This window comes from Salmo salar, chromosome ssa19 (genome assembly GCF_905237065.1).
Source record: "Salmo salar chromosome ssa19, Ssal_v3.1, whole genome shotgun sequence".
Taxonomy (NCBI): Eukaryota; Metazoa; Chordata; class Actinopteri; order Salmoniformes; family Salmonidae; genus Salmo; species Salmo salar.
Window position 1 is genome coordinate 19,449,370 of NC_059460.1, and position 128,739 is coordinate 19,578,108.

The window sequence follows — 128,739 nt, forward strand, 5'->3', positions numbered from 1 at the left end:
TAGGCCCTAGTCATGACATGGAGGGTCTGAGTCACCTTGTTGTGTGGGGTAAACGGTTGTGACTGGGTTGTGTGGGGTAAACGGTTGTGACTGGGTTGTGTCGTTTGGGGTAAACGGTTGTGAGTGGGTTGTGTCCTTAACTGTCATTAGACACATGCCGTCCCAATGTAAACACCATGAACAAAATCTCGAAGTCTTGTTTATCCCATCCGGGTTATTGAAAAGTCATTTGCACTCAACTCAACTTTATTTCCATCACTACAAAACTACTGTATGTACCAATAAACATAGGACTGACCTACAGAACGTAATAATTTTTCCGATGTTGAGTGGGTTATAATCAGTCATCTTTATTTTCCTTTAACGAGAAATTAAGGAAATATCTGATACTGAAGGTGTTTTCAAAATGATTTTGCTGTATGCATGGTACATCTTCTAAACGGCACGTGTAATCACTATAGCGACAGGAATTATTGGTGTGACTGTGATCGTTGTAATTCTGTCTGGCAACCAATGTCTAATTGAATGTAAACCCTGGGATAGTTTTTGGTTGTCCTCACTAACTGAAAAGCATTTATGCACGAGAGAGTTAAATGTCTACTTCATTGCAATCAACACATGCTATTCCAGGTTGACACATATCTGGTGCATGTGATTGACATTTTTCTATGGATGGATCTCTTCTAAATTCATTTAAATGCACACTCAGATCAAAGGTTATAGGGAATAGGGTGCCATTTGGGACAGTGACTAAGTGTAGACGTCTGTCACTCGCCATTCAGAGTAATTCCTGTGCTATTATGTTGCTTTGCAGAGATCGAGGCAAAACCGGACATGAACCTGGAGTCAGACAGAAAGTTGGATAAGCTGGAGTCTTTCCTGGGCAGGTTGAACAGTAAAGGTCAGTGTCTTGTTCTAGTATACGGCCCCTCCCCCTTGACCCTAACCCTGTGATGTTTGCAGAGCTGTAAGGTGGAAGCAATATGGCAGAAGCTCTACCTCTTCACTGCTCATACCTATCCAGACCCTTCAGATCTGCAAACATGAAAGAGTTGGGGCCAAGGGGGAGAAGCACAAATTGGCACCGACTGTCTCTCTTTTGAGGCCTTAGATAACCCGTCTTCCGTGTTGTCCCTGTCAGTGGGCGGCCTGCGTGAGTCCACCATCACGGTGACGGAGAAGACGGTCAAAGAGGTCATGAACTTGGATGATGAGATGTTTGATAAGTTCTACCGCCAAGTGGCTGAGATGCCCCTGAACATGAACAGCAAGGTGGACATCAACGATGACTTTGACGACATTTTCGGTGGTACACAGATGCCCAAGTAAGCACGCTCACACACACACACACACACACACACACACACACACACACACACACACACACACAGTGCAGAGGTCAGGGTTGAGTCAACACTGTAAAAACCTGGCACCTGCTTCCTGTTGAACTCTGACCACTCTCCTTTCCCCTCCCTAGGCTGACCTCCGCCATGGTGCAACACAAGCGGTCCGTGCGTCCGGTGCGCAACGTCCAGTCGTCCAGGAACCCTCTGAAGATGCTGGCGGCCAGAGACGACATCAGACAAGAGTACACGGAGCAGAGACTCAACATCGGCCTGCTGGAGAGCAAGAGGATGAAGGAGGAGAAGAGTGAGTCAGCTCAACAACCTGTAGCCTAGGTCATGCTAGTGGTTCTGGAATGAGAGCAGGGTTGGCAAGAGGTTCAGCTGTCTGAAGAGGAGGAAAAAAGAAGCCTGGCATTTCGGTTGTAAATTAAGTAAAAACCAGGCTATGCAGAGGTGGCTGGTGTACTTTGTAGTGCTATGGGAGGCTGTTCTACAATCTGTGTGACTGACACTCACATTAACACAACCACAGCAGCACCATGGGAAAGTGTTCTCCTGTACGTCCCACGACAGGCAACTTCCCAGAGCACACTTTCAATGTTTATATTCGTAACTCCTCCCTAAACTACACTGCTTGAACTGATTCAAATCGGGCCTTGTTCTATAAATAAGTTCAACACCATGAATCCTGGGACAGGAGACGTAAAAGCTGTAAAAGGGATCTACATTTAAACGCATTGGCGGTATCCCAAATGGCACCCTATTCCCCACGTAGTGCACTACTTTTGACCAGGTCCCATAGACATTTGGTACGCAGCCTTGTATCCTGGTATTGTTCAAAGCAATCCTCAAAAGTTCACTGTTGTTTTTCTACCATTGTGAGTAGGGTAACTTGTGCAGCGGGCTGTGTCGGGGATAACAGCGTCACTAAAGCTACAAACTGAAACTCGCAACTTCCTCTTTCCATCTCTTAGGAGAATAATAAAAACACTCCATGAGACCGGGGTCCCTGAAAGGTTCTGGGGTTTGTTCTAATAACTTTAGGAACACTCCTGTATTTCAGGGTTGGGAGTATTGTGTTGCTTTTAATCTCATTACATTTTAGTATTTATAAAGTCTTCAGCTGTAGTGTGTGTGTGTGTGTGTGTGTGTGTGCAGGTGCAGTCGGTCTCTGTGTATAATGTACAATATGTGTGTTTAAGTCAACTGTGTATATGATGCATCTATATATCTCCTCCTACTCGGTCTCTCTGTATTCAAGTGAATAAGAACTCTGGTTTCTCAGAGGTGGCACTGTGTGTGTGTTACACTGTGTATAAACATTAGGAACATCTTCCTAATTTTGAGCTGCAACCACTTTTGCCCTCAGAACAGCTTCAGTTAGTCAGGGCATGCTGGCCCATGTTGACTCCAATGCTTCCCACAGTTGGCTGGATGTCCTTTGGGTGGTGGACCATTCTTGATACACAGGGGAAACTGTTGAGCATGGAAAAACCCAGCAGCGTTGCAGTTCTTGACACACTCAAACCGGTGCGCCTGGTACCTACTACTGTAACCCGTTCAAAGGAACTTCAATCTTTTGTCTTGTCCATTCACCCTCTGAATGGCACACAAACACAGTTCATTTCCCAACTGTCTCAGTCCGTCTTTAACCTGTCCCCTCCCCTTCATCGACACTGATTTGACATCAATAAGGGATCATAGCTTTCATCTGGCCAGTCTTTGTTGTAAAGAGCTGTTCATAATGTTTTGTACACTCAGTGTATGTCTTCTGTGTATAACTCCTCTAACCGACGGGTCCATCTCTGTTCCAGTGAGTAAGAACAGTGGATTCTCGGAGGTGGCTCTGGCTGGGCTGGCCAGTAAAGAGAATTTTAGCAGCGTCAACCTGCGGAGCGTCAACATCTCCGAGCAGATGTCCAACAACAGCGCCGTGCCCTACAAGAAACTCATGCTCATTCAGGTCAAAGGTGAGACGGACAGATGACCTCTCGTGACCTCTCGGCTCACTAAAAGTCAACTCTGGGATCAGTCATGATAAGAAACCCAGGGAAAGAATGTGGTTGGCTGCACGCGCTTCCCCCCCGAACAGAGATGATTAGATGGTGACATGAATGCTGCTTTCACCTTTTAACCACCCACCACCATCTGCTAGTAGTTCTTAGGAGAGACATGCATATCAACAATGCTAAACGGAACAGTGTAATAGGCTAAGCGCTAAGCTGGAAGCCCAAATACATTATACACAGCAGTCTCTCTGACAGTATTTTACAGCAACAACAATCGCTTCCAATATACACTCATTTATCTGCAGCATACTGACGATGGTTTGCCTTCACAAAGAAGGAAGGCAGTGCGTTCTCTCACCGTACTGTCACAGTAAGGAGACCAATATCTTGGTCTGTGTCTCAAATCGCTCCCTATTCCCTATGTAGTGCACTACTTTTGACTAGTGCACTATATAGGAAATAGGGTGCCGTTTTGGGATGCCGGATGGCCTAGATTAGACCGATATTGAGAGCAGCCTCCTGGAATAGACCGACGAGGAAAGACCTCTGTCTTCCATGAATCGCGGAGACACACTGTAGCCTGTAACGAGCATGCTAAGACTAACCATCCAGAACAGTAAGCAGCAAAACATTCCCTATATAGTGCACTACTTTTCATCAGAGCCCTATGGGCCCTGGTGAAAAGTAGTCCATTGTGTAGGGAATTGGTTGTGCTTCCGTTGTCTGACTGCTGCACGCTTATCGTCTAAATTAGCTTATTATTTTCTTCTGGCAGTTTTTTAGTCTGGGGAAGGAAGAAACTGTTGTGTGCATTGTGCCTATTTGCTGCTTATTGCATGTGGGTCAGGCATACAGTATCTGTCACAACAGTAACCCATTTCCTAGTGCTGCTGAGGTCCACAGAGGAAAATGGCCTAATTGGCATTTTTACACACAGCCACGAAGGATGCTCTTCCAGGGTGTCCTTTCCTTTCCAGAGGATATTTTAAGAACAGACAGTGTTTGTTGTAGTTATTTTGGTTCCTTTAGGCCTCCACACATTATTACATTTTTACATTTTAGTCATTTAGCAGACGCTTTTATCCAGAGCGACTTGCAGTAGTGAATACATACATTTCATACATTTTTTTTATTTTTTGTACTGGCCCCCCGTGGGAATCGAACCCACAACCCTGGCGTTGCACACACCATGCTTTACCAACTGAGCCACAGGGAAGGCCACTTCCATGCAGCTGTGATGCTTAATCATGTTACCTAGGTCACCTCTCTCTACCCTGGGAAAACCAAATCCAATTAACAGTTTTGGACACAGTCTTCATGTATAAAGTTAAGTATTCTTAACTGCCTCTTAACTGCCATTCAAAACAACCACTAATATACCATATCTATCTGTGTCCATCTGTTATATTAACCAGGCCGACGGCATGTCCAGACCAGACTAGTGGAGCCCAGAGCGTCCTCTCTGAACAGCGGGGATTGCTTTCTGCTCATCACTCCTCATCACTGCTTTGTCTGGACTGGAGAGTTTGCCAACGTCATCGAGAAGGCTAAGGTAAGTCTGTTGATCTTGTTGCTATGTTCAGCAGTTATACATACCCATCACAAACGCATCAAATACACTCACATTGTCATAGGTTACATGTAATTGTAAGCAGTGCTGTCCACACGGTGTTAGCGTTGTGTAGGTATGCTCAGATGAACACGTGTAACCCTGTCTGTCAGTGGGTTTTAAAGGTCTGTTGTTATTAGGCGTGTGCTGCTTCAAGTCACGTGCAGGAAGTAAACCCAGCCTTGGGAGGAAGTAGCGTTGGCGTCGCAACACAGGAAGTGGTGTGTGTGTGTGGGGAGAAAAGCTGCCGTAACAGGAAGACTCTCACCGAGACATAAACGCAGACCTAAAGCTGTTGTTTCAAACAGACTCTAGCTCTGATTGGCCAGGAAGAAAACTGACCTGATTCTGAAATTCTATTTAAAAAAAATTATCATTCAGACTATAAAAACCCATTGGGGATTTGTTCACAACACTTGCGTAACAGGTCTGTCTCGGGATATGTTTTTTAAGATTACATCTATTCACCTCACTCTTAATAGCCCATGAATTCTTGAAAGTCGGGAAAATCCTTGTGCGGCAGGGAATTTTTTTTTGTATATATTTATTTTAACAAATGATTTTGTAGCATTATTTGAGCTTAAAAATTACATTTAGGGGAATTTTATAAGGGAAAATATTTGTTTTGGGAATTTTCAAAATACGATTCATTTCTATGCCTGGAAATGCCCTTGTCTGGAGAAAAAGATCCCAATTTCAAACTCTACTAAAAAGTAATGGGATATTAACTGAAAATAATCTTATGTAGTTTCCTGCACTATCCCTCTGACATTAAATAATATTTCTCCCAAAACTGTGATTCCTAAAAGATGTGTCCTGAGATTAGTCTAAAATCCTAAATGAATCAGGAATGAGAAGGGTCAGCTATACCATAAGGACCCCTTGTTCATGTCCTCATTACATGTAGTCCAACAAGACCACTCATAGTCTGGAAAGTTCTCTACTTTTGATGGATTCAAACAAACGATATTGGAATCACCATGGTTTCAACCGTGATCTGTCAACTCCATCTGCCCGATAGAATATGCATTTTGGTTCAAATATGTTTCATTTTAATTCAGTTTTAGAGTCAAATCAACTAAGGAATAACTCAATTGCTACTGTGTATACCACTTGAATGTACCATATACCACATCCACTCCATCAGAGTGCTGAAAGATCTGATTAGAACACTTATAATTTTTATTGGGGATTTTCAAATGAACAATTTTCCGTATTTTACAAATGTTTGTATTGATCTTTTATTTTTAGAGGCAAAAATTTATTTTTGAGTATCACTATCATTAATATTCTGAAATATTTTAATCCCTGTTCTGCAACATATGCTCAAACTGTCAAAATATATATTTCAAATGTTAATATTAAGACAAATATTTGTGGGAAAAAAGATTGTCCCTTTCAAGAATCATTGAGCTATTAAATATGTAGCACAATGAATTGCACTTGATTTGGGCCTAGAATTAACAATTTGCTTCTTTTCTGTCTTTCCTTCTCAGGCTGCTGAGTTGGCCCAGTTTGTTCAGACCAAGAGAGATCTGGGTTGCCGTGCCAACTACGTAGAGCTGATCGAGGAGGGCATCAACACACACAGCTATGCTGCCAAGGAGTTTTGGAAGATTCTGGGCGGACAGGCCAGCTACCAGTGTAAGGATGAAGTAGTTAATGGGTTATAACTGTGGAGTTAACATTTTACCTACCAGTACCAGCTACCAGCGTACTAACTGTCTGTTAGTTTGGCAAACATATTTCAATCAGTCATGTTTTGGGGTCCCTTCTTTTGGCATGATACATTCATGGCTATGTAGGTAAAAGTAATTAAATGTTTTATGTGTTATGGGTCCCCTCAACTGAAATGTTACCCACAAATGATTCCCAGTTATTCCTTGAATGCATCATCAGTTTTTAACACTTCCTGTAGCCGCGGGGACGCCAGACGAGGATGAGCTGTATGAGAGCGCCATCGTAGAAACCAACTGCATCTACCGCCTAGTGGATGACAAATTGGTCCCCGATGACGATTTCTGGGGGAAGGTTCCCCGATGCACCCTGCTCAGCCCCAAACAGGTTAGACATTACTACTAACATTGTTTGGTATGAGGATATAGATTTTCATTCTTCCAATCAAGTTAAGACCGAGATGGAAAAAGAAACCTGGTTGATCCTGGTTGAGATCTCCTAAGTCAAGATTTAGACAATGACGGGTACACTACTCTGACTTGTGAGTTCCTCACTTTCAAATGACCATTTTGAGCTGAAGGTGAAAGTACATCATTGTACTGGTGCTGACTGGCCGTCTCTGTGACCCCTGGCCTGCAGGTGTTGGTGTTGGACTTTGGCAGTGAGGTGTATGTGTGGCACGGTAAGGAGGTGACTCTGGCCCAGAGGAAAGTAGCCTTCCAGCTGGCCAAACACCTGTGGAACGGAACCTTCGACTACACCTGCTGTGACATCAACCCCCTGGACCCTGGAGAGTGCAACTCACTCATACCCAGGTACTGGGTGGCTCACACACATTCTTTCTCACACACACACACACAACACACAAGCCAAACCATACAGTGAGCTAGCCTTCTCTTTTAGCACCATCCCATTCATCCAATTCACATACACAGTACTGACAATAAATCCTGATATGTAGGTTGCACGTACTGTAACGTAACACATTTCTCATGTATGGTTGAGAGTGTGATTCCACGACCCTGTGAGGGTTAGGATTTTACTTGAGTTGCGAGGTAACTTCAAACCGTCTGTATTAAAACCGCTCCGGTTAGCGCAGGTGGGCCATTTCCATAACACCATGTACCTCCCTACTATGGAGAGCCTAGCTAAGTATTCCACTACAGTATGTGTAAACAGCTCTAAGGCCAGGCTCAGCAGAACACAAGCCCTACATGGGCAGGATGTCATCACTCTGCTCTACTCTAAACAACCTGCCTCTATGCCCATGGACAGTTTGCTTCTTTAATAACAGACTTGCCAGATGGTCGTTGCAAACAATTTTAAACTGACCTGCCTTGAAAAATAAAGGTTTAATAAAATATAATATAAAAGTCTCCGAACAGCTCTTACCTCTCTACCTCTCCTCTCTCTCCATCTGTGGTGTGCAGGAAAGGCCAGGGCCGTCCGGACTGGGCTGTATTTGGGAGGTTGACACAACACAATGAGACCACCCTATTCAAGGAGAAGTTCCTGGACTGGACAGACTCCAAGAAGAAAGGCACAACCAAAAACGGCCACGAACACCTCAACGAACCCAAGGTACAGCGCCAAATAGTTTTTAATAGTTTTGTTTTTTTGTTCATCTCCTCTTCATTGTTTATTCTGTAGCTTCTCAAGAATTCCTTATAAGACTTGCCAAATTATACACTATTAGACAACAGGGAACAAAACCTCACTCTATTCCAACACCTCATTCCCCATCTCCCCCTCTACTCCTCTCCTCCACCACACGCATCTCAACGTCCCGATGGCTTCCTTAACCCGTTTTGTCGCTTTCCCCTCCCTTCCAGGAGCAACAGACCTCGGAACAGAATACAACGCGGTCCTACGATGCGTCCTTGATGCTGCCGTTACTCCAGACCCCGGTGCGCACGGTGCTGGATGGGGTGGACGTGGGTCGAGGCTACGGCCCTGTGGCGGGGGACGACCGCAGGCACTTTGAGATCAGTACCACTGCCGTGGACGTATGGCACATCCTGGAGTTCGATTACAGGTGGGTGGGTGTGTAGCACCCTATACAAATGGCACCCTATTCCCTACATAGTGCACTACTTTGACCAGGGCCTATAGGGACTGTATAGGGAATACAATGCCTTTTGGGATGCATAATATGTGTGTGGTGGGGTTGTGATAAAGGAACAATACACATTTCAGTGTATTTGTATTTATTCTGGATCCCCATTAGTTGCTGCCAAAGCAGCAGCTACTCGTCCTGGGGTCCAGCAAAATGAAGGCAGTTTATACAATTTAAAAAAAACATTACCATACAATCACAGATTTCCTCAACACACTGTGTGCCCTCAGGCCCCTACTCCACCACTACCACATATCTACAGTACTAAATCCATGTGTATGTGTAGTGTGTATGTTATCGTGTGTTATGCATGTGTCTGTGCCAATGTTTGTTGCTTGACAGTCCCCGCTGTTCCATAAGGTGTTTTTTTTATCTGTTTTTTCGATCTAATTTTACTGCTTGCATCAGTTACTTGATGTGGAATAGAGTTCCATGTCGTCATGGCTCTATGTAGTACTGTGCACCTCCCACAGTCTGTTCTGGACTTGGGGACTGTGAAGAAACCTCTTATGCCTTTTCTTATGGAGTAGGCATGGGTGTCCGAGCTGTGTGCAGTTGTTTAGACAGACAGCTCGGTGCATTCAACATGTCAATACCTCTCATAAATACAAGTAGTGATGAAGTCAATCTCTCCTCCACTTTCAGCCAGGAGAGATTGACATGCATATTATTAATATTAGCTCTCTGTGTACATCCAAGGGCCAGCCGTTCTGAGCCAATTGCAATTTTCCTAAGTCCTTTTTTGTGGCACCTGACGACACGACTGAACAGTATTCCAGGTGCAACAAAACCAGGGCCTGTAGGACCTGCCTTGTTGATCGTGTTGTTAAGAAGGCAGAGCATCGCTTTATTATAGACACACTTCTCCCCATCTTAGCTACTGCTGCATCAATATGTTTTGACCATGACAGTTTACAATCTAGGGTTACTACGAGCAGTTTAGTCATCTCAACTTGCTCAATTTCCACATTATTTATTACAAGATTTAGTGAGTGTTTTGTTCCAAATACAATGCTTTTAGTTTAAGAAATATTTAGGGCTAACTTATTCCTTGCCACCCACTCTGAAACTGTAGCTCTTTGTTGAGTGTTGCAGTCATATTTCAGTCGCTGTAGTAGCTGACGTGTATAGTGTTGAGTCATCCGCATACATAGACACTCTGGCTTTACTCAGTCAGTGGCATGTCATTAGTAAAAATTGAAAAAAGCAAGGGGCCTAAACAGCTGCCCTGGGGAATTCCTGATTCTAGCTGGATTATATTTGAGAGGATTCCATTAAAGAACACCCTCTGTGTTCTGTTAGACAAGTAACTCTTTATCCACATTATAGCAGGTGGTGTAAAGCCATAACACAAGTTTTTCCAGCAGCATACTATGATCGATAATGTCAAAAGCTGCACTGAAGTCTAACAAGACAGCTCCCACAATCTTTTTATCATCAATTTCTCTCAGCCAATCATCAGTCATTTGTGTAAGTGCTGTGCTTGTTGAGTGTCCTTCCCTTTAAGCATGCTGAAATTCTGTTGTCAATTTGTTTACTGTGAAATAAACTTTATCTTATATCCTACAGCCGGCTGCCCAAGCAGAGTATCGGACAGTTCCATGAGGAAGACACTTACGTGGTGAAATGGAAGTACATGGTGAGCACCGCAGGTTAGTTTCGAGCCACCGTTGAGCGACATCTCAACACTGTCACACACCACAGAGCGTGCGCTCTCTATCGTTCGCTCTCTTTTGCTGCTATCACTCTTTCCATCGTGCTTATTCCCTCTCTGATGACACACTTAAAGCAGTGCAGGTAGGGATTTTACGTTATTTAGCAGAGGGACATTCCTCCTTGATATTAAACACCCATCTTCTCCATGTGAAGACCATGTAAAGAGAGATCCCCTGTCACCCTTCCCCCCCACCTCACTATGTTAGGGTAATAATTAACCATTACCTAAACTCATAGACACCGACTGTGCTGTTCCAAAGCCTCGCTCGCTGTAGGAATCCATGTTCTTTCAGACTTCAAACAAACAATCATTAATATCCTTACTAGTAGGACAGAAGTGGAGATGAGAAGCTGGGATGAGTTCTACTGGTTAGCAGCAGTACGGCTACTTTTCTTCTGCACAGAGTGTCAGTGTATGGGCTGCAGAAGAGGATGGCTGATTACAGCAATGGGGTATCACATTTCCTTACATAGGACACCGATACATACATGCAGACAGACAGGAAATACTGCAAAACTCCCTGCTTTGTTTCCACTTCTTTTTTTTTCAAAACCCCATCATTTATTGGTTTGACAGAAGTGTCACAGCTGTTTATAGGTCTCCCTGGTGTTTATTCATGATGTGAAAAGTTGTTCATCGGCGTTTGTGAATCCGTGTGTCTGTCTGTCTGTCTGATCCTAGTTGGGAAGAGACATAATCCGGACGCGGTGAGGAGTGCAGGAGCTGGGAAGGAGAAGTGTTCCTATTTCTTCTGGCAGGGACGGAATTCTACCGTCAACGAGAAGGGAACGTCCGCTCTGATGACTGTCGAACTGGACGAGGAGAGAGGAGCACAGGTAGTGTGTGCATGTGTGCATGTGCGTGTGTGTGTGTGTGTGTGCGTGTGTGTGTAACCACTCTCTCCTCTGCTCCTACAGGTCCAGGTGCAGCAGGGGAAGGAGCCTCCATGTTTCCTGCAGTGCTTTAATGGAGGGATGGTGGTCCATGCAGGGAAGAGAGAAGAGGAGGAGGTGAACTCTCAGAGTAAGCTGCACTGTCCATATCTATTACGTACAGATCTGCTATCATCATTTGATCACTCTGTTGTCACAGAATTTTCCTGCGGAGCTGGAAAATGCTGATTGGAGTGTATTCAATTGATTTAAAAAGGCTTCTAAAGTTTGTAATTTCCCCTTAAAATCGCTGACTTGATTTGCCTTAATGCAGTATGTGTCAACCCCTACAAAATGTCCATTCAATATAATCCACATCATTAACATTTTCTGTTATTGTCCTGCTGTGATAAGCAGGGTCAAATTAAGATGGTAAATCATTACCATCCACTTTCTCACCATCCTTACCTCTCCTTCTCATCAATACTATCGTCCTTTCTCCTGCCATCATCCAACTCTTTTCTTCCTTCTCTTTCTTTCTGTGTGTGTGTGTGTGTGTGTGTGATGACATGTTTGAAAGAGTATGTTGGGTGTGGAACACCAATGGATCCCATGAAAACATGTTTTTCTCCAAATGCATGATTTATGTCCCATTTGCTTCCTGCTGTTCTCTCATCATAGAGAGAAATGTTATCTGTCTGACCTGACCTCTTGCCCCATCAGATGACTGGCGGTTGTACTGTGTGCGTGGTGAGGTCCCTGTGGAGGGCCACCTGCTGGAGGTAGCGTGTCACTGCAGCAGCCTGCGCTCCCGGACCTCTATGGTACTGCTCAGTGTCTCCAAGGCAACCATGTACTTGTGGCACGGCTGCAAGGCTCAGCTCCACACCCGCGACGTGGGGAGCACCACCGCCAACAAGATCAAAGAGCAGTGAGCGGTGACACATTCATAACTAGATGCAGCAGGCATAAGAAGACATGTTTATGTCCTAGACATTTTGCTGTCCAGTTGATTTTAGGGTTAGGGGTCAAGGCATGCCATGCCAATGTGAGATGTTAAAGGGCTCAATATAAGGGCAGATATTATTGATCAGGAATGTTTTGAAGTGTATAGAATTGTATTATTGCTGATCAATTTCAGTAGGTTTAACAATGTTCTGTATGAGTCAGTGTTCAGAATGGTGTCAAAAGTGTTTCTAACAGTATGATGGCAGTGGTCCATGTGCCTGTGTCTGCAGGTGTCCGTTGGAGGCGGGGCTCCACAGCAGCAGCAAGGTGACCATCCATGAGTGTGACGAGGGGACGGAGCCTACGGGATTCTGGGAGGCTCTGGGGAGGAGAGATAGGAAGGCCTACGACTGCATGATACAAGGTTAGTGGGAATCGCGCGCACAGGAAAGCCTATGACTTCATTCTGAGTTTACTCATAAATCTGTCTTTGATGTTGAATTCCAATGGAGTAATTGGCGATGTACTCGTTTGCTTGTAGACTGTAATAATTTGATTGTTGTATATTCTCCCATAGAAATAGCATTACTACAATGGGAAAGTGTTGTGATTTGATGAACTTTTGACCCCCAGATCCAGGGAAGTTCAACTTCACCCCTCGTCTCTACCAGCTGAGCAGCACGTCTGGAGAGTTTGTAGCCGTGGAGTTCTTCTACCCAGCCAGAGTAACAGAGGCAGTCAACTCACTGCCCTTCCTACAGGAGGACCTCTACAATGCCTCACAACCAGGTACTGTACCATACACACACACACACACACACACACACACACACACACACACACACACACACACACACACACATAGGTAATGCATGACTAGAGACTGTACTACTACAATCCACATAGGTTTGACCTCTGTCTGTATGTGTATATCACGGCATCACTTCCTGTAGCCCTGTTTTGACATCACTTCCTCTTCTTGAAGGCTTGTTCCTGGTAGACAACCACCACGAGGTGTACCTGTGGCAGGGCTGGTGGCCCCAGGATGGCGAGAGCCCCGGCTCTGCCCGTATCCGCTGGGACGCGGACAGGAAGTGTGCCATGGAGACGGTGCTGCAGTACTGCACAGGTATTGGGCACCACAGCTGTCAGGTGGTAGTTAGTTACACTGCTTTATGGACATATTTTCCAAAAACATAATGGAAAAGGGTGGACAAGATGCCAAATGAAAGCAAATAAGCCCTTATAAGATAGTGTTACTGTTGGCTTAGTGGTTCTAGGCATATCCTCTAGAGGGTGGAAATGTGGAATTGTTTGATTTGACACTAACCATTAAATTGTTTGCACCCCCCCCCCCCACACAGAGAAGAATGAGAAGAAGCCTCCCAAGTCATATCTGATCCATGCGGGACTTGAACCTCTAACCTTCACCAACATGTTCCCCTGCTGGGAACACAGAGAGGACATCGCTGAGATCACTGAAAGGGTAGGTCACCTGGCTGTCGCCCATCACATACATATTACACCCACCTTAAATAAACCTCAATGGCCATTAGAACTCTGATTCTACATTGACACCAACTCCTCCAGTTGACGGCTTATTTCAGACAGATTGTCCCCTGGTCAGCCCTATGTTTCGAACCCGGCAGCCCTCGGGGTACTGGCCTGCCTCGAGGCTACTGCCAACCCCAATGGGATTGATTTGGAAAGTGTGTGTACTGACCGTGACGTTCTATTCATATCGCTGTGTTCCCCAGGAGGCGGAGGTGTGTAACCAAATCATCCTGGTAGAGGACGTGTTGGCACGGCTGTGTAAGACCACCTACCCCCTGGCGGACCTGCTGGCACGGCCCCTACCCGAGGGAGTGGACCCCTTACGCCTGGAGATCTACCTAGACAATGATGACTTTGAGGTGAGGCCACTCCCACACCTACCACCAACTCCCTGGAGAATTATGACTGCTTTCTCTCTAGGTGTGCCTTGGCTCCATCATGTTATATGTCCACTTAGTCTGTGGTTCTGTGTTGTTTGCGGACAATAATGAGCCTCTCCAGTGTGTGAGTGACAATGGATCACAATGGAACGTTGTACAATGGTAGTCAAGGGAAACGAGTCTAAAACGGACCTCTCTAAAATCCATAAAAGTTTTTTTTCAGTCTTTAACTTTGTCTGTTTATGTAAATGTGTCCTCCTTCATCCCTCTCTGTCCTCTCTCTCTGACTCATCATGTGTTTAACTCTTCACTTCACCTTCCAGGGTGTAGGGGCTTATGGGAAGGTGAGTTCTTTAAATTTAGAGCACAACTGGCCCCAGACACATACACAGCATCCTCACTTTGACTGATGAACTAGATCACCCATAATCATAATCCTGTGTGTGTTGCTTTCTGTCTCACATCCCTCCTCACTGTGTGTGTGGCTCAACAACATCTCTCACTCTGAACCTCTCTTGCACGGTTTGGTCGGTTTCCATTCGCAAAGTAATAGCTGTGTGGATTTTCAATACAGGAAGCTGCTGGAGTGATGAACTGGACCACTGATCATGGTGTGGCCTATGAATGATGTATTTGTTTTTTGCAGCTCACATATTGAAGTGATCTCACACAGGAGTTGTTATGGTGGTTGGTAGATTTCGTCTTTATTGTGTGCTCACAATGTTCGCAGAAAGGGCTGGAGATGTCAAGGGATGAGTATGAGCTGTTGCCAGGCTGGAAGCAGGTGAATGTGAAGAAAGCCAAAGGATTGTTTTAGTACGTTGGACAGAACGCTTGACCACCGGACAGCATCATCATCAGCAAGCGACGGTCGGTCGCTGAGGTGCATCGTGGTCCGATTGGAACGAGGACCCACCACTGAGAACTCTTTAGTTTGACCAAGAACGCCTTCACTTCTGGACTGGAGAGAGCTCGGAAACAGGCTCTTCTGAGTTCCCTTCTCCACGATGGAGGGAGGAAGGAGAGATGCCGTGGGTGGAGGGAGTGAAAGATCAGCGGAGGTGTGCAAGCCTCTTGTAGTCTTTTCTTTTATTTGTATTGTTGGTTCCCATTGTTGATTTGTATTATAAATGGAGATAGTTCAGAGGTGTGTGTGTGTGTGTGAATGGACTCTTGAGTGGATGTTTATGTAATGTCAGCACCCGGCTTGTTAAATCTACACAGTGTGTGTGGTGTGTGTGTGTGTGACCATGCCTTTACAGTATCAACCATGCAGGGTCTGTCAGTTGTTCTGAGAGCAGGAAAACCACTCTGCTCGACACACTCCAAACAGACTCTTTCTGGAAGCAGTTTCGTTAGTGTGTTTGTCTTTCCAAAAATAATTTATATTTATATTGACATATATAATAGGAATTAAAAGCCTTTTGAGTATTCAGAAATGAAATAAATGTTTGTGTTATTCATGCTGAGGTTGTCATATGTTGAGGTTGTCATATGTTAAGTAGTAGGACAATAATGCTCCTTTCCCCCCAGAGACTGTACATGTCGCCATTTTATTGAAGAAATCCTGTATCTAGTACATTCTGTTGTATCTGTTATTGCTATGAGGATGTCCTGCATCGGTCAGGTGCTCAGATTGAAGAGAAGTGTTATTTTACGGGCATGAATTGACAGAAATAAAAAGAGAAAGGAGAAGGATCTTTCTATTTGAATTCAACAATGTATAGTGCCTTGCTTTGATGTACACTTTATATACAGGAAGACGGTAGTCTGTGTTATAAAGACTCCCTTTGTGATATAAAGTATATTGGAGAAATAAACACTTAAAGTAAATCTGAGGAAGTTGTTTTGCCTCTTTATCACCTGAAATGGGACATTTTGTCTAAATGATGTCCCAAAATGGTAACCTTTTCCCTATAATGCACTGCTTTTGAGTAGAGAACCCTATGGGCCCTGGTCAAAAGTAGTGCACAAAATAGGGTACCATTTGGGGGGGGGGACACGTGCTTCCATACAATGCCTAAACTCTGAAAATGACATGCAGCAAACTGGTAAGTCCAGTACGTTGTTCTCTCAGATAAAATAACACGTATGTTTATGCGTGTGTATATCCAGTACCTGTATGATATGTATACTGAAGAAAAATATAAACACAACTTGTAAAGTGTTGGTCCCATGTTTCATGAGCTGAAATAAAAGATCCCAGAAATGTTCCATTTGCACAAAAAGCTTATTTCTCTCAAATGTTGTGCACAAATGTGTTTACATCCCTGTTAGTGAGCACTTCTCATTTTGCCAAGATAATCCATCCACCTGACAGGTGTGACATATCAAGAAGGTGATTAAACAGCATGATCATTACACAGGTGCACTTGTGCTGGGGACAAAAGGCCACTCTAAAATGTGCAGTTGTGTCACACAACACAATGCCACAGATGTCTCAAGTTTTGAGGGAGCATGCAATTGACATGCTGACTGCAGGAATGTCCACCAGAGCTGTTGCCAGATAAATTAATGTTCTCTACTAGAAGCAGCCTCCAACAACGTTTTAGAGAATTTGGCAGTACATCCAATCGGTCTCACAACTGCAGACCACGTGTAACCACGCCAGCCCAGGATCTCCACATCTGGCTTCTTCAACTGCGGGATCATCTGAGGCCAGCCTCCTAGACAGCTGATGAAACTGGAGTATTTCTGTCTGTAATAAAGTATTTTTGTGGTGCAAAACTCATTTTGATTGGCTGAGCCTATGCCCTCCCACACCAACCAATGACTGCTACCCTGCCCAGTCATGTGAAATCCATAGATTAGGGACTAATTATTTTATTTCAATTGACTGATTTCCTTATATGAACTGTAACTCAGTAAAATATTTGGAATTGTTGCATGTTGCGTCTGTTTCTGTTCTGTATATGTTGATATGCTTTATTTAAGGGTATGTTGCACATTTCCTCCATCAGAGGGCGCTGAAAGACTGATAATAAGGTCTGTTCTTGTCACCTCTACAATGGAGAGGGTGTTACTGAAACCCCCAGATGGATCTGTGGGTTGCTGTTGAGTCATGTTAGGGTGCTGAAAATGTTGCTCTTTTTGTTGTGATCAGTTTGCTCGCCCATGTAACTAATGATGTTACTGAGTAAAGTGAGGTCTGAGGAGTACACCCTCAATTACCTACTATGAAGTTGAGGTTCTGTATTAAATATTATTATTCCAGACTACATACACTACGTGACCAAAAGTACCTGCTCGTCGAACATCTCATTCCAAAATCATGGGCATTAATATGGAGTTGGTCGCCCTTTGCTGCTTTAACAGCCTCCACTCTTCTGGGAAGGCTTTTCCATTAGATGTTGGAATGTTGCTGCGGGTTCTTGATTCCATTCAGCCACAAGAGCATTAGAGAGGTCGGGCACTGATGATGGGCGATTTAAGCCTGGCTTGCAGTTGGCGTTCCAATTCATCCCAAAGGTGTTTGATTGGGTTGGGGTCAGGGCTCTGTGCAGGCCAGTCAAGTTCTTCCACACCGATCTCAACAAACCATTTCTGCGTGGACCTCTCTTTGTGCACGGGGATATTGTCATGCTGGAACAGGAACGGGCTTTCCCCAAACTGTTGCCACAAAGTTGGAAGCACAGAATTGTCTAGAATGTCATTGTATGCTGTAGCGTTAAGATTTCCCTTCACTGGAACTAAGGGGCCTAGCCCGAACCATATAAAACAACCTCAGACCATTATTCCTCCTCCACCAAACTGTATTGTTGGCACTATGCATTGGGGAAGGTAGATTCTCCTGGCAAACGCCAAACCCGTTGGACTGCCAGATGGTGAAGCGTGATTCATCACTCCAGAGAAAGCGTTTCCACTGCTCGAGAGTCCAATGGCGGCAAGCTTTACACCACTCCAGCCGATGCTTGGCATTGCGCATGGTGATTTTAGGCTTGTGTGAGGCTGCTCGGCCATGGGAACCCATTTCATGAAGCTCCTGAACAACAGTTCTTGTGCTGACGTTGCTTCCAGAGTTTAGAACTCTGTAGAGAGAGTTGCAACCGAGGACATTTTTACACGGTCACGTTCTGTGAGCTTGTGTGGCCTACCACTCCTAGACATTTCCACTTCACAATAACAGCACTTTCAGCTGATCGGGGCAGCTATAGCAGAGCAGAAATTTAGAGAACTGACTTGTTGGAAAGGTGGCATCCTGACTTGTTGGAAAGGCCATTCTACTGCCATTGTTTGTTTATGGAGATTGCATTGCTGTGTGCTCGCTTTTATACACCTGTCCGCAACAGGTGTGGCTGAAATAGCCGAATCCACTAATCTGAAGGGGTGTCCACATACTTTTGTATATATAGTGTATATCATGATTGTCTCATCACTCAAACTCACAGTGCCATGCAAGCATACAGACCAGACTAGACCATGTTTCTGAATGTCATCACATGGCCTTGTTGTCATTATCAGTCCCAGAGCTCTGCTTATGCAGACACACACACACAGACTCGGACCCACTACCCTGTGAGGGCCCAATATGCCAAGGGATTTTTTTATGTATGCTTTTAATGGATATTAAAGGTCAGGTACTCTTGTGGCTGCTTCTCCCTATCACTTGAAATGCTCTACCGGGTAACGTGTCCATGTTTTTAAAGATAACAGTTATTCAAACACCACCGCTGTGTTTAGTGGGGTCAGTGGTGCTGAATGTTAATACAGTGACAGTTTGTAAAATGGACGATGTAATAATAAGCTTGTTTCTATTTTGGATGTCAAGATCTGAACTGTCATGTCACCATTTCTCGACCCGGTGCATAGATGACGTTTGGTGCAGTTGTGAAAATGTTGAGTTTCCATCAACCTCACCCGCACTGCAGTCAATGTAGATATCAAAGAACACCGCAGTTCGCGGGCAGAGTAGTGAGCAAAACCATTCACTTAAGAAAAAAGGTGTGATTATAAATAAAGTTTCCTTTTATTATACGTTGTCACATTCATAAAAATATATTTGCTTCCATTTTAGTAAGGTTGGCAATATGAGAGATCTTCAAACTCACCATTTTTGTATTATTTTCCTTGAAAGAATAGCTTGTGGGTTTTGAGTGCTTCTCCCCTATTTGGAAAGTTGGTGTGCCTGCTCTTCAGTCTGAGAGAGATATTCTGAGAACAGGTTTGTGTCTCCTTCCTCAGGACTTAAAAAAAAAAAAAAATGTTTAAAACTGTATAACACACCTGGTTCATATATCCCAAAGTCAATTGCAAATGTGACTATGTATATATTTATGTTGCCGTTAATGTATTTAAAGCCTATTTCGGCAAGTTAACCAAGTTTTTGCTGGTTTAGCTAGCCGTGTTAATGACGAGCTAACTTGCACCGTCAGTCAAAGCACTGTAATGCCACGCTAGCTATTGCTAGCAGGTGATTTATTGAAATATTAAGTGAATGTTTATTTTCTTACTACCTTAAAAGTTGTATATGAAAAGGGTTGTACTTGTGCTCTGTATTTATGGATTAATGTCACTTCACATTGAGGGCATGTATCATTACTGTTGCTCCTATCTAAAAGATATCTTGTGTTCTACCTAACCAGTGAACGCGTGGCAGTGACCGTCCTGTCATCACTGTTTGATATATTTTACTGCAGGTATGCTTTACTGTATTTTAGTTTTTTTCTAAACACAACGCATTTAAACTATACGATCACTTTGTGCATTGTGTCTGAGAGGGATATCCTGAGAGCAGATAAAAACCAAGACAACCTGAAGTGTGAGATTCCGTGTGCCTTTCTTCTTGGTGGCTATATGAAGTTGGTTACAGTCACAGAAGAACAACATGCACCACAACCTGTTAGTATTGCTGGCTCTGCTTCTGCTCATTGTGGATCCAACACCGTTCTGTTGTGTTCACTGGGAGGGCAGGAAGTCTTTCAGTTCATGCTTTCGCCATCTCTGTCTTTGAAATGTCCCCAAAAAGAAACCGATGTCTCCTCAGTTTGATTTGTTGTATTCAGTGGCACAGTTCGCTGTCTCTTCAAACATGCATGCGCGCGCAAACACCAACACACACACACAGTGCTGAATACAACAATGTTAGTGCTACTGTGTCTACTAGCCTGCCACATTGTTCGATGAACTGTAGCAGCTCCAAATCTCCAGTCTGTGAAGTCTACTGAGCTTGTCCCAGTCTACCTTCTAAGGGCTTTGATATACGACTTGCCATACCTCCCACTCTACCACCCACTCACTAAGATTCTCTCTATCCTCTCTCTTTACCTCTTCACCTCTCTCCCCTCTCTCTTCCTCTTCACCCCTCTCTCCTCCTCCCAACTATCCTCCCTCAATATCTTCTCTGTTTACCTGTGTACCATCCATAATCCGTACTATTGTGCCGAAAGACAGAAAGAGACAGGCAAAAAAGAGCTGTAGGTAGTCCCAGGTCCGGGTAGCATCGTTGCTCATCCAATCCGTCTTAATGCAGGTCTCTTATGCGTGAGTGACTTTTTGTATCATAGCCAGGGAGTCTGTCTTGGTATCAAGGTTCACATCATGTCAAGCTGCTTAGGGTAAGAGTCTGTCTCAGGGTAAGGGAATTGGAGTAAATTATACATCAGACCAGTAGAATGGAACAAAACCGAGCAACTGCCTGCAATGCACGTTATCGTTACCTCAAGTTGATCAAATGATTCCACTCTTTGCATCCGCTTTTCAAAATGCACCACTTTTTAACGTTAAATGTATTATCTCCAGCACCATACCAGTGTCTACATACAGTACTATATGTGAAAAGGGAATGTTTCTACATTCCCTGGTCAAATAGATAAGGAAGAAAAGGTCCTAAGAACAGTTCACACTTTATTTGGATAGTCCGGATAGGTACTGCTTGCTACGGTTACGGTTAAAATAAGGGTTAGTAGATAGTTGAAATGTTACTCATAGCCTGTAGCTCTGCAGATTATCCAAATAAAGTGTTACCAAAGGAAGTGCCATATGATTATGTTTTCACGTCCGTCCATGTTCTCCCTGTGGCTGCTATTGATGGCATAGCCAGTTGAGGACTAATACAGAATACTGTATCTGTGGATTTGGCACTGGATACTCTGTACAGTGATTGTATATACTGTAGGCTAAGCTACAAAGTATGTATGTCTCTATCTCAAAGTATGTCTCTGTCAGACTGTGCATACAAGGATTGTGTTCCAAATGGCACCCTATTCCCGTTATAGTCCGCTGCTTTTGACCGCGGCCCATAGAGCTCTGGTCAAAAGTAGTGCAGTGTTTTGGGAATAGGGTGCCATTTGGGACGTAGATAGGATTTGGAAGGTATCTCCCTAATGCTCTCAACCATCTGTCGTTGCTTAGGCCCTTTCCACTGGAACATAATGTTTACGATAAGTGTTAATTCAAGCTTAAGGTGCGAAGTGGCACAGTTTAGGTTTAGCACCTTTTGTTTCACAATATTTGCATTTTGCATTTGCCTCTCTCCTGTCCTTCTGGTGCCTCCTCCTTCTCCCTCTTCCCTTTCTTCCCTCTCTCTCTCTTACACTCCTTGCCTCTCCTCCCTGTCTTCATGGCATCCCTCTCTCCAGAATCCATAGAAGACCACAAACTCAGAACAATGACAAGCGTAATAAGGCTTAGCATGTATTCTTCTGTTTCGGTTTTGTTCTTCAAGTGTCTATTTATGTTTGAGATTATTCCAGAGCTCGTCCTCGCATCACAAAAGAGCTATGTTTCTCTCCTGTCTCTTCTTATTTTCTCCTCCTGCATTTCGTGTCTCCTTCTCTCATTCCTTCACTCTCTGGTTGGGAAGAAAACGCTTCTTGGAGCCAGAGTTTCCTGTCCAGGGACTGAAAAGTGTGTCTCAAATGGCACCGTATTCCCTATATAGTGCCATGGGATCTGGTAAAAAGTAATGCACTATATAGGGAAAGGGGTGCCATTTGGGATACAGCTGAAGAAAAGCATCATCAAAGACCGTTGAGGTGAAAAGCTAAAATGATTTATGGGAACTAGCTTAGTCCTCAGTCAGTCCTTCTGGAGAGCTGTCCTTATTCACCCAGATGTAGTCTCTATCCTAGAGGAGTACATAAAGCCTGACTGGATTTATGCCAAGTGGATGGAGACTGACTGTAGACTAGCCTCCTTCCTGCCTGTTGTAGTTCCCTTTGTGACTAACAGAGCAGTGCACTCGGGTTGCATTTGAAATGGCACCCTATTCCCTATGTAGTGCACTACTTTTTGACCTGGGGCCCTGTTGTTGGGACATCACCCTTGTCTTTCAGTTCAGCCTCCACCATTTTGTTTTGTAGGTCTTAGGCTAAGGTTTTAGGCTAATTAGCAGGCATACGTTGTGACTACAGGTCAGTCAACGTACATCACAGGCACAACGAAAGACAGTACTGAGATCTCCATCTAATCATTTGTGTGTGTGTATTGTGCCACACAGAGATGTAAATTCAGTAGTTGGACCTGAGTCAAGAGCTTTTGCCCTCCCACTGCCTGCCACCTGGCATCATTACAGACCCTGCTTCCAGCCTAGCGGTTAGCGCGTTAGACCAGTAACCGAAAGGTTGCTGGTTGTAATACCCGTGCCAACAAATTGAAAACTCTATTGAAGTGCCCTTGAGCAAGGCACCTAACCCAAATTTGCTCCCGAGGCATACTACTATGGCTGACCCTGAAAAACAACACATTCCACTGTACCTATCCTGTGTGTGGGACGATACATGTATTTCTTTTTATTAACAACAACAAACAGACCTTAATGTTAATGGATGGCTGGGGAGAGGTTGAATGATCTCTGAGTTGGACAGATGTGTTTTTCTTCTAAGATATGCCAGTCGGTCATAGAGGAGGAGGAACAACTTGATCATTTCACCAGTGTAAACAAAGTAAATTCACTTGACAATACAGATTTCTTGGTGTGTTTTCAGGAAGGGAGAGGGAGTCAGGTGCACAATTTGGGACGCACAGGGAGAAACTAAATCACAGAGCTATGTTACCATGGAGAGAGTGACTCAGCCCAGATCATTCTTCATCCTCCTCTCGCTCTTCCTGTCTCTTTCTCCCTCCCCTCTCTCTCACACAGCCCAGAGCCAAGGAAACAAAAACGTGATCCCAACTTTAGATCCTAAGGTCCAACCGACCACTGCTGTTTATTTTAAAACCCGAGGTTCAAACTGATGCCTGTTATTCCGTTCCATTGGCGGTCAACACACCATGAGGAGAGTGACTCAATATTTGGTTGTAAAAAGCATTGAGGAAAACCCCCTCAAGCCGCTAACATTTACCACTGCTGTTATGGCCTAGTTCACCTCCCCCCAAAGCACACACATGCACATACACACACACACATGCACATACACACACACACACACATGGTGTAGTGCTAAACAGATGGTCTCTGTCTGATGCTTAATTAGTCTCTAATAAGGAAGGTAACGAGGACGTACCTTCAAAACAGCCTGGTCGTGTTTCTTAAATGAAATGAGCCAATGGAAGATGAGGAGGGGGGGCCGAGCAGCGTGATCATACTGGAAATCACGATGACCTATTTTTGTCCCCATTCTTGTCAATATTTGAGGATAATATGAAACTTGACCAACGTTATCTTAACTGTGCAACCTACCTTGCCTGTTCTTATGCAGTCTGGCTTTGCCTCTATCCCTTCTCTCCTCTTCCCTCCATCCTGATAGCCTGATAGCAGTATGATTTATCCTCAACACCACTGGCCAGAGTATCAATATATAGAAAGGCAGTAAACTCCTACTACCCATAAAAATTATTAAAGTACCTATTTTTCCTAAATCTGTGCCCTCCCCACAACTGCATCTGATTTCCTGTGTAAACCAAAAACATGTGATGTTCCATGGTCTCATCCAGACTTTTTTTCTTTGCAGTTTCAGGAAATGAAAACCATGATGGAAAAGAGAACAAAAAGCGGAGAATAATCGGATCCTCGTTGGTTCAGATGGTACTGAGGTTATAATGCCTGTGTGTGTCAGAATGGTTAATTGGGAGAGACTGGTGCTGGCTCAGGTGTGCTACTATTGTCCACCTCTGGCCAAAATATACAAGATTCTTGTCATGTGGAGCATATTTTCTTCAGTCCTCAGTCATTTTTGACTTAATGTCACTTGGATATTTTCGATTCAACAGATGAAAACACCCATAATAATAGATATTGTTAATATTGTTTATTCAGGCTGTAATGCAATCCTTATCAAAGAATGCAATCATGTATTACACATATCATGCATTACATTACATTACAGATATATCATGCATGACCCAAGAGAAAACTCTCGGGTTATATATAAATACTGTGACATCAATACTATTAAAATATTTAGTCAAGGGAATTCATTTCCACAATATGTCAATTTCTATAAATACAGAGTAGTGAATAATGTCAGGGGAAATGTGTTGCTTTATAAAAAGCAGTGGTTCTGAAAAAGCATACCTAAATTAACACAAAGCATCATTTCAGTTGTCAAAGCAATCTCAAACTTTATCTGTATTTTTAGTCATAGGTCAAAACAGGCATGTGGAATGTAATAACCATTAACCCTTCACACTCATGGGAATAGGCCTTCATGAGTGCATTCGGGTGCTGCACATTTTCTTCACAATAAACAAACAGGCTCATTCTGTTCTGAACAACCCAGGGTCTGACGCCATGTACATCCTGTGAATTGCAGATTTGGACTCACAGGTGTTTGGCTAGCTTGTATGACATCAAAGCGGTATTTATTATAATCCTCAACGTCTCATCTGTCAAAATACATAGTCCTCTTAATGTACAACATTCAGTCAACAAAAAATGTGCCCAATTAGCTGGAGGGATGGGGGCAACTTCTGCATAAATCTGCCATTTTCAACCCGTATGCGGGTACGAGTGCAAAGGGCTACAACAAAAACTGATTCCGTTTTCTCTGGCATAGAAAAGGAAATAGTAGAGCCTGTTCTCGTGCCATGCTGCACTACAACGTCATCTTTTATTTAAGTACACCTTAAAGAAAGCGACCTCCTTCCAAGCACTGCCCTGTAAGAGGTCTATGGTGGGCGAGGACTGGAACCAGTGGCGGTTCTAGACCCTTTCAACTGGGGGGGGCCAAGCTGGGGCCTGTTGTACTGTTAGAGGGGCCAGTTACATTAGACGTTATTGTTGTCATATCGTTTTCTTCACTGCATTGCAGGCATTAGCAAGCAAAAGACCATGTTCATAATCATCATCGTTGCCATTGTCTAATAACGGATGTAAAAAAAGGACGATAGCAAAAATTAGTTATGTAAAGATGATTTCATACTCCACATTTAGGGGGGGCCACAAGGCGGACCAAAATTGTTGTCACAGGGGCACTGACTGGAGCCCCGCTAGTGACTGGAGCCCTAGCTAGGTGCTAACCTATGCCAGAATGCTCCCACCCACTGTGTTACTGTTACACAGTATTATGCCGTTGCCTGGTGTGTCACTTCTTTCCTATGTCCGTGTGGGGTGGCGGTGAAATAATCGAGAAACTCAGATGCCACCAGCTAGCTCTAACGTCTCTCGCTCCCTCTCTCTATCTCCTCTCTCTATTCCTCTCTCTATCCCTCTATCTCTCTCCCTCTCCTTCGCTCCCTCTCTTTTGCCCTCTCTGCTCTCCTTTTCCCTCTCTGCCCTCACACACACAGCGCCCACACTCAGCAGAGGAGAGTGATGAGAGGGAGTGTTGGCCTGTCTGTGCTCACCACAGGACAGCGATGGGCGTGAGCCCTGCAGACTCAAATAAACACACACACACATTCACACACTGGGCTGTCTGTGCTAAACACACTCTCTCACAGCCAGGGTGACCTGCTCTCAGCGAGCATGCTGGGACGACAGAGCAGTACTACGTAAGAGACTCCGTCTGTCATCTTTAGTCTCACACTGAACATTCGCACGCACGCACACTTCAGCCTCAGAGAGAACATGAGAAAATAGTGCTTTTGCTGTAAAACCCAGATAGCCGACGGACAGCGCTACAGGCTAAATGATGTGAAGAGACGTGAGGGAGAATTCTGCTGTGTTGGCCGTTTCGCGTGGCTGACTAGCCGCCAGGATAACAGCGAGGGCTATGTCCCAAATGGCACCCAGTCTCCTATAGTGCACTACTTTTGACCAGGGCCCATAGGGTGATGAAACAATGGTAGCCCATTCATTTTCAATGGAAGGAAATGAAGTGGGCGGGGGGATATGAACAGGGCGGGACCTAAGTTGACCAATCGAAGCATACTATAGCTTCCGGACCCTATTGGATTGGCTGTTGATACCTAGCAGTGTACCTAGCATGATTGGTAGCTTGCTAGGACCCTCATGAGGGTGAAGCTAGCGTGGCTATCCAAATGATCATGTTCAGTGGATATCCCCCCGACACTGCCAGTCCCCCTGTCCACACTTTAGAAGAGGAGGAGGGCTTCAGACAACGCACTAACCTGCCAGGATAGCACGGTCACAGTAGGGTGGTTAACTACCTACATTTCCCCAAAGAGTGTCCGGAGTGCCACACACACAGAAGAGGATTTACAATCTTCTGATGTGGACATCGCATCTCAACTATGAGAGGAGAAACAGAACAGAGCAGGAGTAACACGGTTCTGTCAGTTTCACATCGGTTCCACCATGATTAGAACCGGCTGGAGTCTGGGTTCTCTCTCTTTTGCCAGTCAGACCTCGGTAGAACTCAACTCTAGTTTGGACGGTTCTGCCAGAACCTACGGTCTGAGCTGTGCGTTTTGTGATGATGTGTTCAGTGTGTGTGTGTGTGTGATCGAGTTGTGTTAGACGATATGAGGCATTAATATTCGCTCTCAGCCATCTGTGTGTTTGGGTCTGCCATTGTGTGTACTTGAACAGTACTACGTTGAACAGCACGAGCGGCCATGTTTGCTTCTAAATGTCAGCCTGTCCCAGACGAGGCTTGAACACATAGTGGAATGCAATGTCTTGCATTTAAAGAAAAGACATCCATGTCCTCAGTAAAGATTGAGGTTTTAGACTGGGTTTCTGTATAGCACTTTGTGACATCTGCTGATATAAAAAAGGGCTTTATAAATACATTTAATTGATTGATTGAGGAGAGACTGCTGGAAACTGTTACACTGTTAACATGTTGTTCTCTTCAGGGAAAACTTGACCTCTGCAATTTGTCAATGCTATGGGTCAGCAAATGCGATGTCATGTCCACACTGTAATATGCATGACATGACATTGTCCTTTCTTGAGTCACTGAGGTGTGGTTGGCTAGTAACTAAATGTAAATCCAGTCTCTCACTCACTCGCTCCCACGCACGCACGCACACACACACACACACACTCATACACACACAGTAGAGGTTGGATCACACCGTCCTCTATATCTATAGAGGAGGAGGAGGGAAGGACTACTAAATGGATGTAGGGAGGGGAGGAGTTGACGGAATGTATTATTTATTGTTTGATTAGGGCCTTGTTCTACCCTATTGTAATCCTGTTGTTCTGGAGGGCTGACAGAAAAGTGTTTTGCAAATTCCCTCCCTCCCTCCCTGCGTTGCATGATGAATGTTGCCTTAAGCAGACAGAAGTGAGGTTTATAAATGCATTGTGCCCCGAACATTTCAAAATCAAGTTGAGAGGGGAAGAAAAATTACCTCAGGAAAATAGCTAAACCTGAGCAATAAAAAACTCTTAATCTTACCTTGAAAGCCGCCCGACGATAGAGGTGGGTGCCTCCCTTTGGAAAGAAAAACAGGACTGCAGATTATTTCCATTTGAAAGAACATGCCAAATTACAGAAATGTGTTTTCAATCGCTCTCTTTCACAAGCGGCAACAGATGGATGGAGGCTGTGCGTGCCTGCATGTGCGTGTGAGCAGATTGTGTGTGTGTGTGTCAGCAGATCATGTGTGTGAGCAGATCGTGTGTGTGTGTGTGTGTGTGTGTGTGTGTGTGTGTGTGTGTGTGTGTGTGTGTGTGTGTGTGTGTGTGTGTGTGTGTGTGTGTGTGTGTGTGTGTGTGTGTGTGTGTGTGTGTGTGTGTGTGTGTGAGAGCAGATCATGTGTGTGTATGCTGCTACATGGAACCAACCAGCAGCCCGCTGCAGCCAACGACTTCCAGTCTCTTCCACAATCAGATACAGAATTAATAAATCGACCACAGAGTTCTCATTCAACAACTCCAAAGACAAGGTCAATGTAACCAGCTGTATTGTTAGGTTTCTCAGCCATCTTCTCTTATTTGAATGCCAGCTATGAATATGTAACATTGGCACTGGTTGGCTTTACTTTTCTGCTGCCTGTTTGGGAGCTTATTGTCTCTACAAAAGCTAGCTCAGGGCAACAATCAGTGTCAAGCAACAACGATCTGTATCACATGAATGAGATTTAAAAAAACAGGAGACATTTTTAGAGCTGGTCTTCAAAAAAAGCAACAGTCAGTGACCAGGATGGTGAACCAGGTCCAGATATGGCACACTGACATGCCAAACAAGAGCATATCCTGGAATGACGATGACGACAAAGATGAGGATGATGATCATGATGATGACAACAATGTTGATGATGTGATGACACACTCCTGTTCCCCAGAGAGAGCGAAGTAAAAACAGCCGGACTGAGCATCTGCTGCAGTGCAACTTTGAATCACATGGAAGGTGAGGTGAGTGAGTGGCAAATTACAGCAGTGACTGTAGATTAATGGTGAGCTGCTGGCAGACTGACTAGTTGCTGAAGGGCCGGTGACTAAGGACCTGCCTAATCAATTTCACCTGAGAGGAGGAGGGGGAGATGAGAGGAGATGAGGGAAGAGGAGGGATGGAGAGTTTTTTTGAGGTGGCAGGTGGCTAAGTGAGTTATAGTGTCTCGTCTTGTTCTCTCTCTGAGGAGTGTCTGTCCTTTTCGTCCCCCTGAGAAACACCGCCCAGGCTGAACTCTGACCCCCTCTCCTCCTCACCACACTTCTCTCCACCGGCGGAAGGAGAGAAGGAAGGAGAGCAAGAGAGGGCTATATGAAGGAAGGGAGGGACGTCAGAAAGGTGGAGTGTTTTGTGAGAGGACATCTCTTCCCTGTGGCTCGCGGTCTGCTATTAATTATTCAACAGAGGTGTCATGTCCCCTCCACCCTTCCACTCTGTCGCTCCTCTCGCTCTCATCCCTCTTTTTCCTCTCTCATCCCCCTCTCTCTCTCTCCCTCACATTAATTTTCCCCAAAAGGCTTGAATCAAGAGCAGTAATCAAGGAGCTGTCAGACTGACGAGGGCCATTTGATCAGGTGAGGAGAGAAAAGATGGAGCCCTCCATCCCCTCCTTCACCTCCATGACCTCCATCACCTCCATACCTCCTTCACCCCCATCCCTCCTTCACCTCCTTCAGCAGACAAATGCAAAATGTCCCCTCAGGGTTCCACTCCATAATCTCCAATCACCAACACCTTGGTTATGTCCCAAATGGCACCCTATTCCCTATAAAGGGCACTGGTCAAAAGTAGTGCACTATATGTGGAATAGGGTGCCGTTTGTGATGCATCTCTTGAGGTCTCAGCACAGACCTCCAACACAGATATATTCTCCCATTTGGGAGATGGATGTACAGTACAATGAATGTACAATGTACAGTACAATGAAACCAATCTGCAACAAATTGATTGAGTGATATTGTAACCCCCAAACTTTGTGTGATATAGAAACATATTATACTTATGTCATGATGAAAGCCCTTTACGATGATGTAATAAAATATACATTTCATTCAGGAAATCCCATCAAACACCCAGGCACTCAGGGGAATAGTAGGCTACCAGTGTGACGGAAATAAGATGAACATCCAGGGAAGGCCTTTCTGACAGTCCAGCCATTGGCAGTATTGAAGGCTCTTTCTCTCCATCACCTCTCTTCTCCCCTCTCTTCCTCTCTCTCTCTCTCCTCTCTCTCTCCTTCTCTCTCTCTCTCTCTCTCTCTCATTCTCTCTCTCTCATTCTCTCTCTCCTCTCTCTCTCTGTACTTTCTGCCACGGGAAGAGATAGCGAGGCATTGAAGTCGATCCCACTGTGAATAAAGCAGAGGTTCTTCTGAATCTAATTTGAGAAAAGAGACGTAGTCGGCAACACGAGGGACATACTAAAGCAGGTACAGTACAGGCAGATGAATCAAAGCTGCCTTTCGCTTTGAAAGATCAAAAGATTTATGAAATGGGAGGAAAGGCTGTTTTTGGAAGATCTTTAGGGGTATTTCCCACCTCTGAGGTCCCTGGTCTGCTCCTCAGTCTGCCAGTGCTACTGCTGAAGCCCAAAACGAAACTACCAGACTCCAGATCCTCAGGTTCTTCTGAGGTTAATTTTGGTCTGCGTCTGGAATAGTATTCCCTATGTAGTGTACTACGTTTAGCCAAGGCCCACAGTATTACCTTTTTGTTTTCCATGCTTCCTCTGTTGAACATCCATATATTACCTGGGGTAAAATGCAAATGGCCCAAAATGTATCAAGTTGTGTTTTATTAGTATTTAGTATTTTATTAGGTTCTCCATTAGCTGTCTCTGAAGCAGCAACTACTCTTCCTGGGGTCCACAAAAAAATACAAAATGACATGATACCGAACAACAACAGACAAGAGCAGCTCCTGGCGAAGTGTACTTGGCAGAAGAAATGGGATGGTAAATGTAATCTAACGTTGGTGATAGATGAGCCACCTTGGATCCCTAAATGTCCCTGATGAACTGGTGACACAGAGCAGCAATATGGTTCCCACGGTGCTGCCTGTCAGCACAGGCCTACCCATGAGCCTGGGTAAAATCCAGCCAGGGGTGTATCAGCGTTTGTCTGCCCGGCTGGGGCTGCCTGTAGCTGGGGTGAATTTGTACCACCTACCCCTTAAGGGACTGACTGACTATTGTACTCCTTTCTACGGGTGATGGTTTTGTTTGTAAATTGTTTGTGGTTGATTGGTAGAAGGACAGACGCTAGGAGATGAGAAGCAAGTACAGGGAGTGAACATTTAATAAATAATGGACATGAAACAACATATGAACAGCATCTGGACAGGGGAAACAAAACAACATTAATGCTGACACGGGGATCAAACTGAGGAACAAACAGATATAGAGGGGGCAATCAAAAGAAGGGAAGGAGTCCAGGTGAGTCCAATGAAGCGCTGATGCGCGTAATGATGGTGACAGGTGTGCATAATGATGGACAGTCTAGCGCCCTCGAGCGCCAGAGAGGGGAGGGGGAGCAGGAGCAGGAGCAGGCGTGACAGTACCCCCTCTCTAGGGGCGCCAACCGGTGTCTCACCTGGGCGAGCCTGACGGACCGGTCGAAGCATGGGAGCCGGCCGAGGCATGGAAGCCCAATGAGCCGGCTGAGGAGTGGGGGCCCGACGAGCCGGCTGAGGCGTGGGGGCCCGACAAGCCGGCTGAGGCATGGGAGCCTGACGACCCGGCTGAAGTATGACGTGCGATGGGAGCCTGCCAAGCCTGCTGAGGCATGGGAGCCTGATGAGCTGGCTGAGGCGTGATGTCACCTTTTGCACACACTACTTCAGAAGTGGACACTTTGTGTCTGATAAAAGGCTCCAGAAATGGGTAACACCTGATCTTTTACCTTGCAATGTGTCATTTGCCTGCAGCTCTACTATCTCACTTTCTATTCCAGCACGGCCAGGACAGAAGGCCGTGATGGCTGGGGTCAGAGATGACACTGGCACATGAAAGGTTCTCAATGAAGTTGAAAAACTCCTTGTACTCCATAATATCGATTTATACGCTGATTCTGTGAGTGAGTTTATAAGGAATTGCATTGGAGATGTTGTACCCACTGTGACTATTAAAACCTACCCTAACCAGAAAAGCGCGAACCACCGCATTTAACCATGGAAAGATGACTGGGAATATGGATGAATACAAACAGTGTAGTTATTCCCTCCGCAAGGCAATCAAACAAGCAAAATGTCGGTATAGGGACAAAGTGGAGTCGCAATTCAAAGGCTCAGACACACAACGTATGTGGCAGGGTCTGCAGGAAATCACGGACTACAAAAAGAAAGACAGCCACATCACGGACACCGACGTCTTGCTTCCAGACAAACTAAACACCTTCTTTCCCCGTTTTGAGGATAATACAGTGCCACCGACGGGGCCCGCTACCAAGGACTGCGGGCTCTCCTTCTCCTTCTCTGTGGCCGACGTGAGTAAGAAATGTAACATGTTAACCCTTGCAAGGATGCCGGCCCAGACGACATCCCTAGCCACGTCCTCAGAGCATGCGCAGACCAGCTGGCTGGTGTGTTTACGGACATATTCAATCTCTCCCTATCCCAGTCTGCTGTCCCCACATGCTACAAGATGGCCACCATTGTTCCTGTACCCAAGAAGGCAAAGGTAACTGAACTAAATTACTATCGCCCTGTAGCACTCACTTCTGTCATCATGAAATGCTTTGAGAGACTAGTCAAGGATCATATCACCTCCAACTTACCTGCCACCCAAGACCCACTTCAATTTGCATACTGCCCCAATAGGTCCACAGACAATGCAATCACACTGCACACTGCACACTATACCATCTGGACAAGAGGAATACCTATGTAAGAATGCTATTAATTGACTACAGCTCAACATACAACACCATAGTACCCTCCAAGGTCATCATTAAGCTTGAGGCTCTGGGTCTCAACCCTGCCCTGTGCAAATGAGTCCTGGACTTCCTGACGGGCAACACCCAGGTGGTGAAGGTAGGAAACAACACCGCCTCTTCAACCTCAGGAGGCTGAAGAAATTTGGCTTGTCACCTAAAAGCCTTACAAACTTTTACAGATGCACAATTGACAGCATCCTGTCGGGATGTATCACCGCCTGGTACGGAAACTGCACCGCCCACAACAGCAGGGCTCTCCAGAGGGTCCAGAAGGCGAGGTCAGTACAGGTGCATCAAAGCTGGGACTGAGAGACTGAAAAATAGAAGCTATCTCAAGGCCATCAGACTGTTAAACAGCCATCACTAACACAGAGAGGCTGCTGCCTACACACAGACTTGAAATCATTGGCCATTTTTACAAATTGATCACTAGTCACTTTAATAATGTTTACATATCTTACATTTACTCATCCCATATGTACAGTTGAAGTCGGAAGTTTACATACACCTCAGCGAAATACATTTAAAATCAGTTTTTCACAATTCCTGACATTTAATCCTGGTAAAAATTCCCTGTCTTAGGTCAGTTAGGATCACCACTTCATTTTAAGAATGTGAAATGTCAGAATAATAGTAGAGAGAATGATATATTTCAGCTTTCATTTCTTTCATCACATTCCCAGTGGGTAAGACGTTTACATACACTCAATGAGTATTTGGTAGTATTGCCTTTAAATTGTTTAACTTGGGTCAAACGTTTCGGGTAGTCTTCCACAAGCTTCCCACTATACGTTGGGTGAATTTTGGCCCATTCCTCCTGACAGAGCTGGTGTAACTGACTCAGGTTTGTAGGTCTCCTTGCTCACACACACTTTTTCAGTTCGGCCCATAAATGTTCTATAGGATTGAGGTCAGGGCTTTGTGATGGCCACTCCAATACCTTGACTTTGTTGTCCTTAAGCCATTTTGCCACAACTTTGGAAGTATGCTTGGTGTCATTGTCGATTTGGAAAACCCATTTGCGACGAAGCTTTAACTTCCTGACTGATGTCTTGAGATGTTGCTTCATTATATCCACATAATTTTCCTCCCTCGTGATGCCATCTATTTTCTGAAGCACCCCCACAACATGATGCTACCACCCCTGTGCTTCACGGATGGGATGGTGTTCTTCGGCTTGCAATCCTCCCCCTTTTTCCTCCAAACATAACAATGGTCATTATGGCCAAAAAGTTATATTTTTGTTTCATCAAACCAGAGGACATTTCTCCAAAACGTATGATCTTTGCCCCCATGTGCAGTTGCAAACCGTAGTCTGGCTTTTTTATGGCGGTTTTGGAGCAGTGCCTTCTTCCTTGCTGAGCGGCCTTTCAGGTTATGTCGATATAGGACTCGTTTTACTGTGGATATAGATACTTTTGTACCCTTTTCCTCCAGCATCTTCACAAGGTCCATTGCTGTTGTTCTGGGATTGATTTGCACTTTTCGCACCAAAGTACATTCATCTCTAGGAGACAGAACGCGTCTCCTTCCTGAGCGGTATGATGGCTGTGTGGTCCCATGGTGTTTATACTTGCATACTATTATTTGTACAGATGAACGTGGTACCTTCAGGCATTTGGAAATTGCTCCCAAGGATGACCCAGACTTGTGGTCTACAATTTCTTTCTGAGGTCTTGGCTGATTTCTTTTGATTTTCCCATGATGTCAAGCAAAGAGGCACTGAGTTTGAAGGTAGGCCTTGAAATACATCCACAGGTACACCTCCAATTGACTCAAATGATGTCAATTAGCCTATCAGAAGCTTCTAAAGCCATGACATCATTTTCTGGAATTTTCCAAAATGTAGGTACAGTCAACTTCTGACCCACTGGAATTGTGATAGAGTGACTTATCAGTGAAATAATCTGTCTGTAAACAATTGTTGGAAAAAATGTATTGTGTCATGCACAAAGTATATGTCCTAACCGACTTGCCAAAACTATAGTTTGTTAACAAGAAATTTGTGGAGTGGTTGAAAAACGAGTTTTAATGACTCCAACCTAAGTGTATGTAAACTTCCGACTTCAACTGTATATACTGTATTTTTATACCATCTATTGCATCTTGCCTAAGCCGCTCGGTCATCGCTCATCCATATATTTATATGTATATATTCTTATTTCATCCCTTTACTTAGATTTGTGTGTATTAGGTACAGTAGTTGTGGAATTGTTAGATTACTTGTTAGATATTACTGCACTGTCAGAACTAGAAGCACAAGCATTTGGCTACACTCGCAATAACATATGCTAAACATTAGAAATTTGATTTGATTTTGATATCCTTGAATCTATGACTCAAACTCCAACTTTAACTCTTCCAACACACACAGAAATGCATCATAGTTAAAATGTTGCAGTATGTCTGGGTTGGATGTGGTGACTGCTCTGAGTTTTAGGAAATGAACAAACTGTCTGTCAGGTATGAACAATGTGGTGATATCTTTTTAAATGCTGTGACCACATGCAGTATTTCCCCTCAGCGTTTTAGCTTTCCTTTGGAGCTGGAGATTCACCGTGTTCAGGTGGCAGGTGATGACAGTTAAAAAAGCCAGCTTTAATATCCACTGTGGATCCTCCAGCTCTGGCTCCTCTTGCCCCTTGCTTACAACAAATTCATGGGTTGAGGGAGGAGAGAGAGAAATCTTTCCAAAACTTTGCCACGAGACTGCCATCTCACCTCATTGTTAAATATCAAGTCGCAGTATTCTGTCTGGTGCTCCTACAGCAACTCGCGGAACTGCCGGTGATTCAGTGTCCTCGCAATATTAATGTTCAACACGCGCACGACTTGCTGCATCACATTCTGTAAGTCACAGTCTTTGAGTTTAGCCACAAGTGCTTCCTGATGAATGATACAATGAAACATAGCAAATTCGGGAATATCCTCTCTTTCTTATCAAGCCTATGAGTCCCTTCTCCTTCCCTCGCATGTTTGGGGCGCCATCAGTGCACACAGATGCCAGATTTGACCAGTCAATATTATCATCAGCAAAAAATGTAACAAGGACTTTCAGAATATCCTCTCCTCGTGTTGGTCCCTGAAGGGGCAGTAAACATAAAAGTTCCTCTCTGAACAACTCAATTTGAGGGAAGTGGACCCAAACACATAATTGGGAAATGTCACTTAGATCAGGGCTTTCGTCAAGCGTAATACTAAAACACGGCGCCACAGATATATCAGTAATGAATTGCTTATCGATGTCCTCGTCAATGTCTTCTATGTGTCTTGTTATGGTCAAGTCTGAGAGTTGCAGTCCCTTAACTTCCCTGGGCTAGGTGGGACGCTTGCGCGTGGCGCGAAATACAAATACCTCAAAAATGCTATAACTTCAATTTCTCAAACATATGACTATTTTACACCATTTTAAAGACAAGACTCTCGTTAATCTAACCACATTGTCCGATTTCAAAAAGGCTTTACAGCGAAAGCAAAACATTAGATTATGTCAGGAGAGTACCCTGCCAAAAATAATCACACAGCCATTTTCAAAGCAAGCATATATGTCACAAAAACCAAAACCACAGCTAAATGCAGCACTAACCTTTGATGATCTTCATCAGATGACACTCCTAGGACATTATGTTATACAATACATGCATGTTTTGTTCAATCAAGTTCATATTTATATCAAAAACCAGCTTTTTACATTAGCATGTGATGTTCAGAACTAGCATACCCACCGCAAACTTCCGGTGAATTGACTAAATTACTCACGATTAACGTTCACAAAATACATAACAATTATTTTAAGAATTATAGATACAGAACTCCTTTATGCAATCGCAGTGTCAGATTTTAAAATAGCTTTTCCTCGAAAGCACATTTTGCAATATTCTGAGTAGATAGCTCGGCCATCACAGGCTAGCTAATTTGACACCCACCAAGTTTGGCGCTCACTAAACTCAGAATTACTACAAGAAAAATTGGATTACCTTTGCTGTTCTTTGTCAGAATGCACTCCCAGGACTTCTACTTCAACAACAAATGTTGTTTTGGTTCCAAATAATCCATAGTTATATTCAAATAGCTCCGTTTTGTTCGTGCGTTCAGGTCTCTATCCGAAGGGTGACGCGCGAGCGCATTTCGTGACAAAAAAATTCAAAATATTCCATTACCGTACTTCGAAGCATGTCAAACGCTGTTTAAAATAAATGTTTATGCTATTTTTCTCGTAAAATAGCGATAATATTCCAATCGGGTGACGTTGTATTCATTCAAAGGCTGAAAGAAAAAAATTGAGAATTCTCATGAATGCGCATCTCCATTGTCACTGTTCCCAGCCCGACCACTCACAAAATCTCCTGCTGTTCTTCGCCCAGAGACAGGAGACACGTCATTCCACTTTCTGGCGCCTTCTGAGAGCCAATGGAAGCCTTAGAAAATGTCACGTTACAGCAGAGATGCTGTATTTTTGATAGAGATGCAACAGAAGGACAACAAATTGTCAGACAGGGCACTTCCTGTATGGAATCTTCTCAGGTTTTGGCCTGCCATATGAGTTCTGTTATACTCACAGACACCATTCAAACAGTTTTAGAAACTTTAGAGTGTTTTCTATCCAAATCTACTAATTATATGCATATTCTCGTTTCTGGGCAAGAGTAGTAACCAGTTTAAATCGGGTACGTTTTTTATCCGGCCGTGCAAATACTGGCCCCTAGCCCCAACAGGTTAATTTGCTTTAAAATAGCTTCCTTGTTTGAGAAATCAGCATACAATATTTCGGCTGAGGCCAAAAAAAACATCATTTGACAATCTCCGCGTCTGTTTCTCTCGAGTATCCAAGCAAATGTTGCCTCTGTCGTTTTCTCTGCAACAGTGCTAGATCTGTTCATCATTTGTTGTTGTCCTTTGATCTTTCCTTTTAGTTGTGCTATTTAGTTGTTTCTGAGGTAGCTTTGTGGCAGATATGTTTTGTCAAAGGGGGCATGGTGTGACTGGAAATGTCGCTCTAAATTTGCTCGATTAAAACAATTGACTGCCTTCTGGCAAATAAGACAAAGTGAGCTAGTCCCATCATGCAGTATAAAAAAAATACTTGTCTGTCCATTTCTCTTGGAACTTTCTGTGTTCTTCTTGAATCGACCGTATACTTCTCTTAGCCACCGGAGCCACGTCAGCTACGTTAGCTAGCAGCATTTCCCCGCCTCCATCTTCCTGATTTTCATAGCTGTCACGTTGTTCTCCAGCTCTTCCCCCTCATTTACATTGTCAATAGATTCACGTTTCTTTTTTACAATAAATCTACCAGTCTACCACACTGCAAAATTAGCTAGTAGCAAACTGATATGTGTCGGCCGCTGGAGCTGAGCAGTTGCATTCTATTTCGGCAAACGTTCTATTTCGGCCTTTCTGTTCATCAGCTGCACTATTACATTTACATTACATTTAAGTCATTTAGCAGACGCTCTTATCCAGAGCGACTTACAAAATGGTGCATTCACCTTATGATATCCAGTGGAACAACCACTTTACAATAGTGCATCTAAATCTTTTAAGGGGGGGGGGTTAGAAGGATTACTTTATCCTATCCTAGGTATTCCTTAAAGAGGTGGGGTTTCAGGTGTCTCCGGAAGGTGGTGATTGACTCCGCTGTCCTGGCGTCGTGAGGGAGCTTGTTCCACCATTGGGGTGCCAGAGCAGCGAACAGTTTTGACTGGGCTGAGCGGGAACTGTGCTTCCTCAGAGGTAGGGGGGCCAGCAGGCCAGTGGTGGATGAACGCAGTGCCCTTGTTTGGGTGTAGGGCCTGATCAGAGCCTGAAGGTATGGAGGTGCCGTTCCCTTCACAGCTCCGTAGGCAATCACCATGGTCTTGTAGCGGATGCGAGCTTCAACTGGAAGCCAGTGGAGAGAGCGGAGGAGCGGGGTGACGTGAGAGAACTTGGGAAGGTTGAACACCAGATGGGCTGCGGCGTTCTGGATGAGTTGTAGGGGTTTAATGGCACAGGCAGGGAGCCCAGCCAACAGCGAGTTGCAGTAATCCAGACGGGAGATGACAAGTGCCTGGATTAGGACCTGCGCCGCTTCCTGTGTGAGGCAGGGTCGTACTCTGCGAATGTTGTAGAGCATGAACCTACAGGATCGGGTCACCGCCTTGATGTTAGTGGAGAACGACAGGGTGTTGTCCAGGATCATGCCAAGGTTCTTAGCACTCTGGGAGGAGGACACAAGGGAGTTGTCAACCGTGATGGCGAGATCATGGAACGGGCAGTCCTTCCCCGGGAGGAAGAGCAGCTCCGTCTTGCCGAGGTTCAGCTTGAGCTGGTGATCCGTCATCCACACTGATATGTCTGACAGACATGCAGAGATGCGATTCGCCGCCTGGTTATCAGAAGGGGGAAAGGAGAAGATTAATTGTGTGTCGTCTGCATAGCAATGATAGGAGAGACCATGTGAGGATATGACAGAGCCAAGTGACTTGGTGTATAGCGAGAATAGGAGAGGGCCTAGAACAGAGCCCTGGGGGACACCAGTGGTGAGAGCGCATGGTGCGGAGACAGATTCTCGCCACGCCACCTGGTAGAAGCGACCTGTCAGGTAGGACGCAATCCAAGCGTGGGCCGCGCCGGAGATGCCCAACTCGGAGAGGGTGGAGAGGAGGATCTGATGGTTCACAGTATCAAAGGCAGCAGATAGGTCTAGAAGGATGAGAGCAGAGGAGAGAGAGTTAGCTTTAGCAGTGCGGAGAGCCTCCGTGACACAGAGAAGAGCAGTCTCAGTTGAATGCCCAGTCTTGAAACCTGACTGATTAGGATCAAGAAGGTCATTCTGAGAGAGATAGCAGGAGAGCTGGCCAAGGACGGCACGTTCAAGAGTTTTGGAGAGAAAAGAAAGAAGGGATACTGGTCTGTAGTTGTTGACATCGGAGGGATCGAGTGTAGGTTTTTTCAGAAGGGGTGCAACTCTCGCTCTCTTGAAGACGGAAGGGACGTAGCCAGCGGTCAAGGATGAGTTGATGAGCGAGGTGAGGAAGGGGAGAAGGTCTCCGGAAATGGTCTGGAGAAGAGAGGAGGGGATAGGGTCAAGTGGGCAGGTTGTTGGGCGGCCGGCCGTCACAAGACGCGAGATTTCATCTGGAGAGAGAGGGGAGAAAGAGGTCAAAGCACAGGGTAGGGCAGTGTGAGCAGGACCAGCGGTGTCGTTTGACTTAGCAAACGAGGATCGGATATCGTCAACCTTCTTTTCAAAATGGTTGACGAAGTCATCCGCAGAGAGGGAGGAGGGGGGGGGGGAGGGGGAGGAGGATTCAGGAGGGAGGAGAAGGTAGCAAAGAGCTTCCTAGGGTTAGAGGCAGATGCTTGGAATTTAGAGTGGTAGAAAGTGGCTTTAGCAGCAGAGACAGAAGAGGAGAATGTAGAGAGGAGTGAGTGAAAGGATGCCAGGTCCGCAGGGGAGGCGAGTTTTCCTCCATTTCCGCTCGGCTGCCCGGAGCCTTGTTCTGTGAGCTCGTAGTGAGTCGTCGAGCCACGGAGCAGGAGGGGAGGACCGAGCCGGCCTGGAGGATAGGGGACAGAGAAAATCAAAGGATGCAGAAAGCGAGGAGAGGAGGGTTGAGGAGGCAGAATCAGGAGATAGGTTGGAGAAGGTTTGAGCAGAGGGAAGAGATGATAGGATGGAAGAGGAGAGAGTAGCGGGAGAGAGAGAGTGAAGGTTGGGACGGCGCAATACCATCCGAGTAGGGGCAGAGTGAGAAGTGTTGGATGAGCGCAAGAGGGAAAAGGATACAAGGTAGTGGTCGGAGATTTGGAGGGGAGTTGCAATGAGATTAGTGGAAGAACAGCATCTAGTAAAGATGAGGTCAAGCGTATTGCCTGCCTTGTGAGTAGGGGGGGAAGGTGAGAGGGTGAGGTCAAAAGAGGAGAGGAGTGGAAAGAAGGAGGCAGAGAGGAATGAGTCAAAGGTAGACGTGGGGAGGTTAAAGTCACCCAGAACTGTGAGAGGTGAGCCATCCTCAGGAAAGGAACTTATCAAGGCGTCAAGCTCATTGATGAACTCTCCAAGGGAACCTGGAGGGCGATAAATGATAAGGATGTTAAGCTTGAAAGGGCTGGTAACTGTGACAGCATGGAATTCAAATGAGGAGATAGACAGATGGGTCAGGGGAGAAAGAGAGAATGTCCACTTGGGAGAGATGAGGATTCCAGTGCCACCACCCCGCTGGCTCGATGCTCTAGGGGTATGTGAGTACACGTGGGCAGACGAAGAGAGAGCAGTAGGAGTAGCAGTGTTATCTGTGGTAATCCATGTTTCCGTCAGCGCCAGGAAGTCTAGGGACTGGAGGGTAGCATAGGCTGAGATGAACTCAGCCTTGTTGGCTGCAGACCGGCAGTTCCAGAGGCTGCCGGAGACCTGGAACTCCACGTGGGTCGTGCGCGCTGGGACCACCAGGTTAGAGTGGCAGCGGCCACGCGGTGTGAAGCGTTTGTATGGCCTGTGCAGAGAGGAGAGAACAGGGATAGACAGACACATAGTTGACAAGCTACAGAAGTGTTGTTTCTTGTATTATTGTCTCCTGTGTCTTTAGAGAACTGTTTCACTTTGATATCCTTTTTCTTCTGTCCTGATTTTCTCTTTCTTTTCTTCTGTTAACTAGATATTCTTTGTTGTTCTTCGTTAGCTAGCTAGCTTCTTCCAAAAGAGTCCCTAGCAACTGCTTAGCAACTGGTAAACAATTCAGCTTGCTAAGATAACTACAATTTTATGAAAAATAGTATGCTGCCATCTATCTGCCATCCAGGGAACAATATATATACTGCTCAAAAAAATAAAGGGAACACTTAAACAACACATCCTAGATCTGAATGAAATAAATAATCTTATTAAATACTTTTTTCTTTACATAGTTGAATGTGCTGACAACAAAATCACACAAAAATAATCAATGAAAATCCAATTTATCAACCCATGGAGGTCTGGATTTGGAGTCACACTCAAAATGAAAGTGGAAAACCACACTACAGGCTGATCCAACTTTGATGTAATGTCCTTAAAACAAGTCAAAATGAGGCTCAGTAGTGTATGTGGCCTCCACGTGCCTGTATGACCTCCCTACAACGCCTGGGCATGCTCCTGATGAGGTGGCGTATGGTCTCCTGAGGGATCTCCTCCCAGACCTGGACTAAAGCATCCGCCAACTCCTGGACAGTCTGTGGTGCAACGTGGCGTTGGTGGATGGAGCGAGACATGATGTCCCAGATGTGCTCAATTGGATTCAGGTCTGGGGAACGGGCGGGCCAGTCCATAGCATCAATGCCTTCCTCTTGCACGAACTGCTGACACACTCCAGCCACATGAGGTCTAGCATTGTCTTGCATTAGGAGGAACCCAGGGCCAACCGCACCAGCATATGGTCTCACAAGGGGTCTGAGGATCTCATCTCGGTACCTAATGGCAGTCAGGCTACCTCTGGCGAGCACATGGAGGGCTGTGCGGCCCCCCAAAGAAATGCCACCCCACACCATGACTGACCCACCGCCAAACCGGTCATGCTGGGGGATATTGCAGGCAGCAGAACGTTCTCCACGGCGTCTCCAGACTCTGTCATGTCTGTCACATGTGCTCAGTGTGAACCTGCTTTCATCTGTGAAGAGCACAGGGCGCCAGTGGCGAATTTGCCAATCTTGGTGTTCTCTGGCAAATGCCAAATGTCCTGCACGGTGTTGGGCTGTAAGCACAACCCCCACCTGTGGACGTCGGGCCCTCATACCACCCTCATGGACTCTGTTTCTGACCGTTTGAGCATACACATGCACATTTGTGGCCTGCTGGAGGTCATTTTGCAGGGCTCTGGCAGTGCTCCTCCTTGCACAAAGGTGGAGGTAGCGGTCCTGCTGCTGGGTTGTTGCCCTCCTACGGCCTCCTCCACATCTCCTGACGTACTGGCCTGTCTCCTGGTAGTGCCTCCATGCTCTGGACACTACGCTGACAGACACAGCAAACCTTCTTGCCACAGCTCACATTGATGTGCCATCCTGGATGAGCTGCACTACCTGAGCCACTTGTGTGGGTTGTAGACGCCGTCTCATGCTACCACTAGAGTGAAAGCACCGCCAGCATTCAAAAGTGACCAAAACATCAGCCAGGAAGCATAGGAACTGAGAAGTGGTCTGTGGTCCCCACCTGCAGAACCACTCCTTTATTGGGGGTGTCTTGCTAATTGCCTATAATTTCCACCTGTTGTCTATTCCATTTGCACAACAGCATGTGAAATGTATTGTCAATCAGTGTTGCTTCCTAACTGGACAGTTTGATTTCACAGAAGTGTGATTGACTTGGAGTTACATTGTGTTGTTTAAGTGTTCCCTTTATTTGTTTTATTAGTGTATATTCAATGAAGTGACTCAGGCCTGCATTAAACACATTGAATTGAAATTGTATCATTATTATGTATTAAGAATGGAAAATCGGAAAATCACCGCGAACCGCAAATTAAGGGTTTGGGCCGTGCAATGAGTACCAGTGCATTAAAGGGTCTGATGCTGTCATACATGACTACAAAGAGCTTATTCTGCAGGGGGTCAAAGGGTAAGGGTTAGGGTTGAGGCTATGGTTAGGGTTGAACCGGGATGTGGACATTCCAGGCCTATTGGCCCAGTGAGTACATAAGCTTGTTGAGAACCGCCCTGGTTATCAGGCTTCGTCTCAAATCGCACCCTATTCCATATAGTGCATTTCCTTTGACCAGAGCCCTATGGACCCTTGTCAAAAGAAGTGCACTTTATATTGAATAGGGTTCAATTTGAACAGAGGACAGGAGGGTTAGTGAGGTATTGTGGGAGTGAACATAATTGTCATGCCATTCCCTTTTATGGTATTATCCCCTGACCTACAGCACACCAATAAGCTGGGAGGGACAGAGATGACATACTAAGGTCTTAGCATCCCTGAGGAGGAGGAGGGGAGGAGGAGGGGGAGGAGAGAGGGGAGGAGATGGAGGGGGAAATGAGAGGGGTAGAGTGAAGAAGGGGATGGGGTAGGAGGGAGAGAAGGTGATGAGAAGGTGAATAAGTGATGTCAAGTAAAGGACAGATGCAATCCATGGTGTGTGTGTGTGTGTGTGTGTGTGTGTGTGTGTGTGTGTGTGTGTGTGTGTGTGTGTGTGTGTGTGTGTGTGTGTGTGTGTGTGTGTGTGTGTGTGGTAAACCCTTTAAAGGGGCAGAACATTTAATTGAATTCTGCAGAGCTGCAGTGCCTTTTATTCCAGTCATGATTGAGCGCTCTACTGTGTTGTCCTAGTCCTAGCAGACACACACCTGGAGCCAGACAGACACATACAAACAGGCACACACACACACACACTGTAGAGAGAGGTGAGCTGGGTGAGCTGGATAGACTCTGGAGGCCCCACACCACTAGGTCAGTCAGAGTTGCAGGGTGGTTGTGTTAATTGTAATGTTTATCTAACAGTTTAAAAGTCCCTGACTGGTAACTGCAGGGGAAGTGGTGAAATGCCAGTTCTGGTTCGGAGCCCCAAAATGGATGGAGCACGTGTGAAGAGTGTAAGTGTAATGGATGAGTAGAGTGAGAGTGATGGTGCGAGCTGAGCAGAGTGGATGTGTTGTATCAGTGTATCACTGTCCAGCTCTCCAAACTCACTGCATCGTTTATCAGACCCTGAGTATGGAGGACGGTCTGGTCTGTATGCTATTACTGGAGTTCCCATGTATTGGGTATGCTTTATACTATGCATGTCTGTGTGCGCTATGGTCTATTGCCAGTGGATTTTGCATATGCGCAAGACAAACGTCCTCTCAAGTGCAATAAAGGCTTTTATAAAGTATTCTATACAGGAGGGTTGGCAAACTACAGGCACTCACCAAACAGACAGAGAAACATACATTTACTGAATTTCTCTTGTTCTCATACATATTACCAAAGAGCGGGTGAGCAAGAGACAGTAGCTGTTTAAATGTCTTAGCTAGCAAGTAGCAGAGATAAAGCAATGTGGTCTATATTAAAAGGAATATTGCCTCTGAGCAATGACAAGCATGGGCAGAAAGCCTTCTATAACCCTGCATAAATTACATTTCGCTAAATTTCACCAGATCATATCAAACTCTATAATTGTGTGTGTGTGTGTGAGTGTGTGATATCAGATTCCTGGGAGTACCACTTACAACAAGGACACGCGTACAGACAGTATACTATACATCATCTAATAGATACAAAGTCATAATAACAATGGATTGTTCTACTACACAATCCATGTATTCCATGTATTCCTGGAGGGAGGTAGAGGGAGGGAGGGAGGGAGGGAGGGAGGGAGGGAGGGAGGGAGGGAGGGAGGGAGGGAGGGAGGGAGGGAGGGAGGGAGGGAGGGAGGGAGGGAGGGAGGGACCTTCAAGGGGTCAGTAGTTAAATACAGCACAATGACAATCCAATCGCCCTCATCTCCATCAACATATTAGAAGCGAGAGGTCCTCTTCAAATAGCCACCTCTGTTGATGAGACAATGACCGCTATGATGAAACAAATATGACTTGTGTGCATACAGTGCCTTCAGAAAGTATTCACACCCCTTGTCTTTTTCCACATTTAGTTGTGTTTACAGGCTGAATTTAATATGGATTAAATAGACATTTTATGTCACTGATCTACACACAATACCCCAATGTCAAAGTGGAATTATGTTTTTAGAAATGTTTACAAATTAATAAAAAATTTAAAGCTGAAATGTCTTGAATCAATAAGTATTAAACCCTTTTGGTATGGCAAGCCTAAATAAGTTCAGGAGTATAAATGTGCTTTTGTTATGGCAAGTCTAATTCAGTTCAGGAATACAAATTTGCTTAACAAGTCACATAATACGTTTCATGGACTGTGTAATAATAGTAATTAACATGATTTTTGAATGACTATTGAACCTCATCTCTACCCCACACATACAATTATTTGTATAGTCCCTCAGTCGAACAATGAATTTCAAACAAAGATTCAACCGCAAAGATCAGGGATGTTTTCCAATGGTTCGCAAAGAAGGGCACCTATTGGTAGATGGGTAAAAATGTAAAACGCAGACATTGAATATCCATTTGAGAATGTTAAAGTTATTAATTACACTTTGAATGGTGTATCAATACACCCAGTCACCACAAAGATACAGGCGTCCTTCCTAACGTAGTTGCTGGTGAGGAAGGAAACTGCTTAGGGATTTCCCCATGAGGCTTATGGTGATTTTAAAACAGTTAAAGAGTTTAATGGCTGTAATATGAGAAAACTGAGGATGGATCAACAACACTGTAGTTACTCCACAATAAAAACCCAATTGACAGAGTGAAAAGAAGGAAGCCTGCACAGAATACAAATATTCTAAAACATGAATCCTGTTTGCAACAAGCCACTGAAATAATATTGCAACAAAAAAAATTGTCCTAAATACAAACTATTATGTTTGGGGCAAATCCAATTCAACACATTACTGAGTACCACTCTCCATATTTTCAAGCATAGTGGTGGCTGCATCGTGTTATGGGTGCTGGGGAGTTTTTCAGGATAAAAAAGAAATGGATTGGAGCTAAGCTTGGGCAAAATCCTAGAGGAAAGCCTGGTTCAGTCTGCTTTACACCAGACACTGAGAGATTCATTCACCTTTCAGCAGGACAATAACCTAAAACACTAGGCAAAATATACACTACAGTTTCTTACCAAGAAGACAGTGAATGTTCCTGAGTGGCCGAGTTACAGTTTTGACTTAAATCTTCTTGAACAGCTATGGCAAGACCTGAAAATGGTATTCAAGCAATGATCAGCAAGCAATTTGACAGTATAATAATAATGGGCAAATGTTGCACAATCCAGGTGTGGAAAAGCTCCGAGTGACTTTTAAAAAAAAACAAATGTAAGAATTTTTCCCTACTTTGAAATTACAGAGTATTTTGTGTATATCATTGACAAAAAACAAAGACAATTAAATCCATTTGAATCCCACTTTGTAACACAACAAAATGTGGAACAAATCAAGAAGTGTGAATACTTTCTGAAGGCACTGTACATGTAAATGTACATTATAATCTATTACACATGTAAATGCCCTCTATTGACAGACCACATTGTAGAGAAGGGAGTGGATACAACCTTTAGTCCAAGCCAGTGAGATAGTGGTCTGACTGTGCTGATTCCTTTTCAACAGTTTAAATGTTCATTTTCTATCAACAATCTGCCCGTCTTATAGCAGTTGCACTTACTATGATTAAACTCACCCACAGACACACACACACACACACACACACACATGGCATTGTATACCATACATTCCGGTATGTAGTGGTTGAGTAAATGGACATAATATTTTTGTGCTATTTCCTGAGCACCATTTTTTTCTCCTGTTGGCTTCTCTTTAAATTTCCCTGGGGACGCTGGACCTTGGGTTTGGCTCCATGTCAGAGACTCAGTCTGGGTTTGGCTCCAAGTCAGACACTCAGCCTGGGTTTGGCTCCAAGTCAGACACTAAGCAGCTATGAAAGTTCATCAGGCTTTTGCTCCATTACTGCCCTTAGCACACCATATCCTCTTAGCAGTTAATGGATGCGTCCCAAATGGCACCCTATTCCCTATATAGTGTACTACGTGTATAGGGATCTATGTAGGGGATAGGGGGCCATTTGGGATGCAGACATAACTCTTAAATGACATTTTCTTTGAGCCCAGCAGAACTGGACCTATGGCAATACCTGAGCTTGGTAAGTCTCAGATATGACTGAAATCCTTTTATGAAATGGCCCGGCACATCCTGATCTGATACCTTGTGATTTTACTGGCTTACATTTTATGTTTGCTATTGATATCAAAATCGTAAAACTGATTCAAAATGGTCTAATTTACTGAAGGCAGTTTGATGTGATAATATGTTCCCTTACAGAAAAAACCTATGAATTTCACGTGATAACACGTGTTTCACATGTGATCTCATGTGATCTAAAACTGTTTGAATGGTGTCTGTGAGTATAACAGAACTCATATGGCAGGCAAAAACCTGAGAAAAAGTTGACCAGGAAGTGGAGGATCTGAGAATTGTAGTTCTTCTTTCTAGTCCCTTTCGAAACTACAGTATCTGTGCTGTTACGTTGCACTTTCTAAGGATTCCATTGGCTGTCTAAAGCCTCCAGAGAGTGGTTTGAGCCTTCTCCTGTCTCTGGGCAGAGTATAGGAGCTCAGTTACTGAGTGGTCTGCCTGGCAACAAAGGGATTGGACATGCGCGTTCCTGCGAGCACGCTGTTTTTTCTTTTTCTCCTTGAAAAAATACGCTATTGTCCGGTTGGAATATTTTCTCAATTTTACATTAGAAATACCATAAAAATTGATTTTAAACAGCGTTTGACATGCTTCTAAGTACGGTAATGGAACATTTTGACTTTTTGTGTCTCGAATTGCGCTCGCTTTACCCTTTGGATAGTGACCTGAACGCATGAACAAAACGGAGGTATTTGGACATAACTATGGATTATTTCGAACAAAAACAACATTTCTTGTGGAAGTAGCAGTCCTGGGAGTGCATTCTGACGAAGATCAGCAAAAGTAAGAGCATATTTCTAATACTAATTCTGAGTTTAGGTTGCCCAGAACTTGACAGGTGTCTGAATATGTACTCAGAATATTGAAAAATGTGCTTTCTCCGTAAAGCTATTTTAAAATCTGACACAGCGGTTGCATAAAGGAGTTCTGTATCTATAATTCTTTAAATAATTGTTATGTATTTTGTCAACGTTTATGATGAGTATTTTTGTAAATTCACCAGAAGTTTTTGGTGGGAATACATTTTCTGAACATCACGCGCCAATGTAAAAAGCTGTTTTTGGATATAAATATGAACTTGATTGAACAAAACATACATGTATTGTGTAACATAATGTCCTAGGAGTGTCATCTGATGAAGATCATCAAAGATTAGTGCTTCATTTAGCTGTGTTTTGGGTTTTATTGACATATATGCTTGCTTGGAAAATGGCTGTGTGGTTATTTTGGACTATGTACTCTCCTAACATAATCTAATGTTTTGCTTTCGCTGTAAAGTCTTTTTGAAATCGGACAATGTTGTTGGATTAAGGAGAAGTGTATCTTTAAAATGGTGTAAAATAGTTGTATGTTTGAGAAATTGAAATGATTGGATTTTTGAGGTTTTTTGTATATCGTGCCACGCTGTTCCATTGGATATTGGCTAGGCGTTCTGCTAGCGGAACGTCTGTCCTCAACATTAACAGTGAACACTGAGGCTGTACCCTTACAGTTTTACACAGTAGTCAATAGGCTATTGTGGCTATTTGAGCATAATGTAGGCCTACCAACAAAACCAATGGAGCAAATCCCATAACATTTTCACATGGAAATAGCTTTTGATTTCTATGATATAGCCTACAATAGCTTATAGGTGGTGTTCAATGCAGGCCTACATTGCATGAGACTTTAAAAAAATATATACATTATGAAGGGATTAATTAATTAATTAATGATTTTTTTACTTGGTCTGTAACACCATGGGCCAAATAGGTGACAGTAAATGGCATTGTATTTAAGTTGTATGATGCAAGAAACCACTTAACGAAAGACAATTCATTAGTATTACCATATAGATAATTAGACAATGTAGGCTACCGCTCTGCCTATTAGCTTATTTCCATATTCAAGCCTGTCTCAATATACAACACTGCCCCTTAAATTAAGAGATTAGATTTTTACCTGATTGGCTTTTCAAAGACTGCTTGAAATGTAGCCTACAAATGTTGTGCTCTTGTAGGAAGCAGTAACTCCACATTGCTGACCTATACTTATCTATAACTGGGCTAATAACTCACTAACTAGCAAAGAATATGTATAAATGTGCACATGCGTGGCCTTGCGCTCTCATCTGTACTGATCTGAAAAGCTCATTCACTCACAGGTGATTGAAAGACTGCTCCTGGGCTACCCTCACCAATAGAATTCTACTCAGTTGCGCTCTGGCTCTGCCTACAACAAAATCACTGACTCAATCTTGCAGTTTGTTTTGGTTTGTTGCATTAAAGAGGGGCGGATACAATGTTGACTAGATCATAGAAAACATGTTGATCTATATCAGGGGCGCAACTTTGGTTTTAGAAGTGGGGGGGACATAATTATTATTACAGCATACCCGACCGCTCGGAGGTGTCCGCATAGTCCTAAAGCACACCGTTGCCTCGTTTTGTATCACATGCCAATGATAAAACTGGGGGGGACAAAAATGCAATTTCAGAATGTGGGAGGGTCATGTCCCCCCTGTCCCCAATGAAAGTTGCACCCCTGATCTATATAGTGCAACCTCATTGGGCGAACTCAGTGAAGTTCAATCTCTTGCACCTCTGTGCTGCCTGGCATTTCTTCTGTGCGGCAGTCCTGGTGGAGGTGCACGGCTAAGCATGCACGCAGCTTAGAGGGAACATTGCACTGAACCAAGATGACGACATGTTGAATAATAATTACTGTATAAATAAACATACACAATGTAATCATGTATGTTAACGTGTGTCAAAAATAGCCTACTGAGTGGTGCAGTAGCCTAAGGCACTGCATCGCAGGGCTTGAGGTGTTACTACAGACCTGGGTTTGATCCCAGGCTGTGTCACAGCCAGCTATGTCCAGGAGAGCCATGAGGCTGTGAACAATTGGCCCAGCGTTGTCCGGGTTAGGGGAGGGTTTGGCCGGCTGGGATTTCCTTGTCGCATCGCGCTCTAGTGACTCCTGTGGCGGGCTGGGCGCCTGCACGCTGACTTTGGTCGCCAGTTGTGCGGTGTTTCCTCTGACACATTGGTGTGGCTGGCTTCCGGGCGAAGCGTGCAGTGGCAGGGTTGTGTTTCGGAGGACACGTGGCTCTCGATCTTCGCCTCTCCTGAGTCCTTATGGGAGATGCAGCGATGGGACAAGACTGTAACTACCAATTGTATATCATGAAAAAGGGGTAGAAGTACCAAAAATATATATGTACGTTGAAAACACACTGTTTGCGTGTGTGTCCTAACGACTCATTTTTGTTTGCAGGGCATCATCTGTGAAATCGTGTGTGAAAATTAGAATCCACTTGTAAAAGGTTAGGTGATCATGTGAAAATCCAGGTGAAACTTCATTTGAAATGTTGCAAAAACATGGTTTCATATAATTATTTTGTGTGGAATTTCGTGTGAAATTTTATTTCACAAAATGTTAAAATTTCACATGTGAAATTGTGAGGGTTGGTATATAATGTTACGGTAGTGTGGTACTATTAGACATTAGCACTCCTTCCACCTCCCTCCCTCCCCCACCTACTCAACACAATCAACACTGCCAAATATGTGACAGATTACTTTCTCTGGCACACACACACACACACACACACACACACACACACACACACACACACACACACACACACACACACACACACACACACACACACACACACACACACACACACACACACACATTCTCTTTTCCACATTCATCATACCCACTATCAACATAGACAAAGAGAGGCTTGGCGAATTGTTGAATCCCCTCCCACACAAACACACCCACACCTGCTCTCAATTTTTACCATAGAGAAAGATGTAGAGGATCTAGACATGGACCAAATCACCAAAATCCCTTCAGAAAGGATCCCTTCTCCAGTCCCGAGATGGAGAAGAGTAACAGTAACAGACGTTAGAGTATTGTATCATGTTCAGCTCCTCATCAGACTATAGATTTTGGGTCCATACCATTACTAATTCATGTTAAGGGTGGACCCTCCCTCTCCCTGAAGGAAACCTGATCGGGATCAATAGAAATGACCTTGGGTGGGCTGGTCTGGGCTCTGTTCAGCAGGGTGTAATGTCACACATCGTTACACAACGTTCAGATAGAAATGTATTGTTTAGAACATACAGTATCTCACAAAAGTGAGTACACCCCTCACATTTTTGTAAATATTTGAGTATATCTTTTCATGTGACAACACTGAAGAAATGACACTTTGCTACAATGTAAAGTAGTGAGTGTACAGCTTGTATAACAGTGTAAATTTGCTGTCCCCTCAAAATAACACAACACACAGCCATTAATGTCTAAACCGCTGGCAACAAAAGTGAGTACACCCCTAAGTGAAAATATCCAAATTGGGCCCAGTGTCAATATTTTGTGTGGCCACCATCATTTTCCAGTACTGCCTTAACCCTCTTGGGCATGGAGTTCACCAGAGCTTCACAGGTTGCCACTGGAGTCCTCTTCCACTCCTCCATGACGACATCACGGAGCTGGTGGATGTTAGAGACCTTGCACTCCTCCACCTTCCGTTTGAGGATGCCCCACAGATGCTCAATAGGGTTTAGGTCTGGAGACATGCTTGGCCAGTCCATCACCTTTACCCTCAGCTTCTTTAGCAAGGCAGTGGTCATCTTGGAGGTGTGTTTGGGGTCGTTATCATGTTGGAATACTGCCCTGCGGCCCAGTCTCCGAAGGGAGGGGATCATGCTCTGCTTCAGTATGTCACAGTACATGTTGGCATTCATGGTTCCCTCAATGAACTGTAGCTCCCCAGTACCGGCAGCACTAATGCAGCCCCAGACCATGACACTCCCACCACCATGCTTGACTGTAGGCAAGACACACTTGTCTTTGTACTCCTCACCTGGTTGCCGCCACACACGCTTGACACCATCTGAACCAAATAAGTTTATCTTGGTCTCATCAGACCACAGGACATGGTTCCAGTAATCCATGTCCTTAGTCTACTTGTCTTCAGCAAACTGTTTGCGGGCTTTCTTGTGCATCATCTTTAGAAGAGGCTTCCTTCTGGGACGACAGCCATGCAGACCAATTTGATGCAGTGTGCTGCGTATGGTCTGAGCACTGACAGGCTGACCCCCCACCCCTTCAACCTCTGCAGCAATGCTGGCAGCACTCATACGTCTATTTCCCAAAGACAACCTCTGGATATGACGCTGAGCACGTGCACTCAACTTCTTTGGTCGACAATGGCGAGGCCTGTTCTGAGTGGAACCTGTCCTGTTAAACCGCTGTATGGTCTTGGCCACCGTGCTGCAGCTCAGTTTCAGGGTCTTGGCAATCTTCTTATAGCCCAGGCCATCTTTATGTAGAGCAACAATAATTTTTTTCAGATCCTCAAAGAGTTCTTTGCCATGAGGTTCCATGTTGAACTTCCAGTGACCAGTCAGTATGAGGGAGTGTGAGAGCGATGACACCAAATTTAACACACCTGCTCCCCATTCACACCTGAGACCTTGTAACACTAGGTTTCAAGGCTGGTCATTCAACTGGGACTGCTCTTCTCTGTGTCACGGAGGCTCTCCGCACTGCTAAAGCTAACTCTCTCTCCTCTGCTCTCATCCTTCTAGACCTATCTGCTGCCTTTGATACTGTGAACCATCAGATCCTCCTCTCCACCCTCTCCGAGTTGGGTATCTCCGGCGCGGCTCACTCTTGGATTGCGTCCTACCTGACAGGTCGCTCCTACCAGGTGGGTGGCGTGAATCCGTCTCCGCACCATGTGCTCTCACCACTGGTGTCCCCCAGGGCTCAGTTCTAGGCCCTCTCCTATTCTTGCTATACACCAAGTCACTTGGCTCTGTCATATCCTCACATGGTCTCTCCTATCATTGCTACGCAGACGACACACAATTAATCTTCTCCTTTCCCCCTTCTGATAACCAGGTGGCGAATCGCATCTCTGCATGTCTGGCAGACATATCAGTGTGGATGACGGATCACCACCTCAAGCTGAACCTCGGCAAGACGGAGCTGCTCTTCCTCCCGGGGAAGGACTGCCCGTTCCATGATCTCGCCATCACGGTTGACAACTCCATTGTGTCCTCCTCCCAGAGTGCTAAGAGCCTTGGCGTGACCCTGGACAACACCCTGTTGTTCTCCGCTAACATCAAGGCGGTGACCCGATCCTGGAGGTTCATGCTATACAACATTCGCAGAGTATGACCCTGCCTTACACAGGAAGTGGCGCAGGTCCTAATCCAGGCACTTGTCATCTCCCGTCTGGATTACTGCAACTCCCTGTTGGCGGGGCTCCCTGCCTGTGCCATTAAACCCCTACAACTCATCCAGAACGCCGCAGCCCGTCTGGTGTTCAACCTTCCCAAGTTCTCTCACGTCACCCCGCTCCTCCGCACACTCCACTGGCTTCCAGTTGAAGCTCACATCTGCTACAAGACCATGGTGCTTGCCTACGGAGCTGTGAGGGGAACGGCACCTCCGTACCTTCAGGCTCTGATCAGGCCCTACACCCAAACAAGGGCACTGCGTTCATCCACCTCTGGCCTGCTGGCCCCCCTACCTCTGCGGAAGCACAGTTCCCGCTCAGCCCAGTCAAAACTGTTCGCTGCCCTGGCACCCCAATGGTGGAACAACTCCCTCACGACGCCAGGACAGCGGAGTCAATCACCACCTTCCGTAGACACCTGAAACCCCACCTCTTTAAGGAATACCTGGGATAGGATATAGTAATCCTTCTATAGGCATGTGTTTGTATTAGTGTTTTGTGGGAGATGTTTCTGTGTATAGCTTCAAGCCTTACAGGACTGTTATTCGTCGTTGTTTCTTTTTGTGTACGTGTTTATTTTTGGTTCACCTTCTTTGCCAACTAAATAAAAAAGAAGATGAGTGCACATTTCCCTGCTGCGTCTTGGTCCGCTTTATCCGACAACAACCGTTACAGAATCTCCCACCAACCAAGGACCAAGCAGCGGGGTAAGGAGCAAGGGAACAATTATATGGACTATCAGGGGAATTGGACATGGGAGGAAATTTTGGACGGGGCTGAACCTTGGCATCAGGCTGGGGAATACCGTCGCCCACGGGAGGAAATAGAGGCAGCCAAGGCGGAGAGGCGTCGGTACGAGGCTTTGTATGCGCTGAGGGAGAAGCACGAGAGGCACCCCCAATCATTTTTTTGGGGGGGGCACATGGGTAGTTTGGCTAGGCCAAGGGTGAGCCCTAAGCCAGCTCCCCGTGCTTTTTGGGAAGGACGTATGGAGTGGAGAGCGCCTAGGTATGCGGAAGTACGCACGATCTTGCCCATACGCACGCACAGTCTGGTGCGAGTGATCCCAACCCCTTGCAAATGCCGTGCTAGAGTGGGCATCCAGCCTGGTAGGAGGATGCCTGCGCAGCGCATCTGGCCACCGGTGCGCCTCCTAGGTCCAGGCTACCCTACGCCCGCTCTACGCACGGCAACCATCAGGCCCCTGCACAGCCCAGTTCGCCCTGTACTAGCACTCCGCTCGTACAGGGCTACTAGTTCCATCCAGCCAGGACGGGTTGTGCAGGAGGTGCGATCGAGACCGCCAGTGCTTCTCCACGGCCCGGTATATCCAGTACCAGCACCATGCACCAGGCCTCCAATACGTCAGCCCAGTCCAACTCAGCCTGTTCCCGCTCCTCGCACTAGCCTTAAAGTGCGTGTCTCCAGTCTGGCAGCTCCACTACCAGCCCCACGCACCAGGCTTCCAGTGCGTCAGCTCAGTCTCGAGCTTCCGACAACAGTTTCCTGTCCAGAGTATCCGGCAACAGTGTCCAGTCCAGAGTATCAGGCAACAGCGTCCAGTCCGGAACCGAGTGAGTCTGGCTGCAGTCCGGAACCGAGTGAGTCTGCCTGCAGTCTGGAGCTAGAGTCGGTCTACAGTCCGGAGCCCCCAGAGACGCTCTGCAGCCCTGAGTATTCTGCAGGGGTGGACAGGTTGGGTGGGGGTAGTAGACCGGAACCTGAGCCACCTCCAGTATAGGTGGCTCCCCTCCCTTTAGTTTAGGGGGATTTTTTTTGTTTTGGGGGGTGTCGTGTCTTTGGGGGTACCATTAAACTGAAGATATGTTTATCAATTAGCTCCCTGTAATTATTATCACGCAATTACATTGATTAATCGTTTAATTGTAATTAACTAGGAGATCGGGGCACCAAGGAGAATATTCAGATTACAAAGCTATAATTTTCCTAATATAACTTTCCTGTACTATAATATTCTATTCTATTATAGTATAGGCCGATTATCTTCTGGTTTAAATGGTGTATTTTACCTCTAGTCCAGTCTCATTCCAAACGTCGTAAATTGTTGTATCTGCACGAACCCAGTCTTTACTAAAATCATCCATACATCAATTGTCTTAAAATAATTTATTTACTACACTAAGTAATTAACAGAAAACATACAAACAGTAATTATCGTTACAAAGGATTGGTAGAGGAATGTGCCCTTGTGGGCTAAACAGGCAGGTCGGCCTGTTGAACAATGGATCATAAAAGGTCAGCTGTGGCACACAGAGTTCATTAATATTAAAAATTGACAATTGAAGGCTCACTCATTCAGGAACAATTGCAATCAATATATATTTACGCTCAGTGTGTCGTTCTGATTCTTGTTGGAGAGTAGTTCTGATGGAGAGTCTCTCTCTCGGTTAGAAAGGATCTTTCAAAGCGACATTCATTAATGTCGTTGTAGAATGGATGTTTCGTTGGTCTTCGCGTTCAATGATATAATTTACTTAGCTGCAGACTAATAATTAATATCAAAGACTTGTTCTTATTCTGTCAGTATCAATAGTCTAAAAGTTAACCACGTGGTATAGTTCACTTTCAGTAGAGTACTTGGATGGTCAAACCTATGGGCCAACTCGCAATGGAGTGGAGGCCGGGTCTGGGGTAATGTAAATCAAGGGGTGTTTTATAGTGCCCATCGAACAGGCTTGTCAAATGACGCCTGGTCCTGTATGGGTCCCTGGGGGCGTGCCCATGACTGAGCTAGACTTGGTTACAGAAATACAATTCTATCACATTACATCAGTACATAGCATCTCAATGTCTTACAAAAGTTTTATCCTTATTAATACATTCTATACAACCATTAAGATGCTATTATATGAACAGTTTTATGGTAATATGGCTATATTGTCTCTTCTGAGTATCACAAAATTGTACCAAGCGGATCAGTTCGTAGCTGGATTCTTCACCAATCTTCCATACCTTCTCCAGAACACAAAATGTCGCTTGGCTCTCCAATTCTATGAGTTGGAAGAATTTCCTGTGTCTCTCTATGGGCCATGTGGCCAGAGACTCTCCTGGAATTGTAGAGTTTTTACAACCCTTTACACACAGGGTGGATTGGGGGGAAGGTAGGTTGGGTGGTGGTGCAAAAGGGAGCGGGTCAACTGTCCTCCCTGTACCAAAAGAGGCCAACGTCATGACAGGGGTATTTGTTTATTTATGTGAGGTGCATCCGGGGTCTGCACCTTTGGGGGGGGGTACTGTCACGTCCTGACCAGTAATAGGGGTTATTTGTATTGTAGTTTGGTCAGGACATGGCAGGGGGTATTTGTTTTTGTGGTTCGGGGTGGTGGTTTGTTTAGAAGGGTGTTTGATTTAGTATTTCCGGGTTTTGGGTTATGTTCTATGTTTTTTGTATTTCTATGTTCTCTCTAGTTTTGTATTTCTATGTCTAGGTAATTGGGTGTTGGACTCTCAATTGGAGGCAGGTGTTTTTAGTTGCCTCTGATTGAGGGTCCTATATATAGGTATGTGTTTGTATTAGTGTTTTGTGGGAGATGTTTCTGTGTATAGCTTCAAGCCTTACAGGACTGTTATTCGTCGTTGTTTCTTTTTGTGTACGTGTTTATTTTTGGTTCACCTTCTTTGCCAACTAAATAAAAAAGAAGATGAGTGCACATTTCCCCGCTGCGTCTTGGTCCGCTTTATCCGACGACAACCGTTACAGGCTGTGTGTTGAGTTATTTTGAGGGGACAGCAAATTTACACTGTTATACAAGCTGTACACTCACTACTTTACATTGTAGCAAAGTGTCATTTCTTCAGTGTTGTCACATGAAAAGATATACTCAAATATTTACAAAAATGTGAGGGGTGTACTCCCTTTTGTGAGATACTGTACATGTCAGGTAAATAGGGGGATCATGTTAGCTCTATTCATTACATTTCTATCTGCTTGCAACGGTCTGAATGTTTCACCTCACTGAATACACCCCAGAAGGGAATCCTGAGTTTTATTAGGAGCTGGATTCAATCCGTATCGCAAGAAGTATTGAGGAAGATCCGCGTTATTGCTCGACTGAAATTTAAAGGCATTGTTCCCCCGTTTGCGGAGACTGCATTCACGGTAAATTCTGCCTATGTCCCTAAGGGCGGGATTCAATCCGAAACCGCACTATAGTGCATTTGACATTTAAAGGTAATTTCCAATTGAGCCGACATCTGCAGTGTTTACCTGAAATACGATCTCCGCAAACTTTAACAGCCGCATTGTCTCCAAGCACGATCGGATTGATTGCTGGCCTAAAGCTTTATTACACAAGCAAATACATGAAGAAATAGATGATCAAACCAGGGGGATGTAGTTGATGTATTTTATTGTGAGATGGGGAGTCATAGAAAAAAAGAAACAAAAACTATCACTATAAAAATGATCATGGATTAAAACAAATACATATAAAAGAAGTTGTGGCCTTGACGTAGTATACATACAAAGTAACAAATTGGCACAAATAAAACACAAAAACTTCAATATTATTTTGGCTTGGCAAAAGGACAGGTTCATGGTTAAGGGTCATCCTTCAATACAACAGCACACTCATGCTATTAGACACAGTTAGTTCTCAAAAGGTTTCAGTAGCTTCATATTAAAGTGGGCAAAAGGTAAATTCTAACATGAGAATGAATGGATTTAGAAAGGTAACATGTTCCAATTTCAGGCTTGTGGGGTGTGTTGACAACTTTAGATGTATTTTCATTCTAAAACATACTTCAAAATGCCAGAGCTTTTTTTTTTCGTTCCCACCTTTGTTGTAGTCAGCTTACATTTGAAATGATTTTCATACTAAAATATATTATTGTATTAATACAAACTACAGTATTGTACACTACATTGTGTAATAAATAACTATAAAGAAATATAAAATAAAAAAAATACACATAAATATAAAATGTTTCTATAACTAAACAGATAACCCATATCATTGGGAATGGGAAAAATACTGCCTTTTCTGAAAACATACAGTACACACATTTTAACATGAACATACAGAACAATCCAACAACAAAACAACAAAATAATACTGACAGGTAAAAAATATTGTCTGAATAACCATTATGGGATCATATTTGCCTACTTTTGTTACCTGAAGAGAGCACGAGCGTTTCACAAGTGTTAAACAAGTGCACTGGAACTGGACTGGGGAAAATTATACATTTCAAGGCAGGAAATATTTCAAAATCATGTTTCATCGTTCCGTTAAAACATGTGCATTGTAAGTCCTTTTAGTCTTTGATTGCTCTGATTATAAAAGAGGCAGATCTTTTATCTCAAATATGTAATTCATGTCTAAACTATAATTCATGGTAACGCTATAATCTACAACATCAGGACTAGTGGTAGTGAGCCAAAATCAACAGGATATCGGCTGAAAGAGTTGACATGTTTGAGCTGCTATCAAATCTAGGCCTCGAAACAACCTGACAACAGCTGCTAAGGAAAAACAGCAGTATTCAATGGCACTTTTGATACGCATCATGTCTTTTTGTTTTGCATAAGGCTGGGAGTGGGAATATGATTCAGGGGGCAAATGATCTCACGATTGTTCTTCTTTCTTATTCTGCTTGATCTGATTCTGTACATGTAACACTGATGATAACCGATTGATGAAATGAACAACCGAACGAACAGAACATTTTAGAACAATGTATCAATGCAGACTCCTTCGATACTCCCCTTGTCTTCTTCTTCATCTATAAGGTAATCAACTACTGGAATATCATCATGGATGAACTCATCTCACAATCATTTTCTTCTTTAAGGCTCACAATCCATGTACAACAAAAGGTATGCTAACATCACCAGCTAACATGCTGATGATGTATACTGTACGTCTAGTGCCATAACACTGAAGGGTAGACAACACAACTGTTAGTGCCGTAAGTAAACCAAGCCACTTGTAGTGCACAGGATCTTTTTTCCTCCAACTTAATAAAATACTGATATTTTTTTGTTCATTGGCAATAAAAAGATATAGAAATCTCTCCTAACTGTACAGGTTTTTAAAGGTTAAAATATGAGGGATAAAATTAGTAACACTGATAAAAAGAAATGACCCAAGGTTGATTTAGTAATAAAACATTATCTAAAACGTGTCGGCTCTAGCTTCCAAAGTCCGTATAATGCATTTTTTGTTGTTAAACTTTGTGTTTTAGTTTTTTACAAATACATTTTCTAACACTGAAAATGTTTCTCCTCCTGTGGAAAAAGCCACTAGTATTTTTTCAGGCACACCTGGATTCATACACAGTAGTGAACTGAAATGCAGCGTCCGTCAGATCAATCCAAACTTTAGCTCTCTATCCTCTCCCCCAATGTCATGGGGAAAAAGGATCCTTCCATTTCATTAAGGAAGAAGCATGGGTCTGGTTCCTCCCTGTTTTAATTCGGATCTCCTTTCTCTCCTGTCGGTGTCTGGTTCTTGTCTTCTGAAACAGTGTTCCTGTTTGTTTCACCTTCATTCTCTTTCATGACCTCACTTTCCTCCGCCGCCCTCGACCCTGACTCTTCCTTGTCCATTGCCTCCTCCTTCTCAGACAGCTTCGCCTCCACCTGCTCCTCAGCCTGTTCCTTCTCACCTCCATGTTCCTCCTCTTTCTCCCTGTTCTCCTGTACCTCCTCTTGCCTTGTGTCTGCCTTTTTCCCTGTAACCTCCTCTTCCTCCTGCTCTTCCTTTACTTCAACCCCCACTACCCCCTCCTCTTCTTCTCCTTCCTCCCCTTCACCCCCCACCACTACTCTCTCCACTCCCTGCTCTTCCTCATTCTCTCCCTCCTCTCGACCAGTGTCATCTTCCTTCTCCCCCTCCGCCTCTTCCTCTTCCTCCTCGTCCCCTCCCTCGTCTCCTATCCGCACCACCTGTATATCATCCATATCCAGAACTCTGTCCGGATCCCCCTCCACCTCCTCCCCTGCCGCTGTCTCCATGTCCTCCTCCTCTCCCTCCTCCTCGCTCTCCTCCTCGTCCTCCCTGGTGCTGCTCCCTCGCTCGTCAGAGTCCAGGTGGGAGGAGGTGGGCCTGCTGTCTGACAGCTCCTGCTGCTCCCCTCCGAGGCCCAGGGCCAACCCCACAGGGCTCTCCATCTCCTCCTCCAGCACCTCCTCCCCTATACCTCCCTGACTTCCTTCCTGCGCCTCTTTCTTGCAATAGGAGTAACGGTGGTTCATGTGCTGGGAGTAGGAGCCCGAGTGAGAGAAGCGCTTGCCACACTTGTCGCACTGGTAGGGTTTCTCTCCAGAGTGGAGACGCATGTGTTCTATCAAGTGGTGCTTGTGTTTGAAGGCCTTCCTGCAGATACCGCACTCGTGGGGTCGCTTGCCTGTAGCAGGGGAGAAAATAAACAGTCAATAAAAAGGTATCTGAAACAGAGTGATAAAACATTCAGGCTCAGGATTATTGTTGAGTGAAATCACAGAGTAACACCGTATGGGCTTGTAACAGGAGTTGCACCCTCCTTGAAAAGTACAGGTCAAACTGTTGTAATTCCCCAGACTGTTGTGCTCGTGAAATGGTTTTGATTATTGCGCCAAAGGTCGGTGAAACCCATATTATTTATCATCACGTATCCATGGTAAATATTGCAAACAATGCAACACAAAAACAGGACAAAGTGAATTTGGATGTAAAAACGGTGGTTCTACGGCAGGTATCAAAGTCATAAAGACAGAACGCCTCAGAGTGGGTTGACCTGTGCTTGGCCACAACACTACCCATGTTCTCATTTAAAATTACTAACAGAGCTCTGATGCAACATCCCTTCAACATTTCATACCGGAAGGTAATGTGGTTGGCAGGGGGAGTTCTGGTGGAGTGCGTGTGTGTGTTTATTGGGTAATAGTTGCTGGAATGGTGGTGTCCACCGCCCTTCTGCAATATACACTGGTATAACAACATTGCAGTCAGTGTGTGATTTCTGAAATTTCCCCCTTCAGTTTCACTTCGCCTCATGTTTTCCTGAGGTCTCTCTGGGGAGGTGCAGTGAGGCTGATGTTCAGGAGGTATGAAATGGAAGAAAACTGTCTAAAATGGGGAGGTACTATGTGAGCATTTTATTTTTCAGTTGCAAAGCGATTCGCTGCATGTTGCATCCTAAAGAACATGACCCAGGTCTGATTGATCTAGTCCCTGATGTACCTGTGTGTTCGTATTTATGTCGGAGCAGAGAGCTGCTCTTCTGGAAGATCTTGTCACACAGGTCGCAGGCGTACATCCCACTCTCCGTTTTCCTCATTTTCTTCCTGGAAGGGGCGGAGTCTGAGTCGTTCAGCTCTTCCATGGTGGACACACCCTCTGAGCTGGTGTCCTGACGCTCCTCCTGAACAACAAATATCAATACATGAGAATATATAATTTATAATGTATTATGTCAGATCTAATATGTATGGATATATGTAATATAATGTTTACTGTTTTTAAGTATCAATTGTAACAGTACTACAGTAATAGAGTTATAGAGAGGCCAGGAGAAGTGTCATGAAGTGTCATTCCCGGATTATAACGGTTAACAATATGTGCAAGACAATAATACAGGCAATTTAGAGATGGAAGTGATTTGGTGGACGTGTTTTTTTGGTTTGTCATTCTGTTTCTCAAGGAAAACAAATCAAATCAAATGTTATTAGTCGCATGCACCAAATACAACAGGACCTTACAGTGAAATGCTTACTTACGAGCCCCTAACCAACAATGCAGTAAAAAAAAAGTTTTTAAATACGGATAAGAATAAGAAATAAAAGTAACAAGTAATTAAAGAGCAGCAGTAAAATAACAATAGCGAGACTATATACAGGGGGTAGATATACAGTCAATGTGCGGGGCACCGGTTAGTTGAGGTAATATGTACATATGGGTAGAGTTATTAAAGTAACTATGCATAGATGATAACAACAGAGAGTAGCAGCAGTGTAAAAGAGGGGGGGGGGGGCAATGCAAATAGTCTGGGTAGTCATTTGATTAGGTGTTCAGGAGTCTTATGGCTTGGTAGTAGAAGCTGTTTAGAAGCCTCTTGGACCTAGACTTGGTGCTCCGGTACCGCTTGCCGTGTGGTAGCAGAAAGAACAGTCTCTGACTAGGGTGGCTGGAGTCTTTGACAATTATTAGGGCCTTCCTCTGACATCACATAGTATAGAGGTCCTGGATGGCAGGAAGCTTGGCACCGGTAATGTACTGGGCCATGCGCACTACCCTCTCTAGTGCCTTGCGGTCGGAGGCCGAGGAGTTGTCATACCAGGCAGTGATGCAACCAGTCATGATCCTTTCGATGGTGCAGCTGTAGGACCTTTTGAGGATCTGAGGACTCATACCAAATCTTTTCAGTCTCCTGAGGGGGAATAGGTTTTGTCGTGCCCTCTTCACGACTGTCTTGGTGTGCTTGGACCATGTTAGTTTGTTGGTGATGTGGACACCAAGGAACTTGAAGCTCTCAACCTGCTCCACTGCAGCCCCGTTGATGAGAATGGGGGCGTGCTCGGTCCTCTTTTTCCTGTAGTCCACAGTCATCTCCTTTGTCTTGATCACGTTGAGGGAGAGGTTGTTGTCCTGGCAACACACTGCCAGGTCTCTTACCTTCTCCCTATAGGCTGTCTCGTCATTGTCGGTGATCAGGCCTACCACTGTTGTGTCATCGGCAAACTTAATGATGGTGTTGGAGTTGTACCTGGCTGTGCAGTCATGAGTGAACAGGGAGTACAGAAGGGGCTGAGCACGCACCCGACGGGCCCCCGTGTTGAGGATCAGCGTGGCGGATGTGTTGTTGCCTACCCTTACCACCTGGGGGCGGCCCGTCAGGAAGTCCAGGATCCAGTTGCAGAGGGAGGTGTTTAGTCCCAGGGTCCTTAGCTTATTGATATGCTTTGAGGGCACTATGGCGTTGAACGCTGAGCTGTAGTCAATGAATAGCATTCTCACATAGGTGTTCCTTTTGTCCAGGTGGGAAAGGGTAGTGCGGAGTGCAATAGAGATTGTATCATCTGTGGATCTGTTGGGACGGTATGCAAATTGGAGTGGGTCTAAGGTTTCTGGGATAATGGTGTTGATGTGAGCCATGAGCAGCCTTTCAAAGTACTTCATGGCTACAGACGTGAGTGCTACGGCATGTCATGAAGTGATGGTGTAGGCTGACTAATACCACATTCTTTCTATAGCTCTCAAGGTACCATAACCTCATCCGAACCAAACGGCTAGTAACACTTTTTATTGGCTGAGTGAAAAAGACCATCACGATGATATCATCCCACCTTGGTGTTGACCCTGAAAACCAGTCATCCCCATCATCATGACTCATCAATGGTGAGTAAAAACCCCTCAGAAACACCCTTTACTGCGCCCATCCCTTCCTGGGTGTAGGTTGCATATGGATTTGTCCCAAATGGCACCCTATTCCCTTTATAGTGCACTACTTTTGACCAGGGCCTATAGTGACCTCTGGTCAAAAGTAGTGCACTACAAAAGGTAGTGGATGATACCGGTATCATAATAATTTTTCCATGGCAACAATGACAACACGAAGCAGACCAAACTCGTCAGTTATCGTCAGAACACTAATATAGAGAATAAGGTGCCATTCCGGAAGCATACTACAACTGAGTATTCAACACTGAGACACTGAGAGAGAGAGGAAGTACAGCACAGTAGCATCAGCATCGTTAAGGAACTGATATATAATACCTATACGTACAGTGAGGGCTTTTAACAAGGCATGCTCTATGCCAGTCCACTTAACAGGAAAGCATAATACAACAACAAAAAATCAATGGTGAGACAGGAGGCTGGGCCTTTAAACAGATTCCTACCAATCAATAGGTCTCTACAGTAAGTGCTGCCTCATGTCTTCTGGCTCGGTGACAGCAGCAGCACAGTGCTGGGCTGGGGGAGTGATGGCTCTTCTATCCATCATTATGGATCATTAAGTGGCCTGGCTCTTACTTCTAATACTACTGCATGAGAGTTTTTTGGCAGAATTCAGAATGGCACTTTCTGTATATAATGCATCCGGGATTTTTCCTCTGTTGTATAGCTGCATGTTAGACATTTTTAAAACATTTTGACACTAATAGTTTAACTAATTTCACATTTTGAACATTCACATATCATGAGCCGCAATAAATGTGTTGGGAGTATTCTATAGCTTGAAACCCAATTTAATTTTATTCCACCTCTCTCTCCGTCTTTCACCCAAGAGCGAGGGAAGAGAGGAGCGCTAGAACTCCTCCCTTGAGTACTCCAGTCCACCTTTAACCCCCCTCCTCCCAGCGCTGAAACTAAACAGTTCATCACAGGAGACAAAGACAGCGGTGCCAAAATACCACCGCCTCCACCCAGAGCTCCAGGAGAGAAACTCATTCAGCTGAGACTGAGGACAGTTCCCATATCTCCAGCTCAATAGGTGGAGCTTAACCTTCTTAGTATGGCTAAATTGCAGTGGGCCAGATCCAAGAGAACTGAAGCCATAAAGGGCCTATAGACGCTGAAGTGTTGAGGGAGGGATCTGTCCTAGGCCTTACTATTTTACTCAAAGCAGATGAAACAGGTAGAATGAGATATAGGAGGGATGATTATACTGAGAACTTCCTATTCTTCCAGTAAATCCTCCCTCATTAAACATGAGCCAAGTCAGTCAGAGAGGAACAAACAGCAACGTGCTGTTCAGGGAGACTAAGCAAGAAAACATGATTCTCAGTATTGCACCTGCAATACCACTCATGCCAGACTGTTTTCATGTAGTTTTCTCTCTAACTGACAAACAAATTCCCATAGTACAATCTTAGAAAAAAAGGTGCCATCTAGAACCTAAAAGGGTTCTTCGGCTGTCCCCATAGGAGAACCCTTTGGAGAACCCTTTTTGATTCCAGGTTGAACCCTTTTGGTTCCAGGTAGAACCCTTTTGAGTTCCATGTAGAACCCTTTACACAGAGGGTTCTTCATGGAACCCAAAATAGTTCTACCTGGAACCAAAAAGGTTCTACCTGGAACCAAAAAGGGTTCTCCTATGGGGACAGCCAAAGAAACCTTTTGGAACCCTTTTTTCTATGTGTAGTCATACAGACACAGCAGATGCTTTTCTTGCAACTGACTTGAAAAGAGCATCTGCTAGGCCTTTGTTATTGACCAAAATGTAAATGTAAACTGTCCCGCTGCTTTGTCCTTGGGGGGGGGTCAAGGCTGGGTTCACAGGAGGCTGGTGAGGGGAGGACAGCTCATAACAATGTCTGGAATGGAGTAAATGGAACGGTATCAAGAACATGGTAAAGTAAAGTAAGTAAGCGGCCTTACACAAGCCTTGGCTTTTGCGAGCCGGAATGGCTAATAGGAGCAAGAGCCCATCTCCTGTTTCTATAACGTGAGGCTGTGTTTGATACCGTTCCATTTATTCCATTCCAGCATATTTGAGCCCATCCTCCCACATTAAGGTGCCACCAGCCGCCTGTGGCTGGGTTACTGAAAAGCACAACGTGACAACTGTTGCTGTGAAAAAGGGCTATATAAATACATTTGAATGATTGATTGATTAACCAACCTTGATGCCATTGACCTGCAGTGTGGTCTTCTCCTGTGTCTCTGTCCCTGCAGGGCTGTTGGCTGTAGCTGTAGTGGTATAGGTATAGGCCAGCTGTGGGATGAGGATAGTCTGGTTGTTACTGGTGGTAACTGCCCGGAGGCAGGGCATGCCCGCACGGCCCTGGTCAGTGATGGCATAAATGGTCCCGCTGGGCAGCTGAGTGGTCATGATACTGATGGGGTTGGCACTTTGTGGGCTAGCGGTGTACAGGGACACAGGTTGACTAGTCACGTGGTGGCCAGAGGCGCTGGCGAGCGGAAGTTCTATCTTTGTTGTGCAAGTCTTCGTCAAGTTCAGGGGTTCGTCCTGATGGGAGTAAACAGCGGCGTGGTAAGTGGCGGTGGCTGCGGCCTCGTCTCGGGTGGGCTTTGGTAATGACAGGTCCAGAGGGCCATCAATGCTGTCCGAGGAGGAGGGTTTGGCTGGGACGGGCCCCCCGGCGGTCAGGTTTAGTGGTGTGGGGGAGGCCGGGGAGCGCATGGAGCCGTTAACCTCAGCCGGAGTGGCCTCGGCTGGGCCGGATTGCATCATGGTGGGACCCTCTGTGTCCTGCTCTGGTCTTACCTTAGGGGACACAACTGTGGCCCCAGGACTCTCAGACAAGGGTCCCTCTTCCTCAGACGGAGGTGTCGGAGCTCCTAGTGAGACCTGACTGCTCTGCATCTTGTCGAACCACTTCTTGACCACGTCGGTGGGCAGGCTGACTGAATCTGAGATCTTGCTGAGCTCCTCCTTGGTTGGCTCAGCGTTTAAGGCGAAGTAGGCCTTGAGGAGGGACAGAAGGTTCTTGGGCTGGTTCCCGACCCCCTCGGACAGTAACGAGGCGATGGCCGACTCTGATTTGTCACCATTGATCCTGATGCCTGAGGCTTTCTTACAGTGCTCGAGTGCGTGGAGCACGTCCAGACCGCCGGGGCAGTCGTCACAGAGCAGACAGGTCTTAGTGGTCTCCTCCCCCTCCTCCTTCTCGTTTTTCTCTTCCATCTTCTCCTCTTTGTTCCTGGGGGGCCTGCTGAGTGTCAGGTCCTCTGGGAGTCTCTGCTGGGCCTTGCTGCAGGGCTCTATGGCAGCCTCGGTCGGGGGCTGAGCCTGGGGCTGGCCTGGCATTGTAGCCAGGGTCTGAGGTTCCTTCTTCAGGTTCTGGGCAGTGAGCTGGGTCTGGCTGGGATCGAGGCTGTAGTTGATGATGATCTTGGTGGCGTTGCCGTCCTGACCGATGATGGGCAGACTGATGGCTGAGATGAGCTGCTGGTGAGGAACACCCGTCGCCCCTGTGCCGGTCCCCGCTGCCTTGGCATTGTTCTCCAACATCTGTCTGATCATGTTACCATCCACCGCCACCTTCAAGATGAATATGATAATGGTTTGTTCATTGTTCAACAAATAATTGTACAAATAGCAACAAGCAGCTCATGACAAGTATTTATGAATTGTAAGTTGTATTTGAACTGATGATGCAGACAATTACATTGATGGCAGCTACAATCTGTTCTCAATGTTAAAGCTGATCTACCCCCTTAAAAAAAAAGTTGCATTTGAACTACAATTAAATTATTAAATACAGAGTACACTTTAGTCCTATTACAAGTTTACAAATCACCTTCAAGATGTTCTGCAGGTCTGCCAGGTTGATGCTGATGGGAGATACCAGACCCATGGTGGGGAGCATCACAGCCTGCACCGCACCCTGCAGGGGGGCTGAGGGAACCCCGTTTAACACCCCTCCTCCATGACCGTTTCCTCCCGTCGTTGCTGGAGACAACACCATGGCCTTGTACTCATAGTCCACTGGCTCGCTCTTGATCTGATTGAGGGGTAGTTGCTCCTGTAAAGGTTTATCCCAGATCTGTGTGCGTGTGGTGGAGGAGGGCGAGGCAGGCATGGCTGGGGACGGGCACTGGGACGCCTTGGCGCTGGGCCGGGGGCGGCCGTTGACTGCTGAGATCACGCTGATGCACTTCTTACTGCTGATGTGGGAACTGTAGGAGCCCGAGTGGGAGAAACGCTTCTTACAGTTGGAGCACTCGTACGGCTTCTCTCCTGTAGAGACAGACGGCCATGCACAGACAACACACACACACACACACACACATGACCTCCATTAGCAACAGAGCTAAATGAATCAATCTCCTCGGGGAAAAAGGGACTAATGCATTTCAATGACGCTTAAAGGCTGAGGATAATGGGTCCATTGGGAAATACTCTCTAGTTGTTGGCCGGAGCCTCCAAAAGAAACACAATTATGTCACATTAGGACGAAGCACAATGCTCCGAAATACAATCAAGGACACATGAATACACAGAGTTACTAAACATAAATATTTGTTGGATGGAGGCAGAAACATTGGTGCGGATGGTGTGGCCAATAGAAACTCACGTCTACAATTACCCCAACCTTTTTTCCACATCACAAAATACACACACACACACACACACACACACACACACACACACACACACACACACACACACACACACACACACACACACACACACACACACTGAGGGGTCCACTCACCGCTGTGGATGCGTAGGTGCTCCTTCAGGTGGTGCTTGTACTTAAATGCTTTTTCACATTCGGTGCAGTTGAATTTGCGGTTGCCCCCCGACTGCGTCACGTGCCTCTGTCAGACAAAGGGAGAGAGGGTGAGGGGGATGGTCAGTTCACTTCAGTCACACACATGGAAACAGGCACTTTGTGCTACTTTCAATTCATGAAACAACCACTTTAAACAATGGCTAAAAACAATGGTTAAATACCAGGATATTAAATTCATCATGGATGTGATCAACACTGAGCACATGCCATGAGCCTACTTTCCCACTTCCTGTGTTTCGGACACGAAGTTCACATCACCTTTTATCTATACTATTAGAAAAAATGGTTCCAAAAGGGTTCTTCGGCTGTCTCCATAGGATAACCCTTTTTTTCCAGGTAGAACCCTTTTGAGTTCCATGTAGAACCTGTAGAACCTTCTGTAGAAAGGGTTCTACATCAAACCCAGAATGGTTCTACCTGGAACCAAAAAGGGTTCTTCAAAGGGTTCTCCTATGGGGACAGCTGAAGAACCCTTTAAGGTTCTAGATAGCACCTTTTTTTCTAAGAGTGTACACTGTAAAAAAAAAATTATAAAATTGGTAACAATAATAACCTGCACGTTTTTTTTTTTTCAAATGTTTTATTTAACCTTTATTTAACTAGGCAAGTTAGTTAATAACAAGTTCTTATTTACAGTGACGGCCTACCCCGGCCAAACCCAGACTACGCTGGCCAATTGTGCGCTGCCCTATGGGACTCCCAATCCCAGTGTTTTTGTCGCACTGCTTTGCTTTATCTTGGCCAGGTCGCAGTTGTAAATTAAAACTTGTTCTCAACTGGCTTACCTGGTTAAATAAAGGTGTGAAAAAAAAAGTTAAAAAAAATTGAACCAGGGACTGCAGTGATGCCTCTTGCATTGAGATGCAGTACCTTATACTGCTGCGCCACTCAGGAACCCCCTAAGTTACTGTAAAAAATTATGTTACCGTAAGTTTCTTTGGAATTTACGGTAACATAATGTACTTTTTTTTTAACCATAACTTACAGTTAAGTTAAGTTACTGTAAAAACAAGTTTTTTTTAGAGTGTACATAATCTTTACTACACACTACGCAGTGCTGTAGCTAGTAGTTAACAAACAGCAGGTATAGTTGTGTATCTATCTATAAGTGTTATGTATAGGGTTGTGTCTATAAGTACCTGGTCTCTACCAGCTTTGTGGACCGTCATGTGTCTCTCCAGCTGTGTGCGGTAGGCAAAAGTGTAGCTGCACTGGGAGCAGCTGAAGTTGTCCTCGCTCTTCTCGTGGCGCAGCTTGATGTGCTCCTTCAGGGACGTGTAACGCTTGTAGCCGCGGGAGCAGTAGGGACAGGTGAGGAGCTGGGAGAATGCATCCGGAGTGCCTGGTGGGGGGGAGTAGAGATAGGGAGGGAGGAAGCATGTGAGTGGGTGTGGAGAGGTCTGTAGACTAATCAGAGGGTCAATAGAGAGTAAGGATTCTTTGATGTGGTTGATTGGACTGCTGTTTCACCTATTTCACCAGGTACTGACCGACCCTCTGTTAAGACTAACAGAGGGTCTGTAAACACTAACTACATGACAGATGCTGCAACATACTCTCACCTGCTGGCTGGATACTGTTGATTATTCATTAGTAACGTAACAGGTGTCACAACACTCCTGCTCTCGGAGTCGGAAAAGTGCACTCAACTGGACTAGTTTACATGAGTAACGTGACTAGTCTATGTGTCTTTAAAATATTGGAATTCAAGGCCTATATCTTAAAAAAAAAAAAAACATCCATTGGTTTCAAATGAATGCCCAGACGTTGGATAAAATCCGTCTGGAAACACGGTAGAACACGGTGAGAAGACATAAAAAACACCCAGCTCCAGGTCCCCAGGGTTGGTATGCTCCACTGGGTCCCACACAGGTAAAGTATTACCTGTTAACAGGTGATGTATTAAACCTCCCTGCTGGCCAGGTGAACCTCTCAGGATGTGAACACACACACACATTATCTCTCTCTCACACACACACACACACACACACACACACACACACACACACACACACACACACACACACACACACACACACACACACACACACACACACACACACACACACACACACACACACACACACACACACACACACACACACACACACATTATCACCCAGGTAGGTACTAGTGACTCATCACTCACACAGACGTGTTGCTTTTTGCTGTTTTTTCCTCCTGTGAGGATGACAGGTAACAGCCAAAAGCCCTTAACTCATAAAGAGCCCAGTGTGTGTCCATTTACAGCAGAGAGAGTGTTTGTGTTAATGGATGGGGGGGGTTAACACCTTCAGAGGAAGAGACGGAAGTCAGAACAACAAGGTTTTTCCTGGAGGCATAAAACCTGCAGACCCAGAGGTGGAGGCGTTGTGTGTAAAGCGCTACTGTGTAGAGTCCACATTTGGGGGGTAGGGGTAGAAAAGAGTGCAGTGTTGTTGTTTTTTTGTGCACTGCTCTTGCTCTGCTGTTCTTAGTTCAGACCTGGGACGCTATGTGTGTGAGTGGAATCCCCTGGCTAATCAGTTAAATGATGTATCAATCAATGAACTACCAGTGAGAAAAGAAAAGCAGTAGTTTGGCCCTGTACAGCGTCGAACAGTGGAGAGTAGATTAACAGGTGGTGTGAGTGTTGTACGTACCGTTCTCGTCATGTCCGCTGGCCTCGGGGGTCCCTTGGCGTGGCTCGTCCTCCGGGGCTTCTGGGTAAATGACGGCCGTGTCTCCCTGCTGCAGCATCTCTTCCACCAGAGCATCCGTCCTGCCATCGTCCTCCCTGTCTGAACCACACTCCTCCCTCGCTGTAACCCACAGAGACAGGACGACTGTTTACACAAGGACATGAGGAAAGGACATCAAGGACCTCTCCATTGTTCTAAGACCTCACCATTGTAATACATCATGTTATCATGTTCCTTCTATCTAAAAAACATGATTCTTAATTAGAACTATGACCTCCAACCAGATACACAGGTAAGTCAGTACAGTCTAATGCACCCCCCAGAACCAACCAATCCCCATAGCTCCTAAATCCCCAGGCCTGCATAAACCTCTCTGGATAAGAAATAACAACTTTCCCACTGTGGTGCCTAATATCCCAATAGCCCAGTAAATGAGATCCGTTATCCGTTATCAGGGAGCATGTTCTCTCCTCCGCATCACATCAGCTGCCGTCGCTCCACTAATGAGGGCTAATTAAGGAGCTGTAGGCAGCAGTGTAACCTGAGGACACAGTTAGGAAATGAAAAGCTTCCGTCTCTCTGCCTCACATCCTGGAGCACATACAGGAACAGAGTACAGTGTGTCAGCAGTTAAAAAACACAGAAATACACCTAGCATCATTATTATTAAGTAGTATTATTATTATTAACCCTTAAAAACCAGTGAAAACAAGGGGGGGAGAGTTCTATTATCCTGTTGGACCGAAGGAAGTGAGAGGATGATGGCGATGATGAAACACCTAACAACAACGTTGACCTCTCTAAAGAGATAAAACATTATGCAACCGTTTCATTTACTGAGCAGACGCTGTAGGTCGGGGGAATTGAATTCTCCTGCTAGTTTCTTTAGTGTTGGGTTGAGGGTTGAGGTTGTTCTGTGAGTGTGAAGGGCTGTAAAGGTCTGACAGTGAGACCCAGCTGTGTGTTGCTGTGTCAGATGGGAGCAATGAGAACTTGTACGCTCTGTGACTCAGCAAGCCCGGCAGGCCCAGTAAATTCCAACAGCTCTCCTCCTGCAGGGCCCAGCCCTCTCCTGACGCTCTCCTGTGCATTATAACAGCGATGAGACACGGTGAGAAATGGACGGTTCCACTACACGGAACACACGGAACACACATCCCCACGCCAACCACACGGTAAACACAGTTACTGGTTACCATGGTGATTAAATACTTTCAGCGGAACCACCCCCATCCCGCAGCCTCACATCAAAGAAGGGAGAGGAAGGAGAAGGAGAGAGTGAAAGGGAATGTGAGTGAAAGAGAGTGGCCAACACAGTGTATGTTTGAGCGAGAGAGAGCGAGAGAGAGCGAGAGAGAGCGAGAGAGAGCGAGAGAGAGAGAGAGCTCTAGCGCCAGGTGCTGAGAAAGTCAGATTGCAGGATTATATGCATCCTCAGTACAGAATGGAGGGATGGAGGAGGCAGAAACAGATGAGGGCCTCCTAACCCTCACATTAAGCCACAGCTTTACTTCCCATGACCTCAGTGGAACCATCTCTCTCTCTCTCTCTCTCAACCATTCAGGAACATCTTAACAGCTCTTCACTGAGATGGATTTTGAAGATTTCCACTTTCTTTTAATAACATGACACAGCTAAATAACAGCCTGTTTACCCAATCACGCGCATTGCTTTTTTTGTTGTTGCTGTATCTACAGTTACCTGATCCCTGCCTCACTCTGGCTCTCAGAATGATGTAACAGCCCTCCAACACACACAGCTACCCCGGGAGACTGTGTGAGAGGTCGCTCTGAGGGTCGGCACTTCCAGGTCTCTGGTTGTTATGGTTAAGGCCCCCTTGCTGTCTCTCTAAATTAGAACTGAAGGCTACATGGTTCAAAGCCAGTCGGGCAGTACATGAAAAGTGGGCAAACATCCCTCTCAGACCATTTGTGTGCTGACACATTGGACGTGAATGAACTGAAGGACGAGTGGAAAACCTGGACAGACTCTGGAGTTCTGACTAAACTATAAAGAAGATTCATTCAAAATGCATTTTGTTATACATACCGTTCAACATCCAGCGTCAAACCTTGATGTAAAAACCCTCTAACCTTGTGCTTAAATAAAAAGTGAAATCCTAGCTTACAGCAGTATCCCATGTTCCTAACTTTACAAGATGACAACGTCAGCATTTCCTGTCCTGGTTGAACTGGACTCACCTTTGACCCCTACTTCCTGTGGCCGTGCATCCTGGCCCTGTTAGGTACCCTCTATAAGGGAAGGAGAGGGGGAGCCAACCTGTCTCAGAGATAAGCAGTTTCACAACAGAGAGTGAGTGATAGTCTCACATAGACCCAGTCCATTAAAATAATATTGAAACAACAGGATGCAAGCCAGTGTGGTGGAACCTGGGATGAATGTGAGGTATATCCTATCTATGCTATACACTGAGTGTACAAAACATTAAGAACACCTTCCTATTATTGAGTTGCACTTCCTTTGCCCTCAGAACAGCCTCAATTTGTCTGGGCATGGACTACAAGGTGTCGAAATCATTCCACAGGGATGCTGGCCCATGTTGACTCTAATGCTTCGCACAATTGCGTCAAGTTGGCTGGATGTCCTTTGGGTGGTGGACCATTCTTGATACACAAAGGAAACAGTTACGCGTGAAAAACCCAGCAGCGTTGCAGTTCTTGACACGCTGGTACCTACTACCATACCCCGTTCAAAGACACAGACACTTCAATCTTTTGTCTTGCCCATTCACCCTCTGAATGGCACACATACACAATCCGCGTCTCAATTGTCTCAAGGCTTAAAAATCCTTCTTTAACCTGTTTGGGAGGATTTAGTCAGTCACGATGGATCCACCACACAACTTTCCCAGCACTCTATCTGTCTGTCGGTTTCCCTCTCCTTTCCTGTTCTTCCAAGGTGTCTTAACTTGATGACTGAGGGTCCACTCATGACAAGCCCTACTGGAATGTATTATGACTCCTACTGTAGTATTCATTCTGAGTCAAGGCCCATTCAAATGTACTACTGAGACTCATCTTCACGGAAAACGCATGAGACATTGCAGAAGAGCTATTAGGTGATTGGCATCATACTGTGTATCGAATCCTGCGACGTGAGCAGAAAAAACTCTGGGGTTTATTATATAGTTATAGATGCCATGCCGTAGCAGATACATGCCATGCCTATTAACACAGTAATCACACAGAGTGGAAAGAACCCTGCCTATTTCCACATGGCCAGTCAGTCAATACCTCCTTCCCCCTCCTCAGTCCTCAGTAACAATAATCATCCAGGCTGTTCACTGAGGTGGTTAAGGCAGTGTTTTACTCGCAGGGTTTGGCGGTGCTACAGTGGATATTCATTTAGAACTAAATGAGTAATGACAGCGAGCAAGGGGCCGGTGATACCATATAATCAGGAAGAATGATTCAGGTAGAGAGGGGGAAAATGGAAGGAGGGAGCGAGGGAGCTCAGCAGAGTGAAAACCACCCCTACGGTATGTTTCTCCTCACTTGGTCAGAGAACTGGCGTCAAGGCTTTAATTTGAGCGCCAGGCAGCCAGAGTGACGGAAAGATTAGCGGGTAGCTGCAGCGTTCAATGGTTACGCTGACCTACAGTACAGAAAACTGTTTTAAAGGAAGAGGGCTGAGACACGCATTATGTTTAATCAGTTGAGTCCCTTAGAGCTGGCGTGTGAGAAAGGGAGAAAGAGTGAGAGAGAATTAGGAGGGAGAGAGAGAGAGAGATCATCATTAACAGAAGACTTGTACATTTCCTCAGTGAAAACAACGTACTGAGCGGTGTTGGGGGAAAAACATACGACATTATAAAATCCACGTACACAAACACACACATTTCTTTCCACAGGGCCGTGGGGTGAGACAGGGATGCAGTTTGAGCTCCACCCTCTTCAACGAGCTGACAAGGTAAAAATCGGTCGTTCTGCCACTGAACAAGGCAGTTAACCCACTGTTCCTAGGCCGTAATTGTAAATAAGAATTTGTTCTTATCTGACTTGCCTAGATAAATAAAGGTCAAATATATATATATATATATATATATATATATATATATATATATATATAAATATATATATATATATATATATATATATATATATATATATATATATATATATATATATATATATATATATATATATATATACAGTTGAAGTCGGAAGTTTACATACACCTTAGCCAAATACATTTAAGCTCAGTTTTTCACAATTCCTGACATTTAATCCTAGTAAAAATTCCCTGTTTAAAGTCAGTTAGGATCACCACTTTATTTTAAGAATGTGAAATGTCAGAATAATAGTAGAGAGAATGATTTATTTCAGATTTTATTTCTTTCATCACATTCCCAGTGGGTCAGAAGTTTACATACACTCAATTAGTATTTGGTAGCATTGCCTTTAAATTATTTAACTTGGGTCAAATGTTTCGCGTAGCCTTCCACAAGCTTCCCACAATAAGTTGGGTGAATTTTGGCCCATTCCTCTTGACAGAGCTGGTGTAACTGAGTCAGGTTTGTAGGCCTCCTTGCTCGCACACACTTTTTCAGTTCTACCAACAAATTTTTATTAGGATTGAGGTCAGGGCTTTGTGATGGCCACTCCAATACCTTGACTTTGTTGTCCTTAAGCCATTTTGCCACAACTTTGGAAGTATGCTTGGGGTCATTGTCCATTTGGAAGACCCATTTGCGAACAAGCTTTAACTTCCTGACTGATGTCTTGAGATGTTGCTTTAATATATCCACATAATTTTCCTCCCTCATGATGCCATCTATTCCATGAAGTGCACCAGTCCCTCCTGCAGCAAAGCACCCCCACAACATGATGCTGCCACCCCCGTCGGCTTGCAAGTCTCCCCCTTTTTCCTCCAAACATAACAATAGTCATTATGGCCAAACAGTTCTACTTTTGTTTCATCAGACCAGAGGACATTTCTCCATCCCATGTGCAGTTGCAAACCATCGTCTGGCTTTTTTATGGCAGTTTTGGAGCGGTGGCTTCTTCCTTGCTGAGCGGCCTTTCAGGTTATGTCGATATAGGACTAGTTTTACTGTGAATATAGATACTTTTGTACCTGTTTCCTCCAGCATCTTCACAAGGTCCTTTGCTGTTGTTCTGGAATTGATTTGCACTTTTTGCACCAAAGTACGTTCATCTCAGACAGAACGCGTCTCCTTCCTGAGCGGTATGATGGCTGCGTGGTCCCATGGTGTTTATACTTGCGTACTATTTTTTGTACAGATGAACGTGGTACCTTCAGGCGTTTGGAAATTGCTCCCAAGGATGAACCAGACTTGTGGAGGTCTACATTTTTTTCTGAGGTCTTAGCTGATTTCTTTTGATTTTCCCATGATGCCAAGCAAAAAGGCACTGAGTTTGAAGGTAGGCCTTGAAATACATCCACAAGTACACCTCAAATTGACTAAAACCATGACTAAGCATCTAAAACCATGACATAATTTTCTGGAATTTTCCAAGCTGTTTAACCTATTGGGGCTAGGGGGCAGTATTTGCACGGCCGGTTAAAAAACATACCCGATTTAAACTGGTTACTACTCTTGCCCAGAAATGAGAATATGCATATAGAAAACACTCTATAGTGGATAGAAAACACTCTATAGTTTCTAAAACTGTTTGAATGGTGTCTGTGAGTATAACAGAACTCATATGGCAGGCCAAAACCTGAGAAGATTCCATACAGGAAGTGCCATGTCTGACAATTTGTTGTCCTTCAGTTGCATCTCTATCGAAAATACAGCATCTCTGCTGTAACGTGACATTTTCTAAGGCTTCCATTGGCTCTCAGAAGGCGCCAGAAAGTGTAATGGGGTGTCTGCTGTCTCTGGGCGAAGAACAGCAGGAGAATTTGTGAGTGGTCAGCCTGGGAACAGTGACACTGGAGCTGCGCGTTCATGAGAATTCTCAATTTTTTTCTTTCAGCCTTTGAATGAATACAACGTCGCCCGGTTGGAATATTATCGCTATTTTACGAGAAAAATAGCATAAAAATTTATTTTAAACAGCGTTTGACATGCTTCGAAGTACAGTAATGCAATATTTTGACATATTTTGCCACAAAATGCGCTCGCGCGTCACCCTTCGGATAGTGACCTGAACGCACGAACAAAACGGAGGTATTTGGATATAACTATGGATTATTTGGAACCAAAACAACATTTGTTGTTGAAGTAGAAGTCCTGGGAGTGCATTCTGACGAAGAACAGCAAAGGTAATCCAATTTTTCTAATAGTAATTCTGAGTTTGGTGAGGGCCAAACTTGGTGGGTGTCAAAATAGCTAGCCGTGATGGCCGGGCTATGTACTCAAAATATTGCAAAATGTGCTTTCGCCGAAAAGCTATTTTAAAATCTGACACCGCGATTGCATAAAGGAGTTCTGTATCTATAATTCTTAAAATAATTGTTATGTATTTTGTGAATGTTAATCATGAGTAATTTAGTAAATTCACCGGAAGTTTGCGGTGGGTATGCTAGTTCTGAACATCACATGCTAATGTAAAAAGCTGTTTTTTGATATAAATATGAACTTGATTGAACAAAACATGCATGTATTGTATAACATAATGTCCTAGGAATGTTTTGCTTTCGCTGTAAAGCCTTTTTGAAATTGGACAATGTGGTTAGATTAACGAGAGTCTTGTCTTTAAAATGGGGTAAAATAGTCATATGTTTGAGAAATGAAGTTATAGCATTTTTGAGGTATTTGTATTTCGCGCCACGCGATTCCACTGGCTGTTGACTAGGTTAAAGGCACAGTCAACTTAGTGTATGGAAACTTCTGACCCACTGGAATTGTGATACAGTGAATTATAAGTGAAATAATCTGTCTGTAAACAATTGTTGGAAAAATGACTTGTGTCATGCACAAAGAAGATGTCCTAACTGACTTGCCAAAACTATAGTTTGTTAACAAGAGATTTGTGAAGTGGTTGAAAAACAAGTTTTAATGACTCCAACCTAAGTGTATGTAAACTTCCGACTTCAACTGTACATATATATATATATATATATATATACGAATTGGCGAGGGCACTAGAACAGTCTGCAGCACCCAGCCTCACTCTACTAGAATCTGAAGTAAAATGTCTACTGTTTGCTGATGATCTGGTGCTTCTGTCCCCAACCAAGGAGGGCCTACAGCAGCACCTAGATCTTCTGCACATATTCTGTCATACCTGGGCCCTGTCAATAAATCTCAGTAAGACAAAAATAACGGTGTTCCAAAAACTGTCCAGTTGCCAGGACCACAAATACAAATTCCATCTAGACACCGTTTCCCTAGAACACACAAAACTATACCTTGGCCTAAACATCAGCACCACAGGTAACTTCCACAAAGCTGTGAACGATCTGAGAGACAATGCAAGATGGGCCTTCTATGTCATCAAAAGGAACATCAAATTTGACATACCAATTAGGATCTGGCAAAAAATACTTGAATCAGTTATAGAACCCATTGCCCTTCATGGTTGTGAAGTCTGTGGTCCGCTGGCCAACCATGAATTAACAAACTAGGACAAACACCAAATTGAGACTCTGCATACAGAATTCTGCAGAATTCCTCCGTGTACAACGTAAAACAACAAATAATGCACGCAGAGCAGAATTAGGCTGATACCCGCTAATTATCAAAATCCAGAAAAGAGCTGTTAAAATCTACAACCACCTGAAAGGAAGCGATTCCCAAACCTTCCATAACAAAGCCATCACCTACAGAGAGATTAACCTGGAGAAGAGTCCCCTAAGCAAGCTGGTCCTGGGGCTTTGTTCACAAACACAAACAGAGCACCAGGACAGCAACACAATTAGACCCAACCAGATCATGAGAAAACAAAAATATAATTACTTGACACATTGGAAGGAATCTACAAAAAACAGAGCAAACTAGAATGCTATTTGGCCCTAAACAGAGAGTACACAGCGGCAGAATACCTGACCACTGTGACTGACCCAAAATTAAGGAAAGCTTTGACTATGTACAGACTCAGTGGGCATAGCCTTGCTATTGAGAGAGACCGCCGTAGGCAGACCTGGCTCTCAAGAGAAGACAGGCTATGTGCACACTGCCCACAAAATGAGGTGGAAACTGAGCTGCACTTCCAAACCTCCTACCAAATGTATGACCATATTAGAGACACATATTCCCTTCAGATTACACAGACCCACAAAGAATTTGAAAACAAATCCAATTTTGATAATCTCCCATATCTATTGGGTGAAATACCACAGTGTGCCATCACAGCAGCAATATTTGTGACCTGTTGCCACAAGAAAAAGGCAACCAGTGAAGAACAAACACCATTGAAAATATAACCCATATTTATGTTTATTTATTTTCCCTTTTGTACTTTAACTATTTGCACATCGTTTTAACACTGTATATAGCCATATAATGACATTTGAAATGTCTCTATTCCTTTGGAACTTTTGTGTGTAATGTTTACTGTTCATTTTATATTGTTTATATCACTTTTATTAATTATCTATTTCCCTTTCTATTTCAATTTGTATTGAATTTAATTGTAATTGAGAAAAGAGAGAGGAGGGAAAGGATAGAGAAGGGAGAGGAGAGAGAGATAGGAGAGAGAGAGGAGGGAGAGGAGAGAGAGAGGAGAGAGAGGAGGGAGAAAGGAGGGAGAGAGAGAGAGAGAGAGAGAAGGGGGAGAGGAGAGAAAGAGAGTAGGGAGAGGAGAGAAAGCGGGAGAGAGCGATAATTAAGAGGGAGAGAGAGAGAGAGATAAGGGAGGGAGAAGGAAAGTGCCTGATCAGGCATGGACCTGGCCAGAAGCCAGCTCCCTTGGGCTTAGGCCGTTTCAGTATAACTCATGCTTTTGAAGTGTTTAATGTTCTCATGACCTGGCCAAAACCAATGACATTATTCTTCCCAAACTTTCCCTTTAAGAGGGAGCGAGCAGATGGAGAGGGGTGGATATGGATTATGTTGATGAGAGTGATATGTCTGGGGAGTAGGTCAGTCAGGTCTGAGAGAGCTGTTGAGACCGTCAAAACTGTCCACATCACAGGCAGTCCACATAAAATAATACACAAATCTGTTTTGTATTGAGAGCTAAACTGATGACCAAACTCATCTTTCCAACTAAATGTAATGAAGAACGCGTAGGTTGGCATTTATTGAGATGACTCATGTAATGGAGGCAGCTCTGCAGAGTGGTCACTAGCTGCACAGCCACAAAGTAATACAAAAACCCTAACCTTAATCCTTGCCTTAACCACACTGGTAACCATAATGCCTAACCCTAACCTTAAATGAAGACCAAAAAGTAAATGTTTGTTTTCATGAATTTTTACGATATAGACAATTTGGACTTTGCACCTAGCCCATCTAGCGGAAACAGACGAGTTCTGCCTCCAGGGCAAGAGTCATGACAATAAACGTCAACCTGCGAAGAACACACTGTTCTATAAGTATGTTTACATAGTCATATAAACACAACTCTGTCATGACATCAGTCCCTCCCACTGGCTAACACACCGAGCCAACTGAACCAGTGTCATATAAGCAACAATCCAAACTAAATAGCCCTGTAAACGACATGTACCATTAAATAAACCTGTTACATTACATATACACTACACACTTGGCACAGGCCCTAGAACCATACACACACACACATACACACACCATGAGCTAATGCTCCCTGCAAGATGGCCTTGGGGCGGCTGTTGAAATGTTAACATCCTTTAACACCTCACATTGTTGTGCTCTGGGACCTGACATCAGACCCTTCCCGCAGTGATGTCACTTGCAAGTGTGTATACGTGTGTAGGTGTACGTGTGTAGGTGTGTGTGTGTGTCTGTATGTAGGATTGTGCGAGTGTGCGTGTGTGCGTAAAGTAAAGCTCAGTTCAGTCACAGAGCGGTACAGCCCTCTAACGCCCACTAGCAACATACAGCTCTCAACGTGGCCTTTTGCCACCGGTCTATTTTAGTAAGTTGAAGGACTCTGCCCTGGTGGCATTGTCCTGCATAAATACCAGGCTTCCTGTCTTAGTGTTAACCCTGCAGCCTGTAGTACCCATTTTCTTTCACTATCTCACAGTCACACACAGGCAGAGCCCAGTCAAGGTTCACTGTAAAGGGGTTGCCATGATTTTGACAGAGACAGAGGAGGCTCAGTGGCGTACAGTACACCAACTGTAATATACAATGCCTTCAGAAAGTATTCACACCCCTTGACTCTTTCCACATTTTGGATTTAAAATGGATTAAATTGAGATTTTGTGTCACTGGCCTACACACAATACCCCATAATGTCAAAGTGGAATTAGGTTAAAAGAATGTTGTTCAAATTAATAAAAAAATGAACAGCTGAAATATCTTGAGCCAATAAGTATTCAACCCCCTCTTTGTTATGGCAAGCCTAAATACGTCCAGGAGTAAAAATGTGCTTAACAAGTCACATAATAAGTTGCATGGACTCCCTCGGTGTGCAATAATAGGGTTTAACATGATTTTTGGATGACTACCTTCTCTCTGTACTCCACACATACAACACAGATTCAACCACAACGACAAGGGAGGTTTTCCAATGCCTCACAAAGAAGGGCACCTATTGGTAGATGGGTACAAAAAAAAGCAGACATTGAATATGGTGAAGTTATTAAAATCTATTGGCGAACCCGTGTGTCAATCTAAGTAACATTATTTTAAAAATCCCCATCAACATCCGTCCGTTTCTTTACATGGGCTGCGTCTCAATCCACCACATCTGCCTATGTCGGCCTTCCACGTCTGCGGTGGAATTGATATACAATTGATATACAGTATTTTACTGTAATTACAAGGGATTGGTGCAAGCAGGTTGGCTGCTTGATAAAGTGTTTACACATTACAGCATATTAATTCATATTTGTGTCTTATATCACTTGCACTTATAGAGGCCTTAAAAAAGGCTTCCAAACGGGCAGTGACTACAGGACAAAACAGACCAAAAGGACATGGCAAAATGTTCAAACATTTAAAGGTGCAATATGCAGAAATCGCTCTTCCATTTCTTAGATGCTAAAATTGTGATAGTTTGCCTAAATGTGTAGAAAATCATTGTACCATCTAAACGCCTTGAAGCATTTCACTACACTTGCAATAACATCTGCTGACCATGTGTATGTGACCAATAAAATTTGATTTGAAATATCTTTTCAATAAGCAAAAATATTGTCTTTTCAGCTATTTGAAGAATGTGTACAAAACTGAAAGTAAAAGACGCAAGAACGAAACTTAAGAACGGGAAGCATAAAAGTAGCGCACATAGAACAGATCTACCGCTTCTTAGACTTGCTTTCAATGAGAATGACAGATCTATAACTCACATTTCTATGTTAATTTGGTCAGGTCACCCAAAAACTTACATATTGCAGGTTTAAGACTTGCTGCCACTGTAATCTGTCCCCTATACTTTTTAAACTGATGGAACACTAGGAGTTAAAATGGTACAGCATTCTCACTAACAGGTGCAAGAAATATAGCCTCTTACAAGGCACACCTCAAAATACGTTAACGAGCCAGAAACAACAATACCATGTACACACTAGTGCTCAAAAGGTTTTTGGCTCTCCAAAGATACGGTACGGCACTGTTTTCAGTTAACATAAACTATTCCAAGGCTGGTGTGGAATTACAGTACCATTCGAAATACAGCAATTTTCCCACAATGCACCATCATTTACAGTACGCTGCAGTTAAATGTTTCAGAGTTTTTTTTACTGTTGATAATTCGTAAAATTACAGTTTTCTGTGACAGTGCATTCTTAACTGACACCATCTTTACTGAGTTCAGTGCAAGGAAGAATAAGTATTCATAGATTTGTATTAGAACAGCAGACAGTCACCAAATGTTGCACACAGAGAAACAGACATGGAGAAGGAGACAGAGAGACAGAGAGAGAGATCTTTGTGTGTGTGTGTGTGTGTGTGTGTGTGTGTGTGTGTGTGTGTGTGTGTGTGTGTGTGTGTGTGTGTGTGTGTGTGTGTGTGTGTGTGTGTGTGTGTGTGTGTGTGTGTGTGTGCTTGTGTGTGAGCGACCAGCATCAACTAACCTTCATCTGAGCGGTCTCCGATGTGATCTTCACTGGGCACATTACTGTCACAGTCTGCCCCGTCTGCCAGACTTCCGTCTTCCTCCACGATGTGCAGCTTGTCCTCATCATCTGAGTCTGAGCCAGGGGTCTTCACCACATTACTGTAGATGGTTACTGCAGAGAGAGAGAGGGGTTGGTCATTTCACTGCCTATCAACGATTACCATGATAGAAGTGTCACGTCTGCTGTATGCTAAGGGATGTGCTAGCCTAGCCTAGCATGCTGACATTATACAGCAGGAGAACATGTACTGTTTATGAATGTGATATGTATGGGTTGTAAATGTGTAATGAAGTCCTTGTTCAGACCCATAAGAGGGATGTAAAGTAAAGGGGAACATTCATACACTGGGCCTCATGTGCTTCCTGCTAGCCAATAGCCTATAGATGACATAACCTATTCCAAGGCTGCCTCCATAGTAAACCTTGAACTCTCCCCTCCCCCATCCATGTGTACATCTTTACCTCTCCATCATTACTGTCAGAGAGAGGTGTGTGTGTGTGTGTGTGTGTGTGTGTGTGTGTGTGTGTGTGTGTGTGTGTGTGTGTGTGTGTGTGTGTGTGTGTGTGTGTGTGTGTGTGTGTGTGTGTGTGTGTGTGTGTGTGTGTGTGTGTGTGTGTGTGTGACTCTCTACTGCTACAGGGTTGGAGCGCTAGGAGAGCCTCAGCCTACAGAGGTGATGATTAAATAATGCTGCCACTCGGCAGCAGATGTGTGTGTGCTTGCATGTGTATTTGCATCTGTGTACTATTGAGCTTGGGACATGGGACTAATCACACTTCATATGGCCTCTCATCATTTTAACCTGTCTCTCGCTCTCTCTCTCTATTCCACCTGTGGTGACTGTCTCTCTCTCTCGCTCCCCTTCTCCATCTCTTTGTTCCCCAGCTCACAGCACTGTGCCTCTCTCAAGACAAATCAATTCCCCACTGAGAGGCGCCCAGTCAGCAATGGGCTCAAGCTGCAGAGCTGAAACGCAGATCACACATCACACACACTGCACAAAACCACACACTACCTCCCCAGACCACACTCTCTGTCCGTATCTCTCTCTGTCCCTATCTCTCTCTGTCCGTATCTCTCTCTTTCCGTATCTCTCTCTTTCCGTCCGTATCTCTCTCGTCTGTATCTCTCTCTTTCCGTCCATATCTCTCTCTGTCCGTATCTCTGTCCGTCCATCTGTATCTCTGCCCCCCCCCCTTTGTGAGACGCGGCAACCTGTGGCTGGGGAATCGTCTTCTGTTAGAATCTACAAGAATAGTTCTGCAGAGCTGACTGAGAATCACGGGTAGGTCAGGTTTCTGCATAGAGTACACCTGGTTGATATTCATGGAGACTCCCCATAGGGACACACACAGCTCAGGAAGAGAGGGGGGGCTGTTATATGGACCAGGGTCAACACGGCTCTGCATCTGCAGAATTCCACAGCTAGTGAAAGAGAAGGTGGATTACCTAGTCAGTTGTAAAACGGAATGCATTCAACCCAACCGAATCAGAGAGGTGCCTGGGGAGCAGTTGTTGTTGCGGATTAACTCCCTTGCTCAAGGGCAGAACGTCAGATTTTTCCACCTTGCCGGCTCGGGGATTCGAACCAGCGACCTTTCGGTTACTGGCCAAATGCTCTCTCTACCTATCATCTCTCTCTTCTAATTCTCTCTCTCCCTCCCCCATCTCTCTCTCTCTCCCTCCCCATCTCTCTCTCTCCCACCCCCAACTCTCTCTCTCTCTCTCTCCCTCCCCATCTCTCTCTCTCTCTCCCTCCCTCCTTCCCCCATCTCTCTCTCCCCCTTCCTCCCTCTCTCCCTCTCCCCATCCTGTCAGGCTTAGTCAGGTGATGTATAGACCCTCTGGCTGGAGTAGCAGAAGCGCTGAGTGACTCTTCAATCTCAAACAAAAGGCACTCATTTAAAGCCCCAAGAGGCTGTTTAGGGCCATAGTCACGGAGGTACAGGTGCTAAAGTCAGCAGTAAAAACACAGGAGCAGCACTGAGAACGGATCGAGTTTTCTCAGACAAATGACAGACCGAAAGTCAACACAAAACAAAGTAGTTTGATGTTGCTGGTAGTGAGAAAAAAGAGAAATCCCCACTAGACACAACAGCCATGTTTGTTCGTTTCACCTCAAAACTGACAGAGTAAAAAGATGGAACATATAGTTATATGGGGATAGGCAGACACTGACCATTAGCTAAACAGGAAGTGAATTCCTCTGAGCCAAATGGTCAGTGTTACTAGCCTAGAGCATTTTTCTAACAGCAGTAGGTAGGTAACACCTAGGGAAAACAAATAGACAGCAGAAGTCCCTCTCCCTCCTCTCCGCTCTGCGGACGCCTGATCTGCTGAATGTTTAGACAGTTGTGTTCATTAGCACTAGCATGCTAACGGACAACATGACCCATCGGAGGCTCTACCACTTTTAAACTTAATACCACAAAGAAAAGTATTTTTACAGTCACCTTTGCTCTGTATCTTCCAAATACAGAACCAGCTGGAAATTTGTTCCACAGAGACTTGGCTAACTTTAGGTTAAGTTAGGTTAAATTCAGTTGACCTAAAGCCCAATGCATAAAACTGTGTTTCTCACAAAGTATTTAGTGCAGGAGGTGAAGAGACCTAACAAGTTGGTGTCGGTAAAGCTCTGACTGACTAGAACTACACTCACCAACCATTACACAACGCCTTTACAACGTTCACGCGCCTTTCTGCTGTACTGACCAGCAGTCAGGTATCAGACCAACATTTTTTAATTGCGTGTCCCTTGTGGTAACCTATTCTCTATATAGTGCACTTATTTTGACCAGAGCCCTATAGTAGTCCACTATAACGTAATAGGGCGCCATTTGGACGCATCCAAAAAACTCGGATAAAGCCTTTCTTCCCAGAATCCCTAGGAAGTGCCTATTTAAAGCACGCCGATGCCAGCCCTGCCCAGCCTATGCCCCATAACTACTGTATCATACCCACTGGTACTCAGAAACCCCGTTGTGACACCTGCCAAGGTGAACCAATAAAAGCCTGTAAAAAACGGGGGTGGGCAATCCTTTGGGGATCACCTCACCCTGCTCTAACTGACGCCCTCCCAAGCCCCTGCAACCCCATCGTAGAAGGATCACTTCAACAGACTTACATATTCTGATCCGATGTTATGTCACAGGTTTATTTTCTTAGCTCTATGGTGGACGGTCAGTCGGCCTACCCACCTAGGTCAGTCTGTAGAGAGGACTTCAGGAAGGAACAGTCTGGGGATAAACCAGTTGGGATTTCAAACAATACACGCATCAATACATACTCCAATACAGTAGTGGAGTTGATTCCTATTGGAAAATACTGTGTAAGAAAAGTATTTGGATGAGTGCAGAAACCTGCAGCTCTACACATACTGTACTTTGGTGTCTGAACTATGCCTGGAATGTCAAACCTCCACAGTGTTTGGGCCTTAAAGAGACAGATCTGAGGGTGTGTGCGTGTCTCTCTCTCTATACTAATCCTCTGCATTCATCCTGAACACTAAGCCGAGTTACGTTCAGAGCCCTTTGTTACAGCATTGCGTGTGCGTGTGTGTGCATGTGTATGTGAATGTGTATGTGTATGTATGTGTATGTGTATGTGTGTGTGTGTGTGTGTGTATGTGTATGTGTATGTGTGTGTGCGTGCGTGCGTGCGTGTGTGTGTGACGCTGAGCAGTGTTAAGTGTGTGATTGGAGAGGTTACATCCTGCTGTAGACGTGATTGTGCACCTCTAAATTTAACCTGCTAGGATACACAGTCCTCTGCTGAGGTACTCTACACACACACACACACACACACACACACACACACACACACACACACACACACACACACACACACACACACGCACGCGCGCACACACACAAAATTATTAGGTACAATTTATCTCACACAGGCCACGCAGCTCCGCAGCCAGGCAGCCAACGAATGGTGAAAATACCACGGTCATCCCCCTCTAAAGAATAGACCAGCGCCGTCGCAGAGTCTGCTGCGGCGTGAGCTACTTTGCTTTCCTCACGGAACCCACAACAACAAAAAATTTAACCAAATGAAAACAAAGCCATGCCATTCAAAATCTCAAGTATGCAGACTCAAGGTGAGACACCCTGTACTTGACTGAGGCAACGCTCCTGTTATTTAGAACAATAGCACACACTCCCCCTAAAGCCCAGCCAGGAAGGTCATCTACACAGTGTGGGTCACAAAACAAAATCTAGCTTTTAAACGCACCCTCTCACTTCACTTGGTAAAAATAAATTCACCACCACGAGCCTCGATTTCAGGCTTTCTCACGTTCACTACAAGAGCCGAGGGAGACTAAAACAAATGAAAATGCTTAGCTTGGTTCCATTCATGGATAATATGGGCATCCATGATCCCTCGATCAGCTTCTACCTTCTTATAGCCATGACCCAGTGCACAGCTTCCTACCAGCTGTAGAGGGCACTAGGCTCTCAGGGTACTACTTCCCAGCCTGACACTCACCCATTCACCCACTTCCACCACAAGTAGGCTCTCCCAGCCATATCAGAGCCCCAGACTCAGTGGAGATAGCCTGAGTGTAGTCATATCCTGCATCAGGTCTCTTTCCATGACTACCCAACACAACACAGAAAGAATCATACAAGTCTGAATCACTATTCTAAGTTTAATATTAGCCCTAAAAAGAATAACCGCCACGTTGCCATAATTGTAACACGGACACCAAGGGGGCTTAAATCAAGGAGTTAATCATTCAAATCTAAGAACTGCCGAGGGAGAGAGGGCCCTTCATATTCATCACGTGAGAAGTGAGGAGACAAAGGCTCTTGTCATCTTAATGGCGCTAATCAGGTTTAGCATAGAAGCTAATTAGTCTCTCCGCAGGTCACATCCTCTTCCCACAGTATCTCTTCAGGTAGAGTCGTGATGGGCGCTACAGCTATGCCACAGATGCTAATGGGTGTAATTGTTCTGTAGAGCCATGTGACCGAGGAGGAGATCGGCTTCACAATAACTCCAGGAAATGAATGACTTCTCACAATACCACAGAGGTAGTAGCTAACAAAACCAAGGCCTTTCACAATAGACAAGTCCCTGTTGTATCGGTGAAGAGAACAAAGACATGACATTACAGAACATGACAAAACGATTCGATGAAGTGTTTACGGTTAAATACATGAAATCACTGAAGAACACATGGCCTAACTCTCACAACATTAAGATGAGCCACAGGCGCACAGACGCAGTCTCTGTTCTCAGCTAGTAACGTCTGTGACTGGCTCACCAGAACTCTTCTAAATAAGGCCAGGTGAACTGGTGTTAGCGAGGTTAGCTGGGCTAGCCCACAGCTCAGAGCTCAGACACGTTCCTCAGTAATGCCCCTGTCTGCCAAGACCTTTACACTCACACACATACTGCCTGTTTACAGTAGAGGTGAGACAGCCCTAGCCACCGCAATAACAGCTTACCTTAATAAGCTGCTCATACAGATGTTGGGTTTTGATTTGATCACCCTGTTGCAGGAAAACTTTCCTGCAATACAGGACATTTTAAACTTGTAGTGTATTTCAGGTTTAAAATGCTTCTTAAGTCTGAAATTTGACTTGATTTTCCCTTCAGAAAAAGGTATCAACCCCTACAAAAATGTCTATTCATTATAATCCACATAATAATTCCCATTTCATATTGTTGCAGGATTATTTTCCTGCTGTAGCAAACTGGCTCAAATTAATATCCTACATCTGTACTTTCTAAAGGAGTGGAATGAACTGTGTGGGTGGGTGGTGGACGAGCTCTGTGTGTGCGTAGGAGCATGTGTGTGTGTGTGTGTGTACGTGTGTTTTTCTAGGACAATGCTGGACAAATGGGCCTGTCTGACCGACTTTGTATAGCGCTTACGGTAAGTGCTAGAGTTGAAGTGTGAGTGTGTGTGCTGTACATCATGCTACGCGTGCGGGAGAACGTGTGTGTATGGCAGTACATTACGGTACGCGAGCAGGGGGAATGTGTGTGTATGGCAGTACATTACGGTACGCGGGCAGGGGGAATGTGTGTGTATGGCAGTACATTACGGTACGCGGGCAGGGGGCATGTGTGTGTATGGCAGTACATTTCGGTACGCGGGCAGGGGGAATGTGTGTGTATGGCAGTCAATTACGGTACGCGGGCAGGGGGAATGTGTGTGTATGGCAGTACATTACGGTACGCGGGCAGGGGGAATGTGTGTGTATGGCAGTACATTATGGTACGCGGGCTGGGGGAATGTGTGTGTATGGCAGTACATTACGGTATGCGGGCAGGGGGAATGTGTGTGTATGGCAGTACATTACGGTACGCGGGCAGGGGGAATGTGTGTGTATGGCAGTACATTACGGTACGCGGGCAGGGGGAATGTGTGTGTATGGCAGTACATTACGGTACGCGGGCAGGGGGAATGTGTGTGTATGGCAGTACATTACGGTACGCGGGCAGGGGGAATGTGTGTGTATGGCAGTATATTACGGTACGCGGGCAGGGGGAATGTGTGTGTATGGCAGTACATTACGGTACGCGAGCAGGGGGAATGTGTGTGTATGGCAGTACATTACGGTACGCGGGCAGGGGGAATGTGTGTGTATGGCAGTACATTTCGGTACACGGGCAGGGGGAATGTGTGTGTATGGGAGTACATTACGGTACGCGGGCAGGGGGAATGTGTGTGTATGGCAGTACATTACGGTACGCGGGCAGGGGGAATGTCGGTATTCCGTGGCCTACACAAAACTGATAAATGGCACGCCTGCCATGTAAAGATCCCTCCACCTCTATCAGCAGTAGATGCGGCACGCTGAGTCACATGACCTCACCATGTTAGTAACAGCAGGGACAAGCTGCAAGGAAGTGGGCAGTCATACACGTACACCTATAGGCCAACCCTGTCACTAAGCCCAGCACTTTACACCTGAATATGAAAATTCCCCGCAAACAACCACCCCACACACACAAGCTCAGCTCCTACGCAGGTCCATACTGAGGTCTGATGTTATCGTTCCATTGATTAATGTTGTACTGGCTGGAGACTGTCCTGTCTTTTATAGCCTGTCTATACGAAGCCAAGGTGTGATGGTTCTAGCAGAGCCGTGAGATGCAGAGGAGAGAAGAAACATCTGGTGGTGTAGCCTGGGAGAGGTAATGTACCTGCTGACCCGCTCCAGCAACCTCTCGTCTGGTCTGCCTGCTCTGTTTCTCTCACCAAGTCTCTCTAGAATTCTCCTTTCTACCTTTCAAAACCTCTCCAGCGAATTTGGTTTAGTCAGTCAGTGGGAGAGAAACCTGATGGCTCCACTTACTAAAAACAACACCGGCAACACAGCAATCCAAATATTGTGATAGCGCACCTGGATAAACAACTCTTCCTCTCCTGGGGGATAGGTTTAATTGCAACACCTCTAGAGGGAGGGGTTTCACTGTAACACCTCCACAGCTCCACAGACACTGACAGAGCAGTTAAAGACACTGGTAGTTACTGCACTACTTCAAACCACTCCACCTTAAGGAGGCAACAGAAGATGTTGTCCAGTGGTTGTCTCCACTCCGAGATCTCACAGAGAGAGACAGACAGGGGCAGTGAGTGCACAGCGCGATGCTCTTTTTCCTTTGGACACCCCCCCCCCCCCCCGAGAGGACAGAGGAGTCTGAAGTTATAATTAGAGCAGCTTCCTGGGGCTTTTCAGGCCCCTAGTGATGGGTCGTTGGTTGTCTGAACACACATGCATGGGGCGTTATCATCAAGTAGCATCAGATCAGCTGTTTCAACTGACGCTCTGCTCTCACCCCTTTGAATAGCTATAGAGTTTGCTCCATAGTCCGTCCATACACTGTTCCTGTCCCCTGATAGACGGGTTCGTCGTTTAGAATCAAAACCCGACGCGTGTGCAACTATGGAGCAAAACAGACCGCGTTGGCTTAGATTGTTGACAGTGTATAAACTATATTTCGTCTCCAATGTTTATTGAAAACATAAAATAACATAAGTACTCGTTGTGCAAATGTGTTTGTCTCTCAAATACATTGTTGCAGTTGTTGGTTAGCTAGCTAGCAATTTTTGTTGTTGTTGCCATATTAGCATTGAAATGAAATCAGTCGAAACACCTCAAAATAAGACATGGTATGAAGAACAAGAGAAAACTAGCTGAAACGAGCCACTTACGATTCCCCACATGGCAGTTTCTTGCCGTTGTTGCTAGCTACACAGTCTTCTGCCCCATTGAAGCATACACATCGTTTTCGTGACATCGTCAGCTAACCCATCTATACATGGCTCAAGCGTGAAGCTAGGCCAGGCTAGCACTCAGCTGTTGCATTCTATGAGCAGGTGTCTGAACATTCCAAGCCCAACGATCCTTGTTGGTGGACTCTGCAGGAGGTAGACTAGAGTAAGGCAGTGGGTGCGGGGGGAAAGGCCTTTGGACGTCAGGTGAGAAGTATGTAGGGCAGGTGGTGTGATGCCACCGTTCCACAGCAGCAAACACTACATGTACACTACACAAATACAAACCCACATCCCTATTGTCATCAGTATTGTCCTTTACCTCCACAACACCCTGTCAAGCCAATTCCCTCCTGCTAATGGAACACAACAGGTTCACAGTTGATTTGGGAAGAGCAGGCAGTACAGTACTAGACTACTGGGCTCTGTGCAGTCCAAGCAATAACAGTCAGCAGAGCAGTCACACACTTCACCGACCTGCCAGATCTAGGAAAATCCTGTTAAAAGGCATGGACACACACATGCAGATTCCACACACACACGCACGCACACACACACACATACACACCTCTGTCGTTTTCTTAATAAAGTGACATCTGAAATCACTTCCATATCACAGAGCCGAGCTCTCCTGCCCCTGTGTTTATCCCCATCTCCCCCTGGGGCGCTGGCTACAGATGGAGGGTAAAGAGGAGACAGAGAGATAAAACAAAAACGATGAGGGAAGATGCGGGGGGGCTATGTGACAGGAGGCGTGAGGAAGGGGTGGAGGGGAGGAGGGGAGAATCCACCAAGAAACTGCTAATGACTTAAAAAGACAAAGCTGGCCTGTCAGATACAATGCTCATCTGAGCCTGGAGGGAGGCAGTGTCACAAACAGTCAGAGCCTGTGACTCCCTGCTCTGCCAAGCAGAGGGAGGGAGAGAGAGAGAGAGAGGGAGAGAGAGAGGGAGAGAGGGAGAGTAAGAACAGAAAAAGAAAGTAGAATAAAAACGAAATAGAATAAATAGTCTGCCAGAGTGAAAGAGAGAGATGGTCTGAGAGACGACGACCAGAGAGGGAGGTAGAGAACGATAGACAGACTGGGAGACAAGAGAGGAGAGACAGAGCACCAGTGCCAGGGTGGCTGTAGTGATGGTGGCAGTCCATGTAACCCTGTCTCTGTCCATCTCTTCTCTGTGGTTCCCTGGTCCCCCAGTTAAAGGTCAGATGTTGATGCGGTGGCAGGGCTGTAGTCAGGCGGCATGACAGATGCCTCGCTGAGCAGAGCTCCAGGGGCAGGTCACAACCACAACACACAGGCCGCTAAAACACACACACCCGTGCACACACACTCACCCACACACACACATACTGACACAGGAGGAAATGCTGAAATAACTAAGCAGAAGTGACTTTGTTTGTCTGCTAAATTGTATTTTTACAACCCTTGCAACCTGCACGTTAGAATGACCAGATCAGCACACCTATGACACCTTGACGACCAGGATTCATGTGGACATCCTAGGTTAACTAATTCTGACACCAACACAAACTGCATAGACACAACTTTTTTATTTATGTCTGAGAAATCTCCCCTTTCTCTTGGTTCTAGAATGTCAGCTGAGGACCATCTGATGACCTCACTTCCTAGTTACACACCCCGCCCCCTCCCTTCACAACGCTTCAAGCTGTCCTGCTGTTCTCCTGTCAAGTGACATTAGCCACTTGTTATTGGGCAGAGCTGTAAGAAAGGGTCATAAACTTTCATCAACAAAGGGCCCTTCTGTCACCCCTACCATACCCCCCACAGACCCCCACAGACCCCCACACCTCCCTACCACTCTGCCCCAGGCCAAGTGCCCCCTCACTGGCCTATCAAGCTGGGTTAAGCCCCTCCAGCCCCAAACAGCACCAGCCTACCCTATCCTTCAACCCTACCCCTATACCCATATACCCCTGCCCCGATCACTAGAGCGGTCAACCAGCAAAGCTCATACCATTACACCTAAATGACCAGGACAACCATCACTTAAACCCTCCGTCGGCTGGCTGGGGAAATCTGTCTTGTTAAAAGAGGCGTGGGAGAGAAAGTGATGACGGGGTTGACTTTACAAAGCCTTTCCCTGACGACGTCTTGTGTGCTGTGTGTGTTTGTGACTGAAGACACTCTGTACTCAGTGGGTGTCTATAGGTGATGCAAAACCCCCATGATTTCTCAACATTAGAATGACAAACCAAGAAAAACAAAATGACCCCACAATGAAACAACACTGTCTTCTAAGTGCCCTTTCCCTCTTTCCCTGGACTGGTGCTGATGTGAACAACCCAGTCAAATGGCTGACCGAGCAGGTAAGCTCTGTCGTCAGGTATTGACATACTGACAACCGCCTTTTGTCCATTGCACCCCATAAGTGCTGCACTACACACTGGAGATGGAGGTGTGTGTGTGTCTGTGCCTGTGTGTGTGTCTGTGTCTGTGTGTGTCTGTCTGTCTGTGTGTGTGTGTTTCTGTGTGTGTGTGTGTGTGTGTGTGTGTGTGTGTGTGTGTGTGTGTGTGTGTGTGTGTGTGTGTGTGTGTGTGTGTGTGTGTGTTTCTGTGTGTGTTTGTTTCTGTGTGTGTTTGTTTCTGTGTGTGTGTGTGTGTGTGTGTGTGTGTGTGTGTGTGTGTGTGTGTGTGTGTGTGTGTGTGTGTGTGTGTGTGTGTGTGTGTGTGTGTGTGTGTGTGTGTGTGTGTGTGTGTGTGTGTGTGTGTGTGCAGGGGGTGGGGGGCTTTAGCACTGGCAGAGAAACCATTCGTTTTCTGTGGCAGAAATCGAAGAGAGCATCGACACTCTCTGGGGGCAGTCGATAGGCACAGATCTCTCATTCCCTCCTCCCTGCCTGCCTCCCTGCCAGCCTCTGACCCAGCCATTAATGAGTCCAACCATTAATGAGTGCCTTGCTCTACTCTATGCAGGCCTCACCTATCTGACAGAACCTGACAGAAACATCGAGAAGTCAAGGATATGAGCTATCAATACTGATCTAGCCTAAAACCAAATTCAGTTCTGATTACATTTCTCCATGTCACCTGTCCTCTATCAGGAGGTCAGTACGGTGGCTGCCGATGAACACACAGAGCACTGAATGTGTGAAGTGAACGTCCCTGGCCTAGGGGAACTCCATGAGGCAACGTGACCGTAAACAGTGGCCTTCCTTTCCAGGATATAAAGAGTGTTCTACGCAAAGTGAAAGACAAGCATCTAGACCGGTCACGCCAATGTGAGGCTGACTAGTAGTGATGGTAGTCTGTGGATGTGAGTCTGTGGATGGTAGTCTGTGGATGTGAGTCTGTGGATGGTAGTCTGTGGATGTGTAGGTTTTGCTGCAGCTGCGTGAGGTGCGAGTGTGACACTCGTGTAAATCTGCGGGGTGTGTGTGTGTGTGTGTGTGTGTGTGTGTGTGTGTGTGTGTGTGTGTGTGTGTGTGTGTGTGTGTGTGTGTGTGTGTGCATTTTGTCAGCCAGATCAGCGATCACACTCGTGCTTTTAATAAACCCAGTATGCGAGGTGTGCTGAAAGACCCTGGTGGAGTGATTAATGGTAGGTCTAGCACTGATCCTCCTTACCGTAAACACACACACACACACACACACACACACACACACACACACACACACACACACACACACACACACACACACACACACACACACACACACAGAAAGAGGAGAAGGAGGAGAGGGGGAGGGGAGGTATACATTGACACTTTGCTAACATTATTCATCCCTCTGCTCATCCATGCAAGCAAAGGCCCCTGTCCTGTCCTCCATATTGATGAGCTGTGTCTGGGAATTAGTCATTTTATTGACATGGAGACGCAGCCTGAAAACACACTGAGAGAGGGACAAAGACAAAGCCTTGGGAGCGGCTAGACAGACATGAGGAGATGTGAGTGTGTTTTGGTGTGAGGAACCACCTCTTGGCTCCTCATTCCGCCCTGTCCACAGATTTATTTTGGGGAGTAAAGACTGGCACCGAGGATAATAGGAAACCCAACACACTATAAGACAATGTGACCTGCGAGAAAACAAAAGCGAAAGACGTAAGAGACACGCCGGACGGGTGGGAGAAGGAGAAGTGTAATCAGAACCTCCAGCTGCTTCCTCTCAGGTGCTCACAGGGACGTAAATAGAGAAAGAGAGAAAGAGGGAGGGAGAGAGAGGAGGTGGGGAGCGAGAGAAGAGGGCAAAATGAAGACAACAACGAGTGTCACATAAAGAAACTGATAAATTACAGATAGATAGCCTCTGAGAGAACCAATTGAAGTGGGGATCAGGGAATTCGGCTGACATCTAGTCAACACGTAATTGGTAAAAAATAAAAAATAAACAGTAGGCCAGCCTATCATATAAACATAACCAAATTCTCCCCAGTCTGCCTAGCACTCACACGTTACCCTTCAGGCTGTAGTGTGAGAGGCTGTAGAGGCAGTGGATTCCAACACAGGACTGGGACAGGAAGTGGTCATAGCAGGAGGATGTTTGGAGAGCTGATGCTACACTTCCACAACCTGAGGGTTAGGATGCCGTAGTGTCGCCATCTCTAGCCCACGGCTGTGTCCCAAATGGCTCCCTATTCTCTTCATAGTGCACTACTTTTGACCAGGGCCCATAAGAAATAGGGAATAGGGTGCCATTTGGGACATACTGTAGCCTATGTCTCTATGGCCAGCTCAGCTACGGAGGGCAGTGACTACTCAACCAGCTATGTCTGGAAGTGGGTGTCCGGTTGGACTCACACTCAGCAGCTGACACGGACAGACGGACAGACGGACAGACGGACCGACGGACGACAGCGACTCACCGAGTTGTGCAACCGGTAAGCAAGAGGGCGTCGACTGATTCATCGAGCTGGCTTTTTTCAAACCAGATCTGTCTGCTGTGTATGAACCAGAACCCTTTTCATCTAGCACTGTAAAGGGAACTGGTGTTGGTCAATGTGAACCATGTCCTGTATGTCAACAAGAAGTGCGGACGGTGGAGCGTGTCTAGGCTAAGTCGATCCACTAACATGGTTGACTCAAGCAAGCGTTCCTTCACTTAGTCCGAAGGCTAGCTAACGAGCTGAAGTGGTCCGTGTTATTGAAATGGGGCCTTGACGTAACATTCCTGTGTTAAACACAAACAGTAGGTGTGTAAGGTCAGGGTAAAGTACCACTGACACACACATTGTACTACACACACACACACACACACACACACACACACACACACACACACACACACACACACACACACACACACACACACACACACACACACACACACACACACACACACACACACACACACCCACCGCCCACCCACACACACACCAACTAGTCACAGAGAGTGAGTGATGCTGGAATAAATCCCTTCCACATGGGAGGGCAGTCTGGTCCACTAGCGGTGCGTCACAGTAACTAATCCATGGCAGCCGTCCATTATTTTCACAGAAAAACAGTGGCGCCCGTGAGCCATGTCGCCAGCCACAGCTAGTCAGCCACCCCTGTTCCGCTCGCTCCATTTTCAGTCTGTACAGCACTTTTACTACCAAACCACATCCACATTATCCAGCAGTCACCAGACCCTGAGCTCACTGCTACGCTAGTCGATATAACCCTGGCTACCACACAGTACTGTATACACATCCTGTTATATTATAGAACATCTCTGCTCTGTATATCACTACCCTATACTGTCCCTTTACAGGGCCCTGAGTTCACAGCTGTGTCATACACTACAGCATGCGGAGGACACTAAATCTTTCCATGAAATAGACTGACCAGGTGAAAGCTATGATCCCTTATTGATGTCTCCTGTTAAATCCACTTCAAATCAGTGTCGATGAAGGGGAGGAGACAGGTTAAAGAATGATTTTTAAGCCAACCGAGACATGGATTGTGTATGTGTGCCATTCTGTGTCAAGAACTGCAATGCTGCTGTTTTTCACTCTTAACAGTTTCCTGTGTGTGTCAAGAATGTTCCACCACCAGAAGGACACCCAGCCAACCTGACACAACTGTGGGAAGCATTGGAGTCAACATGGGCCAGCATCCTTGTGGATCGCTTTCGGCACCTGGTGGTCCATGCCCCGACGAATGGAGGCTGTTCTGAGGGCAAAAGGTGGGTTCAACTCAATATTAAGAAGGTGTTTCTAATGTCTGGTATACTCAGTGTAAGCTATAGCTATAGAGCCTATCATCACAATGGTGAATGGTGTTTCGTAAACTACAGTTTGTGGACATGCCTCTAAATGCAAGAGTGCAGCCCCTATCCCTGCCCAGGGCTACTGCCTAGCTAGCTGTATAGCACAGTCCCAGTAAATGCAGGCGTCAGCAGATCCCAGGCCTGTATTTTTATGGTGATGGAGGCTTGGTTTTATGAATTGTTGGGATCAAACCTGTAACTGTAACACTTCTAGCTGCACTGGTTTTTATTATAGACACTATCAGCAATGTGGTGTGTGTGTGTGTGTGTGTGTGTGTGTGTGTGTGTGTGTGTGTGTGTGTGTGTGTGTGTGTGTGTGTGCGTGTGTGTGTGCGTGCGTGCGTGCGTGCGTGCGTGTGTCTAAAAGCAAGGCAGCTCCAGTCTGTCGTATAGAGGTAGCCGTGTTCCCTTACATAATATTTGAAAAGCACTCCATCCCTCCTAGTGTTCAGCAACGCCTCATCCACCGACACACCACAATATGTACCAGTCAGCCATATCATCTTAAACAGACGGTCAGGGACCAAAAGGTTTGTCATTGTTGCAGAGGACCACTTTAACTATGGATCATACTAATAATGTGTCAGCTCTCTCTCTCTCTCTCACACACACACACACACACACACACACACACACACACACACACACACACACACACACACACACACACACACACACACACACACACACACACACACACACACACACACACACACACACACACACACACACACACACACACACACACAGGATAACAAACAGGTTCCTAGTCATGTAGCCATGCAGATCAAAGTTCACAACAAAAATAGGAAGCTCGTTGCTCAAAATGACTAAAGGTGAAGGGTTAAAGTATGACACAATGTCATCCTCTTAAAACTGACACTCAGGTTATTACACAATCAAACCTGTCATCCACTAAGCAGTAGGATCGAAGTAGGATCACAGATTACGGATTAGAATCAAATAATCTGCAGCCTGCCTGTTCGTGTCGTGTATTGTGATGGCCACACACCTGCTACTTTTCTGTAATGCCTGTAGGATTGTGATTAGGGCTACAACAAAGGGACATGTGGGTGAGTAGAAGTAGGATCTAGGTAGGATCTAGGGATCTATTGAGGTAGATAGGGTTTTATCAACCTGAGAGGGTTTCGATTTAAATTGCCTCTGAGAAACCCAATTGAAGTGGAAGTGGGGATTAGGGAACTTGGCTGACATCACACTGACACAAGTTATTGGTAAAAGAAAAACATTAGGCCAGCCTATCATATCAACAAAAGCAAATGATTCTAATATCTGCCTAGCACTCACAGTCTGCGCTCAAATAGTGCACTACCTTCCTTCACTCATCCACTTGGTCAGATTGTGTGTCAAGGTGTGTGTGTTTGCACGCATGTGTATGCCCATGCGAGTGTGGGTGTGTATGTAGCATTAGAGGGCCTGATATCTCTCTCCACGTTAAAGTGGCGTCACCATCTCTGATAGAATGGAATCATACTGCAGAAGAGATTGGACTCCCTGGTGGGTTTAAGCAAGGCACCGATCCAAAGTAAGCCCTCAAATAGTGCTGCTACTCTAACGCCAGGACAGGAGAGGAGAGAGGGATTAAGGAAAAAGTTGACCTCTTTCCTTTCGGCTCACTTTAATGATCTCGCTCTCTCTTAAATTAACCAGGAGGATAATCTGCTCAGGTGCTCAGTTGAGTCCAATTTCACTCCATGGACAGGCAGAACCCACACACTCGCGCGCACACACACACACACACACACACACACACACACACACACACACACACACACACACACACACACACACACACACACACACACACACACACACACACACGCACTCAATTGTGTCTCACACAGAACATGCACACTTAAATAGGCCCACAGCGCACAAATTCAAGGAGCAGCCGTCAAGATCCTCCACACATTACACCAGCGCTTGTTTTCCCCTCATTCCTGAAACCACTATCCTATTAAACCAATGGGCAGGAAGAGGAGGGGCAGAGAAGAGGGGGGAGGAGAGAGTTAAAGAGAGAGAGAGAGAGGGGATGGATATCACGCTGACACCATCAGCGTAGCTAAGAGTGAGCCAACAGGAAGTGCTGATTCAATTTAGCTCATGAATTCCAGCAGCCAGAGGAACGAGCTAACACAGTCAGCCGCTCAGGGAGAATCGCTGGCCAAGCACTCCCCCCCAACCCCCCCAATCTACATTTTTCTTTACCTTTTTTCCGTTCTGTTCTTTTCTCTCTCTGTCTTTATCTCTCTCTTTAGCAGTCCCCTGTGGCACATGTAACTACTGAGTAGGAAGGGGATGTTGTCTGGTGCATCGTATATGGTATGAAACCTTTTGGTCTGAAAGGCCAATAAACACAGACACACTACTGTCCGCCATCACCACAGACAGGGGCGTCACGCCGATGTGAAACGATTTAGCCTATCCAGTTGTAGGCTGAATAAAGAAGACATTGTTTCTTGTACCCGTAGGCCTAATTAGTTCAAAGATGTCAAATTTGTCCATCAGTGCCTGAAATGTGCGTGCATGCCAAGTCATGCATGTTGCATGTTGGGATGGGAAATGGGAGGAGATTGCCTGGCTCTCTCCAGCCGTAGTAAAAACTTTGTCGTCTACCACTAGTGTCCACTGGGGCCCTCGGCAGCATATGGCCCTCCTGTCCCCAACACGACTCAGTGGGGCCCTAAGAGAACCACCGTGATGCATATTTCATCCTCCCTTCCTATCCTCATCCTCCTCCACTCAACACATATCAATAATGTACTTCTCTGTGGGCATGTTCCTGTCTAATGGAGAGCGGTACAGCAACAACTGGCAAAGGCAATTCTCCTGCTGTTTTAATAGGGATGAATAAAGGATGACGTCTCAGACACCTACAGGTCTGACAGTAGTGTTTATCACCTCCAACACAGCATGGATGGAATAGAACAGAACAGAACATAGTTTAATGGTACAACGAACTGAAGCAGAGAAATGACTCTTTAAAGGGACAACTTTTCAACTTCCTTAAAAACTTCACATTTAAAGGTGAATGAATGGAACAGAACAGAAGACAAATTGGTACAGCAGACTGAAGCAGAGAACCATTTCTAAAGAAACCATGGCCAAATAGGAACCTTACAAGAGAATGCCCTTCCGAAAAGGGAGGTCGAGAGCGGGCGCTTGTTGACATTGGGTCTAGGCCCTATAATTTGTACTCCTTTGTCTATGATCTACCTTGTGTTACGCCCTGACCATAGAGAGCCCTTGGTTCACTATGGTGTAGTAGGTCAGAGCGTGACTAGGGGGTGATCTAGTATGTCTATTTCTATGTTGGTGCTAATATGGTTCCCAATTAGAGGCAGCTGTTTATCGTTGCCTCTGATTGGGGATCATATTTAGGTAGCTATTTCCTCACCTGTGTTTTGTGGGATATTGATTGTTTGTTAGTGTGTTTGGGCACTACGTCCTCACTGTCTTTGCAAGTTTCGTTATTTTGTTTTGTTAGTTTCACTTAAATAAATATGTGGAACTATACTCATGCTGCGCCTTGGTCCGCTCATTTCCAAGATCGTGACACCTTGAGAAGAAATAAAAACAGCTCCACATGGAAAGGGCAACCGAAAAAAGGAAGAAAAAGGGAAAAAGAAAAGGAAAGAAAAAAACACCTCTGTTCCTTTCGAGAAAGACAGAGGTCCCTCCCCTCTGACCTTCTCTTCCAATGGGTTTTGAGAAGGAGGGAACAGAGGACGCGAGGAGTATGCATTTGAGATTCTTCCTGTGACATCTCTGGCGGCAGAGTAACCTCACCTCTGGCTACAATGTAATGTGGGCCAACTGCTTCTGAAGTCCAACCAACCAGCGCTATCATCAGACTGTATTAGCCCGCTGAACTAAAGGGTAACAAAGTCTTCATGTCTCAGGCAAGGGCAATCATCAGTAAGGGTATTCCTCTGCTCCTGTTGAAGGAAGATATATAAACTACTGCCACTTATCATCTTTGGGGAACTTGCTTTAACATTAAGGTACTTCAAAGGGGTGAGAGTATTTGAGAACTTGTGGGGCCAGTATCACAAGACAAGGTGTCGCAAGACAAGGTGTCACAAGGCAAGGTGTCACAAGGCAAGGTGTCACAAGGCAAGGTGTCACATGTCTGTCAGAGCATCTTATTTTAGGGTGTGGATAAGGTGCTTGGAGGAGGGAAGGGGGCAGCTTGTTGGAGCTTCCCGCTGGCCCTCTACAGGCCCCCCGTTCCTCTATATATCTATATTCAGTCCTCTAGTGCTCTTTAACATAACTCCTGCTCCATGCTCCCTCAGGTTCAGTCACCGGTCTGAAGTAACTCCCTGGGCTCCAGTCTCTCTCTCCCCCAACCTCTCTCAATTCAATTTAAGGGCTTTATTGGCATGGGAAACACATGTTAACATTGCCAAAGCAAGTGAACTAGATGATAAACAAGTGAAATAACAATAAAAATGTACAGTCAACTCTCTCTCTCTCTCTCTCTCTCTCTCCTTCTCTGTCCCTCTCCTCTCTCTCTCGCTCTCTCTCCCTCTCAATTCAATTTCAATTTACCCTCTCTCTCTCTCCCCAGAGCACTCCTCCGCCCCACACAGCAGTTTATTTACCTCCCCTGTTTACATTCCGGAGCAGTCGGACGGCTTCTCTCTCTCTTCTCTCGCTCTTCTCTCTCTCTCTGGGGAATGACTAACTGGGCAGACTGGACCCTCACACCCTCTCTCACAGCCACAACCCAGACGTTCTCAGTTCCATTCCTCTAGGAACCTCCGCTGGGGATTTCTGGGAGACACGTACACACACACACAGCTTCCACACCGAGTAACACGCACTCATCGATAAAACAGACAGATGAGTTGCGTACTTTATAAATGAACGTGTAAGGCAGAATCTCTTCGTCTGTGACAAAGACCACTGTGGCTAAATGGTACCCACGTAGGTGCAGCTGTCTACCTTGTCACTCAGGCCTGGCCCAGGTTAATGGGAAACGACACACTGGCTAAACAGCGGTGCTCGTACGTCCTGACCATTTACACCGAGCTCTTAACCGACCGTCCTCAGAGCGACCGACTGGCTGGCTTCCTCTCTAGCCTCCAGGAGAATGCGGTCTGGCTGTCTTCATCTAATGAACGCTGAGTCACACATAGCGTCATTAAACAGGGCTGTGCTACTGAGCTCAGAATGGACAACAACGGTACATTCCCCATGCACACTCACAAGCATCTACAGTGTGGTGCAGGAGACAGACAGAGGTCTCTGTTTACATTGCTGTAGACCCTTCAGGTGTTGCTGTTGCTCCATTCTCTAGGGGCCATTCTGCCTATAACTCACCTCTCTAGTCATTCCAGAAGTGAGTGACTCATCGGGGTGATTTTCACCCAGCCATCACACCCATCTCTCAGCGTTGTTGTAAGAGTGACTGTATTGGGGGCTGGTAGTCAGTTCAGCAGTCATGGGTTAACAGGACAGAGTCACACAGAGGAACCCTGGACAGAGAGCTGCTCTGTTTTCTAGTCTGGTGTGACTGGAGAGGGTGTGAGGAGAGAGAGACCACTCATGACCAGGAGGAAGGAGAAGGAGCCTGTGCTGCTATCTTCTCTAACCCCTGAAGGGGGGATAAATCAGAAAGATGGGCTGAATCACTTGTGATCATCACAGTAGGCCTGTGTTAAGGCTAGCAGGAAATCCCCTCTTTTCAGTTGTGCATAAGGGAGTGCCTCTGCCTCGCTAGACTCGATTTCCATTTGAGCCCACGCACGATCATGGAGTCTGCCTACGTAGGATGAAATTCTCCCTAACAGAGAGAAAGCCTCAACCCCCCAGATATTGTAGGTCAAACTCCCCAACAGGGAAGATCCATTTATACCAAGTTAAGAAAAGGAAAGAGAGCAGGAGAGGAGGAGAACCCTGGATTCCCAGGGCAGTCTAGAGGGGGTTTAACCCTCCTCCTCATTGTTCCCCCATGTTACCTCAGGCTTCTGCCCAGCTGTTATCTGGCAGAGAATTGCAGGATGCATCATTCCTCCATTAGACACTGCCTTAGTGTCCTATAGACTAGTACTCCACAGCCAGAGCCAGGTGTGACCAAAGCACTGGGTGTCGACAGTGGGAGAAGAGAGACATCTGGTAAGGATTTGGGATTGGGCGAGATGACCAGTGAGCCTGTCCTGAGAGAGGGGAGAAGATCTGGCGTACACTGAAAGAAGATACCACGAGAATGTCAAGTCAAGTCAGCCAAACTGTGAAATATTCTAAATATGTACGCTATACACCGCCATCAGCTAATTATGAATATAGGCAATAACCTACAGGCTACATAGTGGTCAGTGCATTTACAGCAATGGCCCTAAATCACTGGGATCATGCAGGGCAGGGCAGGGCTGGTCTGGTCGAGTTGTTCTCTATTCTAGTAAAATGGAAAAGCAAACTGTCCTTGTCTGCCACAGCCCCATAAATCAGACTGAACCATGTGAGTTAATGCTGTGGAAACACCCAATGAAACGTCTCAGTACACAGCCTTATATAGAGACACACAGACTGGAGAGAAGCAAGGAGGGCGAGGGAGGAAGGGAGGGACGAAGGGAGGGAGGGAGAGAAAGGAGAGCGAGGGAAGGGAAGGAGGAGAGAAAGAGCAAGTGAGGGAGAGGAGAGAGAGCAAGCGAGAGAGAAAGAGAGAGAGAGAGATAGAGGGGAGATAAAGAAAGAAAGAAAGAAAGAAAGAAAGAAAGAAAGAAAGAAAGAAAGAAAGAAAGAAAGAAAGAAAGAAAGAAAGAAAGAAAGAAAGAAAGAAAGAAAGAAAGAAAGAAAGAAAGACGAGTAGAGAGGGAGAAGACTAGGGCCTAAGTCCACAGAAGTAAACATTTTTTTAGCCCCTCTCCAGAGACAGAGAGCAGTGCACCACTCCTCCTGTTCCCCTATCCTCTGCTTGTAAAAGGACGCAGTCTGCCAGTACCATCTCCACCCGGGTCCCTTGCTGCAGCATGAGCTCAGAGATGACCACTTAATCAATAACGCCAGGTTGCCACGACAACCTTGATTTCCTGTTGCTGGTTTCTGGTATCTGATGATTACACTCCCCGTTAGCTGCACCTGCCACCCGTCTCTCCTTGTCTCATCCACACCTTATCCATCAACCCACTGGCTTTGGCTGCTTCTCAAATGGTACCCTATTCCCTATATAGTGCAATACCTTTGACCAGGGGCCATATGGTTTTGGTCAAAACTAGTGCACTATATAGTGAATAGGGTGCCATTTGGGATTCATCCCTTATCTGTCATCACACCGGCTTTGTCACATAGGAAACCTCACTCAGCCATCAGCACACTAGATACATAAAGCAAAAGGATATTCAACAATAGGAGAATAGGATTTTCATTCAACAATACAGAGAGAGAGAGAGAGAGAGAGAGAGAGAGAGAGAGAGAGAGAGAGAGAGAGAGAGAGAGATGGCTGAATACAAAGAGAGACTGGAGGCTTGTGTCCAGACAAACAGACAGTAAGGGCTAGTAATACACAGACACACCCTCTCTCTCATGGATAATAAACAGAGCTGATAGACATCATACCTCCCTCAGAGTGATGTCATCCCACCTGGGGAGAGCTAAGCATCATCTTCCTACTCCCCCTCTCTCCTCCCTCCCTCTCTCTCTCTACAGCATCTCGCTCTCTTTAACCCCTGTTATCTCTCTCTCTCTCCACCTCCTCCATGCTTTCCCTCTCTCCTCCAGTCTGGTGTTAAACATGTGGAGGAGAGAGGGAGGAGGGAGGTTAGCAACTCCTGCTTTTTTCATTAATGGCGAGCTCATTAATCTAGGGTGATAACGAGGACATGTGTCAGTGAGATGATTAAACCTCTGCTTTACAAAGAGGCGCCCTTGGGGATAAACAAGCTCGGGACAGACTTGGGCAAAAGGTGGGAATCACACACACACAGAAAACACACACACACACAACAAACAAACACATACTGTAAGCACACACTGCCACACACGGTGTGTATCTCTTAGGTAAAGGGCACAGCCCACACATTGCCTATCTGGAGGACATCTGGAGGTTGAGATACTACATGTGTGTCCACTTAAACACACCCACTACATCCACGTAACATTCCCTTTCTCACCAGCCTAAAATCTCACAACACATACGACCAAAAAAAGCAAGGTGAGTGGTTGAGAGGGGGAGGTCAAAACCTCCCTGGTTACAGCCAGGTGAGTGGTTGAGAGTGGGAGGTCAAAACCTCCCTGGTTACAGCCAGGTGAGTGGTTGAGAGGGGGAGGTCAAAACCTCCCTGGTTACAGCCAGGTGGGTGGTTGAGAGGGGGAGGTCAAAACCTCCCTGGTTACAGCCAGGTGAGTGGTTGAGAGTGGGAGGTCAAAACCTCCCTGGTTACAGCCAGGTGGGTGGTTGAGAGGGGGAGGTCAAAACCTCCCTGGTTACAGCCAGGTGAGTGGTTGAGAGGAGGAGGTCAAAACCTCCCTGGTTACAGCCAGATGAGTGGTTGAGAGGGGGAGGTCCAGGAGAGAGGGGGCCTACAGCAGAGCTGGGTGAGTGGGGAGATCTAGGAGAGACAGGCCTCTCACTGGGAGGAAGCAGGACTTAATAAATACATCTCTGGAGGTTATTTATTTCTTTTCAACAGGAAATCGGGATGCTGAGTCACAGGCATTATTTAGGGGGAAGCCAGACCATAGCTTCATCCCAAATAGAATTATGTTGATCTGTCTAGTCACATTGTTGTTGTGTTTTCTAAAGTAGGGATGCTATGATGCTGTAATTATCAGCCACGCATGAGGGAAGGGAGGTGTTTGTGCATGTGTGTGTTTGTGCATGCACACGTCGCACACAGGGGGGTCAGAGGCAGACACGAACAGATCATTCCCTACATGAGAGCTTTGCGATGCAGCAGCAATTATTTCGTCTAACACACACATTAAATCCAATCTGTCTCCCCCCGCCAACTAATCGCCTTTTCACGGACAGACAGACAGAGACAGTAATCCTCCATATCTGTATTTTAATAGCAGGGTAGCCCCCTGCTAGCCTATATCATGATATTGGTAGGTTAAGCAGGCTTTAAAGTTCCAAAACAGACGTTTTTTCTCTCAATATCAAATAATTTCGTGATAACAATGAAGTACCTATTGCGATTGTTTTCAATTAAAATGGTAAATAAAGAAAAAACTGCCATTTCGCAAGCAAGAATCTGGGAGTGGTCTGAGTGTGGAGGGAAAACTGAAAACTGGCTATTATTGGCAAAGAGGTTTGGAACTTTTTTTCTTATTGGTCTAATAACTAATATACCACCTGGTGACGTCACCATGCAGGCCAATACTCCATCCCACCAAAACAGGGTGAAATTTCAGTCAGTCTTTTCAAATAACTCTTACACTAAATGGGCTTTATCATTATTTTCACAATTTCACAGTATTATTCCAACCTCATAGTGTGGAAATATATATAAAACTCAGGTAATCACATTTTTGACTGCACTGGGCCTTTAATATGCATCTCTAGGAGATTAGATTAGCAATCCAGGTATAGGACTATAGGGCAGGAGTATGACTAAATATTTATCTGGTCACAATAACAACACTCACCCGTAGCAAGCGCTCCAGCAGGTATATTTCACTGGTCATCCCCAAAGCCAACACCTGCTTTGGTCGCCTTTCCTTCCAGTTCTCTGCTGCCAGTGACTGGAACGAATTGCAAAAATCGCTGAAGCTGGAGACTTTTCCCTCACTAACTTTAAACATCAGCTATCTGAGCAGCTAACCGATCGCTGCAGCTGTACATTGTCCATCTGTAAATAGCCCACCCAATCTACCTACCTCATCCCCATATTGTTTTTATTTACTTTGCTGCTCTTTTGCACACAAGTATCACAACTTACACACCACCTCCTGCTCATCTATCACTCCAGTGTTAATTTGCTAAATTGTAATTACTTCGCTACTATGGCCGATTTATTGCCTTACCTCTTCATGCCATTTGCACACACTGTATATAGACTTTTTCTATTGTGTTATTGACTGTACGCTTGTTTATTCCATGTGTAACTCTGTGTTGTTGTTTCTGTCGCACTGCTTTGCTTTATCTTGGCCTGGTCGCAGTTGTAAATGAGAACTTGTTCTCAACTAGCTTACCTGGTTAAATAAAGGTGAAATTAAAAAATGTAAAAATATCTCAATACACTCATCATCTACAACAGCATATACAATTGGGGCACATATATAATCTTCATAATCGTATATTATTCTAATCCTACAAGAGACTTGCATTAGGAGGTCCTCTTCCCCCAGTTAATGCAAAAAGAAACAATTCATTTTGAGAACATGCTACAGGTACTGCTACCTTAAAAAAGTATCCTCGTTTTCAGAGGTTTAAAGGGGCACTCGTATGGTATGCATAGGCTATAAATACAGCTATGTGGAGTTGATTGAATTACAACTCATTCCATGACTGCTGATACAATCAAAGAATACTGTAGCTAGGTAAGATTCCTTTAGTTCCAATTCTAGAATTGATTGACAAGTCATTCCATGTCTCCTGATAGAGAGGATACAGTAAGATGCCTTCAGTTCTGACTCCAGAAGAGCGTAGCAAAATTCTCTCTCCCTGTCGAAACGTTCTGTTCCCACAGGCCAGTCAGAGTTAGGAGATTCCTCTTGATCTAATTGATTTATTAGACAGGCATTCGATTAAGAAGGCACTGCTTTAAATTAGCCAGCCAGGGGGAGGAAACAGGGGCTGCTTGACCCAGGGAATTAAGGCCTAAGTGGAAAGTCAGTGTCCTCCATGCTAAACCTTACTTGGCCTTTACCATATTAAGACATTTCCATTTGGGGGAAAATAACATTACGTAATCATTTATATTGTAAGATTTACATTAATATATATAGAAAAATGCAATCTGACTGAGTCTTGGATGGATCAGTCTGTGAATCTGATCAAGCAAAGCATTTTATTTTTTCAGTTATGATGGTATTTTACATTAGTGGATAATGTAACAAAGTGCCCACAGAAAAAATCTGAATATCCATTCCAGAAAGTCTGGTGGAGGACAAATACCTTCCCATGTTACTGAGGGGCAAAGCAGCTGTGGTCCAAACCTCTGGTAGTAACAGCCCCCCAGGTCTGCTGGGCTGGGTGGCAGGCGCGAGGCATGTGGCCTCAGAAAAAAAACAGTTCATTCACAGGTCATCATTCAGGTGGAGGTCAGGAATGCCTAGCAAACCAGATCTCACACACACACACATACACGTTAGAACACATGCAGACAGACCATGTGACTTTCACGAGTAATCTCATGGCAGCACCATCACCTTGTTCACCCAACACAAGTTACGGCAGCGTCAACAACAGGAAGTGAGCTTCCACTAACCCTGACTCGCCTCTCCTCTCAGGCCTGGGAGTGCTGATCTAGGGTCAGTTTAGTCTTTTAATAATAAATAAGAGGGAGTACCTGACCCTAAATCAGCACTCCTACTCTGCGATGCTTTGTGAATATGGACCCTGGTGTTTCTACACTCCAGAGGTGAAGTTGACCATACAGGCACAGATCTAGGATCAGAAAAAATTACTTTATACAGCTGTAAAAACTATATTTTTTGTTATCGAAAATATATTTCAAAGCGATTTAGATGGTACAATGATTCCCTACACTATTCAGTGCTTGTTTTCTCACATAAACTGAAATTGAGCGAACAGTGTAGAATTTTAGCAACCAGGAAATGACAGAGCGATTTCCATAACACAGCCACAAAGTCAGAACATCTTAGTTTGACAAGAGACGCCGCTCCGGTGGTAGAAATCAATAGGTGAATATCACAGCCAATCACAACACTGGTGGGTAAGTAATACTGTGACACACTATCATTCCACTATTAGCGGCAGATATAATATGGACATTTTCTGAAATTACAATGCTTAAATTCAAAACAATCCTATGTGTAGCACCTTAAAATCTTTAAAGTGTTAATGTAACTCTTGAATCACCACTATTAATGTTACACTGAAAATTCAACACTAGTTAACACTGACCAATTTACTGTGTGCTATGAAAGGGACACATCTGCAGGTTTCCATACATTTCAAGAACCTTTTAGAATTCTGAAGAACCGTAGATGCCACATCAAGAACCCCACACTTAACTCAAAGGTTCTTTATTGGGCAAGAGTTCTCCAAGGAACCGTAAGAGCTGAGGAAAAACCATTTTAGAACCATTCTCTTTTCAGTGTCGAATAGACTTAACACTACATACAGTAACAACATCCTATAATATAGGATAACCCTACATAACACAGATATATTATCAGTGAATTGTACATGGTGCCACGATGGCAACGATGCCAAGGAAGACTGGCTACATCCTGGCACTAGAACAAGGAAGGCCACAGTCACACTGTGCAGGGGGGTACACACACACATTGGGCCGGGGGGCTTTTTACTGGTTGAATGAAGCGTCTTTCTAGCCCTGTTTAGAAGTCAGGAGGGCGCTACAGTGAATGAGGGCAGTTAGCATAGATGGCAGAATAAGGACCGGGTCATTTGTATTGAAGGCAGGTTGGTGTTGGGGAAACATTTGATGCCAGAGGCACACACTCAAAAAAAAGGAGGATGGGACACATTGTGTCATTTTCAATGGGTGAGAATTTGGCTTGATAAAGCAATGGGTGACAGGGTTAATAGACAATTTCCTATCAAACAAATGATGACAAACTTTTTCCACCAAATAAAAACCAACCATCTTGAGTCGGCACACCAAGGTCTATGTAAGAGAAAAGGGAAAACTCACTTCAACACTGCCGGGACTGAGACTGAGGTTACAGATGGCAGCTCTATACCGTGTGAGGCCAGAATCAGACCTCTTTTATAAACCTGTGTCTGCAGCTATTTGAGGAAAACATGACCTCTAATTCCTGCAGTACCCCTCAATTGACGCAACTAACATTTTGATACTGTTCTCACAAAAGTTGTTTTCTTCTGCTAGGTTCACAGAGCTTTTAAAACTATATGGCAGCACAGCTAGTCCTCCTAACCCAAGTCTTTTATGTTGTTTCCAACTCCCAACAAGAAGCCTTAAATAGGTCCCTGCCTTCCACAGGGGCTGGTGTTGCTGCCTTTAGCTGATTAGGACCAGACCTAGTCTGCATCCTAAATGGCACCATATTCCCTATACAGTGTACTACTTTTGATTAGGGCACATATGGTTCTGGTCAAAAGTGGTAGTGTACTATATTAAATATGGAAAAGGGTGCCATTTGGGGCGCAACCCAGGCAAGGAACACTGTTGTTTTGACAGAGATAAAGACCAGAGACAGAAGAGGAAGCGAGACATTCCACTCCCTAATTTCTTCTCTTTCAATGGAAGTTAATGAACTAAGAAGACCAGACCCAGCTGCTATCACATTGGTGTCTATGGGAGAGCCACCCCCTTAAGTAGACCGGCCTGAGTGAACTACCTTCATTTACCCACCATTTTTTATAAAGACTGCTCAGGTTGCATCCTGGGTAATCTTACAGACTTCCTGGTTTTGTTCATAGGTTAGCCAATCAGAGAAGTGATTGACTGAATGAGTGATCGATCGTTGTCCTGAAGTGGCTAAAGACAGACTGAAGAGTTGAAGTAGCCTAGGCTATAAACGCATGTTCTTGCATTATCATTTTTATTTAATTTCTTTGCGGTACAAGTTCATTATTGTGAGAGATTATTAAATTGTGCATGAAATGTAATTCCTGTTTAACCACTTCATTTGCTTTTAGAATGCCGGACAATTAGCATTGTTCAGAAGCTCTTCGGTTCTTAATTGCAGCAAAAGATACCTCAATGACAATACCCCCTGTCTGTGTGGTGCCCTTATCTTTGTAAAATTCATTTTTTAAATAATTTGATGTAGAATGAAAGTGTGGGTTATTTGGCTTACATTTTTAATGGGTAGTTGGTAGAAGAAAGGGAGTAGAGGCAGTGAACAAATACATTGGAGAAGGGCAGGCAGGGTAGGCAGGCACTTCATTCACATTGCTCCCGGTGAACAGCAGCATCTCCTTCTGCAGGAGGCTGAGGAACAGAGCTGACCATGAATCACGCCCTGCTCTCCTTGATATAGCTCTCATGCCAGAGGAAACTTTAAATCTCTTTCACTCTTCTCTCTCTATCTCTCTCTTGTTCCTCTCTCTCTGCTTCTCTCTCTCTCTCTCTATCCCTCCTTCCTACTCTCTCCAATACTTCTGTCAGGTGTTATTTATGAGTGCTGTAGTGAGTTCCTGCATGCCTGGAGCACCTGCTCGTGTTGGAGTGGGAGAACCCTGGCAGCTGCCAGAGAGAGAGAAAGAAAGAGAAAGCGAGAGAAAGAAAGAGAGAGAAAGAAGAGCGAGAGACACAGACAGAGAGAGAGAGAGAGAGAGAGAGAGAGATAGCGCACCACCAGTGCCAGGCTACAAAATAATGTGATGTTAGCTCAGTGGCGCGCGGCTAACAGATGAGACACCTAATGATGCCTGTTCCTCTGTTTAGAACACACCACGAGCCGGCAGCAGGAAACAACAAACAAACACACAAACAACCACAAGCACTAATTAATGGTGTCATATGACTCTAAACATGATCAATTAAAACCCACGGTTCATTGGCTCTCCCTCTGTGTGAGCGGGACAGGAAGCTCGGTGCCTGAGTAATGAGCGCGGCCAGGATGATGTCATTATGGCTAAGAGGAGGACAGATGTGGGACTGTCTGGCTATAGCGACCACTTTTGTACTCCTTCTCTCCCTCCACCCCAACTCTGCGGATGAAGCGTGTGTAGCGAGGCTGAGGCCAAACACCTGAACGATAACAGTGTGGCGAGGGGGACAGGTCAAAAGGGTAGTCAGTGGTTCGATCAGGGTTCTCTGCTCCCAGAGTTGACAGAGAGTCTGAGGGGTGGAGCTTGGAGAGGTAGCTACAGTAGGTAGTTGTACTTTGCTCTAGTCTAGAGTCAATGACATCAGGTGAGTATTGGTAGGTAGCTAGACACACAGAAACCTGATCAAATGAGGACAGTAAGCAAGAAAATGCAATGCTGCCTTTGACCAACAGGCCTACAGTAATGAAGAGCAAAAAACACCAAAGAGATGTGCTTACAGCTCACCAACTCCCCAGAGACGTGTACTTAACACAGAGAACAATGACATCAGGGAAAGCAGCATATGGGGTGGTGGCGATGTAACAGCTAGGGGAATAAACCGTTTATAAAGCTGTTTACAGACCAAACTCATTCATCACCCAGGGATGTGTCCCAAATGGCACCCTATTCCCTATTAGGCCTAAGTACACCACTTTTGACCAGGGCCTGTAGGGGCCCATACTAGTGCACGTTATAGGGGAAATCTTGCCATTTGGGCGGAAGCCTCAATGACTAAATGTGAGAGCACTCCTGTCTCAGACTGAGCTCTGCTGAAACAATACTATTCACTCACTATATCTATGTTGCACTAGCAGGGCCAGGCCAGCTCAGCTGCACATGCTCAGTGACGCTGGGTCCAGGGACGATGCTGTGGACATTACGCTTGTCTCAAGCCTCCAGCCTGTCCCATTCCCCTCCCTACCTACCTACCACGCTCTGTTTTCAGCCTACTATCTCTCTCGTTCTCTCTCTGTCTGTCTCTCTCTCTCATTACTCCTGTGTGTTGTGATGTTTACAGACTCTGACATTCAGCGTAGCCTCCCTCCTCTCCTCTCTGCCTGACTAATAAACAAGGTGACTAGGGTTTCTGTTAAAGCAGTGTGCTAGCTAGCTACTTGACTGTGTGGCCCCTGTGTAAGTCACTAACTGTGGCCTGGGGATAGGGACATCACAGGAGCCGTTTTAGACTCTGTCAACATTTTTACATCATTAGGATAGCTCTTGACACACACGTCCCTCTGGGCCGCGTCCCAAATAGCACGGTATTCCCTATACAGTGTACTACTTTTGACCCCAGCCAATGCCTGTCTTGCCTGATATCATCACAGCTATAGTACATGCAGGCCAGGGGGTAATAATGATAAGCAATAATAAGTGACTCAAAAAGACACACTACAAGAAACGTTATGATCTGTCAGCATAAAGTCGCCATATTGCTCCATTGGCTTTGTACTGTCACGTTTTGAGGGAAACTGATAATGAATTGTCAGGTTAAAGGTGAGGAACAAAGATTCCACTGATGAGTTTGTGGCCCGACCACAAACTGGCATGATCAGGGCTGGCGGCTCAGCGCCTGCTGCCTGTCTATTGTTAACACAGACCTTTCATTAACCGCTCCACTGAGAAACAGGGGAGGAGAGGAGGAGGAAGGAGAGGAGGAGAGGGGAGGCTGAGGCAATATGAAAGTAGGAGGGGGGGAGGCAGGTGAAGGAGAGAGGCGATCGCGTGAGAGGGGAGCGAGAAGGAGGGAGAGGGAAGAGAGGATGCAGACACAGAGGAACAGGGGGGATAAGAGGAGACGGAGGAGAGGGGAGGCTGAGGCAACAGACAGTAGGGTCACTGTCAACTCCCAACACGACTAGCCCAGCCTAAAGAGCAGCCACCAAACACATTATTAAAAAAGACGTGTCACCAACTGATCCTGGAGCTGCCATCTCCCCCGGCTATAAACTATACACCAACTGATCCTGGAGCTGCCATCTCCCCCGGCTATAAACTATACACCGACTGATCCTGGAGCTGCCATCTCCCCCGGCTATAAACTATACACCAACTGATCCTGGAGCTGCCATCTCCCCCGGCTATAAACTATACACAACGGGACACTATCATTTCAGCTCTCACATGGCGGGGTCTATGGGACAGGTAGAAAAAGAGAGGGAGGAGTAGAAGCTTTATTTTGTTTCAGACTATCATTTCAACTCCCACCTGTTTCTATGTAATATGGTATCAGTAGGAGGAATGAAATAATGAGAGAGAGAGAGAGCGAGAGGGAGGAGTAGACACTTTATTTGTTTTTGGACTTATTTTTATCGCACCTGTCTCAATATCCATGTAAGGACAGAGAGCGAGGGAGGAGGGATAAGGAGAGAGCGAGGGAGGAGAGATAAGGAGAGAGCGAGGGAGGAGAGATAAGGAGAGAGCGAGGGAGGAGGGATAAGGAGAGAGCGAGGGAGGAGTGATAAGGAGAGAGCGAGATGAAGAGAGGAAGGCATTTCATTTCTTGCCCTTTCGAATCGACACATAAATTGTGAGGCTGTGGGATGGGTGAGGTCATCTAACCAACACACCTGTCTGTCTATGACTCACTCTGGGGAGTCAGTAATGAGGAGAGGAAGAGGAGAGTGTAGGTTGGAGGCACTTCCTGTATGGTCACAACAACACACTAAAGTGTTCTCTAGTCCCAGTGCTGGATACGGATACTGTAAGCCCATTGTATTGTAAACAGCTGAGCGCACACACTACATGCAGAAGTTCCATTGGTCAAATCAATGCGTTTTTTCCATTGCTGACGGACAATGGTGAAACTGCCACATCCGTTTGCGATGTTACAACAACAAAGAAGTTACTGCCAACAACGAACACAGTTTTTTCCCCTCTGACATCATTGCACGTGCGATAGAACAGCAGCATATGTACTGCAATTTATTTGTTAGCCCGATGTGTGACGCTCCCCCTACGCTCCCCACCTCTGTTACGTCAACGAAACAAAACCAAAACCAATAACAATGGCTGTTGGGCGGACAGTGGCGCTGTTTCCCCGTACTGCAGATTCCATCTATAAGTTTGTATACTCAGTCCCCTGGTTGGATCTGAGCCACTGAGGAAGGCTCCTGATCTTGCTACAACGAAAGCCTATTCTGGGGCCCGGTCTTCCTCTTGCTCTTTCTGAGCCCCCCCCCGTCATGATTTTGTTCAGTTCACTGGGCCTGACGTGCATAGTCTCCCCCTCTACACACCCAACCTCCCCCCTCTTCCTCCGCCAACCCCCAACTGAACAACTCAAGGATATTTCTGTCCTTTCAACAACATTATTGACACTCCATCCCTCATTCCTCCTCATTCATTATGTCAGCCTTGGCCCCCGCATGGCCCCCCGGCACGTCCAGCCCAGGCTGCTCAGTCACGCAGCTCCGTCGTGGGCCCTATCTGGGTTATATAGGGGGGAACTCCAGCCTGCTGCTGGAGCACGTTGTAGGACGTAGCCTCAGTTTAACACTAAATACAGGGCTTAGACTACACACAGGAAAAACACGACACAAAATGATACAGTCCGGAGGCATAGACAAACCTTCAGCAAAAAGTGAGCATGACACGGACAAAACACATCCGAAAAACAAAAAAGGCTGGCGTATCAACAACAAAAAAACGCAAACGCAAAAACCTGAGTGTCGTGTCGTGAGACTGAGGGAGATTGTGATGAATTCTCAGAGCCTTCCACAGATTCCTCTGTCAGTATTGGGGTCTCTGGGAAGAGAATGGGTCATATGCAAATAGCCATGCCCAGTATGGGGAGAAGTTTCCCACAAGCAGAGTGTGAAAAGGCCTCTCCTTCCCCACGCCGGCCCCACTCAATGGGCCTTTTCTTCCTCCACTGACAGTGTATGTGGTAGAGCGAGCAGACTGCAAAGGTAACTAGGCTCTTTCTCCTCAGGCTTTCCTCCAACCAAAGCTTTAACACACAATGGTTCATTTAAGCATTCATCCCACACACAACCCCAATAAAGGACATCCAAGCGTAGTTAAGGGGGTTAGTGAAACTGACTTGGGGTTTAAAACTGCTTTTCTAAGAGAAGGGAGAGCACATTTTTATAGGCTAATGCAATTCCTCTATAGGAGCTTGCTAATCATTAAGCTGCCTCAACAACAGTGGGAAAGGGTTTGAGTGTCATCAGATTATGGGCACAAACAGAATTGTCTGCTGGGAAATCATTGAAATGTGTGACATGGTGCATTGAATGGTGGAGAGATTAGAATTTCATATCAAACATTTTAAAACGTGTGGAGAAACATAAAAATGACAAAAGAAGAAAACATGATTAGACCTATTCAAAACACAAGACAGAACTTCAAGCGGGCTGTAAAGCCAGTTCCTCGACTAGAGTTTTGTGGTTAACTTGTCATATCCTACTTCTTAGTTTGCCTCACTACCCAAAATGAATCCTTTGCACTCCTTTCCATTGGAAACACTCTGACTATTCTCATGTAAAGGGAGCGATCATTTGTGTTTGACAGAGTGAGTGAGTGTCCACCTTCCTTCCCACTGGCTCTCCTCTCCAGCAGCACCTCAGTGTCATCTCTCCCTGCCAGCTCTCACGGCCACCCCACCCCCATATCCCTCCCTCCTCCCTTTCCCTCCTCCCTCCCCTACCAGACTCAACAGGACAGAGGGGCTGTACTGGTCAGGGGAATGGAGGGAGGGAGGGATTGAGGGAGCAGGGGGAGGAGACTAAAGTCCAGAGCCAACCCCCATGCTTTTATACCCCTCGGGATCCTTTCATTGAAGGGACTTAAACACAAACACAATTGGACATGCTGGAAGGGACCCAACAATGGCACAGGGGGGAAAGTGAAGTCATAGTGGAGGCACACATGGGTGCCTAGGTCAGGGGGTAAGCAAAAGCACCCCTGGATACTGTGTCTTCCCTCGGAATAAAGGATTGGGGGAGGTGAGGAGGGGTGAGGAGACGAGGGGGCGGGGGATGTTCCTCTGACTTGGCACTTTCGTAAGCAGCAGAGGAAGTTGTTCAAAAGTTAAAGAACTGATAAATGAAAATGTTCTCTTCTGCTAAACTCCACTCACCTTTTAAATGTTAACAGATGGCTTTTAAAACACTAAAGAAGCATGCCGGCTCACAGAACGCCACCGCTCTTCCCCTGAAGCCTTTGGAAAGGCCAAAACATCTTCTTTTCTTAAGAACTGTAGCTTAACCACAGTGTTTCTTTATTGTTCTCACACAACTTTACAGCGTGTGGTTACATTCAATATTATTTAGGGGGAAAAATTAGTCCAGCACACTAATTATAGTTTTACCAGCCAAATAAACATCCTGTTCTACATCACACAGCTTTACGGAAGCCAAACCTAGAACCACAGACCCATTCTTCCTCTTCTTTAGGATGATTAAGTGAGAGAGAGAGAGAGAGAGAGAGAGAGAGAGAGAGAGAGAGAGAGAGAGAGAGAGAGAGAGAGAGAGAGAGAGAGAGAGAGAGAGAGAGAGAGAGAGAGAGAGAGAGAACCTTTGATCAATTCAAATAAATACCTATATGGAAAGTTCCTTTGAAATGAAGGCCCAATAACCTCCACTTTCACACGTTTACAAAGACAGGCCAAGAGTGACTCTGTTTATTTTTGCTAAGAATGTTAATACCAGGCCCGCATTCCTCTATTCCCAAATTGCGGTGTTAAATTACCATTCCGGGGAATGGTTGCTGCTATTCCTGATGGGATCTGGACTAGTCCTGGTCGGGATAGAAGTGACCAAGGGAGACAGTGTCCCACAGATTGCAAACACCTGTAGTCCTGCCTGCTGGCCGGATCTCAGCTTGCTCTGCTCTGTCAGGCCCAGCCCCAGGCCCAGTAAGACAACCAATACAGGGCTGGCGCCAAACACCTTTTGGTTTCCTGTCCCCCCTGTCCTGTCCCAAAGCAATCAAATCACTACCCCTCTAAAAGGCGTTTTCTTTTTACCTGGCAACCCATTTTTAGGCTGAACACCCAGCATAACACAGTTGAGGTAAGCAGTGTGTATGCTAAATTAGATAACATAAGGAATAAAACATAGGCTAACTCACTTTATTTTTTAAATGAACATCAAATGGGCAACACTACAGTGACATGTAATTTACACAAAATGGAAAATAAGTGAAGAAATTAAAATAAGTGTAAAAAGGAAAACAAATTATGCAAAAATGTCAATAAATAATACGTTTGAATTATTTTCTAGAATTGTATATAAATTCCTCATATTAAACCGTGTACAAATTATATCATCTGTCAGCACCTACCAGGTGCGTCTTTATTTCTCTGAGGTGACTCGAATGCAGTAAATATTCACGACGGACCATGAATGAGCCGCAAATGCACGCTAGAACAGCTCCGCTACAAAGTGTGAAGGCACAAATTAACCGTTGTCAACCGAGCACTGACATGATGGAATGCACTGATCTGTGATCAACACCTTGGCAGAGAGACAAGGCACACACGAAATATCCTAGGTTTATATTATAAAATGACAAACAATGACAGTAAGCACAACAAGCGACTCCTCCATGACAAAAATCATAACAAATTGACATGATGACAGCATGCCGCGCCTACAGACACCCGTTGCCTTTTCTACCTGCACAAGTTGCCATTTGCTGCAGCGCACAGCACAGAGGCCGCTCTCCACTGCTTTGGAAGACAGATTCCAGTTAGACGATTCCTTCTCTAACTCAGCGTACTCAGTCACCAGAAATTTGATTTTAAGTTTGTTTTGACTGAGGGGTGTTTAGAAACACCAAAGCCCCGTTTTCCAGATCAAGTAAACATGCCCTTATATTCCTGCTGGCTCCGCTGGGTGGCTCGAACACTTGCGCTGCTGTGCTGACTACTTGCATGAGGCTATAGGCTAACGCATGTCGTCAAGATAAAATTGCAATTTTTTCAGAAAACCTATACTAACAGCCTACAAAACAAACATTATTCCTATGCGTAAAAAACGCCCACCTCTGATGGTGAAACAAAAGTCACTAGTAATAACGAAATAACATGAGAACACATGATATAACATGAGAACACATGATATAACATGAGAACACATGAAAAAGCATAACGGAATGACAAGCAACCTCGAAGAGTATGATCTTTGCAAGTCGGGTTTAATATAATTTACAGATAAAGCACTTCACTATTACATTAATTAAATTACTGCCAGGGGAAAAAAAACGATTCGGAGAAAACGCACTGGCTACCCAGCCAACACTACAGTGCAGCCTTTTTAACCGCAAACACAAAACACAAACAAAAACAAAACAACAAAAAAAGATGTATCTAATAAAAAACAATGGATGAACAGGTTGGTTCCAACTGTAAGTTTCGCTCCCGCGGCACCAAGCCTATAAAATCTGAATTCCCAGCGCGCGACTGTGGATGTAAACGCACATTCCTTATATAGGCTGTGCCTTGTTCACACGCACTGCGCGTGAGCTACCCTTCCCAGTCTCTAAAACATTACCCAACAATGCATGCTACAGAAACAACGTTTTTTAGTTCGACGTTCATTTGCATTTCTGTTTATTAACTATATAACAACCTTATCTTATTCTGCATATTTTCTACTTATCTTAGCAATAACTTTTCGAATGTTTTTTAATGCACACTTGCCATTGTCAATTGTGAAAAAGCGTGCATCTCCACTACACATGATTTACAACGAAAAATAAGACAGATAGTAGCATGTGTAGCCTACATAACATAACGGCATTCATTTGAATAGATGATCAAGCAGCAGAACAGTACAATTTTCACATTAAAAATATTTTCTAATGCATGGATGGTGGGCCCGAGCCCACGATGTAGCAAGTGTCCTATCATGGCTCGCGCAACCTGCTACGGTGCGTGCAACGAATAGAAAAGCGACAGAAACAGTTCAGTTTTTCCAAAGTGCATTGAGGAATTACAACTTTTACACATATTCACTCAATTCAGATTCAGAACATCAATCTATTTTCTATATTGATAAAGAAGGTGACAAACTACCGTGGTCCGCAAAAACAACCAGGTAAGGTTATTTTCCCAGACACCGGTTTTAGAAAGCTAGCCAAATGGAAGGCGAGAGAAGGTGAAACAAGCTATCAAGTTGAAAACTAAAAAAAATACGAAAAGAGGATTTAAATCAAATCGAAAAGGGACTGAACGGGGAACAAAAGCGAGTGCAGGGACGAGATTAGGTGCGTATAACGGTCCAGGGTGGTGCACTCAACCGCTAGGCGGTGGGAGAGTCGCGAGCCAGGTATAACGGTACACCACAGAGGGCTATAATTGTGCGCTTACTTGCTACTTTCCAGCACTTTGACCCACTAAAAACGCGACTCCGGGGGACCCAAAGTCTTCGGAGAATCGAGAATTCGATAGAACTCATTCTAGTCCACTTCACCACACGAAAGAAGGACATTGGAGTAGTTTTACTTACCGTTATTCCTCCTCGGATTCGCCTGCTTTCTGCGCTTACACCTGGGGCCATCCGCCATGATCCTTTCGCTGTGTCTAAATGCTGTTGGAGAGTCACCTCCTCTTTCGCCCCCACTCCCCCTCCTCCCTCTGCTTCACCTCCCCTCCCTGCACCTGGTTTACGACACTCTGCTTTACGACATTACCTTCTACACCTCCTAAACCGTAGGACCGACCACCCTAAACTCCTACTCTATGCGTTCTTTCTGATCATCGCACCATTTATACATGATTATATTTTGAAAAAAATATTAATATTTTCTTCTGAGTTTCTGGTATGGTTGGGGCCATATCATTACGGGAATCTACAGGTAATTGACTGAAACACACTCAACCTAGTAGAGCCTATACCGATGCATGATGACAGACAGTGTCACAGCTCTAGAGCAGGGATCATCAACTAGATTTCTTGAGTGAATGGTCGGGGGCCAGAACATATTTACAAATCATTTGTAGACTGCCCATTTGACCGCAAGAATCCCAAACATAAATAATATTTGACCAAAACACAATAATTTCAAACCTTGCTTACATTTGTATACGATCACATGTACACTATATATACAAAAGTATGTGGACACTCCTTCAAATTAGTGGATTTGGCTATTTCAGCCACACCCGTCGCTGACAGGTGTATAAAATCGAGCACACAGCCATGCAATCTCCATAGACAAACATTGGCAGTAGAATGGCCTTACTGAAGAGTTCAATAACTGTCAACATGGCACCATCATAGGATGTAATTTTTCCAACAAGTCAGTTCATCAAATATCTGCCCTGCTAGAATTGCCCTGGTCAACTGTAAGTGCTGTTATTGTGAAGCGGAAACATCTAATAGCAACAACGGCTAAGCCACGAAGTGGTAGGCCACACAAGCTCACAAAACGGGAACGCCAAGTGCTGAAGTGCGTAGCGCGTAAAAAAGTTTGTCCTTGGTTGCAACACTCACTACCGAGTTCCAAACTCCCTCTGGAAGCAACGTCAGCACAATAACTGTCTGTTGGGAGCTTCATGAAATGGGTTTCCATGGCTGAGCAGCTGCACACAAGCCTAAGATCACCATGCGCGATAACAAGCGTTGGCTGGAGTGGTTTAAAGCTCACCGCCATTTGATTCTGGTGCAATGGAAACGCATTCTCTGGAGTGATGAATCACGCTTCACTATCTGGCAGTCCAACTGACTAATCTGGATTTGGCCGGTGCCAGGAGAACGCTACCTGCCCCAATGTGTAGAGCGAACTGTAAAGTTTGGTGGAGCAGGAATAACTGTCTTGGGCTGTTTTTCATGGTTCGGGCTAGGCCCCTTAGTTCCGGTGAAGGGAAATCTCAATGCTACAGCATATAATGACATTGTAGACGATTCTGTGCTTCCAACTCTGTTGCAACAGTTTGGGGAAGGCCTTTTCCTGTTTCAGCATGACAATGACCTTGTGCACAAAGCGAGGCCCATACAGAAATGGTTTGTCGAGATCGGTGTGGAAGAACTTGACTGGCCTGCACAGAGCCCTGACCTCAACCTCATCAAACACCTTAGGGATGAATTGGAACGCCGACTGCGAGCCAGGCCCAATCGCCCAACATCAGTGCCCGACCTCACTAATGCTCTTGTGGCTGAATAGAAGAAAATCCCCGCAGCAACGTTCCAACATTAATGAAAAGCCTTCCCAGAAGAGTGGAGGCTGTTATTACAGCAAACGGGGGACCAACTCCAAATTAATGCCCATGATTTTGGAATGAGATGTTCCACAAGCTGGTGTCCATATACTTTTATAGTGTATTATATTATGTTATTATTATATTATGTATATTATTATTATTATGTATTATAAGCTGGAATACTTAGGAACAGATTTCCAAAATTAAAATCAATTGGAGCTGATTTCCTGGTGTTTTTACAGTCTTTATGTCCAACAATGATATATATATACAGTACCAGTCAAAAGTTTGGACACACCTACTCATTCAAAGGTTGTTCTTTATTTTTTACTATTTTCTACATTGTAGAATAAGACATCACAACTATGAAATAACACATATGGAATCATGTAGTAACCAAAAAGTGTTAAACAAATCAAAATCAATTTTATATATGAGATTCTTCAAAGTAGCCACCTTTTGCCTTGATGACAGGTTTGCACACTCTTGGCGTTCTCTCACCAGCTTCATGAGGTAGTCAACTGGAATGCGTTTCAATTAATAGGTGTGCCTTGTTAAAAGTTAATTTGTGGAATTTCTGTCCTTCTGCCACAGGAAAGGAAGATCCAGAGTTACCTCTGCTGCAGAGGATAAGTTCATTAGAGTTACCAGCCTCAGAAAGTTCATCCCAAAGAAATGCTTCACATAGTACAAGTAACAGACACATCTCAACATCAGCTGTTCAGAGGAGACTGCGTGAATCAGGCCTTCATGGTTGAATTGCTGCACAGAAACCACTACTAAATGACACCAATAAGAAGAAGAGACTTGCTTGGGCCAAGAAACACGAGCAATGGACATTAGACCAGTGGAAATCTGTCCTTTGGTCTGATGAGTCCAAATTTGAGATTTCTGGTTCCAACCGCTGTGTCTTTGTAAGATGCAGAGTAGGTGAACGGATGGTCTCCGCATGTGTGGTTCCTAAGGTGAAGCATGGAGGAGGTGTGATGGTGTGGGGGTGCTTTGCTGGTGACGCTGTCTGATGAGTCCAAATTTGAGATTTTTGGTTCCAACTGGCCTCCACAATCTCCTGACCTGAGCCCAATTGAGATGGTTTGGGATGAGTTGGACTGCAGAGTGAAGGAAAAGCAGCCAACAAGTGCTCAGCATATGTGGGAACTTCTTTGACTGTTGGAAAAGCATTCCAGGTGAAGCTGGTTGAGAGAATGCCAAGAGTGTGCAAAGTCGTCATCAAGGCAAAGGGTGGCTGTTTTGAAAAATCTGAAATATAAAATATATTTTGATTTGTTTAACACTTTTTTGGTTAGTACATGATTCCATATGTGTTATTTCATAGTTTTGATGTCTTCACTATTATTCTGCAAAGTAGAAAATAGTAAAAATAAAGAAAAACCCTTGAATGAGTAGGTGTGTCCAAGCTTTTGACTGGTACTGTTATACTGAACAAAAATATAAACGCAACATGTGAAGTTTTGTCACACAACACAATGCCACAGATGTATCAAGTTTTGAGAGAGCGTGCAATTGGCATGCTGACTGAAGGAATGTCCAACAGAGCTGTTGCCAGAGAATTGAATGTTCATTTCTCTAACATAAACTAATTCTAATGTCATTTTAGAGAATTTGGCAGTACATCCAACCGCAGCCCACGTGTAACCATGCCAGCCCAGGACCTCTGCCACCGGCTTTTTCACTTGCGGGATCGTCTGACGAGGGGGCGGGGTGGTGCTGAGGAGTATTTCTGTCTGTAATAAAATCCTTTTGTGGGAACAAAAAGTATTCTGATTGGCTGGATTTCACATGACTGGGCAGGAGCGCAGCCATGGGTGGGCCCGGGAGGGCATAGGGCATGGCTGCACCTTTGCCCAGTCATGTGATATCCATAGATTAGGGCCTAATGAATTTATTTAAAATGACTGATTTCCTTCTATGAACTGTAAATCAGTAAAATCTTTGAAATTGTTGCATGTTGCATTTATATTTTTGTTCAGTATATACAGGTCCAGTCCAAAGTTTGGACACACCTACTCATTCAAGGGTTTTTCTTTATTTTTACTATTTTCTACATTGAGAATAATAGTGAATACATCAAAACTATGAAATAACACATATGGAATCATGTACTAACCAAAAAAATATTTTATATTTTAAATTCTTTAAAGTAGCCACCCTTTGCCTTGATGACAGCTTTGCACACTCTTGGCAACCAGCATCAGGAATACTTTTCCAACAGTCTTGAAGGGGTTCCCACATATGCTGAGCACTTGTTGACTGCTTTTCCTTCACTTTGCGGTCCAACTCATCCCAAACCATCTCAACTGGGTTGAGGTCGGGTGATTGTGGAGGCCAGGTCATCTGATGCAGCACTCCATCACTCTCCTTCTGTCACACCCTAATCTGTTTCACCTGTCCTCGTTATTGTCTCCACCCCCTCCAGGTGTCGCTTGTTTACCCCAGTGTATTTATCCCTGTGTTTCCTGTCTCTCTGTGTCAGTTCGTCTTGAATGTTTTCAAGTCAACCAGCGGTTTTCCCATTCTCCTGCTTTTTGCATTCTACTTTTTCTAGTCCTCCCGGTTTTGACCCTTGCCTGTTTCTGGACTTTGTTCCCGCCTGCCTGACCATTCTGCCTGCCTTGACCACGAGCCTGTCTGCCACTCTGTACCTCCTGGACTCTGATCTGGTTTTGACCTTTTTGCCTGTCCACGACCATTCTCTTGCCTACCCCTTTGGATTAATAAACATTGTAAGACTCCAACCATCTACCTCATGTGTCTGCATCTGGGTCTCGCCTTGTGCCTTGATACCTTCTTGGTCAAATAGCCCTTACACAGCCCGGAGGTGTGTTGGGTCATTGTCCTGTTGAAAAACAAATGACTAAGCGCTTCGCAGCAGAATGCTGTGATAGCCATGCTGGTTAAGTGTGCCTTGAATTCTACATAAATCACAGACAGTGTCACCAGCAAAGCACCCCCACACCATCACACCTCCTCCATGCTTCACGGTGGGAACCACACATGCAGAGATCATCCGTTCACCTAGTCTGCGTCTTACAAAGACACAGCGGTTGGAACCAGAAATCTCAAATTTGGACTCATCAGACCAAAGGACATATTTCCATCAGTCTAATGTCCATTGCTCGTGTTTCTTGGCCTAAGCAAGTCTCTTCTTCTTATTGGTGTCCTTTAGTAGTGGTTTCTTTGCAGCAAATTTTCCATGAAGGTCTGATTTACGCAGTCTCTTCTGAACAGTTGATGTTGAGATGTGCCTGTTACTTGAACTCCATGAAGCATTTATTTGGGCTGAAATCTGAGGTGCAGTTAACTCTAATGCACTTATCCTCTCTGGAGCTTCCTTTCCTGTTGCGGTCCTCATGAGAGCCAGTTTCATCATAGCGCTTGATGGTTATTGTGACTGCACTTGAAGAAACGTTCAAAGTTCTTAAAATGTTCCGCATGGACTGACCTTCATGTCTTAAAGTAATAATGGACTGTCGTTTCTCTTTGCTTATTTGAGCTGTTGTTGCTATATGTAGTTTTTAATTGAAATGCATTCCAGGTGACTACCTCATGAAGCTGGTTGACATAATGTCAAGATCTGCAAAGCTGTCATCAAGGCAAAGGGTGGCTACTTTAAAGGATCTCATATATAACATTTGATTTTGATTTGTTTACACTTTTTTGGTTACTACATGATTCCATATGTGTTATTTCATCGTTTTGATGTCTTCACTATTATCCTACAATGTAGAAAATAGTAAAAATAAAGAAAAACCCTGGAATGAGTAGGTGTGTCCAAACCTTTGACTGATACTGTATACATTTGTATTTTTTCTCAGAAAACTTGGGTGGCCAAATAAAACCACTGCCAGTTGGGGAAACCTGCTCTAAAGCTCGTACATGTAGTAGTGGGTGGAGCTTAGATGGCTATTTGCACCTGTATATCACCCTCTGCGGGCGTTTTTGTTTTTTTGCATGGACTGAATTAGGCTATTACATGGAGGAAGATTTATCTACCTAAAAACATGGTTAACATTTAAAAAAGCACATTTCTACTTATAGAGAAAATGTATGTATATAGTAATAAATCATATCATTATGTATCATTATAGAAAGAAAAATATAGAAAGTAATATACATTTACAAGATTTAGAGGTTTTTCACCAAAATTGGGATACTTTTACCAGAAACGGTATGATGCATCTAAACAAGTTTTTCTCTCCACAAATCTTATGCCAACTCCGGGAGAGGAGAGAGTGCATGTGGGATGGACGAAGGAATGCGATGGGACCAGACCGAGACAGCAGAGAGAGAAAGAGAGTCATGAGACCGTCAGCCAGCCAGCCCGGCGGTGATTCAATCCTCCTGCCTCTTACCTAAAGAAAGGCCTGGCTGTTCTCCTGTAGCACACGCTTTACTGCAGCTCTAGGGAGGGCAGGGCCCACACCTGGGTTCAAATACTATTCCAAATCACTTCAACTGCTTTATCTGTGCTTGATTGAGCTTGCCTGGCTTAATGGACCAATATTATAGTCCCAAAACTTTAAATCCCACCCATCTTGCACTCCACAAACAGGCTAGAATGAACGCTCAATGTATTTTGAAAGATTTGGAAGTGTTTGAACCCAGGTGTGGCATACGGAAGGAAGACAGGGGCATGCCAAAACAATCAGCAGGTCTGACTGCATCCAATCAGACCTGTCACACACCTCTTATCACCCACAGATTGCGTCCCAAATGGCACCCTATTCCCTATATAGAGCACTACTTTTGACCAGAGCTCTATGGGTCCTGGTCAAAAGTAGTGCACTATAAAGGGAAAAGGGTGACATTTAGGATGCACAGATTCTCTTCTGGATAAATGGAAAGAACTGATCACATGCTTAGTTGCTGGCGAGGTGAATTCCAGGCTTTCGTAAAAATATGGACCAGAATTTTTTTTTAAAAGTTGTATAATCTAGCTAGCTAGGGACAAAATGAAATGATTATTTTTCTTAAGATCCCATGATAGGCAGGCAATTATAGGTCACATACAGGAGCAACTGTTGTTGCTTGGCCAGTCTATTCTTGTACCTACAGACTATTATAGGGGTTCTTGTGTACAAGCTTGAAGCATATCTTTTGTGTGGAGAGAGCTTGTCATTATGTCTACTTAGTGTATTTGAGCCAAGAGTTAAAAGAAAAAAAAAACACTCAGCTTTAAGCGTAACACAGACTTCACTTGCAAATGTTTTTTTTTACAGCAAGGAAATGATACCTGCTCAGCTTGTAAGTCATTTATTACCATGTTAGCAAAAGTATATTGTTCTCTGTTTGGTCAAACACTCGTAGAAGAGTCCCTTATCACCTACATACAAGAAGAAAAAAGATGGCTGTTTATGGTGTGGGTCTGCGGACTGCGGGCTGAATAATTTAGCAGAGGAGAGTGGTCAGTCGGTCAGTCCACAGTGAAGGGCCACGCGGTGCTGCCTGGGTTGGCCTGACGGAGAAAAATAGCTTTAGCATACCCAATGAGTTCCTCCCAACCTGTTTCAGCCAATAGCCAGCCAGGACCTGTTGTGTAGG

The 128,739-nt window shown here is 45.1% G+C and overlaps 2 protein-coding genes across 22 annotated transcripts in view; one reads left to right on the forward strand and one right to left on the reverse strand.

The window, feature by feature from the left end:
• Window positions 1-16,066, forward strand: part of svila (supervillin a) — a 138,997-nt gene extending 122,931 nt beyond the window's left edge. For 19 of the 21 annotated variants that reach the window (XM_014157531.2, XM_014157529.2, XM_014157528.2 and 16 more), the window contains 21 exons: window positions 815-901; window positions 1,142-1,325; window positions 1,478-1,650; window positions 3,161-3,316; window positions 4,771-4,907; window positions 6,461-6,608; window positions 6,883-7,028; window positions 7,281-7,456; window positions 8,072-8,222; window positions 8,474-8,676; window positions 10,327-10,409; window positions 11,156-11,310; window positions 11,392-11,497; window positions 12,070-12,277; window positions 12,585-12,718; window positions 12,928-13,083; window positions 13,280-13,423; window positions 13,659-13,780; window positions 14,052-14,207; window positions 14,552-14,572; window positions 14,959-16,066. In XM_014157531.2, the coding sequence (XP_014013006.2) occupies window positions 815-901; window positions 1,142-1,325; window positions 1,478-1,650; window positions 3,161-3,316; window positions 4,771-4,907; window positions 6,461-6,608; window positions 6,883-7,028; window positions 7,281-7,456; window positions 8,072-8,222; window positions 8,474-8,676; window positions 10,327-10,409; window positions 11,156-11,310; window positions 11,392-11,497; window positions 12,070-12,277; window positions 12,585-12,718; window positions 12,928-13,083; window positions 13,280-13,423; window positions 13,659-13,780; window positions 14,052-14,207; window positions 14,552-14,572; window positions 14,959-15,045 (2,933 nt within the window). In that variant the 3' untranslated portion in view covers window positions 15,046-16,066. The remainder of the gene's footprint in view (window positions 1-814; window positions 902-1,141; window positions 1,326-1,477; window positions 1,651-3,160; window positions 3,317-4,770; window positions 4,908-6,460; window positions 6,609-6,882; window positions 7,029-7,280; window positions 7,457-8,071; window positions 8,223-8,473; window positions 8,677-10,326; window positions 10,410-11,155; window positions 11,311-11,391; window positions 11,498-12,069; window positions 12,278-12,584; window positions 12,719-12,927; window positions 13,084-13,279; window positions 13,424-13,658; window positions 13,781-14,051; window positions 14,208-14,551; window positions 14,573-14,958) is intronic. The other 2 variants (XM_014157516.2, XM_045702146.1) reach the window with 1 other exon arrangement.
• Window positions 16,067-58,223: 42,157 nt separating this feature from the next.
• LOC106578557 (zinc finger E-box-binding homeobox 1) lies at window positions 58,224-121,585 on the reverse strand. Its single transcript, XM_014157535.2, has 9 exons — window positions 121,484-121,585; window positions 83,859-84,014; window positions 71,721-71,879; window positions 70,218-70,420; window positions 68,998-69,103; window positions 68,080-68,519; window positions 66,438-67,820; window positions 62,057-62,237; window positions 58,224-61,241 (listed from the first exon to the last, which is right to left on the reverse strand). The coding sequence occupies exons 1-9, from the start codon at window positions 121,539-121,541 to the stop codon at window positions 60,304-60,306; spliced, it is 3,624 nt and encodes a 1,207-aa protein (XP_014013010.2). The 5' UTR covers window positions 121,542-121,585; the 3' UTR covers window positions 58,224-60,303.
• Between the last annotated feature and the right edge of the window lie 7,154 nt (window positions 121,586-128,739).

Bases quoted from the DNA above. Each gene is read 5' to 3' on its own strand.
- LOC106578557 (XM_014157535.2), bottom strand. From the start codon at position 121,541: ATGGCGGATGGCCCCAGGTGTAAGCGCAGAAAGCAGGCGAATCCGAGG. The intron at 84,015-121,483 runs GTAAGTAAAACT...CTCTCTCTGCAG, and splicing joins GAATCCGAGGAGGAATAACG to TAACCATCTACAGTAATGTG. The intron at 69,104-70,217 runs GTACTTATAGAC...TTTGTCTGACAG, and splicing joins ACAAAGCTGGTAGAGACCAG to AGGCACGTGACGCAGTCGGG.